The 142371-nt window shown below is 45.4% G+C and overlaps 4 protein-coding genes and 2 long non-coding RNA genes across 10 annotated transcripts in view; 4 read left to right on the top strand and 2 right to left on the bottom strand.

The window, feature by feature from the left end:
* The first annotated feature begins 27897 nt into the window (after positions 1–27897).
* Positions 27898–50212, top strand: LOC139599672 (histamine H2 receptor-like). Of its 4 annotated transcripts, none has more exons than XM_071447165.1 (8): positions 27898–28411; positions 29184–29427; positions 35680–35953; positions 39899–40075; positions 41730–43487; positions 45946–46075; positions 48789–48862; positions 49146–50212. In XM_071447165.1, exons 3-5 carry the CDS (start codon positions 35697–35699, stop codon positions 42400–42402), a joined length of 1107 nt encoding a protein of 368 aa, XP_071303266.1. In that variant the 5' UTR covers positions 27898–28411; positions 29184–29427; positions 35680–35696; the 3' UTR covers positions 42403–43487; positions 45946–46075; positions 48789–48862; positions 49146–50212. The 4 variants fall into 4 exon arrangements, with proteins under 4 accessions (XP_071303266.1, XP_071303267.1, XP_071303265.1 ...); XM_071447166.1 differs by adding an exon at positions 35454–35564 and having other exon boundaries at positions 27898–29427; XM_071447164.1 differs by having other exon boundaries at positions 27898–29427.
* On the bottom strand, positions 45255–88582 carry EIF2AK3 (eukaryotic translation initiation factor 2 alpha kinase 3). Its single transcript, XM_071447162.1, has 17 exons — positions 88185–88582; positions 81358–81487; positions 66235–66429; positions 64445–64575; positions 62221–62455; positions 61808–61970; positions 60797–60934; positions 60134–60256; positions 59364–59584; positions 58884–58996; positions 57689–57811; positions 56342–56491; positions 54536–55304; positions 50425–50592; positions 49800–49901; positions 47527–47589; positions 45255–46461 (listed from the first exon to the last, which is right to left on the bottom strand). Exons 1-17 carry the CDS (start codon positions 88445–88447, stop codon positions 46285–46287), a joined length of 3264 nt encoding a protein of 1087 aa, XP_071303263.1. The 5' UTR covers positions 88448–88582; the 3' UTR covers positions 45255–46284.
* Positions 88583–88996: 414 nt separating this feature from the next.
* On the top strand, positions 88997–90274 carry LOC139599768 (uncharacterized). 2 transcript variants are annotated; one of them, XR_011682301.1, is made up of 4 exons: positions 88997–89163; positions 89377–89532; positions 89624–89708; positions 90149–90274. It is a non-coding gene; the product is annotated as an uncharacterized lncRNA (long non-coding RNA). The 2 variants fall into 2 exon arrangements; XR_011682300.1 differs by lacking the exon at positions 90149–90274 and having other exon boundaries at positions 89624–89951.
* Positions 90038–95217, bottom strand: LOC139599769 (uncharacterized). The gene is made up of 2 exons (XR_011682302.1): positions 95136–95217; positions 90038–90291 (listed from the first exon to the last, which is right to left on the bottom strand). It is a non-coding gene; the product is annotated as an uncharacterized lncRNA (long non-coding RNA).
* A 32-nt stretch (positions 95218–95249) lies between these two features.
* Positions 95250–115193, top strand: RPIA (ribose 5-phosphate isomerase A). Its single transcript, XM_071447281.1, has 9 exons — positions 95250–95515; positions 100737–100797; positions 102792–102847; positions 106642–106701; positions 107542–107606; positions 107934–108002; positions 108511–108652; positions 109124–109223; positions 114001–115193. The coding sequence occupies exons 1-9, from the start codon at positions 95333–95335 to the stop codon at positions 114096–114098; spliced, it is 834 nt and encodes a 277-aa protein (XP_071303382.1). The 5' UTR covers positions 95250–95332; the 3' UTR covers positions 114099–115193.
* Positions 115194–133700: 18507 nt separating this feature from the next.
* The window catches only part of SUCLG1 (succinate-CoA ligase GDP/ADP-forming subunit alpha), a 16449-nt gene continuing 7778 nt past the window's right edge, over positions 133701–142371 (top strand). Inside the window, exons 1-2 of the mRNA XM_071447252.1 lie at positions 133701–133819; positions 142319–142371. The exon at positions 142319–142371 is cut by the window's right edge and continues 51 nt beyond it. Coding sequence (XP_071303353.1) covers positions 133768–133819; positions 142319–142371 — 105 coding nt within the window. The 5' untranslated portion in view covers positions 133701–133767. The remainder of the gene's footprint in view (positions 133820–142318) is intronic.

Here is a 142371-nt window from a genome sequence, read left to right as displayed (position 1 = left end):
CATCCCACCGGAATGTGCTTTTGTTTGCCCCACATGGATTCCTGGCTGGGTGGCCAAAGACCTGGATGGGTCTTCTAAATTGATGCCAAAATTACCCCAGAGTAGGTGGTGTAGAGAAACCTCTCCCTGACACCTAAAAGTTATTCCTTTTAAAGGGCATCCTTGCAGTATTGAGTGATAAGCAAGATAAACAGCTAAAACATCAAAAATAATGAGAACAAATGGCTTATTTTACAGTGAAATCAACTGTCATCAATCCTCAGACCTGTTGGTGAGGGGAGGCAGAAGGGGAGGCAGGTCCCTTGTCCTGGTGCACAAAGCATAGGCTGGAGGTGCTCTCCTCATGCCCTTCTCCACGTCCTCTGCAGGAGCCGCTGGGTGACTGAGTATGGAGACAGCTACAGCATCTTCCTGAAGAATCTGGACTGGTCCTCTCCCATCTCTGCCCAGTGGCTGCCCTTCGGGAAGGACGCGCGATGGACGCCGCGGTGGAAACTGGCCGGGAACTGAGCGCTGCCAAGGTGGCTGTGGGAAGCACCAGCATCATCCATGTTGGCCCTCAGGGCTGGGATTTCAGTGGGGAAAAGTATAAACAGCCCTGGCACCTGGTACAAACTAGAGACCTGAGAGTTTGGCTGCTGGAATGTTCTGAGCAGCAGCATTTGTCCCAGCTCAGTTCAGGAGGGTTGGGTGAGATGACCTTCAAAGGTCTCTTCCATCCAAAACCATTCTATGATTTTGTTCTGTCCCAGCTCAGTGCAGGAGGGTTGGGTGAGATGCCCTTCAAAGATCCCTTCCAACCAAAACCATTCTCTGATTTTGTTCTGTCCCAGCTCAGTGCAGGAAGGTTGGGTGAGATGACCTTCAAAGGTCCCTTCCATCCAAAACCATTCTATGATTTTGTTCTGTCCCAGCTCAGTGCAAAGGGTTGGGTGAGATATGCCCTTCAAAGATCCCTTCCATCCAAAACCATTCTATGATTTTGTTCTGTCCCAGCTCAGTGCAGGAAGGTTGGGTGAGATGCCCTTCAAAGGTCCCTTCCAACCAAAACCATTCTATGATTTTCTGGGCTCCTGGAAAGTGATTTTCCAGCCAGATCTAATTGGGAGAATGTTTTTCACCATGAGGGTGGTCAGACACTGTCTGGAGACTGGAGAGGTGGGGAGTGGCATGGAGATGTTCCCTGGGTGACAATGCTGGCTCTGAGGAGCCTCATCTAGGCTGTTGGACCAGGACACCTACATTATTGCACATTTTTCTGATTTCTTTTAGGATGTGTTACCTATGTTGTTCTGTGATTTACAGCTCTTTGGCCCTCCAAGCTGCCTGTGTGATCCTGCTCATCAGAGACCCTGAAAGCCTCAGAAACCTCGTCACTACCAAACTCATCACTGTGTCTGTCAGATGTGAAATGTTTGGAAAAGACTTCTTTAAGTGCAAATTATGATTAAAATCTCCCATGAACCTCAGCTTTTATCATTGTCAGGAAATGGGTTTTTTTTGAGGGGACGGTGGAGGTTACAGAGCTAAAATCACTCTGGCAGTTTCAATTTATGTACTTTAAAGAGAACTTGATGATAAAACTTTGACTCTCAGCAAGAAGTGGTGTGTGTTAAACAGCATTGTTGGTGTTAATTTACTCTAAAACCTCGTGCACTTACAGGGAGGGAGATATCCCGTGTTACCCAGGGCAGCTGAGTACCAGCCTTGCAGAGCTCCTTCCCCTCCTTTACACTTAACAACTTATTCCAGGTTTTGACCATCAATTTGAGCTCATGCTGGGTAAAGGGGAATTGAGTGGGATTTTTAGGTTTCTGGAAGGCTCAAGGCTGCTCCCAGCCTGAAGATGGCAATGGAGAGCTGCCGAGCCCAGACCTGGAAAGGGCTGACAGCCCTTCTGCTGTGGCTTTAGCGACCTGAATGGGTCTTCTAAATTGATGCCAAAATTACCCCAGAGTAGGTGGTGTAGAGAAACCTCTCCCTGACACCTAAAAGTTATTCCTTTTAAAGGGCATCCTTGCAGTATTGAGGGATAAGCAAGATAAACAGCTAAAATGTCAAAAATAATGAGAACAAATGGCTTATTTTACAGTGAAATCAACTATCCCCAGACCTGTTGGTGACAGGATCTGTGTAGACACAGCAGCACACTGGTCCCTGCCCCAGGGAGTTCATCATCTAAATCTGCAGGGTTTAGCAAAGTGGTGTCTGGCAGAGAAGTTGATGATACAGGGAAGCTCCAAGCAGATGATACAGGGAAGTAGGATGGGCCAGTGTTTCTCAAAGCTGCTCTGGTGTGGGGCAGTGCTGACCACAGCTCAGGCAGCATTTGGGATTTCCACTGTAGCTGAGTGTAGTGGACTGGTGGCAGTTTTGGAGGACAGAAACAATGAAACTACCTTTAACTTAAAAATAGGGGAAAATACTTGCTTAGGTCAGAGAGGAGACAGTTTGACTTCTGTGAGGAAAATGAGACCATGAGAACTGAGATGCTCTCAAGGGCAATATGTGCTTTTACACCACTTAAAATTTACCCTGTGGCCTTACTGATAACTTCCTCTCATAAAAAAAGCATCATTTTCCTGTCTCCCCATGCTGGAGTTGGGCTCCTCAAACTCATTTCCTCTCTGCTGTGCTGGGTTTGCTGCACTGGTGGGGGCTGTGTCTATATAAAGTTCTCAGAGCACATATACAAGGTAATATACTAGGAAAAAGCATATTGCTAAATTGTAATCACAACCACAAGCAGTGGGAAAAAAAGACTGGATAAGAACCTTGGGTTTGTGCTGTCAGGAACACTAATGAGGATGTTCAATCAGGCAGATGGATGCTGGGTTTGCTAAAGGGGTCCTTAAGTTTGTGCCAGGGAGAAGGAAGGAAGCTGCTGATGTGGAGATATTTGCCCTTCCTGCTTTTTCTGGCAGCATCCTGGCTCAGGTTCTTCCCAGGTTTGCAGACCAGGCTTAGAGATGCAGCTTTTGAAAGTTCAGCCCCCACAAAGGATCCAGCCTGTTGCATCCTCATCTCCTGCCATTCCTCTTCCCAAAATTTTCTTTCAAACCTTGGTTTCTCCAGCCCTCATTGCCCCTTCCAAATAGGGGTCTGTGTGTCATGGCAGTGATTGCTGTTAGTGCTTTTCCCCCATCCCAGCTCCCTGGGAATGGGAATTGTGATGGTCCCAAGGCAGCTCAAACACAGCAAAAGGCTCTCACACCTCCCCAGGAGTCACTGCTGCATGCAGGGGACATTCAGGCTGTGTGCAAATAGATCCAGATGGCAGAAGGCAGCAGACACAGAATCAGGTTTTCAATTTTCATTTTCAAATTAAAGGATCCAAGGCTTTTCAGTGGATGGGTCCTGTTCATGTGAGTGACACAGGGTTAACACTGAAGAGCACTGGGGTCAAAAAGAGTTGAGAATCTCTAGATAACACTGGCTTTACCTGAACACCACCCATTTCCAGTCCTTTTTCTGCAGCACCAAGATGACACCAGCCACGAGCTCTACAGGGTTCCAAAAGTGATGCAACCAGGTTTCATAGAAGTAACAAAATCCAAGAGAAAACCCCTGAAACAAGACAGAGAAACAAGCAACAAGCTGGGCATGGGTCAGGAAGTGGCTGGTGGAGATTAGGAGATGTTTTCCAGGATCCTGTTGCCTCATTTCTGCCATGGTTGAGCCATGGGCATATTTCTTCATTGTATTTGGTGCTTCCCTGTGTCCAAAACAGAGGAACATCCCTGGATGGAGGCTGCTCTGGTCTGGGGAGAACTCACTGGAGCCATGAGAAGGAAATCAGAAACATGTTCCCTCTCAGGACACTCAGCTGGTCCCATCACAAGAAGCACAACCCAGTGAATGTAAAATTTGCAGCTTTCCCCCCACCCTGCCCCAGCTTCTAGCTTCAGAACAACCAGGTTTTTAGTGAGGCTGAAGTGATGCTTTTTACCTGAATGCCTTAGTGCCATCTCCTGGGTAGAAGGGGAAATTCTCATTTTGGAGGTGGAACTGAAGTCCCTTGGCTGTTCAGCCATTAGAATCCCAATGGCATCAGGATCCCACACCCTGCCTGGTCCTGCTGAGCTGCTAAAGAATTGTCTTCCCTGGGATTCATAATGGAGATGTCTGTTCAGGGAAAAGGATGCTCTGGGTTCATCCCTCATCTTCATCATGAATTCGGAAGTAGCATTCTCCATCTTTAATTTTGTCTTTTCTATTTCCCAGCATGGAAGCACTGACTGAGCTCTAAATTTACTTCATGAGTCCTTTATGGAAAAATTAATTCAAAATTATCATGGGTTAATCCACTTATGACTTTCTCTACTTTGAATCTTTCTAGAACTCTCCACAAATGATCCCATTGTACATCAGAGGTGCAAAACATCCTTATTGAATGGCTAAAAGAATTTCACAGCGCTGAAAGGCTAAAACACGTCTGTGGTCATTCTGGCCACCACTACAGAGCACCCACTTCACCAAGGAATGACTGAACCCTCAGATGTGTTTGATGCTGCCTGCACCTTGCATGGGAACAGGCAGAAATCCCACAGCAGCTCCCTTGGAGGAGCCTGCTTGGGAAGAACTGGTGACTTGTGTTGTAACACAGGCACAAATTTCCAGAGGTGTTTTTTACAAATGTAATTAGAGGATTAATTTAGCCCAGCAGAACAGAACATTGTGGTTTCATGATGTGACATTTATAAAAGAGAAACACCTGCAGCAAATGCTTGGTGACCTCCACTGCTCTGCAAACAGCACTGCCCATGAATGTCACCTCATCTTTGAAGGCTGCAAGGACATTCAAGGGCTGATCCTCAGCCCCATCACTGAGCAATCACCTTTTCCTCCTGTTTTGGACAAAACTCCTCCCATGGCTGCCACCCAACTCACAAATGTGCAATAAATCATTCAGCAAATGCTTCATGGTAGCAGAGAAGGAGTTAATGATGCAAATCCACACCTGCTGCAGCCAGGTCAGCCCTGCCCTTGGCTCAGCCACCAACCCGAGCAGAAATTATAAGCAAATTTGCCAATCAACACATTTTACAAAACTGATTTTGGTCAGGGGATGGTGGTCAAACAACTCTTTTTGAGTGGTAGATGACGGAGTCCAAAAGAAATGGAGAGAAACAGAGAGAAGTGTGAAAGGTTTATTGTGATGGCTTGGCAATCCAGAACAAAAGCAAGTGCCAGCCACTCCTCCCATTTTCCCTCAAATCAGGTCTTTTGCTTCCCAACCACACTCAGCTGGCCTCATGTCTGTCCCACACTCTTTCTGTGCTGTTTCTGTGGCAGCTCAGGTGCTGTCAGTGCTCAGGAACAGTCTGCTGGGCTTGAATTTGGGACACAGCCTTCATGGAAGTTCATAAACCATTGAAAGTTCTTCACTGCCTTTATTTGAGCTTGCTTAGACAAAGAGGGTTTCTTTGCTTTGGTTAAAAGCCACATGAATCATCAATAGAGAGTGAAATGTACTGCTGGATGGGATGACTCCATTCATGGTATACAGATCCATCTGATGCTGCTGCAAGATAAAAGGGAGTTTACAGCTAGAAATGGCTCCATGATGATGACAAGTCCTCTGCATGCACCTGTGCCCAGCTCAGAGGTGGGTTCCAAGTGCTTTGCCTCAGATTTCCTCCTCCTGGAAGGAACCACCCCACTCCTGCTCTCAGGAGCCAGGGAATGGCCTGGAGCTGTGTCAGGGGAGGTTTGTGTGGGATAGCAGGAAAAGGTTCTGCCCCCAGAGGGTGGCTGGGCACTGAGCAGGCTCCCCAGGGCAGTGGTCACAGCACCAGCCTGGCAGAGCTCAGGGGGTGTCTGGACAATGCTCTGGGGCACAGGGGGTGACTCCTGGGGATGGGGCTGTGCAGGGCCAGCAGCTGGACTGGATGATCCTTGGGAGTCCATCCCAACTCAGCTTGTTCTGTGATTCTGTGGTCAGCTTGAAAGCTGCTTGGTGGATTTGCCTCCATCAAGTATAAACCTGGTAAAACTTTTAGAATTTTCCCCTGATACTACTTTGTTTTTGTTTTAAATTACCAGCAACATAATCTGTAATATGTTTTGATTTTGCCCATATTTTTCAGTTCTCCTTCCATGAGTCGAAAACAAAATGTTTTGACCCAGGCTCATGCTGACCCACATACTTTACTTTCCTCTTCATCTCCTTGGTCACTGGACCTTGAAAAAAATTGGTTTTTTGGCTGGCCTGAGCCTTTCCTTTACCTTGCAGGTCATTCTCGGACACATCTCAGCAGTTCTGGGATCAAGTGGCCTTTGTAGACCTGAGCATTGCTGCTCTCCCTGTGAGCAGTGGTGATCTCCAGCCAGGCCTATCCCCCTTAGGAGGAGCCACTCTTACATGGAATTAATGTTATATATATATATATAGGCTTAATTCCATGTATATACAAGCCTATATTAAGCCTCTTTTTAAAAGAGCAATTGTTAAATGGAAACATGCTGTAATATTTGCAAATTCAGTTCTCATCCTTCCATGGAAACATCCAGCTGTGTGTTACCCAGCAGGAAAATGATATGCCAGAGAAATATGAAAAATAAGTAGATTTTATTTCTCTATGGCATGGATATCAAGGGAGAACATTCTCATGGGTGATGTTTGATGGCTCCTGGGGGAGTTGCTGATAATGAGTCAATTAATTAAACAGGTCAGCAGAGCAAACAGTCCCATCAGGAAGCTCCTGCTCTAATCACCATGTGAGGGTATTCCAGGCTGGGAGCTGCTCCTTCCTCTGCCAGCTGCTCCTGCTTTCCATCACTGCTCCCACTGTGAGATTTCACTGGATTGATCCAAGAAATGTGTGTGTGAAAGACATAAATAATGACAAAAACTGAAAACAAGCACTTCAGCATTTTATTTCCATCGCACTGCCTCAAAAGCAGATACAGGCTGTGATTGATGTGACACCTTTGCAATCACCTGCACCTTCTTCAATTCAGCTGTGACAAAAACCTGCCTCACCTGGAGAGCCAGATCAGCTGCACTGCCCTGCAGGTGACACAGGAGCTCCCAAAGTCCCATTGCATCTCTCACTGTGCTGGTGGTGGGTTCACACACCCTGAAAACCGCATCCAAAGGCTCTTGGGTTCCATGGAAAATTTTCCACTTATCTCAAGAGGCTCAGGCTTTGTAAAACAATAAATTAGGAAAAAAATTAGAAGTAAATTTAATAAAAATTAGAGAGAGGAGACCCCTGATGTGACTTTTTGCAGTCCCACAGCTGGAAGTGCTCACTTTCCCCATTGCCTGCCCTGCACTGTTTCTGGCAGTGGTCACAGCTTCCTGCAATAAAATCAACAAACCCAATCTTGCTGCTACCAATACCAGCCTGGAGGCTTTAATTCTGCCTTAGGCTGGCTTTGCAAGGTGCTGGGGCTGAGTTAGGCTTGTTCCCATGGTGCTGCTGCCCAGACTGGTGCTGAGTGCCAGGTGTGACAGGGCAGTAAAGATGGCACAATAACAGAACCCCCCAGAATTGGGGCACTGGCTCAAAACAGAGCCCAAAACCTTTGCACACCCCACTGAGGCTTTTGGAGGAGTGTGAATCTTGAGAGGTGGGGAAAACTGCATCAAGACTAGCAAAGAAATCAAGAAGGGGTGCAAAGCAGAAGAGCTGAGCAGCAGCTGATGTGCTTGGGGAATCAGGTGCCCTCTGAGCCTGTCCACTGCTGCCTTGGAACCCAGCCAGTGCACATACAAGAGGTGGTTGGTACCCACTGTTGCTTTGTACCAGTTCCCTGTTTGCATAATACAAAATAAATGGGCTTTTAAAACTCCAAATGGAGCTGTGCAGGCCAGATGGAGAAATGCCAGCTCTGATTCTTTGGTTTTTCATACAATTCTTTCTGATCCCTATACTGTGGTTGCAGGAAGAACATCCAAGCAACATTTCTGCAGTTCTTGGAGAACTCTAATATCTGACTCCAGTGCTCTCTGGAGGTCACCCTGGTGAGACAGGGAGAGCATTGGTGCTGTGGCTCTGTGGGATGGAGAGCTTGGAGCTGCCCCAGAGCAGGGAAGGAGTGCAGGGTGTGGGAACTGTCCCATCCTGGCCAGGAGTGAGGTGTCAGGTGAGTGCAAGGTTGGGAAGTTCTGTGGTTTCAGGAGCAAGCTGCTCAAGGTTAAAAGAAGTGTGGGAATAGTCTGAACTGAGTCAGGCCTTTTCCTTTCACTGGCACATTTCTAGCTTTTGAAGAAAAAGATTGAAAACCAGAGGAACTGGAGAAAAGACAATACTTGGACTTTTAGAAAATTCTAACTCTTTTTCAATTCAATTTGGACCTAATTTGATTATCCACCTTTTTCAGGGCAGAATCAGCTGTGCCTTTAATCAACATAATCCTAACCAAGCTAGCAGGGGGTGTTTGCTGAAACCCACCTGAGTTTTCAAATAGTTTTGTGGCCAAAACATTTTTTCACCCTGAATGAAAACTGCATTGAAGGGGAGCCACTCTTCCCCCAGAATTTCACCTCTGGGAAGGAAGGGAAAAGTTCCTGAGTGTGAGCCCCAAACTCTCAGGCCTGCAGCTGGTAGGGAAAGACAGGTGGATGGATTTGGGATGCTGCTGGGGATGGGACTCGCACGACAGCACAGAAATCTGGGAGGCTGGAGATGAAACTCTCCATGAGTCACTCAGGTCTGCAATGCAGGTGCTTTCCTGCCACTCTTCCCTCCCTGTTTTGACCACTCTTCTGGGGATGACCAATGTCTGAGTCACCCCTCATAAAGCTGCTCCTGGATTCACATTTTCTACGGTTGCTGCACATCCTGTAATAGATGTTTTCCTATTCAAACACTGCTTTTCTCCTCAGAGAAGGCAGCAACCCAATCCTTCATTTGTTGATCACTCAGAACTTTGACCAATATGTATAATAAATAATCTTGTCTGGGGGATAGCACTGGAAGCTGGATTTTGGGGGGTTGGTTTGTTTTGTGTTGGGTTTTTATTATCTTTATTTATTGTATTGTTTCCACATTAAACCAGACTATGGAGAATGGGTTTGAAAGGAATCCTGAAGGCTCTTCTGTGATGCTAAATCAGAGGGCCAGGGAAATCAGCTGAAGCTCTGGAACAGGGTGGTCCAAGTAACTGAATCTGTGCTTGGCCCATGACTCAGCAAGACAAAGCTGCTGTGGAGGATTAGTGACAATTGGTGTGGATGAAAGCCAGATCTGGCTGCCCAGCCTCGTGGCCAGAGTTTGGGTTTGAGCATTTTTCTGTTTTGCACCGTGTGGATGTGCCTGTGTGTGTGTGTGTGTACCTGTGTGTGTCCCAGCCTGCTCTCAGGCACAGCTCTGGGGCTGCAGGAAGAGCAGCTCGTGCACCCCACATGCCAGAAACCCAACATCCCAACCCCTCAGCAATGCCCTGTGCACCATGCCAGACCTCCTGCAGCCTGTCACCATCAGCCATTCTTCTGTCACAAATCACTCATTAATTCAAGTCTATATCTCCTTGCTTAACACCCAGCCCAGCTGCTGGCAGAGCTCTGCTTTGGGAATTCAAGTTTTAATAGTTGGCACCTTCTGGCTGCACACCTTACTCTGTACAGCACCTCTTGCTGTGAGCCAGCCTCTGCCCACCTCAGGATACTCTCCAGACATTTATTCAGAGATTTATTTAATGCTGTTTATTGTTTAACAACAACAAACACCCATCTCCTCCAGCCTGCACCGTGGAGTTTTTCTGGCAGCAGTGAGCTGAGAAATGATGAGCACATGTGTGACACAGCATGGCATGGACACTGCTGCATTCCCAAATGGGGACTGGTGAGATCCATTAATGCCAGGAGCACCCCAGCAGTGCCTGCCTGCCCTTCACCCCCAGCCCAGCAAGAATTGCCTTGCCAGGCTTGGCCACACAGCACAGCCTGCTGTGACAAGGAGCAGCACTTCTGTGGGCAGGAAAGCTCAGAGCTTCAACCAGGGAACACAAATCTCCACTGGCAGCTGCTGGGAAGGATGAAAGCTTGACAAGAAAGTCTCACAGATATGTGTGCTTAGCAGAAAGATTTTTGAATGTAGAGTCTGATGAAGGAATAAAGATGGAAGCAAGTTTTGATAGAGAAGAAAAGAATTGCTGAGCCAGTCTCACTGGATAACCAAGGAGGCAAAGGGTGTGTTAGTTAGAAGGGTTTTTATGGCTTAGAGCAAAGGATAAACCCACCCCAAACAAGAAGATGTTTTTACCAAGCAGAAAGAGAGCACAGGCAAACAAGGCAGCAAATGTTGCAAGTAGAAAAAAGGTCTCAGAATTTTCCACTGCAAGAAAACTGAAAAACAACTTCTAGCTTAAACTGTAATGTACTGACTTATAGTGACTGGAGAACAGTGACATGAATATGGTAATGACAGTAGTTATGATGGGCTAGAGATAAAAGTTAAGGTATAGATTGGTTTTTCTAGATTGGCATTAAGATGCTCAGCAAAGCAAAGTCTATAATGCAATGTAACCTAAACTCAGGGTCTCCAGGGCTGCCTGCAGCTGGAGCTGACAGCTGTAGGCACAGGCTCTGTCACCCACAGCCCTGGACTGCTGTAACCTCTTGGATGGAATAAACTGCATTTTAGAGAGCAGCCTGGAGTCCCACATCTCTCATTTCAGCTCTTACAGGCAACTTGTGGAGTTTTTTTGCTTTTAGTGTGGTTTTCTTTTTGGTTGTAAATGACACTTAAATTATTTTTACTTTTAACTCAATAACTAACTACTCATGGCCCTCAGTGTGGGCTTTTTTATTTAATTACACAATACTACTTAACCAGGGTTCCAGCAGCAGCTCATGGAATCTGCATTTTCCCTCCCATTCCCAGGATTACAGCACCTGGATGCTCAGAAGCCTCTTAGGGGTCCCTGGGCAGTTACCAAGCACTTTCTTCAGTCAGTCCATTTATTAGTTTTTTTTATTTATATTAGATGTTTATTAGTTTTTTATTTATATTATATTTTTACAAACGGTGAGTTTCATAGTACTTTAACAAACTAAAAATGGAGCTTTATCTCTCTCTCTCTCTCTCTCTAAGGCTTTTTAAGGATAAATTGTCTAATTAAGAAATGACACTTAAATTGGTTTTACTTTTAACTCAGTGATGAACTACTCATGGCCCCCAATGTGGGTTTTTTTATTTAATTACACAGTACTACTTAACCAGGGTTCCAACAGCAACTCATGAAATCTGCATTTTCCCTCCTATTCCTTGTCCTGTTCATTATCTTTTCCTTTTCCTTTTCCTTTTCCTTTTCCTTTTCCAGCTCAGCCAGGGCTGACTCCTGGTGCTGGGATCTGGTGGTGAGGGCCATGTCTGGGAGATGACATTGGGATAGTTGTGGAAAAGCATTTGAAAAGTTAACTCTGTTCATTTGTTCACCAAAACCAAGTTTCTAGCTGCTATCAGATTTAAAAAAAAAAAATGAAAACATTTGTTTCTCAATTTAGAAATATTAATTTTTTCAGGTTTTCTATTTCTCAGTGTTCTTGCCAACTTGGAAAAGTTACCAATGGGGCCCTATTTGAAGGACAAAGGATGGTGAACAACAGAAAACTAAACATTTAAAAAGCAAACAGGCTTTTTTTGCCTAAACACAGAGCTGGAAGGGTAAATTTAAAACCCAAGCACTGAGTTGAGAGAGGCTCTGTTTAATGTGTCAGAGTGTGAAATGAAAAATACAGACTGCCTCTTGCCATATTCCACATTTATCCCTGCCAGGGATGAGGGTGAATCACAGGAGGAGGAACAGCCAAGGGTGACACTGCCACTCTAACCTACAAATGGAGAATTTCTGAAGTATTAAGGGGCCAAAGCTCTGGCTGTAAGACAGTGGGCCAGGCCAACAAAACTGAAAAAGGAGCAATACTGATACTTTCACTAATGCTAATAGCATTTTTGAGTGCAGGGTGAGAGGAGAAACCCTTCTCAAAAGCTTGAAAAGATTGATTACATTGTCCTTTGTCTTTGGTCCCCCATTCAGGCATTGAGTGCTAGCAGTATTCCTGATGATAATGGAAAATTTTGTTCCCTGCTGTGGGGAGAAAAATAGCACTGAAAGCCAAACTCACCTGGCAGACACCTGGAATATGGAACTTTTTATTAAGCACTGCAGTTTTTTTTTCTTTGTTAATTAATCTATTTCACAGTCTCAGGTAATCACTTTGCAACTTCTCAGTAGTCTGAATTTCAAAGGAGCTTTATGCTCTTTCAGTTTGTACACCCCAAAGAGCATGGGAATGACAGAAACCTCTTGGTAAATGCTGCTGTCTTGCACTTCCCTTTCCTAGAAGGCAGTCACATTAAAAACATTCTTTGTTCTAAATGTAATTCTCCTACATGGAGAATTGCTGCTGCTTTAATCCTAGACTCAAAGCCACTCCATGCATTTTCTATTTTGATGGAAGGCTCTCCTGGGCCCCTTGGGGCTGTGCTTTGGGTGAGCTCTGCTGCTCATTCCCCACCTCTGAGGACACATTTCTGCCTCTGCAGTGAGATATTTTCATTATTTTATGTTACACCATGAGCCAGTCAGGAGGTGCTGCCAGCTGTCTCCATCTGAGGAGTCTAGAAAATGTTCAAATACAGACATTTTCCTCCTTTGAGAAGATATGAGCCCTTTACTTTTGTTCTTATACTTTTGGCCTTACAGAAAAGCAATTTCACCAGAAGTTCACCTGAGATTAATGTATCTTTATAAAATATTCCCACCCTTACTTTGGAGATGGTTGTTTTTCACTGTTCACAATTTGTTTTCCACCAGAGCTAAAAGTATTTTTCTGATTTAGTGGCATTTTTCATTTTCTATCAAAATCCTTACGCTAAATCAAGTTTATGAAGACTGCAAATAAGTTTTCCTATCTCTAATAACAAGCACGAAAAGCTGGATTTCAGACTCATCCCACCCATGGCAATGTTTTCTGTATCCTGCTGTCTCAGTGGTATGGGATATTTTGTGTTTTGGGGAAGCACAAAACAATAAGAAGACTGAAGATTCATTTTGTTTTTAAAACCAACACCATTGTTCACCTCTTCTAGACACTCCATACCTAAGTCCCCTCCCAAGACACTGCACAGAGGAGGCTCTGTAACAGTTTATTTTATTTTATTTTATCTTTCTTTATTGGCTCTCTCCAGGGTTTGTGGGGTTTTTTTGGGTTTATTTATTTATTTATTTATTTATTTATTTATTTATTTTTGGCCAGGCTCTCTGCAGTTTTTTAGAGCAGTTTGTTTAAAACATGGATTTATGGATTTACCATTCAAGTGGTGGCACAGATCAATCACTGCAGCAGCTCCTACATTAACAGAATTGCAGATATTGGCCTGGCAATCCACAGGAGCACGATGCCCACAGATGAAACCCTGCTTCTTTTTAAAATGACAGCATTTCTGTCACAGGGAGCTGGGGAATAGGGTCAATACATAAATCAGCACGTTGGGAAAAGGAAATGGAGTTGCAAGGTTCTGCTCTGTGAGTTTCAATTCTGTGACTCATGCAATTCACAAGCAAAGGTCAAAAATGTTATTGGGCTTCTCCTTGTTGGAATACAGGGGCTGCCAAACTCTACTGATTGCTGTGTCTCTTAAAAAAAAAAAGAAAATAAAAGGAGACATTTAATATGCAAGATTCTCCTTCTAATGCATTTTAATTAAAAACTTAATTGGTTTGAGCTAAGTATTTCTGAACTCTGGTAAAGTAAATGAATATTTAAAGCTCCCTTGGGGCCATCCTGACAAGCACAAGCCAGAAAAACAGGATTTCCTTTTACCAAAAAAATAAAGGCTTCTAACAGAGCACCATGCAGCACCAACAGGCAAAAGTCTGAACTGGGCAGTGGTGAGAAACCTGATTTGCATGGAGGTCTTCTCTTGCCAGAAATTCTTTTGTTTTCTGTCCCCCAACAACAGTTTTTATATTTTGTTTGGGGTTTTTTTGGGGGTGGATGGGGTTCTATGTGATATTTTTTGTTCTGTTTAATGGAGTAGCACTTCCTAAGCAGTGAGCTCACTGGAAAGCACTAAAATTGCTCTAATTAGAGCAATTTTTGGCACACCCTGGGTGTTCATTAAAGAAGGGACAGGATAGAGTGCTCTCCATCAATGCTCTGTGAAACATGAACTATATATTAAAAAAAAATGTAAAAAACAAAATTATCAGAGAAAACACATCTTCACGTGCATCTTCATCTTCTGCAATAATCTACATAAAATCTGATGAATTTACATAAAATCTGACCCATCAAGGCACCTGTTGCTAGAATGATGCCTTTTTTTTTTTTTTTCCCAGACTTGTGGCTGCCCCATCCCTGGCAGTGTCCAAGGCCAGGTTGGATGGGGCTTGGAGCAGCCTGGGACAGTGGAAGGTGTCCCTGCCTTTGCCCATCACCTTGGCTGCAGGAAGGTATTTATCCCCCAAGCTGCAGGAAGGTGTTTATCCCCCAGGCTGCAGGAAGGTGTTTATCTCTCCCAGTTACTGGAGCAGAGAATGTGAAATGTTTCAAATTCAGTGCTCGGAGCCTCCCTGGGCTGTGCCCATCACTGAGAGCATCAGAAACTGGCAGCTCCTGGTTGTGCTGCTTGGGAAGTCTTTGCTGTCTGTGGTGGTGGTTTCAGATCAGGTTGTTTTCCTCATTTTATTCCTGGAACAACGTGGGTTCAGCCTCCAGAGCCAAAGGACTCTGCTTCAGCCCCAGTTTTAATAGATAAGCACCCATTTTTGACTGTGAATTTCTGTAGATTCCAGCCACTTCCAGCTCATTGCCAAAAGGCTCCTGGGGATCCTCTGCCAGCTGTGATTTCTTTGGGCTGCCTCTCCTGCTTTTGGAAGGGAGAGTTGCACAGCCTGAGTGGCCAAGAGCAGAGAGCAAAGCTTTGCTGCAGGGCTGCTCACAGGCAGCCCCAGACGTGTCAGTGCCTCCCCAGGAGAGCCTGCAGGTCACTCTGACCTTCCTCTGCTTTTGTGGGTGTCCCTGGCTTGGGAAATGTCAGCTTTGTGGCTATGGATGGTGTCAGATCTAAAGGGGGTGAGTGGCAACTTCATCACAAAGGTGAGAAAAATACAGTTTTGCAAAGAGAAGAAAATACATGAAAGCAACTTATAATCTGCTCTTGTTTTTTACCTGGTTCCTTTTCTATATTCAGATTTTACTTTTTACCTTGGTTAAAACTGATTCAGTCAGGCTGCTAACATAAATAGCCTGGACACCAATTCTTTGAATCCAACCTATATTTATCTGGCACAAGTGTCAGTGTCAAATAAACCAACATAGCCTGGCTTCTACAAAGCCAGACATGAAAAACAGAACAACCAAAAATGAGTTTTGTTATTACAGAGCAGGCAGTGGAAAGCAGACAGATTGTTATTGGGAGAGGAGGAGTTTGGTGGTCCTGAGGAATCAGTCTGACACAGTTGTCAACAGAAATACATTTTTGGGTTTTGTTCCTAAGCTGTTGGCTGGGGACAGCACCTGCTGCACCATTTTATGTGAATTCCTGGGAAAGAATTACTGAGCTGGGAGAATAGGGGGAAAGAGGCAGAAAAAGCAAACATGAGAAAGCAATGAGATGATGCAGAGATCTGCTGGGTGGGCATGGAGTCTGGCAGGGCCATGGGCACACTCTCACCTCCCTCCCCAGTTTCTGTTGCCCTCATCAATGATGAAGATTTTCATTCCCTTCCCCACTTTCTTTATATCTGTTCCTGGAAAAGATGAGCTTCTGATGGATTTTTGTCCTGCCCCTGAAGAGCTGTGTAATCCAGCTCAAAGAAGTTCATCATCCTAGCAGACAGGCTGTATTTTCCTCTACTCAGCCTCTCCTGTATCATAACCCACAGATGAATTTCCCTCTCTCCTGCTCTTTCTGAGACCCAGCAGGTGCAGTTGTGGGGTGGCAGAGGGCACAGCTGGGCACAGCTGGGCATCCCCAGCAGAGGTGCCAGCATGAACACGCGCCCTTAGCAACCCACCAACATGTGCAGTGATTCCTGCTGCCCCCCAAACCATTCCAATTTTTCATCTGCCTTATCCAGCCTTGCATTTATATTCTATCCCTTCTCTTGCTAGAGAGAAGGGATAGAATATATACATAAATATATATATATATAAAAATAATATCTGTTATATATAAGATATACTCATATATATAATATATATTTTATATTATATACCTATATATAATATAGATAGATAATATATATTATACATAATATATATTATATCTATATATTATATATTATATACAATATATATTATATTGTACGTACAATAGATATTGTATTTTATATATATAGATATATATAGATATATATTATATATCTATATGATATAGATATAATATTATATATATAATATATTATAACATCTATTATATATAAGGTATACCCATATATATAATATATATAATATATTATATATATTATACATAATATATATCATATTATATATATTATACATAATATATCTAGATATCTATAATATATATATCTAGATATAATATATATATTATCGATATATAATATAAAATATATATAATATATAATATATATTTTATTTTATATATTATATTTTATTTAAATATATATATCCCCAGATTTAATGGCCAAGTAATATTCACACATCCTGCCAAGAGAAAAATCCTTGGAGAATAACACCTGATTTCCAACACATGTTTCTTTAATCTCCCTGGAGCTTCCTTATCTCCAGAGCAAAGCAGCGTTTCCAGAGAGTGATTTCCCATCGCAGAGGAGCTGCACGCTCCTCCTCCTGCTGCTCCAGGCACATCCTCGTTTCCACAAACTCCTCCACAGGCATTCAGGTCAGGTGTGTGCTCTGAGCACAACCGCGGGCAATTATCCCACCATTCCCGCTGGAACAGGGAGCCTTTGGCTGCTCTGATCAGCTTTCCACCCATGGAGCTGTGAGGTGTTTTGCAGCTTTAGTTAAGCTTAAAAAGACAAGCAGTGAGATGGTTTTTACATGCAAATGCACGTTGCTTAACTTAGTAAAAGTATAGCGGCAAGGGATGTTTTGTTATACAGCTCTAAAGTATTTTGTAACTCTATATGTAAAATTTTTGATAGGTTAAGTAATGGGGGGTATGGAGGAAGGGAAATCATCTTCTAAAAAAAAAACCAAACCAAACTTCTTCCACTAGACAGGTTGCACAAAGCCCCATCCAACCTGGCCTTCACTACTGCCAGGGAAAGGGCATCCCCAATTTGTTGCAAAAAAAAAAGGTTATTATTCCAGCTTTGAGTCTTGTAAATATTTTTTTAGATCCTCAAGTGAAAAGCCATAATAAAATGTGAAATATTAACATTGCCAGACAATATTTCATTCTTCAACTAATGAACCAGAGCAGTAAACAAGTCCTCTCCTGGATTCAAGATGAAATGCCTGGGAAAAAGAAAAGATTATTAATTTGCTGTTGCTGTGCTCTTCAGCATAAGATACTCTACATCGTGTCTGTATTTATGCCACTCCACTTGCTCTGGGTGGGCAGTGATAACATTTGAAAGAATACCTAATTAAAGCTAAAAATAAACCACAGATCTAATTGTCAAATGAAAAAAAGCACAACACAGCTTTTTGTAGAGAAGATTTGTAGAGAAGTTTTTGTAGAGAACAATTTCCCAACGCAGCATAGGATGGCCTCAAATTTAAACAGTCAGAGCATGGCTCTTTTCCTGTCCAAAACCTCCCTGTCCACATGAGTATTTCCTCCTGATTTGTCTTTTTTTACTGTGAAACTTCTCAGAAAATCAGGCATCACTGCCCTGGTGTCATCCAGCAAGATAAAATCTGTGCTCCAGGCACATTGAAGGAGCTGGGGAATGCACACAGTTCATTTCACACATTTCACACATTTCAAACATATTTCACAGCTCAGGAGCTGTCCCTGGCCCAGGAAATGCTGAGCATGTGAATGGGACTGAGTGCAGCACTTCAGGGACTAAACAAGGTTTAATCAAGGGATTAAACTTCAGAAATTAAACGGCAAGGGGATACATTTTCAAACAGGACTGGAAAATTGAAATGAGACTGGCTCTTGTCAGGACTGGTCCTGGCATCAGTGCCATGGAAGTTGAGGAAGAGCATTTGAGAAACCCTGTGTATCAGAAATTCACTGCCCATCTCACTGTGAAAGCATGAGTTTCTTCAGAGTTCTCCAGGTTTCAGAAGTAGCTTTGTTTTTTAAAAAAGTTGTTATCTTGGTTTGAAAAGACAGGTGTGTGCTAAGGAAGGCAGGAGCCTCCCTTGAAATGGAAAATGCAAACCCCCTCCCTCTGAATTATTATAATTTTGAAATTAAGGGGCTCTCAGGCAAAGCTATGGGAGTAGGAATAACAGTTCTTTAGTAGGGAAGAAAATAAAAATAAAATAAAAAATGCAGTAATTCAAAACAACACTGCCAGAGTCAGAGCAGTCCCTGGCCCCCTGTGTGTCAGGGGGTGGCACAGCCCCATCCCATGGGGGCTCAGCCCTCCTGCAGTGCCAGCTGTGGCTCTGCTGGAGCAGGGATCCTGCACAAGGGGGGAGTTTTCCTCTGCAGCCCCAGGGCTGCTGCAGATGGGCCTGGGCTCCCTCTGGCAATGCAGGGCAGCAGAAGCTGCTCCTCTGGCAATGCACTGGGCAAAGGCTGCTGGGCTGTCCCAAAGCTCAGATTGGATCCAGGTAGGAATGCTTGGCTCCTCCCCTGGGCAGAGCCAATGGGATGATGGAATTGGATCAGCCATGCAGGGATACTCACTGGCCATGGACAGAAGAGAATTAATAATGAATGGCCCATGAAGAGCAGAGATCTCCTGGAGGGAGGATTGGCTGTGGGAGAGATAAAGAAAACTGCCCAATGGACAGAGGATAACAGCCCCACATCTGACAGATGGCAATAGAACACACATTGCCTTGTAATCTAGAACAGCTGCCTACTTATTAAAGCCTATCTATAGCAGATCCATCATGTCTGATGTTCTGAGACTGAGATTTACTCCTGTGATCTCATCTTCTGCTCAGCCCAAGGTGCTCCTCTGTGGCTCTGGTCTGCCCTGAGATGCAGAGAATCACAGAACCATAAAATGGTTTGGTTGGAAGGCACCTTAAAGATCAGCCAGGTTCAACACCCCTGCCATGGGCAGAGACACCTTCCAATAAACCAGGGTGCTCAGAGCATCATCCAACCTGTCCTTGGACACTTCCAGGGTTGGGACAGGCACAACATCTCCAGTAAACCTGTGCCAGGGTCTCACTGCCCTCACAGTAAAGAATTTCCTCCTAACATCCAGTCTAACCCTGCCTCTCTCAGTTTGAAGCCATTCCCCCTTGTTCTCTCCATGTCTTGTCAAAACTCCTTCTCCAGCTCTTTTTTAGCCCTTTAGGCACTGAAAGAGGTTCTAAGGTCTTCCCAGAGTGTCACCCTGTTCTTCTAAGCCTTCCAATGTTTACATTTTTGTAATGGAGTTTTTCACACACTTTTCATGTAAATAATGATTGTTTTGCATTCCTTTCTCGAAGAAGAAAGAATTAATAGAATGTTAGTTTAACCAGTGTAACTAGAGAAGTAGCAATTTCATCCTCCAATCCATAATCACTTTTAAAAGTCTATAAATACTGGAGTTCAGAAATAAACTGCCCTCTTTTTACCTTAAACATCTCAGTTTGTGTGTGCCGTTCATTTCGGGTCCTATTGAGACACCAGAGCCTTCTCCTCTCCAGGTGAACACGCCCAGCTCTCCCAGCCTGTCCCCACAGCAGAGGTGCTCCAGCCCTCTGAGCATCTTCCTGGCCTCCTCTGGACTGGCTCCAGCAGCTCCAGGTCCTGCTGGAGGTGCCAGAGCTGGACACAGCACAGCAGGTGAGGTCTCAGGACCTGGTGTAGCCCCAGGGCAGAGAGGAAGAGGTGGGAACTCAGCACATCGTTCCCTATGTCCAGAGATACCGAGAGAACCCTTGGGGGTCTCGGAAATCCTGGAATGTTGCCAAGAGTGCTTGGTGGCTTGATTTTGATCCATCCACAGAAGTGACAGCAGTTTGAGGACAAGAGAATCACTTTAGAGTGAAGGGTGTAAAAGGGACACATTTATAGGGTGAAATATAAACTTTAAGGTTTTTGGTACAGGGGGGTTATGGAGACAAGATGGAGGGATCAGGGCGTGTCTTGTCCTTCTTCTTTCTTCTTCTTGTCTTCCATCTCCTGTGATGATGTTGGCACTTGGGGATTGGTTTATGGTGAAGGTGTACTTGCCAACATGGGTGAAAAGTATTAGAAAATAAAAGTAAATATCATGTACGTAGATTTTAGTATAAAAAGACATGACCGCCCCGTGGGTAGTCAGAGTGCCCTTGGCTGCCTTGCAGATCAGACCTCTGTTGGGCAGACAGAAAATTTTGTAGATAAGAAACAATAAACAATCTGAGGATCGAAAAGCTGAAGAGTCCAGACTCGTCCTTTGAAACGTGTGCCACCCAAGAACCACCATACCCGTGTCGGGGCAGAGACAGACAGCTGGACCCGACAGGAAGAGGGGCTGTGGAACCCAGAAGGATCCAGAGGGACCCTGGTATTCCAGTGGGGCTGCTGAGGCAGTGAAATGCATTTGCTGTGCACCTGGTGGGGGTGTCCAGGGTCCCACTGTGGGGAAGCAGGAACTCTCCTCCTACCACCTGGTGCTGGGCAGGGCTTCCCAGCCTTGCTCCTGCACAGGAGGTGGCCATGAAGATTTATTCCAGACAGGGATCCCCTTTTTTTCTTTAAAACAGGAGGCCCAAGTGGTAAATGAACAAAGGGTTTCACAGCCATTTATTTAAATTACAGGCTCTGTTTCTTCATCTCTTCTGGGCGGTACAAATGGTATCAGCCTGCAGCAGGGATTGCCATTGAAGGCACTGGATTGTCCTTTAGTGTTTGTCTCCTGCCATGCTTCCTGCACACAATAATCCCAGATGTCCAGTGAAATCTTCCTCCCATCTTCTCCCAATTACTCAGCCCAATCCTTGCCAGCCTGTAATCAAGGCAGGCAGCCTTGTGAGGCACTAATGTGTTCTGTGATTGCAGTTTGCTTGCCAGCATTTATGACATTTGCAGACAGTGGTGAGTCATGCGAGACAAATGGTTAGTGCTATCTATTTTTTTATGTATGTATATAATTAGATTTTTCAGCATGACAGAAAAGAGCCCCTGTCCAGCTTGTCTGGAGAACAATAAAAAGGAAAAAGAAAATTTTCTTTGGCAACCTTTTTCAGCCTGACAAGTGGTTCCGATGATAAGTTTCTCTTTTTTTTTTCCCTCAGTTATACAATAATTTCAGCACTGTTGCTAGAAATACACAACAGAGCCAAGAACCAGGACTGTTGGAAGCAATTAAAATATGGCAGCTATTCAAATAGATTCTGTGTCCTGATACAGCATGTAGGATATCCTGAGTTTTCTCCTCCAGTGGTTTTGTCTGTGGGTGTTCAGTGCTCTCCTCTCGCTCAGGACACTGTTTTGTGTATCAGTGCTGTCTTTTCTTCCAAGATCAACAAAAGCCCTTGCAACTCCCCTTGGTGGTCTGTGCAGCAGATCTCTGGTGTCTCCTCAGTGGAATTTCTGACTGGATTTATAATTTTCTCTATCCCTCACATCTGACACGGTCTAATAGGTAACACACAGCACCAGGGTTTGCCTCAGACCATGATGTTGAGTCATTGTGCAGCTTTTGGCAGGCAGTGAAGGCTTAAAAAATGTCCACTCATTTCTGATGACTCAGTTTGAGCATTTTCATACCTCTTGGGCTTGAATTTTCTGGTGGTCTTTGAATTTTCTGGAGCTCAAAGCACACACCACGCTCAGTTGTACACTCCTGCTGCAAGCCCAACCCAATCTGATGCTTAGGAGTGGAGGAGCCCATAATTAGAGAGCACTTTGGGGAATGTTACTCACTGGGTTTCAATTTAAGGATAAAAATACCAAGGTTCCTTCTGGACAAAGGGTTTCTGTTTGCACAACATGGCAAGCCTCAGGTGAAAATGCTGTGGTGGTGTGAACATGGCAAGGAGCGTGACCATGGTGAAACCCTGACTCTCTGATGCCTGGGACATGCCCTGTGCAGGGAAAAACACTTTGCTTAGAAGTGCCATCAAATTTCTGGGGAGATCTCCCACACAAATAAAAGTCATCTGCCCAACAGCTACAGGGAGATAAACAAGCCCCTTCAGAGATGTGAGCAAGCAATTCCATGGGAATGCCTGGGAGATGTGTGCACACTGCAGTGCAAGCTATCCAGAGCTCCCAGAGAGTCTCCTGATGTCTAACAGCTGTAAAAATCATTTTTGCTTTCAGGCAAACTCAGGGACAGCTCCCTGCCAGCCTTTACCTGTGCTGGATTCTGAGCTGCTGTGAGAAAAGGGTGATCTGGCAGTATCAGATCCATTATCCCTCTCTGGGATGAAATGCCCAAGGTCTCCCCAAGCAGTGGTGAGGGTTCAGCTGGAATTGCTCACTCCTGTGTGGAATGACACCAGAGTGTGGCTGAAGTGAAGCTGCAAAGAACAGCTCAGGCATTCAAGAGCACTCAGGAGCTGTCACTGTTGCAAGTCAGGAGGCAGAGCTGGGCCATTTCTTTGTCTGGATGTGCTTTTAGAGCTTATGAGCCTCAAACTCTCCTCTAGCTCAAGGGAAAATCCATGACAGAGCAGAATTTGGACACAAAACTTCACATTCTGATTAACTCAGTTCAGTACCTACAGCCCTGCAGTTTAGAGGCATCAGCAGAGTTCTGGGGACAGTGACCAGAGGTCCCTCTGGAAAACACACAGGGCTGCTTTGCACCAGTGGGAAACTCATGGGGAGTGACAGAAAAAAAGATTTTGGAACTCATTTTCATCATCAAGTGTGGTATTCACCTACTCTTTGAACAGAGAGAGACATAATTCTCTCTCCCAGGATTTTTCCTGGGGAAGGCAGTGAGAAGCTCAGAGATAGAGGAGGAAACAAATTCTCATCTCTACTTGCTGCTCCTGTTGTTTGGCATGTGTAGAATGTGTTATGGAGATTGTTTACCAAGAGTGATTTGTTAATTGGACTCTGATGATGGTTGTTTGGATTGATTGGCCAATATTTTGAGGATTGATTTTATTTTTTTTCTATAATTCTATAACTGCATATCCATCTTACTGCCTCGAATTAATGGGTGTGATGATAATAAATGCCTAATAAACTATCTCAGCCTCCAGTAACTCCCATGGATTTCACCAAGAATGTTTTGGGTCTCTCTACTTCCCTTGACAGTGGCAAGGATCCTGATTTTTCAGCAGGGTGACACAGGCTGCAGTTCAGCTGAGGCACAACCAGAGACATGGAGGTTAAAACTGGGTTAAAAGTGTATCAGCATAAACATTGTTGGAAAGTAGTGGGAATAGATGTATTATTTATGTCCAGAATATCAATTGCACAGTGTTAAGACAGAAAAAGTTAGGAGTGTATACCCCCTAGATATCATTTTAGGAGTGATTATGTCAAAGTAGGAAGATTACAAATCTCACCTGAAAAAGAAAATATAAATATATGGGGCCTGATGAGGGAAGAGAGAGAGAGAGAATTTGTCAGGTAGAATTCATCAAGCACAAGGAGTGCCTCAGACACTGCAGCACATGAGATACTGGCAAAGGGAGCACAGCAGGGATGGTGTGTCCAAGGAGCTTCCCTGCCTGGCTGGGGACCCAAGCACTTCCACAGGGATGAAGTGAGAGGGCCAGAGCAGCCTGGCACAGGACACAGCCCCAGAGCAGCCTGGCACAGGGCACAGCCTGAGTGCAGAGAGCCAGAGCAGCCTGGCACAGGGCACAGCCCCAGAGCAGCCTGGCACAGGGCACAGCCTGAGTGCAGCCTGGCACAGGGCACAGCCTGCAGCTGCCACACAAGTGTTTGCAGGCACTTCCAGAGGCTTCTGCTCAGGAGCCCTGTCAGTCAGCAGTGTTAGGAAAGAGCTGTTTAACAGTCCAGACAGCTGTTTGTACAGGTCCACACCTGGCTAAATCAAGCAAGCAAATGCTCCTTTCTTCCTCCTTCTTCTCATGCTGCTGCCTTAAGGAGGGGCTGGAGAGGAGGTAATGCTATCAGGACAGGCTCCCCATCAAGAGGCAAAGGAAAACACCAAAGCTGACACCCTTATGGGGCTATTTGCCCAGTGCCATGTGATTTACAGGTCCATTTTATCCACCATTCTCTGTGCATTTTGTAAATCTCTGTGCATGGTGCGGTTATCACCTGCCACAGCAGCATCTCCACTGCTGAACCATGAGGTCTAAATCCCACCAAGTTTCCTTGTGTCCTACTTGGCAACACAACACATTGGCCTGAGCTCCTTCCCAAGGAATCCAACAGTGCTGTCCACCGAGTGTGAATAAAGCCTCAAACAATTCCTGAGTATTCCCTGCACAACCTCATTTGCCAGTTTAAGGAGCTGCACCTCAGTGTCTGCATGTCTTGGTTTGAACAGGCAGTAATTGTTCAATCCAAGACATGCAGACACTGAGGTGTTTGAACAGGTGTCTGCTAAGGAAGGCAGGAGCCTCCCTTGAAATGGAAAATGCAAACCCCCTCCCTCTGAATTATTATAATTTTGAAATTAAGAGGCTCTCAGGCAAGGATATGAGAGTAGGAATAACAGTTTTTTACTAGGAAAATTAAAAAATACAAATGCAATAGTACAAAAAAACCCCAGAAAACAAACCACTGCCAGAGTGAGAGCAGTCCCTGTCCCCTGTGTGTCAGGGGGTGGCACAGCCCCATCCCATGGGGGCTCAGCCCTCCTGCAGTGCCAGCTGTGGCTCTGCTGGAGCAGGGATCCTGCACAAGGGGGGAGTTTTCCTCTGCAGCTCCAGGGCTGCTGGAGATGGGCCTGGGCTCCCTCTGGCCATGCAGGGCAGCAGAAGCTGCTCCTCTGGCAATGCACTGGGCAAAGGCTGCTGTGCTGTCCCAAACCTCAGATTGGATCCAGGTAGGAATGCTTGGCTCCTCCCCTGGGCAGAGCATCTCCCCATGGGATAATGGAATTGGATCAGCCCTGCAGGGACACTCACTGGCCATGGACAGAAGAGAATTAATAATGAATGGCCCATGAAGAGCAGAGATCTCCTGGAGGGAGGATTGGCTGTGGGAGAGATAAAGAAAACTGCCCAATGAACAGCAGAGCACTGCCCCACCTCTGACAGATGGCAATAGAACACACACCCCCATTTCCAAGCTAAGACAATACTATAGAGCCTTTTGTCAAGTCCTAAGAACTCTCAACAAATCTGTTTCTCACACCTGAGTAATCCAGCCCTGCACCACCTTATTTGCCAGTTTAAGGAGTTGAACCCCAGTGTCTGCATAAACAGCTTTACTACTTAAAGTTTTTAAGATATGCTTTTGCTTTTGATATGCAAAAGGATCCAAAATGTACATTTCCTCTTACCGTCCTTGTTGTAAAAGTCAGAAAGCTAAATAAACTCCATTTTCCCTCATTCCTCCCTTTCCAGGTAGTATTGTAAATATAATGTAAATATAAAGAAAATATAATGTAAAACCAGAACCCATGAAATGACATCCGAGAATCCCTGCTTGACAATATCCTTGAATTTCCAGTAAATGCTAGATTTTGTTATGTTTTTTTCTGATGGTTTGTGACATGCTGGCAGGTGAATGGATCACATTAATACGAGTGGCTGACACAGCATTTGCAGCACTCTGTCCAGACCACTTCTTCTTGCTGTTTTCTCTCTCCTTTGTCATTTCTTTTGAGATTGGTGCTTTGGAAGAGCTGCAGTTCTTTGCTATTATTCTCTACTCTATAAAAACTCAATTACTGGAGCCTGACAGCCTGCCTGGAATCCAGGAGGACAAAGCAGGGCCCAGACAGAGGAAAGCCAGGACCCAGCTGTGCCACCCTCTGGCACCACAGACCCCTCCCAGCCCCCAGGAGTGGGCGATTAATGATAATTAGGGAAAGAAGCAGCTTCCTTTGGGTTTTGTTTTAGTTTTTTACTCTGAATTCAAGGGAAATAGGGGAAGAGAAGGGGGTTTTGGCAAGGCCAGGTGCTGGTGCTGAACCTGGGTGGATGCAGCCCCATTGTCAGTCCAGGCTGGGGGACGAACAGACCAGGAGCAGCCCTGACAAAAAGGATTTGGGGTCCCTGTCCACCACAGGGGGATTGGAACTACATGACTTTGAAAGGTCCATTCTGTGATTCTGTGGGCCTATGACAAAGTAGGTTGTAGGAAGGTTCTGTCAAAAAAAAACCCCAACAAAACACCAAAACCAAAACCCACCATAAACTAGATATTATTAAAAACCACAAGTTTCTTCTTGTTTCTGCAATTTAATATATTTATTCTGCTTTTAATATATTAATATGATACAAAATATAATTGATTTAAATGTGTATATAATATATATATATACACTTTAATTCTATTTGTTGATGTTAGTTTGTCAGCAAATGGAGAAATAAAAGACCATGGTACAAGCTTTTAAGTAAAATTTCTACCTCTTTGCTTATCTTCCCTGGGTCAGATGCTCCTGTTTGGTTCAGTGGCATTAAAGGACAGAGGAAGGAGATCAGAAAGTGGCTTTAAGAGCTCAGCTTTCAAAGAGGCTGGGGAACCTTTCCTTCAGGTTTGAAAATTTTTCTTTTTGATCAGAAATAAAATATTTTGCTCAGATTTCAAGTTTCATTAAAACTTCTTAAAATTAAATGCAAATTAGAAGATAACTTTAAACACAATAATTTAAAATATTTACATCAAAGTTGTCAAAGCTGATTTTTTCAGAAACACACGGAAGCTTATTTTGACAGAAGTAATGGAATCAATCTAACTTCACAGAAAACTCTGGTTCACACATTACTTATTTTTCCTGCTTTATAGAACACATTTTGTTCTTATTAATGGAAAATACAGGGATGAGGGTGTGTTTGGCTGTGACGCAATTTTTCTTTTCTTTTCTTTTCTTTTCTTTTCTTTTCTTTTCTTTTCTTTTCTTTTCTTTTCTTTTCTTTTCTTTTCTTTTCTTTTCTTTTCTTTTCTCTTTTCTCTCATCCTTTCCTTTCCTTTCCTTTCCTTTCCTTTCCTTTCCTTTCCTTTCCTTTCCCTTTCCCTTTCCCTTTCCTCTTGAGAAAACCCATTATTTAAAGTATTTTAAAGTAAATATTTTCTTATGTTCAAAGGGCTTTCTGAAGCAATAAATATGACACAAAATGACCCAAACATGCTCTTCCATCACAGTTTGGGTGTTGATATCACAGAAAAGCCTGAAACCTGAGAGGCCAATTGCCATGCAGGAGCTGAGCTATTCCAGGGAGAGGACAATAAATCTGAGTTTCTTTACTTTCCACCAACACTGATCAAGAGATTTCTCCATTGAAAAAACCCAATGAAAAAAATTCTCCAGTGTCTTTTTTGGTGGTGGGTGAAGCCAGCTTTCAAAACCTTTGCACCAGTCTGGAAAACAAATGGAAAAGGAGCCCGACACGCCGATGGCAGCAATTCAGAGCGACGAGCCGATGCCTTTGACCGGGATTTGGGGGCTGTTTTAGGACAGGAGCCACGGCCGAGGGTTACACCCGCACTCCTTGGTGTGTGACATTCCCCCAGCACTCAAAGAACCCGAATTTTACACCTCTTTTTGCCGAGCTCATTTTCGGCCCCTGAGCTCCCCGAGGAGCCCGAGAGGCGCCGGTCGCTCCCTGAGCCCGCACCGGGACCGGGACCGGGACCGGGACCGGGACCGGGACCGGTCCTGCCCAGGCCAGCTCAGCCTAAAGAACTCTCTGCCCAGCTCCCAGAATCCAGCCCAGCCCTCCCAAAATCCATCCCAGCCCTCCCAAAATCCATCCCAGCCCTCCCAAAATCCATCCCAGCCCTCCCATCCTCGGGGACAAGGCACAGCGGGGATGGCCAGGTGACTTCTCACCAACCTCATGCCACAGGTTCTTTTCCCAGCCCGGGATTTTTCGGATTTTTCACGTTTAGTTTATGAACAAACCGCCCTGTTTGGCAACAGGGGAGCCAAACCCACGGAACGCCTCTTCTTTTTTATTATTGTTGTTTTCATGCATCGGGTCACCCGCGGCTGCCGAGGGGGAGTGGGAAGGGCTGGTTTGGAAGCGGGAGAGCAGAGAGCAGCGTTTGCCGGAGGGAGGGAAGGAAAGATTCCCGGCTGGAATCGGGCTGGAACCCCGTCTCCCGAGGGGAAGGAAGGAAGGAAGGAAGGAAGGATTCCCGGCTGGAGCCCCCGTTTCCCGGAGGGAAGGAAGGAAGGATTCCCGACTGGAGCCCCCGTTTCCCGGAGGGAAGGAAGGAAGGAAGGATTCCCGGCTGGAACGGGAGGAGCGGGCGCTGCGGGGCGGAGGAGAGAGGGGGCGGCTCCTCCGCCTGCCTCGGTAAGTGCTGCCGGCGGAATCCCCATCCTCATCCTCATCCCCGTCCTCATCCTCATCCTCATCCTCATCCTCATCCCCGGGCAGATCCTGACACCCTTCCCCGGCCAGGGCTGCCGCTGCCGCTCCCCGCTGCGGGTGGGATCCCCTCTATTGTGGCTACCCCAGGCATGTCCTAAGCCCTCTGCCCGAAGGAAACCCCCTCCAAACACGGTCTCCCCCTCGGGAAGGGTTCCCTCCTCTTCTCCCCCACCACAGATCCTCCCCGCGGGCACGTCCCCAGCCCCTCCCGGGCTGATGCTCCGCAGCATCCTCGGCTTTTGCCCTACCTGGGGCCGGGGGTTTTGCTGCCCTGGGGGTTGGGGGTTTTGCCCCGAGAGTTTTGACCCCAGGAAGGGTGGGTTTGGCACCCCGGGGCTGTGGATTTGCACCCCGGCAGTAGTGGCTTTGTATTCAAGGGTTTGGGGCTTTTGCAGCCCGGGGGTTGGGAGGTTTTGCACCTGAGGGATTGGGCTTTTTACACTCCGGGAGTTGGGGGTTTTGCTCCCCTGAGGGTGAGGGTTTTGCGTCCCCAGGGTTTGGGGTTTTGGCACCCCAGGGTTTGGGTTTTGCCTCCCCAGGGTTTGGGGTTTTGCCTCCCCAGGGTTTGGGTTTTGGCACCCCGGCTCAGTTCCCGATGCCGGTGAGCACCCCCGTGTTTGCAGCGCGGGTTTGACCTCGCCTCGAGTTTTGTTGCTGCGATGTCGCCGCTGTCTCTCGTCTCTCCCCGGGGCAGGCAGAGGCTGCCGGACCTGCTGTGGCTGTGCAGGAGCGTTCCCGTGTGCCGGGGACTGATCCCAAACGCTGTGCCGGCTGTGGATGAGGATTTTATCCCTCTTCGGGGCAGGAGCCACCATCCATCCCCAGGCAGCCGGGCTGGGAGCAGCTCCGTGGGGAGGGAGCCCCGGGTACCCCGCAGCTGGGACAACGCGCTCCGGGCTGGGGACACTGCTGGGCTGCTTCGGCCGACACTTCCAAAGGTAAGGATATTGTGGTTTATTGTGGTTTATTGTGGTTTATTGTGTTTTATTGTGCTCCCAACCCCGCGGCTCTCCGAGAGGCTGTAGGAGTGCGGGTTTGGGGGTGGAAAGAAATCGTGCCCTGGGAAATCGTCCTTCCAAGGGGAAAGTTGGATAGAGGGAGGGAGAGTCAGTGCAGAGGCTCAGTCCCTGCTTCGAGTGCGTGTTGCACAGGTGGGAGCATCCCCAGGCATTCTCCCCCTCCTTTATCACCACCCACAGCCTTCCACTGTTGGACGGATCGCTCGCACTGCTCAGCAATCACCGAGTGCTGCAGTTTTCCCATGGGGAGGAGGAGGGAAAGGTGTGTGAGGTCCTGGGGCAGGCATTGCTCCCTGCTGGTTTGTGCCTGATTCAGCAGAGCAGCAGAGCCTGGCAGCAAATAATTCCCAGTAATATATTTCCAGTTTTCATCATTCCTCTAAGATTTTAAAGTGCAGTCAGCCTTGAGATTGCAGAGCTTTTTTTTTTTTTTTTTCCCTCCCTTGCCATCAAAATATGCCTTTCACTGATGAAATTAACCTTTAGCTTGGGATTTGTCTGCTGAATACATTAGGTGAAACTTTCTGGATATTGAAGGGGAACAGAAATGGAGGAGTTGCTTTGCTAAGGCAGCCTCAGAGCAGAATCCAAGCCATCAGTTTTTTGAAAGGAAGTAAAACCATAATATCCAAAAAACCCCCAGTGCAAACTCTAAAGCATCTGAGATCCCCAGGAAACCTGGGAAGATCCCACATCATGGTACAACTGGGCATGTATCCCTTTGGTTTAAGGTTTCTCCAACAGGAAAGACTGAATGACTGATGTTGTAGAAAGAGTCTGGGCTATCTCAGCAGTGTAACCACATGGGCTGCTGCAGCTACTTAAGCATGCAGGAGTATTTAAAAGCTCCAGTATTTTAAGCTGAGGAAGTGGGGAAAGATGGCATATCCTGATTTGTCCCAATAATTTCCACAGAGAAGTTAAGGTGGTATCATCCCCTGGTTCCCTGTGATGACAATTCTCCAGGCAGTTTGAGAGCAGCACTTCTTAGTTAACTGATTTAATTTAGCACACTTTGGATAAAGGTTGGCTTCTCAGTCAGAGGCAAAAGGATCCAGACACCCACCTTGGGACTGTGGATGAGATTCCAGGGACTCTGCCTGGGGGTTTTTAAGAGGGATCAGGAGCATCAGGATCCTGTTGTCTGCACCCTGAATTAGAGTTCAAGGTTCAAACATGAAGTTTCAAGAATCCATCATCTCCTGGTTTTATAGTTGGAGACGTAGATGTCAAATAAAGACAGCCTTATTTCCAGTCCCTCAGCCTTTGTGTTGATAAAAAGGAAAAAAAAAAAAGACAAAATATGACAAAAGAGTATTTCTCTGGTGTTTTGTGAATGTGGGCACATCTGTCTGGTTTTGTGCACTGTCATACTCCTGCATGTGTCCTGCATTAAGGACAATGCTGCTGTGAGTTTTTCACTGGAGGAGACCTTTAACCCAGGCTGGTGCCTGAGATGGTACTTGAGGAGCACAAGGAGCTGGCAAGGAGGAGTTCTAATAACCATGTCCTTATTCTGCTCAAAGTTTGAGAGTGGAGTGTGCTCACACAGCAGTGTGAGTAATGATGTGCTTTAATTAGAGTGGTTCTATGGCTGATACAAGCTTAATGACCGTGTGGGAACAGGAATTCTTCAAAACCTTCTTCTTCAAAACCTTCTTGTCTCAGTGTTACCTCTAAAAAACCCCAAATAATTAATCCAGAATTCTCATCTATCATTCTCATCTACCCATGAATCAGAATTTTACAGTGATTTTTAAAAACCTGAAGACCGAATGTTTTAAACTTTAATTTTTGACATAGATTTTTTTGGTTTTTTTAAACACTGATTTTTCATCAAACCTGATTTTTTGCTGTTCATATCTCCTATCCTAATGGTGCATGCTCTCCTGGGAGACCCTGGGGTTCACTGGGTGTTGCTCAAGTGTTTAAACTGGTTAGGGGTCAGCTCAAGGTGGGGTCAGAGGGCATTTTCCAGATCTTGCAGAGGTACCAGAGGTGTGAGGACACCAGCAGGTGTGGGAGATGAGAAGGAAGAGGGCTGTGGAGCAGGGAATGGCCCTTGCAGAGGCAGGTTCTGGAGCCTGGCTCCCGTCTGGCCATGTGCTGTGTCCATGGGGATTCCCCACCCCTGTCCATGTGGATCTCCCACCCCTGTCCCTGTGGATTTCTCACCAGTGTCCCTGTGGATTTCCCACCCATTTCCATGTGGATTTCCCACCCCTGTCCATGTGGATTTCCCATCCCTGTCCATGTGGATTTCTCACCTGTGTCCCTGCAGATTTCCCATCTCTTTCCATGTAGATTTCCCATCTCTATCCCTGTGGATTTCTCACCAGTGTCCCAGTGGATTTCTCACCTCTGTCCCTGTGGATTTCCCATCTCTGTCCCTGTGGATTTCCCATCTCTGTCCCTATTGATTTCCCATCCCTCTCCCTGTGGATCTCCCACCCCTGTCCCTGTGGATTTCCCAGCTGTGTCCATGTGGATTTCCCATCTCTGTCTCTGTGGATCTCCCACCCCTGTCCCTGTGGATATCTCACCCCTGTCCCTGTGGATTTCCCATCCCTGTCCCTGTGGATTTCCCATCCCTCTCCATGTGGATTTCCCACCCTGCTGTCCCTGAGCTGTCTCTGTGGAACACACAGGAGGGAGAACAGCCTGAACAATTCCTTCTGCCAGGAAATGTGGCTGCATTGAAACCCAACTGTTCCACAGGAGCTCCTCCAGCCTGATGACACCCTCAGTGGAGCTGTTAGGAAGAATGGCACACATTATCCTCTTTTCCTGGCAATTATGGGAGAGCTGGAGACAGGATTTTTTATTTTATTTTATTTTTATGGGGTGTTCCCAGGATGTGGAATGTTGTCCAAGGAATATTTTCATTAGGACTGAGGTACTCAAGACATCCTGCAGTCTTTCAGCAGTGCTGGCCCAGGGGGCTGCCTGAGATGATGTTCAAAAAACCTGATTGTTCTCAGTGCTGGAGGAGCAGGAGAGCTTCAGGTCTCAGCCAGTGGCTCCCAGCTCCAGTGAGGAAGAGCTTTCCTTCTTTATGTTTTCTTTTCTAGACAGCTTGAATCTGCCCTTAATTTTGGTTTGGGGTTTTTTTTTCCTTTTTTTTACTTTTTACTTAAAGAAAGGAAAGCACTAAATCCAGCTAACAAACAGAAGTCAGGGCATGGAGCCGAGGATTTTGAAGGATGAGTAGGTGCATGAGCACATGATTGCATCCAAGGACAAGGGCACTGTTGCTTTCAGAAAATGCAGCCCAGCCTCACAGTGGTGTAGGAATGCTTGGAAGAGGTCAGCAGGTGGAAAAGAAACACCTGGGTGGTGTAGCCTGCCTGGAATTCTGACAGGTTTTCAACATAGTCCCTCATGGTGGGGGCTTTTAAGGAAATGTAATAGCCCTGAGTTAAGAAGGAAGTTCCCTGTGTGAAAAAAAATGTGGGAAATGGATTTTTAGAGATCTCCAAATGCATTTCCCACATTAAAACACTTGTCTGAAAGGTGACATGCAGGAGGGGTAAGTGCATGGTGAGTCACAGAGAGGTCAGGGATGCTCTTTACAGGGATAGGGGTTGGGATAGCTGAGATTCTAGAGATCTGGATCATGAACTGGTGACATTTACAGGCTAAAGAAAGTTTAACCAGGGCATGAAGGATAATGTCTGACTTCACTAAGTGAAAAAAAGTTTTTGTGAGACTCATTGAGCATTACAGTGGAGGAAAGCATTCAACTGTGAAGTGAGGGGGTTTTGAAAAGATGGAGAGAACCTAATTTCCTAATTTCCTGCTATTTTCCCATCTAAAGCAGTGGACTCTGAGCAGGACCAAGACCTTTGGATGGCCACAGCCCAGTGGAAAGGGCAGCCCAGTGCCACTCAAATCAGCAAATCGTGTCAGGGATGGTGGTGAAAGGGGAGCAGGACAGAGCAGAGATCATTCCCTTAGGCAAATCCACAGAGCATCTACCCCTTGGAGCTTGTTTGGAGCTCTGGTCCCTCTCAGAGGCTCAGAGGAGCAGGAGGGATGGGCAGGAATCCTCTGCTGCTCCCCTGTGAGGAATGAGCAGGCTGAGAGATGGGAGGGAGCTGTGGGGTGTGACAGAGGCTGCAGAGCCCAGAGGGGCACTGAGGGTGGGTGGGGTGGGCTGTGAGATGTCTCTGGCAAGGCCAGGACCAGAGGCACACAATGGAGCTGGTGGCAGGCTCAGGACAAGCACAAAGTACCAGAGCACAAAGTTTCACTGGCTGGGGCTGGGTACAAACCACAAATGGGACAGGACTGCTGGGAATGTGCCCTGAGCTGTTTGATTTTCCAGCATCAGCCTCATTCCATGGCTATGGCAATGGGAAGGTGCCAGCAGCTCACATCCCAGGCAGCAGACCAAGAACTCAATGTTACAACTCACTTTAAAAGCTTTATGGCCAATCACACACAGCAAAAGCACATTGACAGGAGTTCTGTCCAACCACTATAAGCACAGGTACCTTTGGTTAAAACAATTTGGAATACAATACCTGCTTGTGAGCCTTCAAACACAATGCACAGAGCTCCATTATCAAGCTTAGAACTTCCTAATATCTCCCTAGATAAACTTTTCTGCAGCTTAGGGAGTTATTCTAGATAAGCATTAACACACACACCATTGTTCTATTTGTCCTCACTTTTCTACTTCTTACACAATTTTTCTGCTGACAAATCTCATGGCTGTTGCTTAGCTCTAATCACAGTTCTGCTCTCTCTGGGGCTGCCTTTTGCAGCTTTCCCAAACCCCTCTGATTTTATGGATTCCCACACAAAGAGGTCTTTCTTTGCAGGGTGCAGAGCTGAGCTGTGGAAGTTGTTGCTGTAGGAGGTGATGGATGCTAAAAGTTTGCTGGGCCAGAGGGGAAGCAGGACAGTTTCATGATTCAGAAATCATTGATAACATCTTAAGAGGTAATTCTGGACCAAAGGCTGCAGGAAGGACAAAGAGATGTTGGGAACATTTTGCTGCCTTGTTCTTACACCCATCCTAAGCCAAAGTTTGGCCCCTGTGAGATGAAGCAAGTTGGGCTACAGGGATGTTATCAGGCCCACCCTCACACTGCACTCAGAAGGGTGCCCTGGAGATGTGAGATTCACCTGAGGGTCCTGTGGAAGCAGATCCTGGTCACAGGAGAAGTGATGGTATTTAAATATAACAAATTTTCATTGGGAAACATTTCTATAACTCTCTTTTCCCCACAAGCTTTGTCTTTGTGCTCCCCCAGCTACACCAGTGAGCTTTGAACTGCTGGAGTTTTTGCAGGGCATCATTCCCACCTACCTGTGACACCACTTTGTAAAGTCTGGGAACTGGGCTGTGGACACAAGCATGTGGATTTCCCCAGCAGAAAAATCCCCAATTCAGGAGCTGGGAGCATCTGGGCACAGAGGGAACACGAGCCAGGGAGTCAGGGCTGCACCTGGGACACCTCAATGTGATGATCCTCCAGCCCAAGTCATTCTGGGATTCCACAACTCTGCTCCCTGTGGAGCTGCTGGCAGCCCTGCTTGGCCATTCAGGCTGGAGGATGGAGCTGCCCACTGTGATAATAAAAACCCCTAAACTTCAGAGTCTGAAAAAGCACCAGGCCAACCCAGGGCATAGCACAGACTGAACAGTGGGGCTGTGGAACAGCCAGCCTGGGCAAGCAGCCCCAGCTGCTCTGGGGGTGGCAAAGATGGTATTGAGCATAGAGAGCCACAGAATGGTTTAGGTTGGAAAGGACCTTAAAGATCATCTAGTTCCAGCCCCCACATTATGTGGACTTGGCATGCTGTTCAGTGGGATTTAGCCCAGCTGCTTTAATTTTTGATTTCAGTTGTTTTCTTTCCCTCTCTCTGCTCTCAGTACATTTCTATTTTTTTTTCCTGGTCTCATGCTTCATCTGATGATGCATTTTCATTCACAGGAGGGCTTTTAATTGCTGTGAAGGACTTCAGTCAATGCTTCACATTTATCTCACCCTCAGGATTTCAGACACTTCTAATGGGCTGCTAACCCAGGACACAGCCACAGCAGGGTGTGTGGATTTTTCCTGGAGAAAATGAAGCATAAATATTATTTCCATCCTCTCCTTCCCACACCTACAAATCATCACTGAGGTAATTCTGCTTCTCTCCTTTTGTCTCGTCCAGATTTTAACAGCGGGAAGATGCTGACGGGCAGGAACGAATCCTGGCTCTCCAATTTCTCCTCTGCTGCCCCCTCCTTTGCAAGGGGAGGGGTTGGGCTCCAGGAGGTGCTGGTGGGCCTTGTCCTCACCCTCATCGACCTGGTGACACTGCTGGGAAACACGGTGGTGTTCCTGTGCCCCGTGGTGGAGAAGAGGCTGCGCACGGTCACCTACATGTTCATCATGTCCCTGGCCATGGCTGATTTCCTGGTGGCCTGCCTGGTGATGCCCTTCAGGTGAGGAGGGGCTGGGAGCAGAGGAGGACAAATGTCCTTTCTCTCAGGTATTTTCTGAAAAATCCTCTTTGCCCAGGATTTCCTCCTGGGAGGCTGAGAAGCCTCAGAGAGGAATGAAAACAATAATTACCTGATTGCTGCTCCTGTGTTTGCTGCTTTGGAATGTGGCTTGGACATTGTTTACCAACAGGTGAATGTTTGATTGGTTCCATGTGAATTGTTTTAACTTAATGGCCAGTCACAGCCAGCTGTGTCTGGGCTCTGGAAGGAGTCACAGGTTTTTATTATTCATTCTTGTTAAGCCTTCTGATGTATCCTCTCTCTAAGGTTTAGTATAGTTTTAGTATAATATAATATAATATAATATAATATAATATAATATAATATAATATAATATAATATAATATAATATAATATAATATAATATAATATAATATAATATATAAATATAAATATAAATATATCAGCCTTCTGGGAACATGGAGTCAGATCCATCTCTTCCCTCGTCCTGGAGACCCTCACAAACACCACGGAACAGGGCTGGGATTCACCTGCTGGGCTCAGGGCTGGGCTCTCCAAGGGGCTGAGCTGTGGGCTGGTGGCTGTGTGTGCTTCCCTGGCTCTGCTCCATGTTATAATCCCCTTAGCATGCATGCAGACACAATTCCCAAGGGTATTTTTCCTGCTGGCCACACAGGGACCCTGGCTGCTGACCTGAACTTGATTTCCAGCTCTGTATGTGGAGCTCCAGTCGTTGCTCCCTCTTCCAGGACTAGCTCTGCATATGGGATGTAAGGAATTTATTCAGGATGAGCTGGGTAATTTAGGCTGCCCCTACATTTCATGGAGGAAGAGGCTCTGGAGAGGGCAGGTGTCCCTGCATGAGGTTTATATCTATGGGAGCTTCACTACCTGGATAAAACAAGTGAAACAAAAGCAGAAAGCAGCTGGCTTGTGGTCCTGGCTGTCTTGTCCTGCAAAGCAGCCAGAGGTTTGTGTAAATCAGGGAGCTGCACCCTGAGTTCATGGGGCAATATGAGGAAGCTGAATTATTTCCATTTTCTCTGCTTGAGTTCTCATTGGGCTGCCTATTCTTTTGAATTTGGCACTGAAAAATATTGTCCTAACAAGCAATTACAAACTGAGTTAAAAGTTCATGGTATCAGGTAAAAAAAAAATGCAGTTAATGGTGTTCTTTTATAAAATACTACTGCTAACCTAAATTCTGTGCTCAATGAATTTAAAGTTCAGGTTCTGAAATCATAGAACCATAGTGTGGTTTGGGTTGGCAGGGACCTTTAGGGGTCATTTAACCCAACCCCTGCACTGAGCAGGGACACAGGCAACTGGAGCAGGTTGTTCAGAGCTCCATCCAACCTGGCTTTCAACACTTCCAGGGATGGGGAAGTCACAGCTTCTCTGGGCATCCTCACTGTAAGAAATTTCTTCCTCCTATCTATTTTGAATCTACTTTTAGTGACGTTTTACTTAAAGAACAAAAACACAAGGGGGAGCAAAGATGAGAGCACGGCTGGTGCTTTGTGCCCCTCCTGAATGTCCTGGTGCTGCCAGCTCCGTGCTGAGGAATGGACACTCCTGGCTCCATCAGCCTTGGCCAGCCCTGCCTGCTGTTCCACACTTTCCCACTGGTTTGGCTTCACATCTCTGCTGCTCTTTTGGATTTCAGTTTGCTCCTCAGTTGGCAGGTTGTTATGTGCCAAAGGGAAGGAAAAGAAATGATCTTAGGAGGCAGTTTGGCTCAGGAAAATGTGGCCGAAGGGAAAAACAAATTTGTTCTTGGTGTCTTAATTTCATAAGAGTAAGATTTTTCTTTTGTTCCTGTCTGGACTGGTTTGCAGGGGTGAGCTTAGCTCGTTGTCTGAGTACTCCAGGCAGTCTGTCATTTCCAGGCTGAATATTTCCAGCTATTCTTTTCCTCTGCAAGCAAAAGGGCAAGGCAGGGGTGACTTCATTGTGTGGGCTTTTTTGGCTTTTACTACTCCTTCTTCTCCAGCAGCATTTCCAAGCTGCAGAGGCTTTTTACCTCAGAGAAAAGGGGTCAGGTGTCCATCTCCCCATGCTGTGAGGATGCCTGAGGTCAGGTGTGTGCAGGTGAGAACTGGGCACCTGCTCACCTGGGATCTGTGTGCAAGGCTGTCCCCACAGCAGCACATCTCCTTCTGGGGGGCCAGGGCACACCACAGCCTCTGCAGCATCTCTGGGGGTAAGGAGGGCTCTGAGCAATGGCAGAACAGCACCCAAGTCCAGTGCTGAACCCATGCTCCAATTCTCATTCCTCATTTCCCTCTGTAAAAGAGCCATGGAACCTGTCCATGAGTGTGCTGTGCATCCTCCACGCTGCCCATGGTGTAGGGACAGGCTCTGCTGTACCTTGCTTGGATTTTTGCATGGAATCCCACATGACAAAGAGCTGCTGAGGGCTGGGACCCTTCAGCAGCACTGTCCCCACCTACAGCAGTTGCTGTGCTCTGGAACAGCCCTCACAAGTCATTTAGTGAACTGGTGTGATGAGATGTAAATCAGGCATTGTTTTCTGACATCAGGTTGAATCTTTCCTCCTTGCTGGACACCTGAGCACAGCAGCACAGCAGCCCTGGGCTCACTGCATTTTACCAGCAAGCTGGGGAGTTACAGATAATTAAAGCTTTGCAGGACTGGGGAGTTACTCATCAAATTCACTGACAATGGTGATTTCAGCAGCACCTTGGGAGCTGCAGAAAGAAAGAAGCAAATGGCATCTCAGTGAATGCTAGAGAAACATGCATCAGCCTTCCTACAGCTGCCATATGTTCCTTCCTTCACTGCTCACTTCTCACAGGCCCCTCTTGACTTTGTTAGAAATATTTTTGGTACTGTGTCTGTTTTTGCTGGTGTGTTTACCTTGCTGAAGCATTTATGAGCCACATAATGTACAGGCTGCATGGGCTTCCTCCTAGGATGTTGTTGTTTTGTTTCTTTTTAACCAAGAGTGGAAATCCTGTTTGGTTTTGAAACATTTGATTGGGTGTGAAGTGAGTTTCTTGAAGATGTCCCACGCCCCAGGAACTGGGGAGAAATCATAAAAGCCTATGCTGTGCCAGGCACTGGGAAAATGCTGTCTAAACAAAGCTGTGCAGATGTAAACTTGAGGAGATTTGTGGGGTAAAGCACCTCTCTCAAGGCACTTAGGCTGCAAGAAGCACAGGTTTGCTCTTGTTCAGTCATGCTCTAGATGTGGGGTGCTGTCACTGTCATATTTTCTGGAAAAATCCCCTTGCCCAGGATTTTTCTCCTGGGAAGCTGAGAAGCCTTAGAGAAAAAGGAAAACAATATTATCTGAGTGCTTCTCCCTGTTTTGCTGCTTTGGAATGTGTTTGGAGATTGTTTATCCAACAGGTGGATGTGTGATTTTTTCATGGGAATTGTTTTAACTTAATGACCAATCACAGCCAGCTGTGTCAGGACTCTGGAAGCAGTCATAAGTTTTCATTATCATTCTTTGTAACCTTCTGTATGTATCCTTTCTCTATTCTTTAGTATAGTTTTAGTATAGCATTCTATAATATAATATATAATATAATAATAAATTAGCCTTCTAAGTACAGGGAATCAGATTCTCAGTTCCTCCTTCATCGTGGGGACCCTGAAAATACCACAGGGTGCTCCTTTTTTGGGTTGTGCTTGGAGGATGAATCCCTGCTGTCTGAGCTGTGTGCCCACCTTTAGTGCCTGTGTGATAAAATGCAGCATTACCTCAGTCACAAGGAAATAGAAACAGAATGGTTTGGGTTGGAAGGAACCTTAAAGATCATCTTGTTCCAGCCCTGGGCAGGAACACCTGTCCTGTCTCTAGACCAGGTTGCTCATCCAGCCTGGCCTCATACACCTGCAGGGACAGCACAAAGAGCCCCTCCAGCTCTGATTTCCTCCTGTTTTCTCTCCCAGCATCATTTACGAGGTGACAGGGATGTGGCTCTTTGGGAAGCTCTTCTGCAAAGTCTGGATCTCCTTCGATGTCATGTTCTGCACCGCATCCATTGTCACGCTGTGCTTCATCAGCCTGGACAGGTACTGCTCCGTGGTCACCCCCTACCACTACTCCAGGAGGATGTCCCGGGGCAGGTGAGTGCAGCTGCTCCTCCTTTTGGCTCCCTCCAGGCTGTCCCTTGGACATGGCCTGTCACTGTCATATTTTCTGAAAAATCCCTTCACCAGGATTGCTTCTCCTGGGAAGCTGAGAAGCCTCAGAGAAAAAGGAAAACAATAATTATCTGATCTGCTTCTCCTGTGTTTTGCTGCTTTGGAGTGTGGTTTGGACATTGTTTACCAACTGGTCATTGTTTTATTGGTTTCATGTGAATTGTTTTGACTTAATGACCAATCACCATCCAGCTGTGTCGGGACTCTGGAAGGAGTCACGAGTTTTTCATTATTATCTTTTAGCCTTCTGTCTGAATCCTTTCTCTATTCTTTAGTATAGTTTTAGTATAATATTCTTTAATATAACAAATATAATAACTATAATAACTATAATTAATATAATATAATATAATATAATATAATATAATATAATATAATAATACATTAGCCTTCTAAGAACATGGAGTCATTCTCAATTCCTCCTCTGTCTGGGGAACCCCAAAAATACCACAGTGGCCTACACTGATCTGAGGCTGGATGAGCTCAGATCATTCAGGTGCTGCCCAGAAGCAGAGTGATGTGGGGAAAGGAACTTTCACCATTTAAAACTGCAGAAAATGCTTAATGTGTTGCAGGAGAGGACAAGGAGGGTGCAGCTGAGGGGGTTGGATGGTGCTCCTGGGAGAATATTTTTTGAGCTAAGGAAGGGTTGCAAAACGGGGTAGAAACCAGTGATATGGGCTGGGTTGGACCTACAGGTTTTTCCCTGTGCAGTCATTTCAGGAATTTCATAGAATCACAGAATGGCTTGGGTTGGAAGGGACCTTAAAGATGACCTTGTTCCATGCCCCTGCTATGAGCAGGGACACCTTCCACTAGACCAGGTTGCTCAAGCCTTGGCCTTAAACATTTTCAGAGATGGGGAAGGACTTCTAAGGCCTAGGTGAAAGGAGACCCAGAAGGATGCATGTAGCAGTAGTCCTCCCTCTCTTAAACTCACCATCTTTTCTGAAGTGATATTCAGGGAAAACAAGGAGAGCTCCTGAGCTCCCATGAAGGTTTCATGTGAAAGGCTGAAATGAGGACTGCAGGGTGGGGAAAGTCATCGGAGGGTGGGCAGAGAGGAAACTGCAGCAGTGGAGTGCTTTACAGGGTGGGTTCAGGCATGTTTTTCCCACTGTGACTCTTGCTGTGTGTGATTTGTGGATCACAGGCAAAGAGAGGAGGGGGCTCTGTGGCCCCCCCTTGCAGATTCTGCCATCAGCTCCATCCTCATCAGGCCCCAGAGGGTGAGATAATGGCCAGATACTAAAGCTGAAAGCAAAAATACCTACATGCTGTTGTTTCAAATACTAACAGACATCTTCTGTAAAACCTTTCCTCATCTTTTCTCAGCCAGCTCTGAGCACTCCTTGAGCTGACCCCAATTCTGTCAACTACAGACCAATTACCCAATTGTCAGAGATATGCAAGTCTGGACTGGTTATAGTCCAGCTTTTTCCCTTCTCCACGCCCTGCTGGACTGCTCAGCAGCTATATCCCACACAGGTTACCATGGGGATTGAAATGTACTGGATGTTCTCAGCCCAAAATTACTCAGACCCTCCCTCCTTTCTGCATCTCTTTCCTTTTGCAGATGCATCATGATGACCTGCACGGTCTGGGTATATTCCTCGCTCATTTCCTTCCTTCCCGTCATGCAAGGCTGGAATGAGATCCCCGGGGTGGACTTCGATGCGGGCAGGGAATGCATCTTTGTCACCAACTGGGTTTTTGCCATTGTGGCTTCTGCCCTGGCCTTTTTCCTTCCCTTCATGGTGATGTGCAGCATGTACTTCTTCATCTACCGAGCCTCCCGCCTCAAGGCCACGCGCATCATGTCCCAGACGCTGGAGATCCACTACCACCCCAACAGCAAGAGGCAGAACCACCTGCAGCTGGAGAACAAGGCCACCAGGACCATCAGCATCATCATCTCCGTGTTTGTGCTGTGCTGGCTGCCCTACTTCGTGCTGAACGTCTGGCTGGCGGCCAGAGGCAGCGACTCCACCAGCACCGTGCTGCTGGGCACCTTCAAGATCATCACCTGGCTGGGCTACTGCAACTCCACCATCAACCCCCTGCTCTACGCCTTCCTCAACAGGGACTTCCAGCACGCCCTCAAGAAGCTGCTGCTGTGCAGGCGCAGGTCTCAGGTGGACGTTGGGGAAGACATGGTCTCCATAGCCACGTTTTCCAAGACCGCTCCAGAGCTGGAATACAGCGCCGCGGTGCCCAACGGTGCCCCCAAGGGCAAACCCAAGTCATAGGAGGAGCAGGCGCTGGAGGTGGTGATACAGAAAGTGCTGGAGCACGTCCCAGTGGAAAAACAAAGGGTAGGAAAAGAGGGGAAGCAGGGGCTGGAATATTACAGCTGGGGACAATACAACAAAGATGCATTTCTTCACCTTCCACATGAAGAACTCAGATATTTTAGAGGCAATTTGTTGTATATTAATGGAACTAATTCATTCCTGGATAATTATTTTTTCTAATGAGCATTTTCTAAGACAAATTCAGCCTTCATTTGGGTTAAAAAAAACAAACTAGTATGATACAATGTGACCTTACATTTGTGTACATCTTGGTGATTTATGTCAGGTGGGACAGTGTTTCTTATCAAGCCACTGTAGCTTTTCACCTCGAAGTTTCATTACAGATTGGACCAGTTTTAATAACTCCACCTGTGCCAGTCTGAGTATGGGAATTAGAGGAGAGATGTGCTCACTTCCTAAAGAGGCACCACTCTGCAGCCTGGGCTGTTGCTTAAGGTTCAGCTCACTGGCTTCTGCAACATCTGGATATTCAGAACTTTCCATGGCCTTCTGTGAATTATCTGTGGATTTCCTTATTAATTCTGGAAGGGGACATTCCCTGTGGCAGACCCCAGGAGATGACAAACACTTGCTGTAACAGCAGGAGAGCTGCAGTTTCAAAGCTACAGGTGGCTGAAGATGGGATGGGAACAGGAATTGTTGTGTGTACACTGTGGTATCTACCAGAGACATGAAAAAATAATGATACATGGAAATGATTATTATTACTACTCCCAAGTGCTCGTCTGGACTTCCAACAGCACTGGCTCCCTGCAGGAAAGCCACAAGTGCCTCACTGAAGGGTTACTCTGAAAAGTTAGCAGGGGACTGTCCTCAGAGGTAGCAAAATGCAGTAGGACCTGCCTGGAGCAGCTGAGCTACTGAAGATGCCAGCACAAGGGTCAGGAGTCCTGTCTCAAGAGCCTGGTAGAAAAACCAGCCCTGACCCGGGGTTCAGCAGTGGTTCTCCTGTGAAATGACTCTCCATGGAGAGGGTGAGGTGTTCCAGACCCTACAACTCCAGCAACAACGTGGAAGTGGTAACTACCTACACCTTCTTCTGGGGGAAGCATCCTGTGGGCACAAAGGTGGACAGGGCAGAAATCCTGCTGCTGCCACCCAGCTCATTTTGACAGAGAAATGAGCTCTTCATTTCCCAAGAAATTTCCCAAGAGCTATGGGGGAGGGAAAGGAGCTGAGGGATAGGCAAAATCCTGTGAAAGAATGGGACAGCACAGCAGAACCCCAGGCCAAAGCCCCTTCTGCAGGGCTATCCCAGTTTGGGTGTTTTTCCATGAAACAGCTGGCAGGAAAGTGCACATCACTCAGAGGAAAACCTCCCAGGTTAGAGAAGAGCCTTTCTCTGTCTAACCCTGCAGCAATAAGGGACAGAGACAGGGATCACACACTCCAGTGCTGAGAGAACCAAAGACTGACCAGGCAGTTCAGAGCTGAGCAAGGCCAGATGCTTTTGTGGCTGGGCAGGGACCCCAGGGGAGGACTCATCCACCCCTTTGAGGGCAAATGTAACATCCCAGAATATGCATACACACCTGGTGTGAACACATATGCCAGTTCTGGTACTGAAATGTTGCAGGGCCCTTGGAATAGGCAGTTACCCACATCCAGATACACAGCAAGTTAAAAATACCTTAATCCTCATTTCCTGTGCTCCACCTGTAATCACTGGGCTGGCAGGGAAGGCAGAGGCTCCCCACGTGGCCATTTCACTGTGCAGCTGATGCAAACAGGGACATCCAAGGAAGGGAGCTGGGGTTGCTCAGCCTGGAGAAAAGGAGACTCAGAGGTGACCTTATCACTCTCTTCCACTTCCTGAAGGGTGACAGTGGTGAGCTGGGTTGGTCTCTTTCTCCAGGCAGTAACAGACACAACAAGAGGACACAGTCTCAAACTGCGCCAAGGGAGATACAGGCTAGAATGAAGGAGGAAGTTTTTCACAGAAAGAGTGGTCAAATACTGGAATCATCTACCCAGGGAGGTGGTGGAGTCACCATCCCTTGATGTGTTTAAAAAAAGACTGGGTGTGGCACCTGGTGCCATGATCTAGCTGAGGTGTTAGAACATGGGTTGGACTCGATGATCTTTAAGGTCTCTTCCAACCTAGAAATTCTGCGTGAAAGTCAAAGCAAGGCTGAAGGATCTTTTGATAGATTTGGCCAAACACAATTCTGTGTGTGAGGACACACTTAACTCTCCTGCTTTAACCCAGCTAAACACAAGTTCCGTTCCTGATCAGACACTCACTGCAGCATTCTGGTTTCACCTGGACAAGCCAGTATCTGGGAGAGTTATCCAAGAGGATGTGGAAGACAATCACTGTAATCTACTTCTGCCTTATCACAAAGCTGCAGGGTGTCAGTTGGTTTGATTGCTGTCACAGTGTCACACCACAGCAGAGTAATCCCCAGAAGGATCTGAGTCCAGTATCCTTTTAGGAAACTGATCTCAGACACTTTAACAAATTTAAATCTGTAAAAGAGAAAAATAAAATTGTACAAGAACAGCTGTAACAGCATAAGAATTATCCCTTCTCCCCTCTCACCCTGCAATTGGTGAGCAATTGCATCCATAATCCACCCAGTTTAGAGCTCAATTCCCTTCTTTCTCCAGATCCTGTCTCACTTCCAAGCAGCACGTTGGGTTTTGCGTCATCACACACGCTGTGGCCAGTGTGAGACAGGGAAGCAAAGGAAGTTTCAGGAATGCAGAGCCCATCCTGTTCCCACTGCACAGGGCTGCCATCTGCAGCACACACGGATGCAGGCTTCCAACAGAAGCAACTACTATTTTGTCTTATAAATAAAAAAAGTTTATTAAATCATTTAGACTTGAAAGAAGTCACAGTAATTCAATGCACTCAACAATTACAACAAGTGCATCCTGTACACCACCAACCCAAATGGATTGATTCTGTATTTTATAAATAAAAATTAACATATTTACAGTGAGAAATAAAAGCATGGCATTAGGCAGTTAAATTAGCAGATTACACAAATGCCTACCAGTTGATTTCTTTTTAAAAGTACAAATCTACAAGATTACATACGACATGTATGACTTCATTAGGTTTAAATTTTCAGAATCACAACATTTTTGTACATAATTTTGACTATGGCTCTTCCAACCACTGCCTATAAAACCCCCCATTTAATGGCAAAAAGCTCCTTTTCCTTCTCTACAGCTTCATCCGTGTAAGATGCATTCCCTAAGATCTACTGTAGTGCAGAAGTATGAAATGATTTCCTCTAAAGACAGGCTATGGACAGTGACAATATGTACAACTGTGGTACTTTTTTGCTTTAAAAATAGTGCAGATTCCCAGTTTACCCACCAGGGAAAAAAATGGAGTCAAAGTTAATTTCAAAATTATCTTCATTTCACCAAAGAGCAAGTGACCCGGATAGACACTCACTAGGCTTAGAGACTGTAATTTGCTCTATAAAAATACAGTATTTTAATTCTATTTACATGTTACAGATCTCTCACTCACCCAGCAAGCTGACATTTACAAGCTTCCAAAAAACCCAAGAAACCCCCCAAAAAAAGGATAATGGAGCACAATATTGGCAAGCACAGCAGCTGGACCTGTCCACTTAGGAGAGCAAAGGTAAGGAAAATGGAATGTGAAAGGTTTGGTTACTGGGCTTCCTTGGCTGTCAAAGTAAACAGAAATCTGTCCAACATGTCTTATACATTAAACATGGCAAAAAAAGCTGAAGTAAACTATTCCCAAGATAAACATTCTGCATCATAGGATCCTTCGGCTGAACAATCCCTGTGAAACCTGCCAAGTGGAAGAAGTGATCCTGAGGATAGTTATTTGCTTGGTTGTCTGGAATGTTTATTTCCTGATAGGCTCATTGTCCGTGACCTCTGCCTGAGCACGGGCTTGGGTGGGAGCTCCAAGTCTTCAAAGACAGGATTTTCTATGATTGCTGCAGCCTCTGGTCGTTCAGTGGGACTTGGAGAGAGCATGTCCTTCACCATGGTGTACTGAAAGAAAAGACAACACATATTACATGAACCAATCCATAAACTCTTCCTCATTTCATGTCCTGGCTTCAGCTGTGGCTGTGTGAAGTAGTGGGTAATAACCCCAGCTGCTTTCTGAGTTATTTGGGTGTTATTTGGCTCAGTAGTTAGATGTGCACTAAATATTTTAAAATGTATCACTGTTCATCTGTTAAAAGTGTCTTTACTGTCATTGGATTCAAGGTTTAATAGGGTTATAAAAAACTTCACATTATTTGCAATCAAAGTTAAATATATGATACATAATTTATATGTAATTTTTAGATTCATGTTTAGCCATCACATATTTAGCCACACTGAATTTTTCTCCTGGCAAATTAGAATTTTTCCTTTAAATGTACAAGTAGTTTGAATATTTGTTTCAAATTTAATCAGAATTAGTGTCCTACTCCAGCTGAGCACAGAATTATTGTCCTACTCCAGCCCCTTCTCCCAGGCAGCTTTCAGCTGTAAAGCAGGAAAGGCTGGTCTCATTTGGCCACTGGTCTGAAGCTACCCTGAACACCTGAAAGCACCTCAGCTTTTTTCTGGGGTGGTTTTGGACATCACCTCCTCTTTACCTGCCACCACATCACTTTACAGACCTGATTAATGAGAACACAGCATAATTTGCTCATGTGATTTCCCTCTTGGGAGGTCCAGCTCTGGAGGGGATCCCATACAGCCATGGTGCTACCTAGAGCCTCTCCTTTACCTGTCTGAATCTTTGCATTTTTTATTTGGGAATATGGATTTATGCAGGAAATCATGACAGGATGTATGTGAAATGAATGGCTGTAAGTGACAAAGGGAAGCCAGGTAAAAAAGTATTCCTGGAGGAACACTGTGACAGATGTGTCATTGTGCCCATTATTGCAATGTTATAACTTTGAAATGTGGACAAGTACTGGGATAGGGAAATGCATCTTAATAACAGGAAAGCTGCCTGGTTTCTCCATTTTCACCTACAAAGCAACTGGAAAGCAAAGAAAAAAAAGCTACAGTTATTAATGAAAAGGCTATGATTAATACATCAGCTGTACCTACCTCTTGTGCATATTTCTGAGTGAACAGTGGTGGAAAATTCAAATTTCGAACATCACTTAAAGTCTGCAAAAATATGAAGAATGACATGTAACTTTTCCAAAATATCATTCCTTAGTAATATTAACCTACCCTTCAAAAATATGCAAATTATGCAAAGAAATGAGCCTGCTGGAAAGAAAGCTCTTTGTTTTAAAGTGTTGCTTTAGTGGTTAAAAATCACAACCTAGTTGGACAGGTGAGTTGCTGCTTCCCTAGGTATTGAGCCTGCAGCAGAAGGAGTTGTGCTACAAGAATTGTGATCTCTGCAGTTTTAAATCAGTCAGATACATGAACCTGAACTTCCTCACTTCAGCTGAACAAAACCAACAAATCTGTGCACCACCCATAACTCCAGGATGGCCTACACCAGTATTAAGACACATGAAATTATTGTCTCTGCATTACCAATGTAAGCACCTGTCTTTGTTTAACTTTTAAGGAGGAATGAGAAGATTTATCAGCAGTTTGGAAAGCAGTTGAGTTGGGTATTTCTGTGCTCCTTTCATACAAAGGCCACTGGCTCCATCTAGTGACAGTGTTTTTCCCATGTGCAGGATTTAGCACTTCAATTTTCTTGGAAGGATCTGCTTTTACAAAAGTTTGAGCACAAAATACAAGAGTTCTAAAGTTAAATCAAAATTCATTTCACTATTACTCCACTGGAAATATAAAGTGACCAGTTAATAGTGATGGGCAACAGCCAAACTCCTGTTCAAGAGAACTGAGTTTGATGACATTAAAATGCTTCAGAAAACTTTTCCCCTTTTCTGTCAGCTCAGCCTGCATTTAGTGATCTGTTTTCCAGCATGTCACTTGGAAATAAATTGCACTGCTACTGACTAACTGCTCACAGCTTGAAACAGAGGCAGCTCTCACGCTCTACCTCTGGGGATTTTTCCAGCCAGTTGTCACAAATTCCTAGAATTTGCTGGGTTACTTGGTCAGGCAGAGCATGTTTTGCTTCAGCAAGCAGTGCTGATGCTTGGCTGAGGCCAATGAAAACCTCAGTGTAAGAACTCAGAAACAGCTACTGAAGCAGTGAAACTCCAGAATCCAGCAATGAAAGGGCAGGAATTTCCTTTTTAGCAAAAGGAGTGAAATGACAGTGAAAATCCTGGCAAGTCAGGGCACTCTTTTAACACTCTCTTCAAGTAAAAAATTTGAATTAGATGGAATTTAGGGTTCCATCCATTCTGATTATTTGCTTTTGCTTCTATTCTTAGGAGAGAAACTGGAAGGGTAAAGCCTGTAATCACTGCTGCAAGAGATCTGAGAATCCAGGATAGCTCTTCCCCAGGTATTTTGTTTCAGTAAAACTGATTTAGAGAAATTGAAACTGATTTCAGTGCCAGAGGTTCAAATTAAACACCAATTCCTCCTCTACACTGTACAGGTTGTGCCATTTTAAGCCAGAGCATTTTAATCAAGAGAATCAACAGATGAAGCACTTGGTCAGGCTGCTGTTCAAGCTGTTTCTTACTCTCTGCTAAACTCACTCGATCTTCACCTGAGAATGTAACCCCTCCAGGCACATTCAAATGATAAATACAAGTTTTAATGACTCTTTCTTTCCTAAACAGGTCACTGGTTGTCAGAGAGGAGAGACCTTTCTGGCTGTAGCCCCTGTTCTCCATGAACTTGCTCCTGAGCAAGATGGAGCTCACATTTTAACAGCAAGCAAGAGCTGTAAGGCACCATCAAAGATCCCAAATTCACATCTGCTGCAATGAATGGCAGCAGTTATGGGAAGACTGTGCTTGAAGCTGAGTGAGACTCACAGCTAAGACTCACTGGAGGAAAAGGAACAGCCATTTTTCACCAAGTGCTCTGGGTGAAAAAGCACTGCAGATGCAAATGAAGGAAGAAATAATCAAAATGCACAGCATGGTTCCAATTCTTGAATGAAAACCAAGCTGGTAGGCTTAAAGTCACAAGCTATATTTATTACTTGAGTTCTTGGATATTGTAGTTCAATAGTTTCTCTTACTTGGCTTCACAACAGAGGAGCTTTGTAAAGAAATTAAAGCCTCAACTCAACCACACACATTAGGAAGACTGCAGTTTATTTTCAGTGATTCAGGGGGTCTGTACAAGGCTGATAAAGAAGCTGTGCTCCTGGCTGCAAGGCTTTTCTCCAAAGAAAACAGGACAGGAACCTCTTGCCAGCATTTCACCAAGCAAACAGCTGTTTTACACAAATGCTCAAACTGAAGATAACCCAACACCACACATACCTTGACCCTCTCCATCTGTGTGCTGAAGGGGTAGAGCAGCTCAAAGAGAATCAGTCCCAGAGAGAAGATATCCACCTTGTGTGAATAGGTGTTGCCACAGATCTGAGAAGGCAAAGTCAGGGTCAGGGCAATCAAGGTACTGCATGCAATTATCTACAAAGTAAACATCACCCCTGCAAGTTCACCTGTGCAAGTCACCAGCCCTGTGCAGAGCTGGAAGCAGCAGCACAGGAACGTTGGTGAACTTCAGCCATGAGCAGCAGGGAGCAAGGTTCTGATCCTCAGCTCCTCTGTGCTGCAAAGCAAAATGTTTCACCTTACTTAATCTCATGCACAAGAGTGTGTTCTTCCTCAGTTAAGTGGAATCTTTTACAGTTACCTTCCTATACTGCATTAAAAGCAAGAAAAATAAATGCATTCAGTCTGAATAATTAGCCACTGTTTTTGCTATATACATTTAAATACGCATTTTGGAATTCCATTTACCTCAAAAGTATTTTGATGAGAAAGAATTTAAGTGACTTGATTGCAATGGTTTACTAGGAATGCCTGATCTAAGAGCTCCTAAAAATTCAGGGCTCTTCTGGGCACTGCCAAACACAGCTTGAGAGAAACGAGCACAAACCTGTTCTGGGCTCATGTAGAGTTTGGTCCCTACTTGTCCTGTGTGCCTGGCATAAGCTGGCATTGGGGTCAGAACTGATTCTTCCTCCTCATCTTGGTCCATAGCAGTCACCAGTCCAAAATCCCCAACCTTTACTATGTCATCCATTGTGAAAAATATATTGGAAGGCTGAGAAAACAGAGAGGCGAAAAGGAAAAAGTAAGTAACAAACAGATGTCTGTGTTTCAGCAGTTATAACACTTGGTTCAAACTCAGAAGCTGTCAAGGTTAAAACCACTCATTATTAAAGTGCTGAAAAATAGCAGTTAAGAATTGTAACTATTCAGGAAAAAGGAATTTCTCCTGCATTAAGCACCGTCTCTTCCTGAAGCTCAGACTGCTCATTTCTTGTCATTCAGCAGAGCTTTACCAGCAGCACACAGCTCTGCTGAGGAACACACACAGAGTCAACACTGCTGGGAACAGCACAGGTAAGTGATCACCACCACATGACACTTTGACACCACATGCTGCAGCTCCATCTCCTGGCCTTTTGTATTTTAATCCCTAAGTGCTAGAGTAGTTTGCTCTATTACTAACCAGCCCACAGCACATCATCCCAGTGTTAAATTACAGATACAGTGGGAACAAGGTCTGCTTTTCAGTGTAACTCTGCAGTTTAACATAGAACAGCTGTTTGCATAACAGAATTAAAAGTTTATTTTTGATAGAAGCCTAAGAACTTTGCAATTCATAAAGGCAGCAACACTGATGATCTGTCTTAACTCTCCTTTGGCTTGTTTGCCAACACCCCCATCCTTGGCTTAGCCTACTGCCACAAGAGACTGGAACAGAGCTGTCCTTTGGCCAATGGTGCACATCCAAGACAGTTTTTCAAGAAATTTGCTTCCTGGCTGATAGAACAGCACCCACCAAAAGAATGATTATTCCCTTGAAATAAAACCACTCCAGCTGGGTTACAAGTACAGAGTTTGGGGGGAAGAACAGACTGATCCTGCAAGGGGGAGGAAGCAGCAGGATGCTGCACAGGGCCAAGCTGTGAAGAGCAGGTGGTGCTGGGCAAGCTCCTCTCAGAGCTCCTGGCCCTCGAGGCTGGGAGAACCTGGGCTATGCTCTGCTGACATCAGCCCTGCAGCAGGAGCAGGCAAACAGACAGAAGGCAATATTTTCCCACAAGATAAAGGACCATATTTCAAAGTCCATCTGACTTGCTCAGTTAAAGACAAACCCACTGCGTGAACAAGAAACAAGACAGAAAAAAGGATTCTTGGGGTTTTGGGGTTTTTTTTGGCAATGGCCAGCTCTAAGGGAAGCCCTAGAGAAACAGTTCCACAGTGCCCACATCCTGCCTCTGACACTGCCTTCTTAGCCAGGTCTTATCCCCCACTGTATTTCCCTGTGATGAGTGTCCAGCCCTTGGGAGTCACGGTGCCTTCAGGGCACAAAAGCCACTGCCCAGTAAACCCACAGTGTCTCCAGGCTCTGGCTGAAGCATTTGCAGAGCACTCACCCCTCAGTGCACACCCACACGGTCAAAAGTCTTGATATGAGAATTTTAATGCTCAAGGAACAAACATCTCCATTAGGAGTTTGTATCCCATTGCCTTGATCTCCATTCTCCTCCTACAAACATACAAGACAAGATTTGTCTTCTTCCTGGAGGAAAAACTCCTCATAACAAAGTTTATTTTATTACTTCTCTGGCTGGACACTGACTGTCTCTGAACAGGCTGGCACATAGTTTCTACAAATAAGGGGAATGGACACTCTGCTATTGCAAAATACCAGCAAAAAGAAACCATCAAGATCACATTTGGGAGAATAAAAAGCCTAAGGCAGAAGCACTCAGTTTTGATTTAAATCATCAGCAGAGTACAATCAAATATAACCACCCTCTAGTTTAGTTATCTTGCCACCTGCACAAAGAAATTTCTCTCCATATCCTTCAGTCAGAATAAGAATTCTCATTTTCCCACATGAATAAGCTTCTCATACATCTGGAATACTCTGTTTAATTCAATTAATGCTGCAAAATGTATCCAAGACTGTTCTTGAAGTTCTGTGAAACTGATAATTTCTTTTAAGCTGCCAAGCATGACCGACAGCTTATCCTAGGAGTAACAGTAAATTCACTTGACAGGCAGACTTTTGTTTCTGCACTTCATTTTCTTCAAAAGAATTTGAACTCTGACCTCTTCACTTCCCCACATGAATTCCTACCATCTTGTCATTGCAGTATCCCTGATTAGCAGGAGCCTAATTAATGCATTTTAATGTGCACTGTTAATTTAAATATTTAGATTACTTCTTGGATCTTTCAATATGCCCATATAGAAATTTATTTTCACACAGATCTACCAGCTTTTGTAGGTGCCAATGAGAGCAAGAATTGGCCTCTGCTATCATTGAACTCTGCCTGCAGCCAAGCCAAAGCAGCTTTGCAGGTTATTCAGTTGTTAGTGCTGGCACCAACTCAGGGCTGCATGACCAACCTCTTGGACAAATTACAAAATTAGATGAGATCCCTTCCTAGGAGCTTCTGAAAAGTAGAGAAAATAATTAAATAAACTGGCTGTTGTTTTGACCAAATTAACACATAACAGACAAAAAAAACTTTGGGATCCAAGAATAACATCTATACAAGCATAGAAAGTTTCCTGAAGAAGGAAGGTGCTCATCCAGGGAGATTGTTTCCAAGTTGGTTATACCAAGTAAACAAAATTAAATCTCTTGTTCAAACTGCTGCCAGCACTGAACTTTTAAGATGTTCCAACAAAACACTCCACACCTGATTAAGACTAATACAGTTTTAAGAGTAGATCTACATAAGGTTTACTGAACAGTGAGCTCAGTGAAGACTGCAGAGGGCTACACCTGACAGTATTGTTGAGAAAGGTTATTAATTAACATGTCTAGCAACATATTAGTACAGGGATTTAATTACTTTTATGGTCAGTTTCTCAAGCACTAAAGATTTGTCAGATAACTGGTTCAAGGTAATTGCCTAATGCTGATGGGAAAAGAAAATACCTGCAAGGGCTGTTAGAGTTTTTCTAACTCTGACATATCCTTTGAGGATTACTTAATTTGAACCTCCTTTTACTGCCACATCTGACATGGAATTTTTTAGCTTTTGCTTCTGCTGATGCCAAATTACCATCTGAGAAGCCACAATCATTTCATTAATTACTCCACTGAGGTAGGCTACTAATGCCTCCTCAAACAAGCAAAGGGAAACACAAGTGTCCACATTTGGCAAAAGGGATCAATTTCTCAGAGCTAGGCCTAATAAAACTAACTTTGGCTGGGCTCTTCAGTTAAATTTATTTATTTGGTAACACACACTGACACTTCCAGTGCTTTACGTTAGAGCAAAGTCAGGCACTAGCATGGGAGGATCATGAACAAAATGAAAGAAAAGGTGCAAATTACTCCTGACTTCAGCTACACTAAACACCAGAGGTGCAACCACCTTTCCCAGTCTTCCCTGTCTGGATGCTATGAGACATTAAAAATCCTGTGAATCCTTCAGAAAGCTTCCCTGTGATAGCTGGCACTGGCTCACAGTTCTGCTCCAGGACAGTTTACATTTCAATCCCAGAGAAGTATTGCTTAATTTTTACCTTCTCTAACTCTCTAAGAGTTACACTGCTCCTTTTAGGCTGTACTGCTATAGAAAGAAGGAAAATACCAGAATTAGAATCACAGAATTATTTAGGTTGGAAAAGACTTTTAAGATCAAGTCCAACTGCAAGCTCCACATTGCCAATTATCTGCTTCACTTGAAATAGTAGAACAGGATCCAAAATAGCTTTGTCATAGAGCTCAGCACTGAACAACCCTGTACAAAGAACATGAATTCAAAATACCGTAGGACAAATGCCACTGATCTGTGCCAGGTACAAGAAGTCTTGCTGTAAGAAAGACTTTAATTGCAGTAACAAGTGATGAATATTTATTTCCTGGAGCACTGCACTCCAGATTATTGTACAGACATTAATTCAGCTTTTTTAACACCCATGCTGAGGTCACTGAGAGGAGTCAGCTATTTTGGCAGGCTTTGTCTGCAGTGCCACATTCCTCCCACATACAGCAACCTATGGATACAAACCTTGAGATCCCTGTGCATTAATCCTTTGCTGTGCAGAAAGTCAACAGCTTCAGCAATCTGCAGAAAGATCTGCAGACACTCTGTCCTTTCCCTCTCCTCTATGGTGCATCTTCTGCTCATCCAGTCTTTGAGGTTCTCTTTCCGGCAGAGCTGCATCTGGATGTACAGATACACCTTGGGAGAGGTGGGCTTCACTTTTTCTGCAGTGTTTTTAGAAAGGTCCAGGCTTAAACTCGTTGGTCTTGGAGGAGAAACAGAGAGGGGACTTCCTGAAGCAGATTTCTTGTTATCAGATTCCTTTGCACTTTTCCCTTTATCCTCAGAAGGACTCTCATTATGTGAAACATCAATTTTATCTTCCTTACTAGAGGCATTTCCACAGCCAGAATCCTCAAACACAATAGAGGAGGAGGTCCCTTCCTTCAGATGTACAACAGGAACAGCTGAAGGACAAATTTCCAAGGAGTGTCCCAGCTCATTACTGTTGATAGTACTGTCTTCTACATCACAGCCTGTAAGGACACTATCCTGAAGGTTTAATAGTGGATCTTCTGAGTGCTGCAAGTCCTTGTTGTCTGTGTCAGAAAATTCCAGAGGAGAAAACTGGCTTCCAGATGAATCTGACTGACCACAGGGTATCCCCACAGACCTCACCCTCTCTGATGAAGCTGCAGTAACTTCAATGTGTTCCTCTGTTGAAAATGGCTCTGTTGTGATCTTAAATGATGGGACATCCATTGGGCTGGGAGAACTGAGTGGCCAGTCAGTGCTGGAAGACAAAGAGAGATCAATACTGGAGAAATTGTAGTAGATTCCAATCATTCTACTAGAAATGCACTTCTGAAAGCCCAGATTTTGACAACTGCTACCCCTGACACCTGTCATACTGCAGGGTCATACTGCAACAAGGAGTGACTACCTAAGTGTGGGAATCACCAATAACCAGCATTTAGCATCTGTGTCTTAGCAAGGATAATGTTTTCTCATTGAGACAAAAGTGTTGATAAAGGAATATTTAACAAGCTCTACTGCCTGGATTCCTAATGTGCAATCAGGCTCATCTTCAGTTTGAAAAAATCCATCCCTTTGGAACATGCACTGCAAGGACTATTTAAAGTGCCTTGGAAGAATTACAGCTGTGAAATGTTAATTTGATGCCTGAAATATAAAGGTCGCTGTATTCTAAAAATTGTGAGGCATGTTAAATTGTTATTATGAAACCAGCCAGCAGTCTTGTATTAGGCCTCATTCTGTAAATGCCAGCATACACCCACTTTTTCCTCTCTCTTCACGTTCTCTCCTTTATCTAATTTTCCATTTTTAACCTACTTCTACCAAGCTTCACAAATCCTCAGTCTGATTATCCCTCATGTATTTCTAGTGAAATAAATTCATTGGATTCTTGGAGTACTGTATCAGGTCCATCTCACTCAAGATAATGAAGAGGAAGAAAGCAGTAGAAAGGAACAAAGAAGGCAGAGATGCCAAAGTTTGCAACTGAATCACAGCAGCAATGCTCCAACCTTCCAATCACTGCAAGGTTCAGCCACACAAGTTCAATTAAGAACCACATTATGTTTCCTAAGCTGAAAGCAGGACCTTAACACAAGAGAGGACCCACAAATCAAGAACTTTATGCAGAAGTGTGATGTATTTGTATCTGTTCAATTGAAAAGTTGGCAGGCTAAGTTAACAACCATCTCTCTCCTAGACAGTCTCTCCATCTTCCTGGATCCTCTACCAGTTTTCTAGTTCTCCTGACATACAATCTCAAATTCAATTGTTAAAAAGAGCCCCATGAGTTACCTTTCATCTTTCAGCCACTGCTCATCCATCTTTTCCTGCCATCTCTCAGGGGGAGCTTCCAGCCATGCATTGAAATACCGAACAATCCCTGGATGCTCGAGCTTAGCCAGAGCCTTGACCTCCCTCATCACCTTCTCACGAGCCAGCTCCCTGGGGTTTGGGGTGAGGGGAAAAAGAGACATGGTCACCAAAAGCAACAGCACAGCACAAACATTTCTGCAAAGGAATTGAATCAAAGCTGCCCCAGTGTACACCAGGCCAGTAGTATTGCTTTTCACATGAAAACAAAAATATGTCTTAAATTCCCCAGAGTAACTCCTTTAGCTTAGAAGTGTGCAGGAGCAGAATGTGCTCATAATGACTCAATATTTAGTCTTCCCTTTTCACATAATTACAGGCAGGAAAAACAAGAAGAAATTCATCTTCCTCTTAACTGTTCTCAAGGATAGAAAAAAAGATCTTAAACAGCAAAATTCTACAGGGATGTAGAAGACACTGACAGACAAGACAGACAGCAATACCTTAGTATTTGTTTTTTAACTGGCAATAGGTAAGGAGGTTGCATAAGGACTATTTTTGTTCTGTGGACAGGAAAGCAGGCAGCCTCCTGTCTTACTGAAGGAATTTATCTCTCTTCATAACTGGATCAGATAAAGTCTGATGGTTTTATTTAATAGCTTTGAATATTCTTGGAAAAGACGAATTTAGGCTAGCTTAAGTTTCTGAACAAAACCTTTAATCTTAAATAGTTATGCTTATTTAACACATTCAAAAAAATAGTAATTCTAGATTTCATAGCTTTACCCCCTCCCTCTTGCTGTTCTAACTTGAGATTTTCAGCAGCAGTGTCTCCCATCTCCCACTAAAAGAAGTGCTGCAAGCTCTGGGTAGGGTAATCCAGCAGCATGGCTTGACCACCTATGACTGAGAGAAAAGGTAGGGGTTGTGGGACCAGAAAATGAAACAAATGGGCAAATGGAGTCAAAAAAGGAGGTGAGGAAGAGAGAAAAGAAAGAGGAGGTGGAGTAGGAAAGGTAAGGAGAGGAAGGAGAGAAGCACATTAACAGCAATAACTGATCCTGTTAGCAAAGGCTCCATTCACCAAGGAAATCCCTGTGGAGCAGCATCCCCACAAAGGGATCTGCAATACAAGTGTTTGAGCCAAGCAGGTCAGCTCTGCTGGCAGTGCACATGCCACATTCTCTGTGCCAACACTGAGACAGCCCCCCGTTAAAAGTGTGTCATTCACCCTAATGAAATATCTGGGCAATCAGGTCAGGAGCAGATGGCTCTGGCAGGATGGGATCCCACCATTCATTCATTATTCCCAACAAATCCATTCAGTACCTGTTGGGCAATCGGATCCTCTTGATGGCATAGTTGCAGTCATCTACTTTATTTCTGGCTTCAAAAACCACTCCAAAACCTCCACGACCCAGACACTGGATTGGTTCAAAATCTGTCAGGTATCTGGGAAGAGAGGGGTGTGAGGAAGGGACAAAGGAAGGGAGGGAGGATAGAGGAGAAAAATGCATTAGTACAGATAGAAAAATAAAGTCATTTATGACCACAACTGAAGTAGTTTTGTACAGGCAAAACATGTGCAGAATTTCTTCTTTTTCCCTGCTCACCCACTGTGAGCAATTCCCTATCTATGACATGGACAGTTGCTAAATGTGTATTTATGCAGAGCCTATCACAGGCCAGCAGGATCCATTCTGCATGCACTAGACAAACTGGAGAGCTTTTTCAGAATACCAGGTTGCATGCCTACTGGATCCTGAGTATATAGCCCATGTTCCTATAGCTGAGTATTTTCTAAATCATGATTTGCCTTTAACCCTACCCCAAGTAACTGCTTCTGCAATTAGTCCTTCTAGTCCTGACATTTTTCCCTCCTCACCACAAATCAATTAATGCAAAACCAGCACAACAACCCATCCAAAACATCACTGCTCTTATATATCACTACTTTTCGTACTCTTCCTCATTTTAAACACTACAGTTCTTGCTTTCATTGAGTTACAAATGTACAGGAAATGGTCACATCTGCTCTGGAGCATAATGGCATGCCCCTATTAAGCCTTCTGTCTTAACCAACTCCTTTGTAAAACTAATAAAGGTTTTATTTCAAGTTTAGACTGTTTATTCTGCAGAGTATATAAGATGTCATCTGCTTCCATCTGCAACTGCCTTTCCCTGCCTTACACCATAAACACAGGAACAGATGGAGTAAACACTGCTTAAGACCTACAAGGATCAATCTCCCATTTTGCTTATCAGCAAGAAGTATGAGAGCAATACTTCTGATCACATGTAACCTGTTGACTCTCTGGAATTTATGAGACTAATCATAACTGCAATCTCCCACAAGTAATGGGGTCACAGAGTCCTTTGTGCCAGTTGCTGATTATCCTGGGAAGTCAGAGGACTGGGAGTTCCTAGGTAAGAACAGGTGAACACCTACTCTTTCTATCTCCAGACAGCATTAGTAGCCACACTGATTAAACACCCTGTTTATGTTGTGTTGAACAGACCTCACCTTGACACATATCCAGAGTTCTTGGCATCACTCCAGCTGTTGTCTTTAATGTCTCCACAAGTGGGCTCATACTTACAATCAGTCTGACACTGTGTTTCAGACTCCTTCCGCAGCTAACAAGGATTTCCAAAACAAGAACAAAACAAACAAACAAACAAAATCAACTCCTTGAGTGCCTGAGCCTGGTTTGTACCCTAGATATGGCATTAAATAAATATCTCCAGATACGTCAGAAGCAGTCTAATCTGCTTGCTGAAGCAGTTAAGCAAATTGTATGTGGCAGCTGGCAGCCTTCACACACAGATTAAACAATAAATTTAGGCTTTTGATTTGGTTATCTCATTAGTTATTAACTTATTAATATTACTCATTGCAGAGCCCAAACTGAAAGAAACAGCTAAAATAATTCCTTCTGTATTTGGGATTGTGAAAAAAAATTGCTCTGACTCTGAAAATTCCTCTGATTCTGCAAACACTTACTCTGCTGTAAGGGTGGGGGTGGAAGAGTTTGCGCACAATGAAGGTGGTGGCCACGATACAGAACAAAATGGTGCCAACAATCTCCTTCCACCAGTGCAGCAGCAGAACAGGATCCTTTTTGCGGATGTTCTTGTAACTCGTGTCATCAAAAAATCGAACCGTGATCTGGTTGCTGCGCTTGTTTCTCTCCCTCTTGTAGTAGGGTAAGTAATAACCATTATCTGTGTATAAAGCACACAAAGAGAACACAGATTTACCTGCAGGGACCTACAAAACAACTCTGCCTTCTCATTAAAAGGTCTCCTCAACAGACATGACATGGAGTGGTTTTAATTTCTATTATTTTAAATAGCACATAAGCAAATTCAGTTAATTAAGGATGTGGACAGCAACTAGGTCTCTCTAGCTTTACATCAGAATATCTTCCATATGGAAAACTTGTGACAACCATCCTGAGTCTCCAGCACTGTCAGTAAATTCTGGAAAAAATAATTCCCAAGATTTTTCCACTCCAAGCAACTCTCAGTGGCAACAGCAGCACACACAACAGCTCTTCAGTGGCAATTCCTGGCACTTTGCTGTGCTTTATGTGGCATTAATTGTACTTACATTGCAATCTGAAAATCTTAGTTTGAGCAATAATTTCCTAATTCATTAAATATTTTAAAAAAATACACATATTTAAGGTCTAACAAATGGTCATGTATTGAAATTCCCAGATAATAAAAGCTAGGTATCTGAAACACTTCAAAGTCTGGAACTTCACCTACCATATGGGTACTGCAGAACTGACAGTGCTCCATTGCTGTATTCCTCATGAGAATACTTGTCATTGCTGAGACACTTGTCAAACTCATCAGAGCCCACCAACACTGGAGTCCTGGAAGGGGACTCTAAGCACAGAAAAGACAAAATTCTCTGAGCTTTATTTCAAGTACAGACTGCTTATTCTGCAGAGTATATAAAATGTCAATTGTTTGTAAAATTCTGCTCTCACAATAATTTAAAGGGAACTCCAATTGCTTAATTTTACAAAATGCCTCTTGAATCAGGTAATGGGAAGTAAATTTCATAGAAGGAAACATTAAGAAAGGTACTTTAAGGTAACAGTTACTTAATTATTCTCCCCCTTGACAAGTCAATTCACTCATATTCACATCACTGCAAAAAACTTCTTCCTCTTTTTGTTGAAAATTTTGATTTAGAAGACCCAACATTTAATTACTAACAAAGACCCTGTCAAATCCATAGTAAAAGAAAACAGACATTAAATATTTGATAGAAAAAAATAAACACTTAATAAAGCACAGATATATTCCTGAAGTAGTTCACAGTTGGAAACATCAGACTAGTTTGAAACATACTGGAAACCAGAAAGATGCCCTGTCTTTTCTGAGCTAAGGTAAAAAATTCAACTCTGAATTGTTACTTACGGATTAAAGGTTTCCATTTGATTTTGGGAAGAGGAATAATTGCATTATCATTCCTGGATTCCAGAGCCTTTGGGTTGGTTGGGAATTTCTCATAAATTCTGACTGATGATTGAAGATACAACTGGCCCCTGAACATACCTAAGTAATAAACAAGGAAGTGTATTAGTATTTAGATTTGGTTCTCTTTACCCCTGGAATAAAACTGCCAAGTCAAAACACATGGTTAACAACATTTCTGAAAATACTCCTTCTTATTCTGAGAACCTGAGATACTGACTCTGATTGCTAAACTGGATGAATTCAAGTAATATCTTCCCTCTGTTCTAGGAAGGCAAGAGTTCAGAACATCTCATTTTACTGCTGGAAAGCTGGTGCTACAGGAAAATGCCAGCAATTCTTAAGAGCTGTAAGGGAGTCTGGGATTTGCAGAAGTGAGACCTCATTCAAACTTCCTACCCTTGTTAATGCTGCACAAAACAGCCATTACCAGGAAGGCTGTAACTTCTTCCAAGTGTTATTCTTTATCTGTTATTCAAACCATTAACTGAAAAGCTACAAGGTGCAAAGACTGAGAGAAAAAGGCTTAAAGCAAACCAAGTCTTAGAAAACTAAAGCACATTTACCTCCCAGAGACAGACAGCTGAGGAGGAGGATCTCCAGCCACTCTATTTCAAATTGTCACAAACAGAATCCAATGGATCCTGACAGCTGGATGAAAACTAAGCCATGTAAAATCTCATCTGAATTTTCTTCACAGTATGTTACTGTAATCAGTGTACAAATTAATGGGCAATAAGGCTGTTTTATTAGCTGCCAACCTGTCTTATAAAGTTTCAAGACTTTTAGTCATCTCCAATGTACTGAAACTACAAAGCAATGAACATTTCAGAATCAAGATGGAAAAGATTTATGGGTTTGAAATCTACCAGTACAAAAAGATTTGCTTTACTACAACCTCAACAGAGAAATTAATAATGTTTACTACAGAAAATGCTGCAGTTGGTGTCTCACCCAAATAGACACTGGATTCTGTGGCCCCTCTGGCAGCTTCCACAAGATCTTCTTCATCCTCTGGTACCTCGTTATTTGCTGTGTAACTTGTGTCATCAAACAGACTGATTGGAATTACTTTGCCATCCTTAAGCAGCCATGCAGAAGCAATTGGAGTGCAAAACTGAAGAGGAGAGAGGTAATTGGAAAATGAATGTTGTATTAATGAGCTATTAAATAAGAATAAAAAACAAAGTGCTTAAATTTCTTGTTTAAATTTTGTAACAGATGCAGCAGCTCAAAGTCAGAACTTCAGTTAAAAAATTACAAGCAGATGCGTGCTCCTTTACAAAGACAGTGCCTGAAACCAAAGATGAAAGACATCTTCAAAACATCTACTTTTGTGATATTTAATATTCTGTCTTTCCCCCTACCTGGTATTCCCATTCCAGATGTCCTCCTCGTCTGTTAAAAGCCATCACCTTCCAGTCAGCCACAGAGACCTTTATCACTGTGTCTTTCATCATAGCTTCCTGCTCATCCACCTCTGAAATAATTTTTGTTTCTTCTTTGTTCATAGTTGATTTAAAATCGCTCTCAATGTATCCTGCTCTAGTTTCAATATCTGGGACATAGCGCAGCTCAAAGTGACCAACACTGAAATTCCACCTCAAAGAGAAAGAGAAAACCTTTGTAGTAACAGCTTTTATATTCCAAGGAAGTCCCAAGTCCTCTGTGCAGAAAATTTCTAAACTGAATTACCTGAATTTGGCTCATAGTAAACTCTTAGACTGTCAAATAAATAAAACTGTACCAGGAGGGGAGTGCTAATCCAGAACACAAATCAAACAAGATTTTTTTTTTTGAGAAATGTTGTCCAACATGATGAGTGAACTGAGAAAAAAACTGGTGAAGTAGGGGCCAATGACACTAAAGGTTTAGTGTATCAAGGGGAAAACTAAAATCATTAAGTACTAGAGTCTGCCTAGTAAGAAAACATTCTGTAGCTGAAGAAAGCAGCAAGTACAAAGCTGTTAGGAAGCAGCATTCTAAAAAACCATTTTTCTCTTCACTAATTAAGTGGATTTAACTGGAAACATAAGATTTTTCTAACTGGGAAAGGGACTATGATTTTTTTTGTTCAACCCCACATACAACCTAACATAGATCCCTTGACAGGTACTTCCTGAAACCAGGACTGCTCATGTCTCATAGGTTAACACCAAAAAAAGACAAATGTATAATGAAATGTGTAAGGAGCAGTTTTCTTGCACAGCAAAAAGTCTTCAATGCTTGTAAACCTACAAAGATACAGACAGGAAAAGGATGGCATGTTTGGACAGCATGAAAGGGTAAATATTTCTTGTACAGTATATTTGGTTGCCTAAAGCTTCTTATCAGTCTGGCAACCACCAGGAACCCCAAGTGGCTCTTTAAAGAATTTACACCCTTATAGTAAGAGTTTGGCATATTTTATACACTCAGTCGATTTATTAAAGACAAAACTTTTTTTCCTCTGGATTAAAACCCCAGTTGTTTCCTACCCATTCCATGTCACCAGGAAAGCACCTCTGGTTTCTCACCACAAAGAGGAGGGTTCTGGGACACAAGACTAAATACTATGGTTTTGACATACCTCTCCTGGCTAATATCTGTCTCCAAGAAACAAAGAAACCAAGATTTATCCTCTCAGACATCTGATCTGTTACTGAGTTCTCATTAGGTTCTCTCTGATAGGCTACAAATTCACAACTTGTCACATCCTGCTGCAAACAGAAGAGGGAGCAGGGGAACAGGGAATGACTGATTCTCCACTATGTTGCTGGGCAGTTACTTGTATCTATGTACAGAACCCATCTTTTTAAGTCTGTGTTTTATGAAGTGGGTTTGGGGTTTTTTTTCCAGAAAATATGTGTCTGTAATTTTACAGAAATCTTGATGTATTAAAACTTCAATATGACAGCGTTAGAAAAATCACAGATTGAATCAGTTTCTACAGCTTAGAAAGAAAAAACCACCTACGTTATGGAATGAACAACATAAATTTAAGAATGGTTTAAAATATCAACTTAAAATGAAAACTTAAGACATTATGTATAACCTCCCTCCCCAGTGACAGTTACGATTTGTATGAAAAGAACCTTAAAGGGAGTAGATTATAAGAAGGTTTTTAAACTGTCTCCTCTTGTACAAAAGCAGCAGTTAGAACAAACATTATAGTGACATTTGCACTGTGCAGTACAGCAGTGACAAACTTTTCTGAGGTGTGTCACCCTGTTCTTCTAAAGTTTTTCTAATCCTTTTGAGGTTTACATTTTTGTAATGGAGTTTCTCACACACTTTTCATGTATATAATGATTGCTTTGCAGTCCTTTCTGGAGGAAGAGAGAATTAATGGACTGTTGGTTTGACCAGCGTGGTTGGAGAGGTGGCAATTTCATCCTCCAGTCCATGGTCACCTTTGGAATTCTATAAATATCAGAGTCGAAAAACAAACAAAGGCTCTTTTTTGCCCTAAACATCTCAGAGCACGAGTGTCGCTCATTGTGTGTCCTCCTGCGACAGAGGTGAGCAAGGACAAGGGAAGCAATGTGACCTGACTGCCATCTCTTCTGCCTCACCACCTCCACAGGACTGCAGTGAGCAGGTCAGACTCACTTCTCGTTGCCACTGCGCGGCCCCACAGCCCGGACGGTTTTCTGGGTGCGGTGCAGCAGCAGCGTCTCCTCCTGCTCGCTCTCCTCATCGTCCCAGCGGCGGCAGCCCACAGCTGAGCAGATGTACTTCACCTGAGGGACAAGGCAGGCTCACACGTCAGACTTCACAACAAATACCATCAACAGCAAGATTCAGAGCTAACAGCCCTTCCAGCCTGCTCTTGGCTGGCAGGCAATTTGGAACTCCATGCCTTCAGATGTTTGGCTGGAGGGATGTTGAAAAGCCTGGTTTAAGAGATAACAGCTTTTCAGAACAAAAACTTTCAAAGCATTCTAGAAAGTTTACAGTCTGTGGTATTTTGACTACCATTTGACTGTATTTTGCATGTACTTCTAACAAAAAGAAATCTGAGCTCTCTCTTTCTCCACTGTTTCTGTGGACATCAAAAGAACATTCCTGCAAGACCCACAGCATAATTCTGCTTTCATGTCATATTTATCTCAGCATAACTCTATCAGCTTCAAATGAAGTACTGATAGTACTTCAAGTATTATTGATTTATATAAAATACCACAAAACCTTCCCCCTTTGCCTTGTCAGTTATCAAAAGGAAAAGAAAACCTTAATAAACTCTCACAGTCACAGTTTCCAACAGTCCCAATCTCAAACAGAATTTGCATTATATGGGCAAGGCCAGAGAGATCCAACTTCCCAAACTCTTAGGAAGGAAGAGTCAGGCACTATTTCCTCTAAGAGGCAGCTTTGCTACTGTGAGCACAAGCCAGGAATCAAAACAGAAATGAAAATTTCCTCTTCTGAGCACTGGAGGAGGAGGAGGAAGAACCTTTTGGTGCAGAGAGCCCTCTGCTACCAGTGAAGAAACTAAAAAAGGAATTCATGAACTCTGGTTTGGGGTCTGTGCTCTTTATCATTAGTGATGATTCCACACCACACCAAAGGACTGTTCCACATTAAAATGTATGGTGAAAATGAAAAAAAAAAAACCCAACCAAAAAACCACCCTGATTTTGTTGAAAACAAACACTAGGAACTTTATTTTTTAAACTGAATCTATTTTTAATTAGTTTTAAAATGCAATGTTTCTGAATTATCAAATGTCTGTTCTTCACTACACCAAGTATTTACAAGCACTTTATTGACATCTGACATTTAACTTAACTTTTAAATATGACTTTAAAATATAAGGAAAACTTCTGATAGTAAGCACACTGACAACAACTAAAAGTCCTTAACTTTTGCATATGTTGAATTTTTTCTGTTCTTAGCAGTTTTGAAAATCTGAAATTAGTTTAAAAAATGGTGTCACCTAAAGCATTAATTGATATACAGTGAGCTGAACTGTAAAGTCTCCTTCAAACAGAGCCAGATGATAAAGCTGAAGTCCTCCCACAGAAAGGGGTCATCCCTCTTATCCTCTCACTATTGGTGACAAAGCTCTGTCCCTTCCCTTGTGCTGGCTCTGGTGCTCCCTGATCCCCTGCTACAGCTAACCCAGCACAAAATGAATCCAGCAAAAAGTGAACAGTGCACTGCTGGGTTAGCAAACGGTGTTCAAGGGTTAAAGCCAGCACAGGAGCAGAGCAGGAGCTCCAGGCAGGAGGAGAGTGCAGGGCCATGCCACCTGCTGCAGCCCACGAGGCTCAGGTTCTCCCCTTTTGTGCCCTGCATTTAAACTCCTGAGCTGCAGCACACTTTAAAGCTCAGCAGTTACCTGTTTGCAAGGCAGAGCTCGAAACACACAGCCACAAAACACCTTTTGAGGCTCTTACCTTCCCTGAATAGGAGCTCAGGCCATAGGTGGTCAAAGACTTTCCCCCAACCAAGACAACGTCCTCGCCAAATTTGTAGGATGACTCGAGCAGAGACTCAACCGTGAAGGGAACGGCCTCCATACTCCCCCGATCCCGATCCCACTGGAAGAGGTCCCCATCCAAGGAAGGGATAATGATCTTGTTTCCAAACACCTGAAGTAATTGAATTCAAGGTTAGCTGTTGCTTTGTTTTTTAAAGCTTTTCGAAGCCTTCTATGTTTATATTCTTATAAGGAACTTTCTTATGCACTTTATGTAAATAACTTACTGTTTTGTATTTTTTTAAAGAAGAAAAATTTGATGAACTATTGGATTGTCCAGTGTCATTGGAGAAGTAGCACTGTCATCCCTCCAACCCACTGTCACTTTTAAAAATCTATAAATATTAGAGTCAGAAATTAAACATCCTCTTTTTTACCTTAAAAAGCTGCATGTCCACATCGTTTTATTTCATGTCCTACAGAAACAGTTAGCTATGATTTAACCATTATTTTAATTATTTATGACCATAATTTAAAAGCACACAGACCACAAATGGCAACAGAAATGCTGTATAAGCAAGGCTAGTGTGTTATGCTCCTGTGTCCCAATGGTTTTGTATCTCAGAGTCCTATTGGTTTTATATCTCAGCATCCCATTTTTCAAAGTTATACTGAAGACAGAAAACTTTCAGGCATTCAAATCAAACCCATGTTTCTCTATTCTTAGTTTAAAAACAGTTCAGTGTGTGACACTTCTTCAAAACATTTGAAAGCTCGATGAGCTGACATGTTTCATCAAAAACTGCAGAAAATAAGATGTGGGTTGAAGCATTCTCCAAGAGACAGGCACTGGTTAAAGTGCAAAGTTTTGCAGATTATTTGGGATAGTTTCAAAACAGAGTCATTTTGAAAGTACAACTGAGGCTGTTTTCATGATTAATGTCTATTTCAGAATATCCAACTTTCTGTAAAGCACAGAGAGAGCAATTATCACTGAGATCAGAGCTCACATTTTCACCTTTGCCTCTCCAGACAGTTAAATCTAACTTCTCCTTGGAATTTCCTATCTTTAAGCACACCGTTCCTTTAAAAACTGCCTGGCTTTTCCCTAAACACACAAGTAAGGAAAAAAATCTTCACTGGGATACAATATTTCACCCATTACACAGAGATTTTCTAGGAGATCCTAGTTCAGAAGTATGAGTCATTGTCAGTGAGTACTGAGGGACTTATTAAGAAACTCATTATCAGCATGATGGACCATAACTAATGCTGTGGAGCCACAGTGGCTGTGCCCATCAAGAACACTGAGAAACTGTAATCCACATAATCTTAGCTTCTGAGGATATGGATTAACATGGCAGGTTTTACTGCCTTTTCAGAACCTCTGTCCATTTGGGCAATATCCTACAACATAATTACATTAAATTTGGATACTTGACACATTAGGAATTAAAGACTGCTTCTGGTACATGTGTATTAGTCACTTGGAAAAAAATATTCCTGCTCAGACTCCAAGGCACAGATGTGTATTACAAAGTGGTACAAAACATGCAGGAAGGTTTCTTCTTGTTATTATTTCTGGAGCTACTGTGAGGATCTGAAACCACATCTTCCGCATGATTCAAGTTCCATGTAACATGGAATTTTTATTCCTCTAACTGGGTCAGAGTCAAGCAAACAGCATGGAGCAAAGTTGGGATTCACCTGAACAAGGAGGGAAAGACAGATGTTGTAGATGTGTGCATGTCATGACTAGTACCTCCTCACACACTGTTCAACACACCTCATTTACAGAGAAAATTCAGGTGAGTTACCCCACACTGCTGGTATTTCAGGTCCCTAAAGGATCCAACAGCAATGCTTTCCAGCTTTGAAAAGCCTCATGATGAGAGACAATTGAAATAAAAACTCCTCTCAGGAGCACAATGTGTAATTGAAGAGATGGTAAAAATAAGCTCCTGAGATTAGCTGTGAAGCTCTTACAAAGCAAAACTAGGTGTGTTCTTTCCCTCTCAGAGATTTACCTTATGGCAATAAAGGCCAAACATCCTGGAAAAGACACTGCATGTGACATACAAATGTTGCATTATGGTCTACCATTGGGGAGGAAAAGTAAACACACAGAGCCCGATATACACACACACAGAAATAAACCAACAAAAAAGGAAATATTCCGTGAGGAGTGGGGCATGTCATTTGTAGAGATCACCTGATTGGTGGACAAATAAAGCAAACAAGGTTTATATAAACATTCATATTCAAGAACAATCTTGTAGTCTTGAGAAACAAGAGACTGAGAAGATTTGGAAAACATATTTTTAAAACCAAAATGCCAATGTCAAAATTGCAGCTGTAACCATGCTCAAAGTACCTTGTTAAAACATTCAACACAGAGGAGTAATGCCACAAAACGTTTCTGTAATACATTCTTTCAGAAGCCCATAATAATTCTGATGACAACTTTTAGCCTGTGCAGCTGTTACTTTGCATTAACAAATCCTCTGAATGGATCTGCACATGATCCATACACATGCAAGTAGTCTGAAAGCCCAGCCAGCATGAAATACTCTGCTCCAGGGGCTGGAGACCATGCCATGGTTTGTGAAGAATGGAGACAGTGCTGTAAACTGCCCAGGGATTGCTGCTGAGCAAGGAAGACTGTCTGTGGGCAGCTGCAAGCCCTGGGGACAGTGTGACCCATGTCACCTTAAGTGCCTGCCCTGTCCCAAAGCTCTCACTCCAGGGCCTGAGTAGGAAATTTTCCCCCAGCAAACAACACACACACATTGGCCATTTCTAGGAACCACACCCAAACCTCCAAGATGCATGAAGCTGACTCAGCAGCACACACCTGTATACTCCCAAAATATGGACCAAATCAGGTTATGGCTTTGACAATTCCCTGACAGTGGCTCTCTGCCTGCTCAAGTGTTGAAAGCTCAGTCCCCATAAGCTGCAGAGGGCAGCTGACACCGTTGGGCAGCTCTGCTGATCACCTGTCCGTGCTCCCAACCTTGAGGGCATCCACAGGAGCAGCACGTCCTGGGTGACACTGGGAGGGAAAAGCTGAGAAAATCACAGCTGCTGTCCATGAACACATGAGCAAAGGGAGCAGGGGCAGCAGGAAGAGCTGCTGCAGTGAAGGACAGGGCTAGAGTAGCAGTGGATAAGGTTAATCTGACCCTAAGTGCAAGTGAGACATTTGGGTCACTTACCATCACAAATGAGCTATTTCACTACAGAAACAGAACAGGGGGGAAAAATCACCTTCTTTTAAGATGACTTTATTTATAAATGGATTACATGACACAGTGCTGACAAGAGGTAGCACCTGATTACAAAGAAAGTCTTCTTTTAACAAAATAGCTTTATTTGAAGAATGGGACAGGTATGCAAATGTGCCACTTGCAGGTGCCCACATACATGTGTAACAAAAGGCATTTGTCACCACTTGCGGTGACATCCGTTTTCAAAAGAGCAGTTCAGCCAGAGGCTTCGGAAGGACATTAATAACAACAACTATCTGAATTATGCAGCTCATTCTCTAGTACATGAGAAGCAGAAAAGGGACTTTCCTTGAAAGTACTAGCAACTAGCATCGGCATGCAGCTCAGGTAAAGGAATGACATCACCCTGTATCTCAAAAGCATTACCTCATCTCCTAATCCAAGGAGTGAGTCACCCAGGCAGTCAGCTGCAAATCTCTTGGCACAGAAAATGTAGGTTACCACGATGCACTTACACATTCCTCTGATCTGTCAATGTAAATAGCTATTTGTTCAGCTTCACTGGTCAGCAATATGGCACATAATTGTTAAGTGGCTCGTCTTTCAGAAGTAACACTTAAAAAAAAGCCCCCACATTAAGTACGGAGCTCTAAGCGAGCCGCTGCTCTTTTGCTCATTAAGAGTTTGCAGCCCAAGTTCTCCATTGGCTCTGCGCGGGGCTCTGCAGCCCTATCAGCGGCGCGGGCTGCGCAATCTCCAGGCCGACGGGTGAGGTAATGCAGTTTCTAAAAAGCCTCCACAAAAAAGCAAAAAGCCATAACGATCCGGAGTGGCACACGCTTCCAGGGAATTTGCTGTCTAGACTCTTTACTGGAAAGGAGGGCACCGTACGCCAGGTGCCACGGCAGGTTGGTCGGTGCAGGGAGCCGCTGATTTACAGCGGCGCAGGGAAGAGAGAAAGAAAGAAAAGGAAAAATTGTGTAAACAGAGATCAAAACAAGCTGAAGTACTAAAGCTTCCAGGAGCTGTTTAACAGCAAGCGTGACATTCTACCCCCTTCCTAACGCTCTTTATCGTCTGAAACAAAAATCAAGCCTGCTCACGTGCAGACGCATCTGAGCCAAGTCTGGTGCCAAAGCAGTCAATATTATTGTTTACAGATGGGCTGGACTATCTACTGACTCCAAGGAAATAACCACGCACAAGTGAAATATTCTCCTTAAAATAGGATTTGATGTCTTTATGTTTTTCTAACACTTCTGCTTGTAGTTTTCAAATCTTACTGTTACTATAAGCTGCAAGAGCTTCATTCCAATTACTAATTAACTAAGATCAACCTACATGATCTTAAGTGATAAAGGTACCAGTTTTTCCCCCGTCTATGATTATCCCTACAATAGGATCACAGTAACAAACAGGATCAAAGCCAACATCAAGCATGGTCTTAAGAAAGCTACTTCTCACTGAGAACTATGTCTTTTAAGCCTCTTTAAAATTAATCTAGGCAACATATTAAAAGTCACATATGGCAGCTTTATTCTGAAGGGTAGAAACAAGAGTCTGCACAAAGAAATCTGGGAAAGTGAAAGCAAGCTGGTATGCTCCACATTAAAAAAACAAACAAATTAAAACCACAAACCCATAGACAGTAACATAGGTATTCTTACTAACTGTTTACAGATTATTCAGGTGATATAGATATATATTGAGATATACATACACACACACAATTTTTGAGTTTTCCCTAGTTTGGGCTGGTCTAGAACTGATTTATTGTCTGCTCTTTATTTGCTATGCATGCAGGAAGGTTATCTGCACAGAGACATGGGCTTATAACTTCCAATAGAAGAGGTTATTTCTTCTCTTCACCTCAGATTTCAGGATGCTGATTCATCTGTTTTGCCTCCAGCAACCTGCAGAAATCCTGGAGCACAGGGCACTACAATGATGACAGTGTACTCTTACTAGCAGGCAAACCCTAATCAAACAGCAGCACACTGGGATGAAGGGGCCAGCCAGAGTCTTCCAGGTTCTGCAAGGTCCACAACATTCCCACTTCCTTAAGAGAACAAAGACCCAGACACAAGCACAATCTTTTGAGAAGATTCCACTGCCTAAAGCACTGGTAAGAGAGCAAAGTATTCTTCAAAACATTGACTGTTCAACCAGCCAGGAAAAAGAAAACTGACTGCGAAAGGAAGTCCATGATTTAGATCAGTAAAACAACCTAAGACGTGTTCAAGGGCAATGAGGAAACTGAGGCAGGAAATACCAACAGGTTGTGGCTTGTCTGGAGAATTTTTCCTTCTTGTGATACCATTACTTCTGATCTCAGCACTACACTTGTTTATGAAGTGCATGCCTGTCCTGACCACCTCCTGTGCCTGTTAAGCACTGAACATGCCCAAACCATCTCTGAGCTCAGGACTGTGAGAAAGGCTGCACCTGGACATCAGATAATCAGTATTTTATTGAGCTGTTTACAGAGGTGGGGTTAGGTGGCCTTCCTCCCCTGCAGAGCTGAGAGGCGGCACATCAGAGAAGCCATGGAAATAGGTTTCATCTCAGCTGGGCTGTGACAGCCTGAAAGAGCACACAAGGTCTGCACAGTAACAGTGAGCAGAGATGTTTCTCACAGCTCAGGCTGATTTTAACCATCAGGCTGTACAGCTCACCCAGCAACAGTTCACAGCATCTATCAAGTGACAAAACCTTGTCCCTGACTCCTGCCTGCATTAAGTACCTTATGACACAAGTTTATATCAGTTACTGTCTTTCTTCTCCTTCCATCACCCCCCATACTCCACAAGCTGGTAGTTTCATTTTTCATGAATACATGGAGAAGAGTAATAAATTCAATTTTCGTGGGCCTGTACTTTCTGTATGATGAGTGTGTGAAGTGATGCTGTAACCTTGTGCCTGGATGAGTACTAGAGAACTCATTTCAAAACTCCTTTCTTCTCTCTCTTCAAAGCAACACCTGCAACATCCTCCCGACTACTTTTATTAAAGACTAGAGCTGGTATCTCTGTCATGATTCTACATTTCAAATCTTAAAATCTGATCAGGTGTAAGCACAAGGGTCCCAACAAAACTGTCTTTTACACAAACAGAGTAAAAAGCAACAGATGACAGCAGCACAGCAGCTTGAGACTTATACTCTCCTTTCCAATGTCAGGGGCACACTACCTTGTTCAGCTTGAGTTTGCCCTTAAAAGAATTATTGCTGCTCTGCCCTCCCCTGAAGGGCCATAAAGGAAATCTGAGGAACTGCAGTGTGCTAACTAGACCACCCCAGCTTCAAAGGAGATCAGGAACCCAATACTGTTTGCTGTGCAGTCACACAGACCCTTCCTCTGAAGACAAGCAAACTGAAATATCACAGTTACACAGTCAAACAAGACTTGGGGTTTTGAGATACAGAGATGCCAGCCTGCTCTGCTGCCATGGTAACAGACTTTTAAAAACTGTTCTCCTTAATAATAATAAAAAAACCCCAACTGCACAGTGCTTTAAGAAAGACTTTATTTTGACATTATTCCATCCCCCTCTTTTACATGGCAAGTTTTATTAATAAGACTGCAAGTCTTCTGAAACTTAAGAGCAGTGCTTTCTGAGACACTGAGAAACTGGTGCTGCTGCTACCGAGCCCATCACTGAGCTCCTCGAAACTAACAGCATCTAAGGGAGTGGATTTGTGCAAAAAACATTACCCAAAGCCTTGCCTTTGCAGAAACAGGCCCTGCACAGTCCATCAGCCACCACAGCAGAACTGGTACTTACATGTGGTTTGCAAGGCAAGGCTTTGGTGGTGGGGGCTACAGGGGGGAGAAGAACCCCATGCTGGAGCAGGGGAAAAATGTGAGGGGTCCTGCCCTGAGGAGGATGAAGTGGCAGAGACAAGAGAAAAGGTGTGATGAACTTACTGCAGCCTCCACACCCCATCCCCCTGCACCACTCTGGGGTGGAGGGAGAGAAAATTAGGGTGAAGTTAAGCCTGGGATGGGGTGGGGGAAGGTGTTCTTCAGATTTGGTTTTATTTCTCCTTATCCTACTCTGGTTTTATTGGGAATAAAACTGGTTTTCCTGAGTCAAGTTTGCTTTGTCCATGATGGTGCCTGGTGAATGACCTCTCCCTGCCCTGATCTTGACCCATGAGCCTTTCCAACAGATTTTTCTCTCCCCTGTCCAGCTGAGGAGGGAAGTGACAGAGTGGCTTTGGTGGGCACCTGGCATCTATGCAGGGGCAATAGCAGAAGCTTCTTGTGGCACTTAAGGAGACCAGGATTCAAAGTGATCTCTGCTGGACCCTGTGTGTTTCTTCCCCTGGCCCTGCTCAGACAGGATGGTTTTGCAGGTAAGGACACAGAGTCCATGTGAGAAACTGAGTCACAGAGGAACTCCTACAGGAAAAGAGCCCAACACAGGAGGAGAACAGAACATGGCAAATCACAGTCTCCTCTTTCAAGGATGCAAAGAATGAATGCACGAAACATGCAGCGAGTCTGACAAAGATTAATAGTTACCTCCTTATGAAGCACAAAGTCCAGAAGAAATTAGGAAATGAGATGTCAGTGGCTGTGCTGCTAGAGGAATGATTTGCTAAACTGTCTAAATCGCTTAACCCTCAAAATGGGCCCTTCTTTATATAGATAAAGATATAGCCTGAAAGTTAAAATAGGCCCTAGGGCAGAATAAATTACTTTTTTGTGTATTGGGCAGCTGAATTCCAACTAAGTTATCCATTACCTGAAACTGATATTTGTCTAGGTACTAGAGTTGATCCATTTTATTATCTGTAAACAGCAGAACTGTTAAACAGCCAGTACAAAACATGCAGTGGGCCATATGCAACTGAATTACAAGCTCTCTTCCTGCCCTTATCTAGACCCAGGAGGTGAAGGGTCCAGACCACAAGATTTGCAAGAAATGGCTGAGGGAGCTGCAGTTAGTTAGCCTGGAAAAAAAAAGGAGGCTCGGGGAAGACCTTATTGCTCCCTACAACTCCCTGAACAGTTTAGCCAGATGAGAGGAGTCAATCTCTTTTCCCAAGAAACTAACAATAGGACAAGAAGGAATGGGCTCAAGTTCTATCAGGGAAGGTTTGGAATTGCTGTAAGGAAAACTTTCTTCACTGAAGGGATGGTTAAGCATTGGAACAGGCTGCCCAGGGCAGTGGTGGAGTCACCATCCCTGGGGAGATGTAAAAGCCTTGTGGATGTGCCACTTAAGGATATGGTTTAGTGGTGACCTCAGCATTGCAGGGTTAACACTTGGACTCTGTAATTCTGTAATCTTAGAGGTGTATCCCAACCTAAACCATTCTGTTATTCTACTATAAAGAGAATAAAAATCCAGAGACAATGGGGTTGGTAAAAATCCTTTCCCATATATGGAGCATTTTGACTATGGCTGTGAGCGTGAGATGAAAGCTGGTTGTACACAGAGCAACTCTGAGGAACTTTCCTGGCTTTGCTCAAGGCAGAGCATCACCTGAGGACTGTTCTCAGAGCTTTGGTATCACACAAGCCACAACATCCTGCTCTGTAGCTGCTCATGTGTCCCCTAAGGGAAGGTGTCATCCTCCAAAGGGTCCTTAGAGCAGTGAAAGGACACGAGTCAGCACTTCCTCAGGGCTTGGTCGGTGTTAACTCCAAGTGTCAGCAAGGCAGCCACCAAGCTGCAGCTCCAGGAAGGCTTTTGGATTTTTTAACTGAGCAGGACACCAAACAAAGAGGACTGAAGATGTGCAGTTTGGATAAATACATAACATCACTTGCCTAAGCAACAGCCCTACCTGTGATAATGGTATGATGGTGCTGCATCACACTGACCACCAGCTCACCTCAGGCAGCTGTCAGCAATTCCCCTTTTCCTCAGGTTTACCATTTCTTACTAAAAAAAGTTGGTTGTGCTTCCTATAAAAGCACAGCTTCCTGCTATTGGGGTACTTTAAAACAATTAGTCTTTTGCAGATGACTTTTTGTCCACTAAACAGCATTAGAAGTTTATTTTCAGGAGAACTGTAAATTATGTTTTAAGTTTCAACAAGAAAGTAACAAAAAGTCTCTCTAGTGAAGTTTCCCAAGCCTGTCACCTCTTCATGCACACATATGTGTGTGTTTCCAGCAACAGAACTGAAAAGAACCACTCGTGCCATCAGGAATGCTAATACATCCATGCAGTTACAGAGCAGTCACATCCATTCTCTTCCAGCAAAACACAGGCTCCACTCCCCTTGATGGCTCGAAACCTTGTCTGCCTCAATTGCAATTAGAATTTATCTTCCTTTGAAGTACAATTCTGGACACTCACTTCTTATTCATTATGAGCTTTTCCAGGACCATTTAAGACACTAATCTGTCTCTCTCTACCCGCAGGCAACAGGGAATCACATTTCCTTCCCCTGCAGAGGAATGGAGATGGCAGCTGATTCCCTGTCACAGGATATCTTAGTGCACAGTTTTCTCAGGTTTAAACTGGTCACCTCCAACCTTCAACAACAAAACGAATGTTATCAATCCCCACATCTTGTATTTCATTTAGCACAGTTTAATTTCATGGCTGTTATAGAAAACCTGTATGACTGAGAGCCAGCTGAAGTGCCAGCCTTTCCCTGCAGGAATGACAGCTCCAACTATCTAAGCATCTGGTGGTTCTAAGGGTCTCAGCAGTACACAAAAATAAAGGTCACTACAGGACACTAGAATGCTCTTCCAGACAACTAAAATGATACCAGTTTACCTACAAGGAAATGCATTTTCCCCATTTTAGTCAACTCAATAACCAGACCACTGATTTACACTCTGCCTGCTTGAGAAGAGTGGCAATTCAGTGCTTTACATCTGCTCAGAACGTATTACAGCCAGAAAGTCATTTTACAGCACAAATATATATTTAAAAATTTTTATTCTTTCTGCATAAAACTGTCCTTTAAATACCTTTTGTACCCACTCAAGCACCTCAGAGACCCAGCTAGCTATTCTATGTATATGAAACTCTGACTCTCCTGTGAGCTGCCTGGATGGTGCACGGAGACTCTTCCAAGTGCTAAGCAGGAAAGATTGTTTCTGTTGCTGGTGTGTTCCATTCCAGATGTTTTAAGATGCACCCAAGATTGTTTCTGTTGCTGGTGTGTTCCATTCCAGATGTTTTAAGATGCACCCGAGATTAAGAGTTAAAATTACTAACAGTGAACTAGATAGAGGCATTCTTTTTAAGCAGAATTCAGAACAGAGGCATTTTCTCAGAACGTCTGTGTAGTTTGAAAAGCATCTCCTTTTTGTTTGGCCAGTGAATGTTAGCAGAGTCAGAACAATTTTATGCAGGATTAATATAAATTCCTTATATTCATCACTGCATTTAACAGCTGCTATAATAACCTCTTCAGTGAAAACACTCAAGTGTCTGACAGTCTTAAGTGTTCCCCACCCATATCCAAGACAAACACTATCAGCTTTTCCTTGGATGGTATTTACAGACAGTGACTCAACTGAAAAATAACTATAATAGAAAGCCATGAGCCAAACAAACACATAAGTTTTATTCAAACTAATAAAATACTGCTGTAAGTGGTTGGTGAAACTTTTCTAATTCTTTCAAAGACACTGTTAAATTATTTACTCTCCCTGAACCTCTGGGAGGGCCCATAACAGAATTCACAATTCAAGCCCCTCAGAGGGCATTTTGACCTCTTGCCTTGCCCTGACCCATTTCAATGTGGATTTTGCATTTTCTTCTATTCCAGAGTGTAAGAGGTCAAAGGATGGGAATTGCTGAGTTTCCTCTTGTGTTCCCAAAGCAACCCAAGACAGATCTGGGCTCTTCTCTGGGCACAGAGGCTGCCTTATCCAAAGTGCAGCAATGTGCAGGCAAGTCAGTACCTCAGAGTGAATCCCAGGTGTCTGGATACCTCACAACAGAATTCTGTATTTCTTTTAGGAAACCAAAGCACTGAAAATTGGGAAGGGTTAATGATGCAGATAAAGGGAGGGAAAAAGAAAGAAGATACACACTCATACTGTACATTAAATGCAGACACTAGTGGAGTTTTGTGAGATTTCAACATCCTTTTCCAACCCACTGCTCTAAGCAAAAAAGGAACAATCTGCTCAAAGTCTCTGTGGGTTCACTTCATCAACAATGCAGTGAGTTTTCAGATGACTTCAGTATAAAACTTCTTCACCTCTCCATATTTCTCTGGAGAAAAAAACCATAATACTAGTCTATTCCATAAAAATATGACACTTCTATGTCCAAAAAAGATGATACGGATGTCTGGGTTTGTAGAAAAGTTGGTTTTATGTGGCTATCACAATAAAAAGATATATTTATGTTTGTTTATCTCTATGTACATGCATACACATAATGAAATACAAAGGTCACGAGAGTCTTTATTGGAATAAGGATGTTGACAGATTTGGTGACATGGCATAATCAAATTATTCCATTTTTCCAGGATACAGTGGTATGTTTACTCTGCTATAAATGTCAGCCTTGTGAGCTGAAACTGATTTTGTCCCATGATCTTCTATGTCTCAAATAAGGAAATAAGATGCTTACTTAGGGATTAGTCTGTAACAGCCCAAGCCTACCTGGTACTTGATTATTGAGTCCATCCCAGTGCAGCCTCTGCCCAGAGCACTGAAACAACTCTGATTGGTGCTCATTAAGTAATTTAGGATAAAGCTTGCAGGTAAAAGAATTAATCATCCTCATCAACAAACCCTGTGCTATGAACCTTTCCCACTGCTTCTGAAGCAGTTCTCTCTTTCACTATAATTAACCATCATTATTTCAACACGCTGCTTCTCCCCAAAGTATTCTAGTCTAAGTATGGACAGTGTATTAATTACAAACCCAAATCTTAAAGAGCAAAGTGTTTTTATTAAAATTAAGCTCCCTTTTAGAAAAGTTGTGATTCAATGACTTTACTGTGAATATCATCAGGCAATCTTTGCGTGCAGGTAACAGGAAAACTTGGACTCGTAACCAGGCTTTTAAAGAGAAAGGTCTTCCATTTTAAAACAATGGATAGGGAAACAGTTTTTAAATTCTCACACACAAACCTGAACTGCAGAGTCAACTTTTCAGCATTGGCACCCCGACCGTGATTTGTTGATGTTGGAGCTTAGAGCCAAGGAAAGAATTTTAGCATTTTAGTTACCCAGACACCCAATTAATACTTCAGCAGCCTTTCCTTTCTAATTGATCTGGTTCATATGACAAATGATGAACATCTCACTTGTCAGTGTCTTAAGCAGTAGTTTCAAGATCTGAAGTGTTTGACAGAGCTGCTGGAACATTTGAAATTTCACTGCCTCACTTTCCTAATTAACACACGAGCTCCAGACAGCCAGGTTGACATTTTACAGTTAGGTAAAGGAAGTTAACTACAGTTCTGTTCAACACTGAAACTTTGAAGATCCAAGGTCTGTTCTTAAAAGGCACTTGGGAATTAAATTCATGCTTTTGCACCAGGACTTGGAACTACAGTTCACTGTAGTCACACTTGAGATAGTTAAAAAAAACCCTCATCAAAACAATTAAGAGCCAGCATCATCACACTTTCCTTGCTCTGAAAGAACACAAATCTTTGTCTCTGCAAGTGTAACACAGAGTTTCTCATCTGCCATTTCTTGCAAGAAGATGTAATTTAACAGCTTACATAATGTTACTGCTTTATGATGAAGACTGTGGTTGCTAGCACAAAAACCTTTGTTACTTGAAAAATGCTGGAAGAGGAAGGAAAAGTCTCAAGACTCAGTTTGAGAGACTAAAACTCAACAGCTCACATGCCACGTCAGTATTTTGACCCAAACCAGAATTTTCACAGCAATTTTAATGAGGTGAATTACTCACTTAAATATCTAGATTCACTGCATGAAGTCTTTCAGCTGATTACTGACAGCAGATTAAATATTTAAATATTTAAATGCAGTTTATTCAGAGTATTCATCACTTTTCATCATGTTTCTTGTTAAATTCTGTCTTAACAGCATTTGTTTACATGACAGTAAGAAGTCTAAAAAGGCCCATATTCATAACACTTAACAGCTTCTAGAAGGCCAAAATGACCTTTTCCTTCCAAAATTAGTTCTCTCATAGGCTCTGCATCTTAACTGTCAAAATCCCTCAGTGTCTTTGGCCACAGCTGTAGAAATGAAACTATTTGAAAGCTCATCTGAAAGTCCAACTTCCTCTATCCATTACAAGTGCTCTTTAAAATTGTATTTTTATGACTGCCACAACCTACTGACTTGTAATCACACAAGGGAATTAAACATCACATGGACAAACTACATTTTTTTGTTGCCTAAACCCCAACCTTTGATTTCTACAGCCATACCATGTTGGAAAAATATCAAAACCCTGGAGAGACAGTTGAGTGACAGAATCTGTATTTGCAAAAACACTTCTATCATTAGAAATGTTTGCACTCCCAAAATCTTTAAAAACATGGGCTTGTGACTTAACTTGTAGTGAAAAAACAAAGTTTATATTTGTACAGATTTCATATGTGTGCTTTTCATGACCACTGGTTCTATTTTCATGTGCTCATCAGAAACTATTTGCAGCAACAGGTAACAGGCCAGTATTTCATGTATCTACTGCTGAGAACATTTGTGAAGGATCACACAATCACTGATATCTTCCACCCCACAGAGCTCTTTACAGTTCTCCTGTATTCTTTTCAATTCTCTTAAACAATTCAATGCTCTTAAACAGATTTTGGGGGGAAAATTCTTCTTTCCTACAGTGTTTTTTCTAAACCACAAAATACACCTGAACAAATCTCACAAAGCTGCACCCATAAATAAAATTCTCTCTCAGAAACAAAGGAATGGGAGTAATAACTGGTATTACTTCTGCAACCTGAGATACTCAGCAGCAGCTCTCACAATACCACACCTACAGTCCACATCTTTCCTTTGCCTTTGTCACACCAAAACAGAGGTCATGGCCACAGATAGCAACAAAGAACCACAAGCAGGAAAGTCAGGCAGTCTGAATAATCCTGAACTCAACTTTCATTCTCTGATGCTCATTGTGCAAAGGATGATACAGGACTGGTCATCAAACCCAACCATCCCTGACAGGGAGGGACTGTGTACTTCTGTGGTGTGTTATCATCCCAAATTACCTCTTTGTGGGGGTTTTTGTTCCTCCTAATTCCAGGGGAGAATGAATCAGAGATCTTCCCAGTGCAGGAAGAGGAAAAAAAGGAAAAAAAAACCAACCTTGTAATTTTTAGCCTAGTTTATTGAAACTGATGGTGGCCAATAGCAGCAAACAAGAAACTGAACTCTATATTTTCTACTTACAGTTCATCAGAAAGAAGTGATGCAACCCTCTAGCACTCAGTACTTCAGGGTGACCTTCAGCACTCTGTTTAATTGCTAACACATTCTATTTCACAGGCAGCCTGCTTATCTAGTATAAAACACCCAAAACAATCCTTTGTTCATTTATTAAGTCACAAGGACTTTTGCTTTTCTTGAGGGAAAAAAAAAGCCAGTACTTGCCAAGACATAGTCTAGTACTACAAGGCAGATGATCCTTTCATTTGCTTGAAATTACAAGTAACTTGTTTTCAATCAGCAATTACACACAATTCCCCAACTCAGTTACATCATCTAGTTTGGTAGTTATCAAATACATCAATCCCAAGGCTGAAACGCTGACACACTCCAGTTTGAAATGGCAACATGATGTAAGCACTCAAAAAAAGTTTGAGAATAGTACTGACAAAGTTTTGTAAGTGTTTGTTCCATTATTTAACATCTACCAAACAAACAGGAAGCTGCATTCCTTTTATTACAGACAAGTCTATTTTTAATTATTTAGTCAAGAAAGAAATTAAGCCTTACCTCTGGTTTACTGAGGCTGGATGACACAAGAGAACCTGATCCCACATCCAGATCCCACTGTTTTCTCCCACTGTTTTCTGGATCCAGTGCAGCAATTCGTCCATCCAGAGTGCTGATAATTACTAGAGATCTGCAAGATGGAAACATTCACACTCAGAACTACAGCAGCATGGACTTCCCCTATTAGCTGCCTTTTATGCTCAGTAAAACCCAACTCCAACCCTTAAGTTAAGTCTCTATATTCTGCAGAAAAGCAATTCAACTGCGTAGGCTACCCAGACCAGCAACAGAGTGGAAGAGCTGAAGTCTCTCTCTGGCTGGTGTCATACACTAATTTCCATGTTGTAAGACACTTTCAGAGCTCACATTCAGGGGAAGGCAGTTGACTTTTTGCTCCTGCATGCAGATATTACCACTAAAATACTGCATGAGATCATCTTTTTGGAGATATTTATACAAACAGTATGGATCTCACTTCTTCCAGTCCCTTCCAAACTGAGCTTTAACACATCCTTTCAAAGCAACCTAAACCCAAAACTATGAATCCAAACCTACCAGGACCTAAGAAATATTAAGTTGCAACTAAGTTTTCAATGATTTTGGATTAAACATCAAATTTCTGGGACATTTTGTAAGTCTCTGAATAAAAAAAGTCCCTCCAAAGGCACACACAGGGCACTACAAAAAACTTCGAACACCTGCAGACCGTGAAGAAACGAAACTGGGTTTTGCAGCTTGGGCTTTAAGCAGCCTGATGTCTGGGATACAGGGCCATGGCAGGCTGGCTGCTGATTTCTACAGTGCCTGAAGCTCCTCAGTTTCAGCAAGTCTTGTTTCTTACAGAGCTATACAATTAGAATAAGCATTTCTGGTTGGGCTAGAGCTCCAGCATTAAAATAAACAAACAAACAAAATAAACAACACATCAGAGACAAAGCACTGACAAGGCATTTCTGAAAGGCTTTTTTTTTTTTCCTTGAAGATTGTTTCTCTCTGACCTGAAAAAGCTGAGATTGTGTTGTCAGTTTGGCTTGCAGCAGCTCACCAATCTTCAAAGGCAGAGGGAGTAGAACTTGATCACTTTACAGCTGCTTGCACTGAGGGGGGCTGGATCCAGTGACCCAGAAGGGACCTTTATAGTCACTGATTTCAATGAGAATAAGAAACTGTGCAAATAAAGTGATGGGGAGATTAACCAGTTTCAGGTGAGGGTGAAAGGCCAGGGGGCTGGTAGTGCACACACAGACATGTATATTAACCTTTACTTTAAACAATAAGGGACAATAAATTATTGTGTAGAGCTCTGGCCAAATATATTCACTTGTTCAAAGTTAATGGTGTAGTAACACGAAATTTAGGGAAGGAATGATGGGGGTTTTTAGTTTGCTTTAAGGAGGGAAAAACTGAAATCATGATCTAAAAACATGTTCAGGGAGAGTGGCTCATGACATCACCTCCAGCAAAGGTCATGTAAAACATGGCTGTTTTACATGTTAAAGGAACCCACACAATTTATAGGATTTTATAATGCTTACAGCACTACTAATAATGCTTATAACACTACTAATAAAGAGAAAAACAAAGAGATCTTTAACCTGTTCCAAAAATGCCATAGCTCATGCCAGCTCTTACTTCTGAAGGTGGCCAAACATCACATTCCTCAAAAAGCTAAGTTTAAGAGACTGTTAGAAAAATACCATTTGTGCAAATATTTGCACAGTAGAAGACAGAAGTTTTTATGAGCTGATCACAAACGCTTTTTCCAAAGCGTAGACTGGGTTAATAATAAACCAGATTGCAGGAGATTGACTATTTTCAAGTACTGTAAACAAGTGCTCACACACTAAAGGCCTTGGACACATATTTAACACAATCTGTTTGCTTTATGGTAAAGCAATTTATCTGAAACCCTCTAGCATTGCATAAGAAAATATTATTCCAAGTGGGTCTACTTAAATTTTATGTTGATCCTCCTGACAACTAGGTTATAAAAAGAGGTAGAAATGCAGCTAGAGTGAAGGGAATTTTGGCAGCCACACTGCAGAGAAGACAAATCCTAAAATCACACTGTGAAATGTTTTCTTCCCATGTGCTCCCATTGTTTTCCTTTATCTAATTCTTCCTCTTTGACTTCTCCCTCAAGTAACAAATGTTTCATGCCTTTGTATCTCACATTTCTGTATTATCTTCCCCCACCAGATGCAAACCTCAGCCTTCCCTAGGAGTTACCTCACTGTTTAAGGCTCTCCACCACCACTCAAGACAGTGGTTTTGGAATCTGTACCTGCACCCTGGCCTCCAGCCACCCAAAGGGTGCTGTAACCACACTTCAGTTTTAACTTTAGCTGATTAGGAAAGAGCAGAGGAGCCTGGGGAACTTTTGTGCCAGCAGAACACACTTGGAGGAACTGGTTTAACCAACCACTACTGCACACTGTGAAAATCCTGGCTTTTCTTGGGTGCAGTGGCACTCAGGGTTAGTCCCCAGCAGGAGAATGGACTTTGTTTCACCTACTGAGCACACACTTCCATGAGACAGAGGAACAGAACCAGCCCAGCTGTATCTAAATCATAGGTGTGGCTACCTTTAGAACTGGAACTAGGTTCAAGAAAAACAGCCGTTTCTCTCTGCTTTTTAATTTTCATTTTCAACTATTTCATTTTCATTTCATTTTCAACTATTCATTTTCAACTAAATAGCCACACTTCTGGTTCCAACTTCATCTTGCTCTTCAGCTATACCACATACCAGGAAAAAAGAGCTAGAACTCCTTACTCTTCTGATAAAACCCGTCATTCCTTACTCTATTTGTCTGAGTTAAAATCTCAATACCTGTTTTCCTCTTCTCTGATGGACTCTGATGAACCCCATCACTTGAACTCTGTTTGGGGTAAGAGCTGAAATTTGTGCCCAACACTCTCTTAGTGTTACACTTTCTCACTGTCAGATTTTCCCTTCCCTTTCTCTGTGAGCTTCCAGTGCTTGCAGCTTTGTGTACTGGGAGCATGAAGTGGTGACAAGAGATCTTTCTGTTGCTCAGGTAGTCTAGTCAAGCACTAAATTAACACATCATGATAAAAGCAATTTAGGCAACTACTTCAAGAAAATATTTCAGAGCTTAAAAACAGGCAGGTGACTTGCTTTTTGTCACCCCACAGTGCCACTGTGGGCTTACTGCAGTGTATTATGGCAATTCTTACATCAAAATCTTAGAAACACAAGAAGAATGCAGCCACAGTTCCAGAACAGAGTCCTTTCAGCCACCTGTTTGCCAGCCTTTGTTGGCTCAAGATGTCAGGGCTGCAATTCCTGTAATTCCCTTACATCAAACTGAAAAAGCATATTTTTGATGTGTCTTTGGGCCAACTGATTTGGGCCAAACGGAAAGCAAAAGGAACTCCTGACTCAGTTTCTATTTTGGTTAGGCCTGATAAACTCTTTTATTCTCTGAAAAACAGCACCTTGTTGCTGGCTTTATTTACATCACTTCCTGACTGGGGTAAAGCTGAAAGACTGCCTTGACCAAAGATGCCATCTTCCAGGAACACACAGGTTTTCTGAGAACACTGCCAAACCAGGTTCCCTTCTGAGAAGGGAAAACACAAAATATTACCCAGCTTAAGGTCAAAAATCACAACTTATCACCAAGGAAGTGAGGAGGATAGAGACAGACAGCATCAAGGCTGGGTCAATACTTGTTGACTGTAAATCTCAGACTATATCAGGGAGTGAATCACATCACAGGGATACAAAAGAAAGAAAGGGAAAAAAACCAAACTATGACCAATTCCAAAATTATATTTCAATAGTCTCCACAAGCCTGGACCAGAACAAAAAAGATACAAAAAGACATTACTCAAAATGAGGCAGTCACTTAAATCCCAGGATCCCTCACCTGACAAATAAACATCAGTGAAATGAAAACCTGCACTTCTCCTTGCCTTGAGCTGCTGGTCCAGAATATATTGTGATGGAGGGGAAGAAGATCCCTTCTGGGCCCTTACAGATGGCCAACAGCAGGACTAAAGCAAGGGGTCAGTTTGTGCAGCACACAGAGATATCAGTAATTGGAGCAGCTGGCAGAGAACAAGCCAATGTTGTGCAGTGAGACTTTATGTGCACTTTGTCACTATGAAAGCACATCTGGACACACTTCCCTGACCCCAACCACCTAAAATCAGCCTCTGTGGCTGAATGGAAATGTTTTCTTACCAATTCCTATCCTCTTTTGCTCACAGACAGGAACTTGTTATTCCAGGGCAGTGATAATGTTCCCCCCCCCTTTAAATGATGCCAAATATCTACTGCAAACTTCCACAGACATTGACAAAAGGCCAGTCCTGGGCCTTGAAACCTCTCTTAGTACCCCCCAGTGATCACAGCCCACTTTGGGAGATCAGGAGGCCTGAGCACAGTGCTCAAAGAAGTGAAGGTATGATTTAACCCACAAACAAAAGGGGATTGCAAGGGGAGTTGTAAGCAGGACAGAGGAGGAACGGTTCTTTAGGTTACCCACACCCTTTCACTGCACCAAACTTTGCATTTATTCAAGTAAGTTGTTTTTGTTAGAAAAACAGAGCAGAACTCGCTGTCATCGTGGTACATTTACCACTGTTCCTGTTTCAGTTTAAAAGAATCATCAAACCCTCAAAAGTCCATTGGGACATTGCAAATATGGCTCTTAGTTTAACTTGAACTCTAAGCAGCTATTCCAACAGCAAAACCTGCATGTCTGTATGTAAAAAGCACAGTAAATCACTAATCCTCCTATTTTCTTTTAGAAAAACAAAAGAAATATTCAAGCATTCAAAGATGATTATATTCATCTGACTACAGCAGAGACAGTTGGGGTTTTGATTTTGTTCTTTTTTTTTCCAGATTATATTGACCTCTATATTGCCTGTGTATTGCTGAAGAACAATTAGCTGAGATGAGTGGAAATCTCAGAAACACAGATTAAAAAAGAAATGCACACAAACACTATGGCCAGGCAGCCATTCTATTTTTATTTGATGACAGCAAATCTGTTCCTACATGCTAATCAATTACAGAGCAGCTACATTTAATCTCAGGCTTAATTTACTACATTGAACATCTTTAGTGTATTCTACTTAGCTCTGGAAGACAAGCAGAAAATATATTTTTAAAATTTTCCTAGGCTAAACAAACAAAGGTCCTATCAAAAACTGAATACAGCAGAATTGCAATAAACCAGGTGCTGTTTTGATCACCTAATACACAAAAGAATGATCGTGTTGCTAACTGGTGAGACTGTCCTCCAAGAAAACAGGGTGCCAAGTTATCAGCCGGTTTCTTGTTTTAAGTGACTGCTTGGGCATACTAAGAACAAGCTTTGGGCTATTCATTTTCATGTTTTCAAATACAGCAGGCATTTAGTCATGCTGTTCTTCCTTTAAACTCTGGCTGTGGCTTGTCATCTCTTCGTTAACAACCAATTCAGAAACAGACTGGAATCAGCTCACTCACATTTCTGCACTTGAGTCATTCATCGAAGTATTTCTTTCGCCGGAGCTTCTTGCCACACGCAGTTATTAGGGATTTTATTTCCCTTTCTTACATTCTGAAACTTGTTCATCAATTCGCCTAGCATGTTTGGCTTCCCCTCAGGCACACCCCAGTGGCTGTGCTGAACAGACAATTAAGTACTCAGGGGGAACTGCGTTTTCTTTAAAACAAAACGATGAGAGAAAAGGACAGCGGGCATTGGGAAGAGTTTCGACTCCAGATGCTTTAGGGTCTCCTTCCCGCAGGCACAGAACTGGGAGCAAGGCAAGGAAGGGATCGAGACGTGGTATCATCAGGGTAAGCAGACGGGCCAGATGTCACATAGCGTGACATCCGGCAGCTTGTTTGTCTAAGAACTAAGACACCCTTTCTCCTTGCTAACAACGGCGTAAAGAACAAGCACCTCAGCGCTGGTGAGGTCCCGAAGTTCATTTTCCTCACTGTCACCGCCTCCCCCTCGGTCCAGCCTGCCCATCCCTGCAGCGCTCCTGCAGCCCCAGCACGGGACTCATCCCTTCCACCCCTTCTCCCCGCCGGCCCTGGGACACTTCCCTGCGTGTCCCAGCCCCATGCACCAGCCTGCGACACCCTTATTTCCCCGCTTTCCTCAGCACCGTTCCATCTACGATAACCCTACAAGCACAACTCTGCCCCCTCCCCTCTTCCCGCTCCAACACTCCCGACACATCCCAGCGCTATTCCCGTCCAAGGCCACTCCTGCACGGGCCCTTCCCCACACACGACCCTCGGGACGCTGCAGCCCTTTTCCCACGCACTGCCCCCTCCCCAACACCCCCAGCTGCTGATTCCTAGCCCAGACACAATCGTGTCCCCCCTGGACACGGCACCTTTGTCCTCTGAGGCGCTCACCCCCGCCCAGCATCCCCACACCGGAGCCGAGCCCCTCCCCAGCACCTCCCCGCTGGGACCACTGACCCCCACCCCAGTCACAGACACCCTTCAACAGTCCCGACAGTGACCCCCATCCCTGTATCCACGGATACTCCCCCTAACCAGACCCAGGCACCGATTCCCGACACTCCTCAGCCTCCCCAGGCACTGACCCCACCTCAGCCGCCCCGCACCGACCCCCATCTAGTCACTGACTCCCAGCCAGCCACCGACCCCCCTCAGGAACCCCAGTCCCCGACAGCCATCCCAGGCACCGACACCTTCCCCAGCCAGCCCCAGGCATGACCCTCACCTCAAACAGCGACCCCGCACTCTCACCCGGACACTGAACACCCCCCTCAGCCCCAGGCACTGCTCCCCACCCCAGTCACCGCCCTCCCCCGCTCACCTGCTGCCGGTCCGGGCCTCTCCGCTGCCCTCAGCGTCCGGCTCTCCTGGCCCTGCAGGGGCCACACCACCCTCATCGTCCTCCACTGTCACGTCCGCGGAACCAGCGGGCAGAGCGGCGGGAGCGGCGGCTGCCCCCAGCCCGAACGCGGCCTCCACAGCCGCGGCATCGCTCGGCGGCGGCTCCGGGCCGCCCGCCGCTACCCCGAGCAGCACCAGCAACGCGAAGGCGGCCAGAGCGCTGCGGCCCCGCGGCCCCCGCATGGAGGGGCCCGGCTCGCCCGCCGCCGCCACCCGTTAGGACATGAACGCCGCTGTCGCTGTCGCCGCTGTCACCGCCACAGAATGGGCGCCCGCCGCGCGCGCAGCCCTGCCCGCCGCGCCACGCCCGCCCGCCACGTACCGGCACCCCGCGCGCACCCGCCCCTGCGAGGCGGACACGCACTCCATTGGTCGGCCGCCACGCCGCTCAGCCCGCCGCTTCCTTCTGATTGGCGCGCCCGGCGGCGGGGGGCGGGGAGGAGCTGGGTGTTTGTCAACAGAGCCCGCCGGGCCAATCGGAGCCACGCCGCTCTCTTCCCCTCCTCTACCGCCGCGCCGGCCAATCGCCGAGCGCATGATTCACCGGCCCGCTCGCCGATTGGCTGCCGGCTGGCGCGCGGGCGGCGCGGCCCCGCCCCTTCCTCGGCCGGGCTGGAGACGTGGCTGTTCCTCGGCGCCGGCAGGGCGGGGCCAGCGGCGCGCACCACCCGGCGCGGGGGGAGCGGCGCGAAAGCGCCTCCCCCCAGGCCTGAGCGGAATGGAAGCGTCGGGCGGAAAGCGGGCCGGGAGGGAGGGAGCGCCCTGGGGTGGCCAGGGCAGAGCGGACACGGCGCTGAGGGCCGTGGGACGGACCTGGGACTCGGTCAGCTAACAGGTCTTTTCCAGCCGAATTGATTCTGTCATTCGGTGCTGCCCTCCCGGCTGTTTGGGCGGTACAGGTAACCCTAACCCTGGTACCGAAATGAGCCCTGTGCTGACTCGAGGTGATCTCACCCCAGGTGACCCCACCTTTGTGAGGGCTTTCTGTGCCCCCCCCACCCCAGCACACACAGCCCCAGGACCGGCAGCCCCAGCACTTCGGCCAGGTGTGGTAGTAGCCCCAGAAAGCCTCTGAGGTACTTTAAAGTCCTGTTGCCTCCACGTGTTCGCAGATGTGTCCTGGGAAATTGTGAAGGCCCGTCCCTGGAAGTGTTCCAGGCCAGGCTGGATGGGGCTCAGAGGAACCCGGGCTAGTGGAAGGTGTCCCTGCACATGGCAGGGGCTGGAACGAGATGGTCTTTGAGGTCCCTTCCAACCCCAGTCATTCTGTGAGTCTCTGTTCATTGTATACTTGATATAAATTATATGTATGATATGTAATTGCCCCCTTCAGGGTTAGTTTTCTCCATTTTTTTCCAGACCCAGTTTACCATATTTTGAAGAACAGTCCTTTTGTCATCCTGATGGTACCACCCGACTGATGAGGATGTCATCTGCAAATTGGGTTAGGGCTGATTTTGTATTTACTTCCAAATGACTAATGAAAATATTGATTACGTATGTGTGTAGTACAGCACATATGATCCTGGAGAGTCCTATTAGACATAGTCTTATTCAATAGTGATTTATAACCACTTATAAAAAAATAATCTCTGTGACCAGTGTTTAATGTATTCTTCACTGATGCTTTATTACCCTGTTTAATTAAAATATTGTGCAGTTCTAAGTAAAAATGCTTTTAAAAGTTTATTACAGCTCTCCTTCCTTTCGGAGGAAATGGAATTATTTGTTGTCTTTTAGAAGCATGAAATGAGATTTCTATTAGACTCTGACTGGCATTACTAATTCTTTAATGAGTGACATAACACCCTTTTTTGGTGTTTATCCAGAACATTATCCACAGATCTGATGTTATTAAATTTACATTTACTCCATATCATGCAGCCTTCCTCTCCTGAAGACAGGCAACAGCCTGGCACTTTTTCAGCCTCCTAGAATTGCCCTGGTCAATCAAGGCTCACTCAAGAGGAATGTCAACACACAAGTCTGCAGTCAGCTGTTTCCAACCTCCTGGGTCACAGTTATCCCTGGAAAACAAGAGCTCCACTGGTCACTAATGCACTGAAATGAATCCCATCACTGTCAGGTGACCCCCCCAGGCATGTATCTTCCTGCTTCTTTACAAACATAGATCATAAATGTTCAATGAACACTTCTGCATTGTTATTGACATTTTAATCATGTCCATCTAGTAATGGGCCTGTACCATTCACTTCTAGGTTTTCTGGGATTTAGCCTTGCCAGCTATGGATTTCCTTTGATGTGCTTCACTTCCAATAACTACTCTGCTTCTCATTTATACCAACACTTCCTTATTTCCTGCTTTCTCCATTTTGGCTATTTCTTTTTTAATTTTACTCACAATCTCCAGTCCATTAATAAAACAAGAGTTGGCAATGTTTTTTCTCTCTTGAAGTTGTGGCTCTTTGATTGCCCAATGAATTCTTTAAAAAGAGCTCATACTTGTCATTTTTAGACTCGTACCTAATTTTTTTTTCCTGCTTGCACTCTTATTTTCTGATGATTTGGAAATACAGCTCTTTTAGAGTACCAGGTGTATGGAAACCCAGGTCACAAACACTGCTCCCCAGCCAACCACTGAATTGCAATCCAGGGATCTTCGTTTGGGTTTTTTTACTTCCCTCATTATAACAAAGTCCAAAAGAATTTACCCTGTGCCACCTGCCAAATGGCACATGTCATTTTTAGTAACTTAAATGACATTTTATTATTGCACCCATATGTTCTTGTGCTACTATTTTCTTTATTTAGATAACTCCTCTCTCTTGAGTGTCTACCCGTTCATATGTTTATAAAGAGTAATCAAATTCCTTGTTTCTCTAGGCAAACCAAGCCAAAGGCTTTTATTCTTCTCTTACACATTTGGCTCTCTGCTCTGACTTGCCCTCCCCTGCACCTGTCTCCATTTAAATTATTTTTTTTTTTTTTTGCATGGTGATGTTTTGAACAGTCACGTTGAAGGGTAAATTTAGTTAAATTTTAAACTCCATCATATTCCTGGACAATGAAGAAAAGCTGATTCCTTGCCATGCTTTTTACAGTAACTTTTCTCTTGTCCCACCAGTCATTTGAGGGACACAGAGACATAACCACAGACCCCAGAAACTTCCAGAATATTGGGATACGTCACGACTAGATTTGCATGTGTACCTTTGTGCTGGGTCACGAAGGTTTATCACGCTTCGGGCAGAACAACAACCACCCCGTGCGGGTCCCTCTCACGCCATGAGCATGACCTCATTCCCTTGCGTTCCCTCCCACCCCCGCCCCAGAGCGGCAGCCTCCCAATCGCAGCCTTTTATTTTGGGGAGGATCTGGCACTTCTCACCCGAGCACACGTTTCTTTCTAGACTCCTCCTAGATTCCGTGGCACCGAGGAATAATGAATAATAATCAGAATGCAAAAAAGCTCTTATTTTTCTTGTTTTGGAAACATTTCTCCAAGGGATGGACAACGTTATTCTCGAATCCTTATGACAAACATGGCAACGCAGCCCTATAATTTTCTCTCTGTATTAAAAATTTTTGCCAACAAAACCAAACTTCCTGCTTTTTGCAAAGCATGACTCACATCCTCCATTCTGTTTTGACTGACATAAGAGATCTATTTCAGTCATATGACAATAACTTTGAATCTAACTAGCCACTTATGTGGAAATCAAAGCCTGTTCTTGCAGGATGGATGGATGTTAACAGGAATGGTGTTTTACATAACTCCACTGAAGATCTGCCTGCTTTTCCCGAATAACTTGCTCCTGGAAGAGCCGGGCGCGGCAGTGAAAGCCCAGCGTGCCACCTCGTGGCTGCCCTGTGCCCAGGGCCGTTCCTAGCGCCTCCCTTTTCCAGGAGAATCCAGAGCTCCCAAAATCTGCGTGTGTGGCAATTAGCATACCGGCACCTCTGCCGATGCCTTCTCACACGCAGAGTAAAACCGAGTAATTCTTCCCCCGACAGATCAAACCAGAGACGAGCAGGGAGGCAGGTGTTATTCAGAGGAAATGTCACTGAACTGGAGTTTGCAGGATAAAAAATTAGGTTGCAGGAATGTAAATTGTAGGGATGTGGCAGGCTTGGAGTGCTGCTACCAACCAGAAAGAGAGTTTGTCTGGGAAATCTCCATCTTCCACTTGGTTTCACCAGTTTGTTGGTGAAGTCTTACTGTCATGGGTCTTGGATTTTAGCTGTTTCATGCCTAATCAGTGAGAGAGGAGTAGGTAATTCGATCAGCACATCTGCCACCCAGAGGGGTGGTGCCTTCACCAGATTTTCACTCGGGTTAGAATGCACTTTTCCAGCTGCTTTAGGCTGGGTTAAGCCTGCCATGGAAGATGGTCCCACTGCCTTCCCTCTCCCAGCTGATCAATCTTGCTGCCTTCCTCAGGAAAAGTCAAGGAAAACTGACCTTGATTTTTTTGGTTGCTTTACCTGTCAGAAAGATCAGCTCTCTGCCAACACATGGAAGTAGCAGGAAAATGGCAAGTGATGGACCATAAGGTGGGAATGCTCCTTTTTTTTTTCCTGTCTCAGACCAGGGCAGCTTAAGACAGTTACAAAACTCCCTTTCAGAGAGATATATTAAGTGTGGCTGACCCAGTTCAACCTCACTAACCCAGCAAGAAGCAGCTGCCTTTTCTTGCCTTCATGGCAAGGTGAATCAGCACAGGGTGATGGGAATGCCAGCACCAGCATCAACTGTAGCCAGGCTGTGTGTGGATGGTGACTGAAGGCAGTGAGGAGCAGGCTCTTCCCTTTTTGTCAACAGCAAGCTGTTATCTCAGCTACCATGTAATTTTCCTACCATGTAATTTCAGCCTCAGATGCAGAATTCAGCACCCGGAGTCACGCAGTCGCCCTGACAGCCTGAAAGGGCTGAGCTGCTCCATTCCTCAGCGTGGCTTTTGTCAGGGTTAACACCTCCTAGTTGCTGTTTGACAGGTGGAATGTCTGCTCAAAGCAGGTTCAAACACCTCCTGGCACTGAAGCACACAGGGTGAGAGTTGGCTCCCAGAGAAGCTTTGACATGGGACAAAACCAGGCTTGTACAAAAGGACTTTGAGCTGTTTGCAAACAGAGCTGGTTGTTGCTGAAATTCACAGAAGATCTGTTTCTAAAATGCCCAATACCAGTTTTTAGTGCACAGGCAAGGCTCAGCACAGCATAAATGAAAGATTTTCTGCTTTTACTGGAGCTGTAACTCACCAAAAGATTCAAATAAATTGCTAATAGAAAGGTTATTATCTAGAAGTGGAAATGTTTGTGTTTCCCCAGGCACTGCAAGATATTTTTCAAGCCAAAGCCATCAGCCATTGTTCTGAGGGTACAACAGTTTTGTCACCCCACACTTCTGCACTAACACTCCTCACAACAATGGGATTTGAGAGAAGCCCAGGATGGGCTTCCTGAGTCAACATAAAACCCTAGTGACTGTTCTTCATTTCAGTCAAATACTTAGGATATGGAACAGAATATCATAGAATCAAGGAGTGGCCTGGGTTGGAAAACACCTTGAAGATCATCCCGTTTCAGCCCCCTGCTGTGGGCAGACACCTTCCACTACACTAAATTGCCCAGAGCTCCTTCCAATCTGGCTTTAAACACTGGGGCAGCCGCTGCTTCTCTGGGCAACCTGTTCCAGTGCTTCACCACCCTCACAGTAAATTTTTTCCCCTAATATTTAATCTAAACCTCCTCTCAGTTTAAAGCCATTCTCCCTTTTCCTGTCACTACCTGCTCTTGTAATGTCTCCCAAAGCTCACTCAGCTGCTCCTTCAGTTTTACCCTTCTTGCATCATGGAAGAGAGCAGTGCTTGGGTCTGATTCCCTCTGAATGTATATCCCACTAGATATTTACCCTTTCAAATGGGTAACTTGCAGGAAAAATCGTTGCCAGCTGGCAGAAAAGACTGAACCACTGCCTAGAACCACGTGCTGCTCTTAAAATCGAGTCACCTGCTCTGTACAGAAAGGTAAGGCATCACCGAGATGAGATAAACCCGGGCAATGATAATAGAGTCTTTGTTGAAATCCCACCCCATTGTTCAAGGGCTGATGTGCCGGGCCAGGGAGAACAAAAGGAAATGTTTCTAGTCCTTGAAAATCACAGCAGAATCAGAGGTTGGCAGCAAAAGCAAGCCAGTCATACACAGAATTAAAAAAGAGAAGTCAGCGGCAGCTTTTCTGTTGAGCAAATAAAAAGATTATTCTCTACGAATTGTGGCCTGACCTTGGAGTGAGTAGTAAAGGGGTAAATACCTGCAATTCTCATCCCTCTTTGTGGGATTGCAGCTGCAGAGAAACTGAGGTGCTTGTGAATGGTCCTAATGTGGCTCACAGGAGTGAAAATGCTGCTGTAGAGGGACTTCAAGGTTGCTGTGCTTCTCTAGTATGTTTCAGAAACAATTTCATCAGAGGTCAACCCAGGGTAGAGGGGAAAATGGCAAATAAAAAACGGCTCCGTGTGCTTCAGGACAGGAGATCTCCGTGGGGTGTTGTTACCCCACGCCTGCAGGGTGGGGTAGGGACTAAGTGCAGTTTGATACCATGTGCCCAGAGGCCCCCTGGCATTTTTCATGCCCATGTTGCTACTTTCGAGGGAGATCGTGCTAAAGTTTAAGTGAAAGTCAAAGAAAGGCTCTTCCTCAGAACCTGTGGCAGCGCGGCCAGAGTTCCAGTAACTCCCTGAGCTCAGTGCATTGCCTGGCCTCCTGCAGGGACTCCTCCACCATCCTTCCTCCTCCCCAGCACTTCCCGGTGGCACACCCCGCATCCCTCTGCTCTTTGTGGAAATGCCCGAACCCTTCCAGCCTCTGGAAATGGGTCTTTCTGTACTTAGCAAGTACTCGGTACTTACACATCGATGCAACAAGTGGCTCCGGGGACTGTCGGGCATTGTGGGAGCTGTAGTTTGCCGCTCGCTGCACTACAAGTCCCAGCCTCCCGGCGGAGGAGAAAGAGGAGGAGGAGGTGGAGGCGGAGGAGGAGAGGAGCCGGCACGGCCCAGGCCTGCAGCCCGTGAGGAAGAGCCCCCCGGGGGCGGGCCGCGCCGGCATGCGGCTCCCCGGCCGGCTCGCCCTGCTCCGGAGCACGCCCCTGGCTGCCCGGCCGCCAGGGAGGGTCCGAACGGGGCGGGCGGCGGCGCGGCGCGGCTTCTCCCGCGGGCGGCTCGGCGGCACCATGGCAGAGGAGGCCAAGAAACGGGCCGCCTTCGCCGCCGTGGACAAGCACGTCCAGGTGAGGCAGCCCGGGGTGCTGCGGGGCGCGGGGGGCTCGGAACCCCGGGGCGCGGAGCGGCCGCGGGGTGCGCGGAGCGCCCGGAGCGCGGGGCGGCCGCGGGGTGCGCGGAGCCTCCGGGAGCACGGACGGACCCGCAGTGCACCGAGGGGCTCCGGGCTGCAGGGACCCCCCAAAGCACAGAGTGGCTGCAGGGACCCCCCAAAGCACAGAGTGGCTGCACGGTGCTGGGCTCCCCCAATGCATGCAGTGGCTCTGGAGTACATGGAGCGGCTTCAGGGTGACGGGACAAACTCTGGGCTGCCGGGACCCCCAGTACACGGAGCGGCTCCGGGGTGCCGGGACAGGATCTGCTGTGCCGGGACCCCTCAGTGCACTGAGCGGCCATGGGGTGCACGGAGCTTCTCAGCGCATGGAGAGGCTCTGGGGTGCACGGAGCCCCCAGGACACCGAGAGATCCCGGAGTGCAGGGACAGGCTCCGGGGTGCCGGGATCCCCAATGCACGAGGGGCCACGGGGTGCGTGGAGGCTCCCAGTGCACGGACAGAGCTCGGGGTGCACGGAGCGACTCCGGGATGCAGAGACCCCCTAATGCACGGAGCGGCCGCATGGTGCACGGAGTCTCCAGAGGCACGGGCGGTCCCGGGCTGCGTGGAGCGGCTCCGGGAGCGGGGACAGGCTCTGGGGTGCAGGGGCTCTGAATGCACGAAGGGGCCGTGCGTTGCACGGAGCAAGTCCGGGGTGTCAGGACTCCACAAAGCACAGAGCGGCCGCGGGGTGCGCGGATTTTCGCAGCGCATGGAGCGGCTCTGGATTGCAGGAACAGGCTGTGGGGTGCCGGGACCCCCCGGTTCACGGAGTGGCAGTGAAGTGCACGGAGCTTCCCAGTGCATGGACGGGCTGCGGGATGCACGGGTGCCCCAGCACACAGAGCGGCTCTGGGGTGCCGGCACTCCGCAAAGCACGAAGCGGCCGCAGGGAGTGCAGAGTCCTCCGGTGCACGGACGGACCTTGGGGCGCATGGAGCGATTCTGGACACCCCAAAGCACAGAGCAGCCACGGACTCTCCCCGAGCGTGGATAGCCCTGGGTTCATGGAGCGGCTCCGGGTGCAGGGATAGGCTTTGGGGTGCTGGGACCCCGCAATGCACAGAGGAGCCGTGGAGTACACAGAATCTCTGGTGCATGGATGGACCGTGCAACTCTGGGGTGCCGGGACCACACAAAACACAGAGCGGCCACAAAACATAGGTGTGCACGGAGCCTTCCAGTGCACGGCCAGACCCAGGGCTGTGTGAGGCAGCTCCAGGTGCAGGCACAGGCTGTGCAGTGCTGGGACTCCCCAGTGTATGGAATGGCCATGGAATGAACTGAACTTTGCAGGGCAGGGATAGGCATGGACTCCTGCAGCGCACAGAGCAGCCCCGAGGTACATGGATGCAGTGGGGGGCACTGAGAATACCCCCCCCACCCCCCCTACTTGGAGCATGAACAGTCCTGGGTGCAAAGAGGGACCCTGTGCTTTGACTTCACTCCCTTTAGGTGAGGTGAAGGAAGAAAACAGCTTTTCCTTCCCCAGTGTATGCCTCCTCAGCAGCAGCTTCATGCCTGATCCAGCTCAGTTCTGTCTATGCCGAATTTGGGGTAACGTCTTGCACCTCCAAACTTTCACTGTACACCCTCCTGCAAGCTGGGCTGTGGTGGGAGTTCAGGCTAATGCCAGGTACTGCTCCTTTCTCCAAATCCAGGATGTGCTGCTGCTACACCCCATTTCTGAGCACCCAAGCAAGGAGCAACAGTCCCTGACCAGAGGATTCTCTGTGTCCTCTGCAGGGAGGGCAGTGCAGCCAGGGGCTGGAGTCAGCCCCATGAATGTCAGATAGGGCTGGAGCTGCCTGGGGTTTGGCACCGCCTGGTTGGGAAGCTCAGCGATCAACGGTTCCAGTCACGCAGGGCTTTATCGGTTCTGTGCCAGCCCTTTCGCAATAGCAGTGCTGAAATCGGGGTGAGGAGTTCCTGCTAAGAATGTAGATATTAGCAGTTAGGGGAGGAAAAAAATCCCTTTTCCTTCCTGCTCCCCCCTCGCTGGGTTAGAGTTTTGAGCTTCAGTTGCTGATGGCTTCCCTTGTGTCCCACGAAAGTTCTGCTTGTTCTGCAGCCCCGTTCCTCTGAGCAGTCTGTACCTGCCTGAGAGCACAACCACATGTGTGTGAGACCCGCCCCTGCCGGGCCAACACCGTCAAAAGTGATCAGTCTGTGAGATGGGGGAGCCTGGGAGCTCTGGCAGTTGCATAAAAATCCCCTTTCTTACCCAAGGCAAACCCAAAATTGTGCATTGAGGGATCATGGGAGGAAGGGTTCATCTCACAAAGTGTGGAGCCAAGACACCACTGTTGCTGTGAGGTATCATAAATGGGGGCTCCTCTGGTTTGGGTTAAACCAGTACTTTTGGACTTTTAATAGTGAAATCGATGGCCTTTGTACTGTTTTATTGCCAGGCAAATTCAGGATAATGTTTCTGTCTGTGTCCCAGCTAATTAAAGTTCAATGTCCAGCTTGTGATGCTGGTTAAGTAAATCAGGCAGTGTCTGAGGTAACACCCCAATCGATGCTTGTGCAAGTTGGCTTCAGGAAGTAGTGGAGAAGGGACTCAGAGTCGCTGCCCAGGAGCTGAATGGTCTCAGCTGTCAGTTTGCACTGGCAGGGGGCAGCTGCTGTTTGCAATGGATACCTTTGTGTTTGCTTGTTAGAGCTCTCACAGGGGGCAATGCTACCTCTGAAAGCAAAGCTGAGGCTTCCCTTGCACAGCAGGGATGTGTGGGAGACACCAGGGTTTGGTTCTGCTGGACAAATCTCCCTTGCTTAACTGTGCCATAAATCTGTGGCACTGGGGGCTTGGGACTGGTCCTGGATGAGGCTCCTCCCTTGCCATCCCCCTTCACGCCCATCCCTGCCTTGCCAGGACAGCAGCTCCTTGTGTGCCACATGTAAACCTGGGTGTGGGAGGGGGGATTAGAACAGGATAACTTTTCTGGGTTTATTTTCTTTTCTTTTTTTTTTTTTAATTAAAGCTAGGTCCATGTGTTTACCCACAGCCCTTGTCCCTGGGCAGCTGCAGGAGCAGAGTTCCCCAGCTCTGGAGTGGACACTGAGCTGCTCAGCCTCAGAGGCCATGGGCTGTGGGGCTGTGACAGCTTGGGGGAGTGGGGCTGGCACAGGGCTGGGGCTTTAGAGCTGTAAGCTGCTTGGGGAGAGCTGGCTTTGAGTTTATACAACACCTCTGAGGGCAGGCCCTGTGAGCACCTCTGTTGGAAATGCAAATACAGCTACTGCCCTATGTCCTACTGCCCCAGAGAGTACTGAGCAAACTTTGGGCTTTGCTCTGTATTTATCTACTGCTTTTAGATAGAGCTCTTTGTTCTCTGACCTTGGAAACTTAGGTGGGACTGGCCAGTGCCTGTGTGCTGCTGGTGCTGCTCCATGTGTGTTGCCTTGCTGGCTTCTGTGGTGCTGGGCAGTGTCTTTAGGCCCTTGGGTTGGCTGAGAAAATGCTGTGGTCACTGCCCACTTCACCCAAAAGGGTCTTCAGCTGTGTAATCACTGATAAATGCATGGACTGGGACCCTTGTAAGCTCTCCCTGCCTCATTACAGTGGAGTTGCCCATGCTGAAGCTTTCCCCATCCCTTTAGGGTACCCAGCTGCTCCAAGAAGCTGTCCCACCCTACAGAAATGAGGGCAAAGAGAAGAAACTGCCTCTCCCCGGGTCAGAACATGTCTTTTGGGAACGCTGGTACTGCCCATGTCCTGCCAGCCTCTGCACAGCTTTGCTTGCCCTGGCCTTGGCTGGCCTTGCTTGGCTCTGCCTGCTGGGTGGGTGACACAGGAGCCTCAGGAGCTGTTGGTGTCTGCTGGCCACACTGCAGGTGTGCAGCTGGGACCTGTTGCTGTGCCCAGCTTCTGCAGAGTCACAGTGAGGGCTGGGATGGAAGCTGAGCCTCTGGTTTTAGAGAACTTCTGTTTTCTTTGAGCTTTTAAATTGCAGAAGCAAGAGAAATGACTAATCCTAGGGGAGTGTGACCTGTCTTGAACTCCACCTATCCAGGTAAACTTGAGTGACAGCAAGATTTTAGCTGGTTGAAGTGCTGCAGGTGTGGCTTTTTCCACAGCTACCCAACTCTGGATTTGCTGCACATGAGGAAAGAGCTCCAGATCTGTCTAATGTCCAAGAGATAATGCACAACAGCTCTGTGCCTGCATCTCTGGTTGTCTTCATATGTTCCTCATCTGAAGTCTCTGTGGTGATACTGGGCCTCTTTAAGTCAATTTAAGCTTTGGATCCCATCCAAAGAAAATGAAATACACTGAAAATGGGAAGTGCAGAAGGCTGCAGGGTCACTTACAGGGGATGGGAAACTGAGTTGATGATAAACAGAGACTGACGTGGCAGAGAACATGTCTTGCAGAAGTAACACAAGTGCACCCATCCACCCTCAGCCTGCAGCACCTTTTAGGTGCTGTGTGCACCTTTTAGTGTATCTGTGTTACAGGTGACAGGCAGTGATCCTTCTTTAATCAGGCAATACGCAGAGAAAGGCCAGGATGGAGCTGTGGTTAAAATTTCATCCTCTTCAGCACATGCTGCCAGGCTCACCCACATTCCAAGTTTTGCTGGACTCTCCTATAGGCAGCTTTACACTCTGTTTTGGAAAATATTCTTTATTATTCACAGGAACAGCTGCTGTGCTCTCTGCTTTGGCTGCTGGTGCATCTGTGCTGTTTACTAATGATATGGTTGGCAGCTAATGCAGCCTTTTACTGTGTGGCTTCCTTGGGAAGATTTTATCTTGAGGTTGTTTCCCCTTCTTCCTCTGTGGTATTGTCTGAAATTCACAGCTTTCCGGCAGGAGAGCTTTCATGGAATGCCAGCAACCACCAGTGAGTGTGCATTGAACACCCTGAGATCGGACTGTGCTGGTAATTAGCAAGCACATGTCCTTTAATGAGAGGCAGAGTTGATTAAAATCCCTTGGCTGCAGACCATGGCCGTGCCCTCGCTGGCACAGCGTGTTCCCTCCCTTGCCTGCAGAGTGCTGAGATGCTGTGTCCACGTGCATCCCTGGACAAGGCTCTTCTTGCATGTGGTCATGATGCCAGTTTTACTGGGAAGGTGGAGTCTGGAGCCTCCAGTGACAGCATTCCCCTGTCTCTCTTTGATTTGCAGAACAATCAAGTTCTTGGGATCGGAAGCGGATCTACGATTGTACACGCGGTGCAACGATTAGGTAGGATGCTCCCCTTCCTGTCCCCCCCCACCACAAAAAATCTCCTTTTCCATCTGCCCCAACTACTTGAAAACACCCTAAAATCACCTGTATGCTGAGTTAGAGCTGATGCCTTGGGTCTGTTCACTGGCTGCTGTGTCCTGCTTGAAGCTGAAGGTTAAAACTGGGCCTTGGGCTCCAAATTTATAGCCTGAGAGTCCTGAGGAGGTAATGATTTGCCACCTGTTCCTGACAGCCAGGAAAAGCTCTCCACTGGCATCCACCACAAACTGGAGCTGAACTCCTTGGTCTGGTTCCAGCTTTGCCAGCTCTGCCCAGTGCTGGCTTGCTGTGTGGCTCGGGGCCATGCAGCTGCTCTGCTTCCTTTAACCCGTTTGCCTTTGGCTCATTTTGTTCTCCACATCCATGGGATTCACATTGAGGGCCCTGCTGAGGTGTAATGAAAAGGAGGAATGTGAAATCCTGCTGCATTTTATTAATGTACCCTGCAGCCAGGTTTACCTGCTTGCTCCAGGTGCAGGGCTTTGCTCAGGGAGTGATTCAGAGAATTTCAGCAAAATATTCAAGTGAGGCAAATGCAGCTTTGCAGAGCGAGTGTAATTACTCTCATGGCTCATTACAGAGAGTGCAGAGGTTCAGAGTTCCTTTGCAGGGCAGTCTCAGCCCTGCTTGTGGAGGTGCTGAACTTTGGATGTCCTTGGAAGCAAAGCAGAGCAGCTGTGGGGGCCATGGTGGGTTGGGAGTGCAGGATCAACCCTGTTGTTCTCAGGGGTCTTGCTTGGCTACAGAGGGGGATCAGAGAATCATTAAGGTTGGAAAACATCTTCAAGATCCTCAAATCCCACACAGCACCACTATGTTCACCACCAAACCATACTCCCAAGTGTTAAATCCACACTTCCAGGTGTGAAGATTCCACCACTTCCCTGGGCAGCACAGTTCAGTTTGTCCCACCTGGGTGGCTCTGCCTGTCTGGGGAGTCCCCTGGTGACCTCCAGCTCCCTTGGGCAGAGCTGTCCTGCAGCCCAGAACAGGCTGAGTTCTGAGCACAGGGGCACAGCAGGGCTGGGGCTGCCCCTTGTCACCCATTTCCCCACTCTGTGTGTGATGCACTTCATTGTCTGGGAGCTGCTGTTCAGCCTTCTGGGCTTGGCTCAGTACTGCAACCACTCCCTCCTTGAGCACAGAATCAGTCTCTAAATAAATGGCTATTGTATTTGAAGAGGAGTGGCTGTTCCAGGCTGCACATTCTGGCTTTTCATGTCTCCTGATTGCTTTAGAACTGGGATGTGGCTTGTAAGAACATCCAGCCTCATGTACTGCATGTTCAATCCTTCCAGCAGCAGCATTACCTTGGAGCATGTAGCTCATGTGCTTGCTCTGCTGCACGAGCTCTTGCTGGCTCTTGTGCCTGGGTATTGTAATTACTAAAATAACATTTTATCCATAATGATATCTTAGTAATAGATTTTAGTCATTTGAGGTTAGCCTGGGGGAGGAAATATTTCCTTCCATTTAATGGAATACTGTACTTTATTAGTTCTTTCTCTGCTATATATTTAAATGTTCTATAATAAATTAATGTGATGTCCCCAGGGCAACAAGCCAGCAAACCTTTCAGACAGCTGCTGGAGCTCTGTGTTTACATGGAGAGCAGCAAAAACCTGTCTAATGGAGTGAGAGAGGGGATGGGGCTCCTTTCCCAGGTGAGGATTTGCTGCTGGGGCTCCTCTGCTGCTGGAGACATAAAGGTTAATGGTTCATGGTGGCTTGGGCTGGGTCAGAGTGGGTGTTGAAACATTTGTGTTGAAACTGAGCCTCAGCCTATGGAGGGGGCACCTGTTTGCATTTTGAGCGTGACTGAGTTATTTGCAAGCCAAGCAAGTAATTGCAGTGAATCAGGGGGGCTGAAAACTGAGGTTTCTTAAAGAGAAAGTTGCTGTGGTTTTGCCTTGTGCAATGAACTAACCAAGGCTTCTGCTTTTTGCCTGCAGCTGAGCGAGTTAAGGAGGAGAACCTGACCATTGTCTGCATCCCTACATCCTTTCAGGTGAGTGCTTTCCTCCTTTGCTTCCTGCCAGTCCAAAAATTCCTGCAGGGCATCTTCCCCTGGGCTGTGAGAGGCCACCCTGCCCCTCTCTGGGTCACAGTGGTATGAATGAACCAAAAGCACCAGTGAGAGCACTCATGGTGCAGCCTACAGAAAGAAGGTGATGGTGCTGTGTTAGCCTGACCTGAGCTCGGGCTGGGAGGTGTATTTGGAGCCAGTGTGGTAAGGCTGGCTGTGTCAGGGTTGGTGTGTGGCTTCCTCTGGATCCCACTTGCAGGAAAATGCTGCTTAGTGGTGAACCAGACTCAGTGCAAAGCTCACTGGAGACACTTTGTCTCCTTTGAGTCTGTACCAGCCCTGACAGCTGTAAAGAATAATAGTAAGCTCTTGTGTTTTCAGCAGGAACTTCAAATGCATCAGCTGGATTTGATAAATTGCAGAAGAGAAATTGGCTTAACCTCTTGTTTGCTGGGCAGCCTTTGCAGGAATTGGTTCATACCAAGCTGGATGTTGAGAGGGCTGGAGGGAGAAGGAGAGCTTGCCTTGGTGGAGGAATACAGATCTCCTGGGGAGGCTTCTGAGCATCTCCCATGCCTTTGGCAACTGGCTTTGGTCTCTTTGCCTCTGCTCCCTGAGGTGGGAACCTCCTTTTGGGCAGGCAGAGGTGACACAGTGGGAACCACCACCTGAAGGGTTTTCAAGGCTGGGTGGCAATACCCCAGGCAAGGATTGGGCATGTGTCCTTCTCACGGTCCTGGGGACTGTACTTTTGTCACACTCTTGTCACCGTGAGGGCAGTCAGACAGTGTGGCAGGCAGGGCAGAGCCTGTGCTGTGAGGTGTTCAAGGACTGGGTGGATACAGCCCTGAGCAACCTAGGAGCTGACCCTGCTTTCACCTGGAGGTTGGATGGATAGAGACCAATCTGAATTATCCTAAAATCTTAGGAAAACCTAACATCCTCTTACCCTGCAGCTGTTTAGGTGTGGGGGTGACAGGGCTCTCTCTTCCCAGCTGTTGCAGGTGACTGGGGTATGGTGCAAGGTGCTGCAAAGGCCAGAAAGTCACAAAAAAACCCCAAACCTATATTGGTACTTCTGTTGATTATATAGACTGTAGTGAGAGTGTGTCTTTGATCTGTCTCTAATGATTCCCACCCTGAAATTCCATGTCCCCTTGGAAGTTAGGAGAAGTGCTCTGAGTCCAGCCATTCGTTCTTAAAGAAAATATTGATGAAGCTCTTGTAGTGAGTGTGGGCTGGAGCATGTCCTGCCTTGAAATGTTGTCATAGTTCATTTAACACCATGGAGTTTCTTACCAGTAAAACAAAAAGTTGCTGTTAAAGGGAAGAGAGGGATTGTACACCTGCAGGAGCCAAAATTCCCAACGTGGGGCTGCCTTGAATCCCTTGCAGTCCCTTAGGCCTCAACCAATTCCGAGTGGAGCGTTCCCAGCTCAGCAAAACAGCATTTTATTTTCACTGTGTACAGGTGTAGATGGCTGCCTGAGGTCACTGGCAAGGAAGAGTTGGTTTCAGTGGGCTTTTATACTCCTCCCTTCCCTGTTGTCAGGGCATTAATCCATCTCCACCAGTAAAGCTAGAGCAGGGTAAGTATCTGTCCCTGGTGCTTGCGTTGTCTCCTCTCACCAGGACGTGTGCCGGGAGCACGGAGTGGGCCTGCTCCTGTCCAGTGCTGTGCAGTTACCACCACTCCTCCCTCCCTCAGTGATGGGAGCTCTGCTTCTGATTCCCACTGCTCCCCTTGCCTTGCAAGCAGAGCCTGGAGAGAGCCAAGCCACCTCGTTGCCACACTGCTGACTCAGCCTGTTCAGGGTCTGGCCTGCATGTGCAGCACAGTGTTTCTCAATGCTTTGGGTTTCCAGATCCCTGAAATCTCCTTTTGTGGACACCATGTGATGAATGCCAACCCACTGGTTTTTATTCCTATCATTTTGTGAGTCCTTAGGGCCCCACAGCCCATGGGTGTTAAAACTGCATGCTATGAAATGCCATGATAAACTATTCAAATCTTATCTCATTACCAGGAGTGCCACCTGCTAATTCTAATGTTTCTGGGATGCCAGTACCTGTGACTGATGCACTTTGTTAGTCTTAGTGGGTAGAATTCAGGGGAATCAGCTGATCCAGGCTATTGCACTGGGGTTTCTTGGTCTAGCTGCAGCATGGTAGCAAGTTCAGACTGAGCAGAGTCTGTGCAAGGAGGGAATCTCACTTGAATGATGATTTGTAACGTGGAAAATTCAACCAGTTAGAGATTCTGCAGATGACACCAAGCTGGGTGGGAGTGTTGATCTGCAGGAGGGCAGGGAGGCTCTGCAGGGGATCTGGACAGGATGGATGGATGGATGGATGGATGGATGGATGGACCAAGGCCAAGGGTCTGAGCTTCATTCAGCAAGGCCAGCTGCTGGGTCTGCATTTTGGCCACAACAACCTCCTGCAGAGCTCCAGGCTGGGCAGAGTGGGTGGAAAGTGGCCCAGCAGAAAAGGCCCTGGGGTGCTGGGAACATGAGCTATCGTGTGCCCAGGTGGCCAAGGAGGCCAGGGGCACCTGGCCTGTGTCAGCAATAGTGGCAGCAGGGCCAGGGCAGGGATTGTCCCTCTCTGCTGGGCACTGGTGAGGCCACACCTGGATCCTGTGTTCAGTTTTGTGCCTCATGACAAGGAAGGCACTGAGGGGGTGGATGGTGTCCAGAGAAGGGAGTGGAGCTGGGGAGGGCTCTGCAGCACAGATGTGATGAGGAGCAGTTGAGGGGCTGGAGAAAAGGAATCTTCTCACTCTCCACAATGCCCTGACAGGAGGGGGCAGCCACTTGGTCTCTTCTCCCAAGTGACAAATAACAGGACAAGAGGAAATGGCCCCAAGTTGTGCCAGGAGAGGTTTTGATTGGATATTAGGGAAAGTTTCTTCACTGAGAAGGTGGTCAAGCACTGACCAGGCTGCCCAGGGCAGTGGTGGAGTCACCACCCCTGGAGGGATGTAAAAGCCATGTACATGTGACACTTGGGGACATGGTTTAGCAGTGGCCTGGGCAGTGCTGGGTTAAGGGCTGGACTTGGTGTTAGGAAATCTGGCTAAACAATTCTGTGATTGCCTGTTCAAGCTGAGGGGCTGAGCCAAGGGCAGCTCCGGGTGCCCTGTGTTGTGTTGCCACTAGAGGGAAACACATGGCCACTGCAGGAGACCCAGATCAGAGCCACCAAGCAGCTGTTTCAGCAGCTTCCCACGCTTTTCCCACGAGCTGTGCATTTGTTATTTACTTTTTAGCTTATTTCCAAATGAAAAATATTTTCTCTGTTAGTTCCACATTGCTGTGGTGTAAATATTTAATTTTCTTGGTCCCATTTTTCAACTGAAGGAGATAAGAAGGGCTGGATGGGTGTGAGGGAGAATGATGTCCAAGCTGAAACAACACAGAATTTAAAAATTCCAAATCTGCTTTAGTGCTTAGATAAAAGTGATTCCCACCAAGCTGATGAGGCCTCCTGCTATTTAGTATGGAGACACCCAAACCCAGGAGTTCTCTTATACCACCTGAACATTTTAGTTCAAATCAGAAGCAGGATTTTCTTTTGATTAAACTGCTCTGGTGTGGAAACATCACTTTCTCCTTGCTGTGTGTTCCTGCTGCAGCCTCTCCACGAGCTCAGAGTGGAGCAGTGGAGCTCTCCCAGGGAGGCTCCATCCTTGCTGCAGCCAGGGTAGGACACCAAGAGTCTGTTTTCCTTTCCTGCCACTGGTAAATGGTGTTTGTTCTCTTCTTGGTGCACAGGCTCGTCAGCTGATCCTGCAGAATGGCTTAACCCTGAGTGACTTGGACCGAAATCCAGAGGTAAGTGGGGCCCCAGAGGTGAGACCTCAGCTGACCTTCTCTCACCTGGTCCTTCAGAAAGTGTCCGGGCTCCTTAGTCCTCCCTGAGGCTGAGTTTGGGCAGCCACACTGCAGAACTTGAGTTGGCACAACAGGAAACAGCCTCAAGTTGTGCCACAGGAGGTTCAGATTGGATATCAGGAAAAAGTTCTGCACTGAAAGGTCAAGCACTGGAACAGGCTGCCCAGGGCAGTGATGGAATCAGCATCCCTGGAAGTGTTCAAAAAACATGTAGATTTGATGCTTAGGGACATGGTTTAGTGGGGACCTGGCAGGGTTTGTTGAATGGCTGGACTCAATGATCTTAAAGGTCTTTTCTAACCTTAATGATTTGAACAGGTTTAGTTTAATTTTCCCCCAAGTCCTTTCTTAGTTCTTGTCCCTTTAGGTGGCAAGAAGGCTCCTGGGTTGTGTTGCCTCCAGGTGCTTGGCATCTCTTCCAAGTTGAGGCTTGAGACAGGAATGTTGCTGAACTGTCAGAGATTTTTCCTGGGGAAATCTGGCATGCTGGTCCTTAAAGAACACCAGAGGCTGAAGAGATGTGCCTTGCAGGCCAGCAGTTGGTTTGGGTTTCTCCTCCTCTCACATGCCTGGGGTTGTTGGAGGGGCTTGGGTGGTCTCAGGGTGTCCTTGGCTGGCCCTTCAGACACCTGTGTCTGGTCAGGCTGCACCAAGGTGGTGCCACCTCTGATGACATTTGTCACTGCTGCTTGGGACACTCCAGCCCTGGAGCTGCCCCAGGAGCAGGGCCTGGATGCTGCACAGGAGGGTTCCCACAGCCATTTCCTCCCCTCCCCACAGCTTGATGTTGCCATCGATGGAGCAGATGAGGTGGACTCTGACCTCAACCTTATCAAAGGTGGCGGGTGAGCCTTGCTGTCCATCTGTCTGTCTGTCCCAGTGCTGGTGGTGGGGGCTCTGAGCATCCCTGTGTGGCTCTGGGTGTCAGGGCTGGGCTGGAGGGGATCCTGTGCAGGGCTCTGTGTGCACCCACAGTGGGAGATGGCTCCTGGCCAGGGACAAGGGGCACACAGTGAGGGGTGGGGATCAGGAGGATCAGGGGTGGGGCAATGGCAGCACCAAAACCAGCAAGAACATATTAGAGGGGACTGGATTTCAAGGCCATTAGGCACAGTGGGGAGCAGTCTGATGTTTTCTGGTTTGTTTTTTTTTTTATTTTTTCCCCCTTGCAGTGGCTGCTTGACACAGGAGAAGATAGTTGCAGGATTTGCAAAGTGCTTCATTGTTATTGCTGATTACAGGTGAAGATATTACTGTTCATAATACCTTTCTCTCCTCCATGGGAGGTTTCAGATGGTGCTGTGCTAGGCCATTATTGTCATTGCAATGGTTACAGGAGAGCAGGAATGGGTAGAAATTAGCCTGGCTCCCAGTATTTCAGCAATTCAATTTATCTTTTTTTCTTAATTTTCAACTCAGCAGGCCTGCTTGGGAGTCAGCAGAGCTTGTGGGGAAGTGGCAGTTCTGCTCTCTGAGCTCAGTGATTGTCAGCATGGGATAAATTTTCCAGCCATGGGGCTGTGGAAAAAACAACTCCTGTTCTGTTTGTCCAAAGCATGTCAAAACAGGGCTTTTGAGTGGATAGAGCATTGTGCATTAGACTGGCTCTGGCTGCACAGGGCACACATGGACTCACCCTGTGTCCTCCTGAGCCTTGTGCCTGAGGGGTTTGCCAAGGGCTTGGGGTGCTGTTAATGGTGTCAGCAGTGGAATGTCCAGCACTAATCCCACCTCAAACTGTGCCCTCAGGAAAAAATCTGACAGCCTTGGGGAGCAGTGGAAGAAGGGAGTTCCTATCGAGGTCATCCCCATGGCTTATGTCCCTGTCACCAAAGCCCTGACCAAAAAATTTGGTGGTGTCGTGGAGCTGCGGATGGCTGTTAACAAAGCAGTGAGTGTCCCTGTCAGCCTGCTTCCCTGGGGACCCTCCTGAACGTGGGCAAAGGGAGGACCAGAGGTCTGGCCCTTCATCTGGTGACATCTGGGCTTTCACTCCCACAAGTGACATCTTGTGTAATTCCTCTTTATTACACTTAGGTTACTGGATTGGGTATTTATGTGTTCAGGCTGCTCATTGAAAGCCTCTCTGGCTGTGACTCCTAAAGAAGCATTCTGGAGCAGGGAGCAGAGGGATTGCCAGCCTGGGTCTGGGGGTGTTAGGGGGCTGCAGGGCAGTCTGAGCTGCCAGAGAGGGTCTCAAGTTGGGGGTGACAAGTTTATTGTGAGGACAGCCCCAGTTTTTGTGAATGATGACTCTAAGCCACTGCAGTGGGGACAGCTGGTCCCAGTGAGGGCTGTGACAGTCCCTGGCTGGGATCAGGAGACACAGGGCTCATGCCATGACAACTGGGTTTGCTTCCAGGGCCCTGTGGTGACAGACAATGGGAACTTCATCCTGGACTGGAAGTTTGACAAGGTTCACGAGTGGCGTGAAGTGAACTCTGCTATCAAAATGATACCAGGTGATGTCTGATTCTTTAAAAGCCACAAAAGCTGGCTGAGGCTTGGTGTGTGATAAGTAACCTGGACTGTGGCAGCTGTCTCCTGGATGTGAGGGAATGTGTGTGTGTGTGTATTTGCTGCCCTCCTGCAGGTCCCTGCATTTGTTTCTACTCAAGAGAGCAGTCAGCTCAATTGGTACAGTTGTGCCCATGGGGCTTTTCCCACATGGTGGTGAAAACCTGGAGTGATGCTGGTTGATGTTGACACTGTTTCCCATTAGGCACAACAGTCCTGTCCTCTTCCTTACTCTCCTTGTGCCCATTTAGAGAGGGACTTTAGTGGAAACACCAGTGCACTCTGGAGGGAGGGTTTGCACTGTGCTGTGGTATTTTCCAGGAGCTGCTTACAGCTCTGCATCCCATTCCCACTGGGAAGCCCTCCCTGCTGGCCTTGCTGTGAGGATGGAGTGCACTCAAGCTCCTGCTGGGCTCGAGCAGCAGTGGCTGAGTGCTCTGTTTGCAAACAAAACAGCCTCTTTGCAAGGACCCCTGCCTGGCATGAGACCTGCTGCCCAGGCAAGAGCTGCCTCTGGAGCCACCCAGGGCACTGGCACTCTCTGAACTCAGGGAAGCAGCATCTGGATGTCTCTCTGGTTATCTTGGCAAAGCCTGTCCCTGCAGTCCTGCCTTCACACAGCTGCCTTCACTGACTGCTCGTGTGTTGTCAGAACATGCAGGAACAGGTTGGGATCTTGTTGCACAAACACCAACATCCCCACAAAGCAGCCATGTATTGTCCTGGCTCCACAACTGAAACTCCAAGCCAGGCAGAGGCTCTGGTCAGTGGTTTTGCTTCCTCCAGCAGTGCTTATCACAGAATCACAAAATTGTTGGGGTTGGAAGGGATCTCTGGTGGTCTGGGCTGCCCTGGTGCAGTGCTCCATATCCTAACCCAGTTGCTGCCCATGGCTGTACAAATCTCTGTATCATTAGAGCTGTGTCTATGCAAGAAGCAGACAGTGCTTGCTTGCTCTGCACAGCAGGACCCTCCTCCCTGCATTTCTTGTTGTTTGAGAAAGGAATAGAAAATAATGGGACCTGTTTCCTGCTCAGAAATGGACCTGCTAAGGGAAGAAGAGCTTCTTCCCTCCCCAGAAGCAGATGAGCCTAAATGTGTGGCTCTTAAGGCATAAATGCAGTGCTGGTAGAAGGGTTTTGGCCACCCTGTGCTTGTGGTAGCCCTTGTCTCTGTTTCTGTCCACCTTCCTGGTCTCTGGCTGTGTGTCAGTGATCACTGTGAAGTTAGGAGCACTGTCACAACAGGACATGAAATGGATGACACACACAAGCTGGGATGTCCAAGATAAAAAGAGGGCAGTTTATTTCCAAACTCCAACATTGATAGACTTTCAAAAGTGACCATGGATTGGAGGATGAAATTGCCACCTCTCCAACCACACTGGTCAAACCAACAGTCCATCAATTCTCTCCTCCTCCAGAAAGGAATGCAAAACAATCATTATTTACATGAAAAGTGTGTCAGAAACTCCATTACCAAAATGTAAACATCAGAAGAACTTAGAAGAACAGGGTGACAGAGCACCCATAATTAAATGCAATCAAAAGTACATTTACAAATGGGCTACAAATTGCAGAGGTAGCACCAGAGCTGCTGAGTTTTAACATTTGAACAAATGTCAGCCAGGTGATCTCTTACAGGGAAGTCTTTCAGTCTTTCAGGTGAGTTTAAAGGCAAAGAGAGTGATCCCCAGTCCTGTGGGTGTGTGCAGCTTCCTCTTGCTCCCATGGGTCATCAGATAGCAGAAAATGCTTTTCTCGTGGCTGTGTTGGTGCAACAGTGGTGGGGCAGCGTGAATGTTGGGGGAGCTTTGGGAGTTGTTCCTCAATCTCTGGAGAGTTTTTGCTGGAAGTGGCTGCACAAAAAACACTTCCCAGAAGCTCCCAGTGTGGCTGATCCAGGTTGGACACTTCTCCAAACCTCTGATGGAGGCACTGGTGCTTTTGAAGGAGCAAAACCACAGAGGGCAGAGCAGAGGACATGAGTGTCCCCACATTTCTCTTCACAGAGGAAAGCAAGGCACAATTCTTCCCAAGAATATTTCTGGGTTTCACATTCTCTGAACATCAGAGAAAGAAAACACAATTCTTATCTTATTTGCTGTGCCTGTGTTTGTGCAAAAGTAGAATGCAATATGGAGATTGTTTACCCAGAGTGATGGTGTTGTGTTTCCTTGGCCTATCAGGGTCTATCAGTGTGTGTGTGTGTGTGTGAGGACTGTGGGCTGACAGTCACAAGAGTCAGAGCAGAGTGTGCAGAGTTGAGTGTTTGGCAGATTCAGTTTAGATGTAATGTAATATAGTGTAATATAATATAGAATAAGATAGTATAATAAAGTAATTAATTAGCCTTCTGATAAGATGGAGTCAGATGGTATGGTCTTTATGAGGGTCCCCAGGATGAGGGAAGAGATGAGAATCTAACTCCATGTTCTCAGAAGGCTGCATATATTCTATTCTATTCTATTCTATTCTATTCTATTCTATTCTATTATATATTACATTGTATTACATTATATTATATTATATATTACATTGTATTACATTATATTACATTAATGCTATTCTAAAGAAAACAGAGAAAGGATACAGACAAAAGGCTTTACAAGAATGAGAATGAAAACTGGTACCTTAGAGAGTCTGACACAGCTGGCTGTGATTGGTCATTAAGTTAAAACAATTCACATGGAACCAATCAAACATCCACCTGTTGGTAAACAATCTCCAGACCACATTCCAAAGCAATCAGATAATTATTGTTTTCATAGTTTTCTGAAGCTTCTCAGGAGAAAAATCCTGGGCAAAGAGGATTTTTTCAGAAAATATGACAGCAACAGGATGCATCATTCCCTCCCTCTCCTTGGGGGTTCCCTGCAGATACTGTACCTGAGTGCAGGGGGTGTGGCTGTGGCAGTAACTGTACAGGATATAAGTACTGTACAAGTAACTATACAGGATATAAATACTGTACAGGTACAGAGTGGAGGGGGTGACTCTGGCAGTAACTGTACACGATATAAGTACTGTACAGGGTACAGGATGCAGGAATGGTGACTGTGGCAGTAACTGTACAGGATATAAAGTATTGTACAGGTACGGAGTGCAGGGGGTGCCTGTGGCAGTAACTGTACAGGTTATATAATAAATATAATACTGTATATATATAATATATACAGGTTATATAATATATATAATACTATATATATATAGTATATATATATATATATAATACTTTACAGGTACAGGATGCAGGAATGGTGACTGTGGCAGTAACTGTACAGGATATAAAGTACTGTACAGGTACAGGATGCAGGAATGGTGACTGTGGCAGTAACTGTACAGGATATAAGTACTGTACAGGTACAGGATGCAGGAAGGGTGACTGTGGCAGTAACTGTACAGGATATAAAGTACTTTACAGGTACAGGATGCAGGAATGGTGACTGTGGCAGTAACTGTACAGGATATAAAGTACTGTACAGGTACAGGATGCAGGAATGGTGGCTGTGGCAGTAACTATACAGGATATAAGTACTGTACAGGTACAGGATGCAGGAAGGGTGACTGTGGCAGTAACTGTACAGGATACAATACTGTACAGGTACAGAGTGCAGGAATGGTGACTGTGGCAGTAACTGTACAGGATACAATACTGTACAGGTACAGGATGCAGGAATGGTGGCTGTGGCAGTAACTATACAGGATACAATACTGTACAGGGTACAGGATGCAGGAATGGTGGCTGTGGCAGTAACTATACAGGATATAATACTGTACAGGTACAGAGTGCAGGAATGGTGGCTGTGGCAGTAACTGTACACTATATAAGTACTGTACAGGTACAGGATGCAGGAATGGTGACTCTGGCAGTAACTGTACAGGATATGAAGTACTGTACAGGTACAGAGTGCAGGAATGGTGGCTGTGGCAGTAACTGTACACTATATAATACTGTCCAGGGTACAGGATGCAGGAATGGTGGCTGTGGCAGTAACTGTACACTATATAACACTGTACAGGTACAGGATGCAGGAATGGTGACTGTGGCAGTAACTATACAGGATATAAGTACTGTACAGGTACAGGATGCAGGAATGGTGACTGTGGCAGTAACTGTACACTATATAAGTGCTGTACAGGTACAGGATGCAGGAATGGTGACTGTGGCAGTAACTGTACACTATATAACACTGTACAGGATGCAGGAATGGTGGCTGTGGCAGTAACTGTACAGGATATGAAGTACTGTACAGGTACAGAGTGCAGGAATGGTGGCTGTGGCAGTAACTGTACACTATATAACACTGTCCAGGGTACAGGATGCAGGAATGGTGGCTGTGGCAGTAACTGTACACTATATAACACTGTACAGGTACAGGATGCAGGAATGGTGACTGTGGCAGTAACTGTACACTATATAACACTGTACAGGTACAGGATGCAGGAATGGTGGCTGTGGCAGTAACTGTACACTATATAACACTGTACAGGTACAGGATGCAGGAATGGTGACTGTGGCAGTAACTGTACACTATATAAGTACTGTACAGGTACAGGATGCAGGAATGGTGACTGTGGCAGTAACTATACAGGATATAAGTACTGTACAGGTACAGAGTGCAGGAATGGTGACTGTGGCAGTAACTGTACACTATATTAGTACTGTACAGGATGCAGGAATGGTGGCTGTGGCAGTAACCAGTGGCCTCTCGTTCCCCAGGTGTGGTGGAGACGGGGCTGTTCATCGACATGGCGCAGCGGGTGTACTTTGGGATGGAGGACGGCTCGGTCAGCGTGCGGGAGAAGCCGCCCTGCTGACAGACCCTGCCTGCCAGGGGACCCCGCTGTCCCCCCGTGCCAACCCCACCTTTGCCTTAAGGAGCGGCGGCCGTCGCAGGAGACCCGCGGGAAAGCCCATCAGGATCTGCTGATGTGATACTGAATGTCTCTTTTTTTAAAGAAAAACAAACAAACAAAAAATAGATTCTATTTATATATATATATTTTTACTTTACAGGAATGTTGTCTTTTTTTAATGAGTCGTTTCAATGAATTGCTTTAACGTTTTTATTTTCTTTTCTAAGAAATACTTAACCAAAAACATTACTCCCTGGTTTTGTGTTTGGAGGTTTGGTTTTTTTTTTTGTTTTTCTTTTTTTCTAAGAGAACTTGAACCCTTCTGGTTGCTCGTAGCACTTAATGATGGAGGTCAGAAATACAATCCTAATGCATCGTTCCTAACTATCCTGGCTGGGAGGGTGATGTATGTAACAGGAGCACATCCAGTTGGGACCTGCTGATGCCTTATTTGGAACCTTTTTGGTTCAGTATTTTATGCCTTTTATTTTTCTATACCACTGTTTTTTAATAGTTCAGGATGTCTGGTTGTCCTCTGTGCACATGACAATTCTCTGAGCCTAGGGTGGTCTCTACATCCCCTCTCTGGGAAACTAATAAGGGCCTTTTGTGGGCTTCTCTATGGAGGAGACATTCATCCTTTGAGCCAAACTCTGCTGTCATTTAATTCAGTACCTCTGATTAAAGTCTGTCCTGTAGCTGGAGGCGTTCGGGACTTTGTCCTTTTAGACCAAAAGCAGAACTGGGTGCTTGATGAAGCTTACAGGAGCATATTTTAGCAGCTTAGGGCAGCATGGAATAGTGTTCAGTGGCAAATGATCTGGTTTGCAATGAAGGTTAATTATCACCCCTCAGAGCTGGTTGATTTGTGGAAGGATAGAGCAGAATGCACAAGAAAATGGAGTCTTCCTGCCTAAATTTTCCACATGTAGCAGGAGAGAGACACTCGTTCAGTATCTCATTTTTGGTGTGTAGGTGCTTTGCATGGTTCTGATGTCGAAATGCAAGTCCTTTCTTTGTGTTTTAGACACAGAAATAAAGAGCTCTTATACCAGACTTGGTGGTAATTTTGTTCTCAAAGTAAGTTATTTTGTGGATAATGGGGCAGATCATGGTCAGACCAACTTCTCTTAACTTCCCCCTTGAAAGAATCCCTCACCCTGGCCAAACCCACCCTTCTGCATTTGATTTCTTTTTGCTTAAGGTAAATGAATTCTTTAAAATGAAACAAATTTTCTGGTCAACACTTCTTATCTGCAATACTTTCCTCAACAGACACTGTCTTCAATTTGCACATCTAAAACCTGTGCATCTAAATCCAGCTCTTGTACTGAGCAAACTGCCAGCAGCTTGCTGGAAACACTGGGATTTCTTTTCCCACAAGCCAGGTGCTGCAGAAGCCATTTGCAAAGCCTTAGCTCTGGCTAGGGGCTGTTTTCAGATGCTCTTGGGCTCCTAATGTAATCCTGGATAAACAGAGAGCAATCGAGCACAGCTTTGTGCCCAAGTGCCTTCTCACTCAGTGTGCTGCTGGAAATGAGATTAGCAGGAGTGGATGCTGCTGTTGACTCTCCTCTGCCTGAAATCAAACAGCTCCTTCTCAAAAAGCCAATAAACCCATTACTGCACCATTACTTTCTGGCCCTGGACCAGCTGTGATCTCATTCAGCTTTGTGCTTAGCAGGGGCTCCATAGCCTGGAGATGGGCAGGTCTGATTCCTGGGCTGCTCTGGGTGCTGGGCTGGATCCTGTGGGGGCTTTTGCAGCAGATTCTCCTGCTGGGGTGGGACTTGGGCTGTGGGTTATGGGCACTACACAGCTGGAATTAGAATGTCTGTGGGGAATTAAAACCCCTGGGGAAAATTCAGTGTCTGAATCCTTGTGCAAGCTCCCCCAGCTGACATTTGCAGAGTCAGTAGATGGGGTTTGACTTAAGGGGCTTTTGGGAATGGTCATGTCCTTTCCCTTGGAGGCTGCCAGGCTCCCTCATCTGTCATGACCATCCTCATCTTCATCTGCCAGCACATCCAGGTGTGGTGCAGGGAGTCCATCCCCTCCTGGGGTGGCTTTGTGTCCTGGCTCTGCCCTGTCACCAGCACAGCCTGCTTATACTGATGCTCAGCTGCTGTGCCACAAGCCTGTTAGAAGAAAGTGAAGTGTACAGGCAGCAGAGGTGTTTCTAGTCCCTGGTCCTTGCTTTTCCAGGCTATCACCATCATTACATGTGTTTTTGGAGAGGTAACAGTTCATAGATGAGCAAGCTGTGGTGGATCTCCAGCTGAGGGCAGGCACTGCAGCTCCCTGTCACTCCTTGGGCAGAGGCAGTGCAGCTGCTCCTGAGAACTCCTGCACCTGAGTTTGCTGGATTTGATTTTACCACCTTGGCTGGTTTCACTGAGGCATTTGCTCTGGGCTTTGGTTTTTCAAGGTGCTCCTCAAAAGAGCCTTCAGAAGCCTTTAGGAACAGGCTGCCACTTCTCTCCCACCCTGCTCCCTTGCACCCTGGGAAGAAAAGCAAGGATATATTTTTAGAAGATGGCATTGGGATAAAAATGGCTATCAAAAGCAGGTGGAAGGAGGTGTCCTTTTACACCCAAGGCAGGCTGATGGTGGCTATTTAGGGTGTATTCCTGCAGTGGGTGCTGTTACCTGATGTGATCCAGCCCCCTCCTGTTGCCTTTTGGGTTGTGCATGGTGGGTAATGCAGGGAGATTTACCATTAGCTCTGAATTATGGATTAACTTGGCCCTGGAGGAAACAAACGTTTCAAGAAAGAGCAACAGCAGCACTAAAATTAATGAGCAACAGAGGTAATGAAACACTAGTCCCATTCAGGAAAAAAAAAAAAGCAATATAAATATAGTAAGAGAGTGCATCAGATTCAATTTAATTAACCTGTGGTTAATAGGTTAAATAATTAAGATAAATTAATTAAACTGACTAGAAAGAAATCATGTGTTTTGTTAAACAACTCACCTTATTCCATGTTATATAGAAAGTATTACTATTTGTCAAGTTATTATAGTCAGTGTAGGATGGGGTTTATGATCTGACATAATTACTGATCTGAGAAATGTGACACAAGAAGGTGAAAATAATTAATCAGGCAGCATAGAGGATGTGTGCTCTGGGTATTAAACCAAACAATTACAGCTAAAGTGACGAGGAGAAAATCAGCATAGCATAACCAGTGATAAAATTTAGCTGTGAGGAATATTAGTAAGCTGTAATATGTATTAATATATTTTAAACATAAAGCCTGATCCATTTTTTAACTGTATGGATTTAACAAAAAATGGTGTAATGACACTGTGTGTGGTCCAGCTGCACCTGGAAAGGAGGAGGAGAAGGAAAGATGTTCTCATTTTCAAAGTGATTTTTCCAATTTGTCAAGCTTTTTGAATCCTCAAAAATGTCTTTGCAGATTTATTTCATTCAGTACAAAGGTGATGTATTTCAGATTAAAGATGAACTTAAAGACCTAAAATGGCTGGGTTTGTGTACTGAAAACTTGTGAAGTTTATTTACTTCCCCTTCCAGGAACTTTAATGGGAGTTTTATCATCCCTGTAACTCCATAACATTGGCAGCTGGGACCAGGAATTTTTTTCAGAGCATGAGACTTTTCTAATTTTACACCTACCAACACAAACACCTCTTACACTTCCTTTATGATACTTCCAGCCTTGTGAAAGTCATGTCAGACCATCAACATTAAATGCAGTGAGCAAAACAGTAAAGGATCAGTCACTGGGTTTGACTACAGGAAATAACATCAACTGTTTTTTTTAGTGAAAACAGAAGACTTTGTACAAGAATGTCTGAGTGAAAGATAAAACCATCAATCATGTTGGAAAGCAAAATGCTTTTGATGATTTACGTTGTTTCTGAAAGTCAGTAACAGAAAGATGAAATTCAGCAGGAGAAAAAAAGTGACTATTAAGCCAAATAGCTCAGATCTGTAAACCTCCCAACATGTCAATATCCAAGTCCCCTTGGGGATGTAGAGTTAGAAATAATCACACTAAATTCAAAGTTCATCTCATGCTGTAATGTTAAAATTATGTGCACATGAATTTGATCATGCAAAAAACCCCACAGAAGCTGAAGTGCCTGCTGACTGGAATGATCTTTTTTATTGTACACCAAACTCTAAATTCCCTCATGGTGGTCTTCCAGTGCAGGATTAATTAAAGAAAATACTACATCAAGTATCCTTTCTACTTATAAATGTCTCACAGGTTTGTGTAATCTCCTACTGAAGCTATTACTAGAATGCCTTATAGATCAAAATCTCTAATTAAACATTAATTCCCTTAAAACATTTTCAAAGCCTTAATTTTAGTAACTTGCAAGTTTTATTTGCCTGCCACAGCATGCTGGCTTCTTGTAATCAGTATTTAATAACCTGTACAGTTTAATCCCAATGTAATGTATTTGGCAATGACAAATGAAATTGAAAAACCCTGCTGTAAATCTAGATGGTACACTGGGATGCTTTTCTTACTATCTTAATTTATTGCAGAAAAAAAAGAAAGTCCTGTCTCCCTTTAACCCTTAAATGAGTATTATTTTTTGAAGAGGAGATTATAATTCTTTTCTTGACTTTTATATGTAATTTAGTGAGGATTGGAAGAGTGAAGAGTCGAATCCAACAGCTCATAAGTAATGCACCAAAAGCTTGTCTAACTGAAGAGCAAGCAGATAATCACACTTTCTCCTGAGAGGGTTTTTGGGGTATGGTCCACTGCATATGAGCACTTTGGGAAAACTCAGCCTCTTTGCCACAGACCACCACTTTTTGGATAAGGGTACTTGCAGGTTCCTCTGCAGGTCAGCTGTGGGCTATGGTTTTTCATTTCAATTATGAAACGTTTCTTTCATCCTTATTTGAGAGCTCAAGCAGCACATGCTGACCCTGGCTGGGCTTTGGGGGCTGCACTGGGGGTTTCTGCTCAGGCTTTGTGTTTTTCCTGTGCATGTGCTGCTGTGATAGCCCTGCCTGTCAACAGCCTTTCCCAGCCTCCTTCCAGAGGCTCCCCAGCAGCCCAAGGCCATTGCTGCTCCCTCATCTGATCCTTGGAAGCTGCTCAAGGAGTTGCTTTGTTGTGATTCATATCTCTGATGCCCACAAATGCCCAGTGGGCTTCATTTCCAGTTCCTGGGATGCTCTGCCTCACCAGCACCGTGGCCTCAGCACCAGCAAGGCTGGCCAAGAGCAGCCTTTTATCACTTTTAAAGCAAATCAGCAAAAATCTTGCAGCAGATTGAACACTCTCAGCTGTAGAATCATTAGAAAAATATTCTCTGCTCACTGGATTGTAGAGCTGGAGGTTTTGCCACATGTGACAGTCATAATCACATCTAAACATTACTCAGAGGTTCAGTGTCATTTCATCCATCCTGCCTGGGCAATTTCTTGCCTTTTCTGTTTTTCAACTTAATCACTTTTGGTTCATGTATAAAGGATAAAAAAGGTAGGATTTTTTTTTTTTTTCTGAAAATCAGATGGACATGTTTTTAAGCTCCCAGGCAGGCACAGTTCCATGTTCCCTCTCCACAGATGAGTTTGGCCTGTGTCAAGTTGTGAAGGGGAAAACCCATCTGGTTACTTAGCTGGGATTTTTTTTCCCTGGAGTAAATCTAATACCTGAGCCTTAAAAATCATGGATGTTCTAGAGACAGTGAACTGAAAGTAAAGTTGATTACATCTCCCATTTTCCAGGTCAGCAGGGAATATTTCATCCAAGTTCCTTTATCTCAAGTGACTTTTTTTTTCACTTCAAGTGCTCAGAATTCTGGACACCAGTCAGAGGATGTTGTTCATTATTGTTCCAGCCAGGACATGGCATATTGGAATTACTCTTTAAGGACTCTCAGGACACTGCCAACCCAACCACCCTTGTCCTTGTGGGGCAATTCCACTGGGCAGATGTTCACTGGGAAAAGACAGGTCCAGGAGAGCCCCAAGACACCTGGATGACAACTTCTTGGCAGAGGATCTCAGGGAGGTAATGTGGAGAGGTGCCCTCTGTGCTTTGCTGCTTGTTCCCAGAGAGGCTCTCGTGGGTGAGGTGGTGACAGGTGGCTGTCTTGGCCACAACGACCATGAAAACACTGATTTTCAAATCTCTGGTGCTGCTGGAACCCATCTGGGTCCTGAGGTGGCTCACTGAGCACTGCTGGCAAATCAGCATCTTCTATTGGCATGTCCTGCTGCAGGGAAGGTGTTGGGTGCTTTGAGTCTCTGTGCAGTAACCAGGGACAATTATAGTAAACAAGGTGACCCCCGTGGCAGGGAGAGATGATGAGGAGGACTCCATCTTATCAGAAGGCTAATTAATTACTTTATTATACTATATTATTCTACATTATATTACACTATATTACATTACATCTACACTGAATCTGCACAAAGCACCCAACTCAACTCAACTGCACAGAATCTTGTGACTGTCTGCTGACAGACAGCTTGGACACGTGCTTGGCCCTGACAGGCCAAGGAAAAAAACACCATCACTTTGGGTAAACAATCTCCATATTGCACTCCACTTTGGCACAACACAGGAGCAGCAAATGAGTTAAGAATTGTTTTGATCATTCTTTTCTCTGCTTCTCTCACTGCTTCTCTCAGTGTGAATCCCACAGACAGTGACAATTCTCCAGAGCCCTTTGCAAATATTAAAAAAAATTTATTGACCACTGAAGTATCCCAAGTGAACTGATTTGAACCCGGCAGTGGGCACTAATCATCCAGCTGCAGCTCCATGCAGGAGCACCAGAGCAGGGTGCACAGAGCCTGCAGAGCCCGCCGGGAGGGCTGCCTGTGCATGGCCCGCAGCTCCCCGAGGGTCTGGGCTGCCAGCTGGCTCCGGGAGGAGCAGGGAGAGCAGCAGGGGCTGCCGGAGCCGGGGCTCTGCGTCCCTGCTGCTGGCAGCTGCTCGTCGGAGGCAGAAGGAGTGGCCCCCTCCTCCTGCAGAGAGTCCCGCAGGAGCTCCGGATAGTCGGGGTTGACCCACACCGTCCTGATTGTGATCCGGCGCCAGTTTTCCTGCGGGGATGTTCTGCTGCTGTTGTTTTCCCCCTGGGATGGCTTGGGGGTTCTGCTGACTTCCCCTTGGGAAAGCTCTCGCTCCATGTAGTTTCCCCCTGGGCACGGTTGGAGGGGATGGCAGATTTCCCTCTGCTCCTCCTCGCTGGACCAGGAGCCTTCCCCAAGCTCTGGCGCTTCCAGCGCTGACCCAGGCCCGCTGAGGGTCGAGGCTGTCCCCTGGGCAGATGAGGGGCCTGGGGGAGAGCAGGGGCTCTGCAGGGGTGGGACGTGGCTCTGTGCCCCTGCTGAGGACACCTGCTCGGCCAGGGCTGCTGCCTCTGCTGCCTCAGGAGGGGCATTTGGGCAGCGCTGCTCGTTCTGGGGCCGCCTGAAGTTCATCTGTGGGACAGAGGAGGCATGGCGTGGAGGGGGCTGTCTTGGCACAGCTCCAGCTCAGCCTTGTGCCACCAGCAGCCTCTCCACCCTGCCCCACTGCTCATCCTTCACCTCTTCAGGCTCAGCAGCCCCTGGGTGGGCAGGGATTTGGGATTCACCTTTTCCCGGCTGGGTGTGTCTGTCATGCTGTCCCGCAGAGGTTCTCAGGCCGCTGCTGCCTCCTGAGAAAGGTGCTCTGGGGCAGTGGCACACCAGGCCTCTGTGCCCAAAAAACCCCCAGAGGTCACAGTGGCCTCTGGGCACAGCAGGGCCCCTATGTCACAAAGAGCCCTGGAACATGCCTCTGTCACCAAGGGACACAAAGGAGACTGTCACAAAGGGACACCCCAGCAACCACAGAACCCGCCAGAGCCGGCTGTGCCCAGCACAGGACAGCCCTGCTCTCCCCTCCAAGCCCCTGGCTGGTCTGATCCCACCAGACCCTCCCTCTGGACTCCTGATCCCTCTGCATCAGGACTGACTTGGCCTTGGGCCTTTTTTCTCTCCAAGCCTTGATGGGGGCAGCTCACATAGGGGATCATTCCTAGAGGTGTTCTGTGTTTTAACTCAGCTCTCAGCTGCCTAAAAGTGGTGCAGTCACCAAGTGCCTGGTGTGAGCTCTTGGAGCTTATTTCAGTCATCCAGCTTGGGAACATTTTGGTTACAAAGGGGAAAATAAGCTTTGTTTGGTCAATGAATGCTTAGAAAACTCAAACTTTTATTGATAAATAATACTCGGAGCTCCAAACGAAATATTCAGTTAATGAGACAGAAAAAAAAGCTGGTGCTTTTTCTTTACCAAATATTCAGTAAATGAGGCAGAAAAAAAGCCTGATGCTTTCTAGTCTTCATTTGACTAATTTAAGAAAAATAGATAAGATAAAACCAGTGTGAGAGAGAGAATCCACATGTTGCTGTTACTCTGTGTTGGATAGCTGCCTTCCCCAAGAAAAATTCACTGGAGAAATTCACGCCCCAAGGCCTGTATTTATTGCTTGAGGAGTAAGTGACGTATTTCAGGGATGTCATTATTTACAGGATCAATATTGCTATTTAGCCAGATGGCTGGCCAAGCACAGACAAATGCTGTCTGCTATAATTCCTTTATTTGTCTATTGATCCATCTCTGCACCCATTTTGCTGATCAAACAGATGGATAGAGCAGGACCAGGAACAACTTATTCCTACTTTTCCCACATCAGTAATAGGATTTATCTCACATAACTTCCCACTCAAAAGCTACATGAGCTTGGACAAACCTGGAGCCTTATGGAAAGAACAAAATGGATTCACCCCATCTATTTTAGGCAGAACCCCTCACCTCCTGGGGCAGCCCACCCCAGACAAAAGCAACCCACATCCCCTCCTGCCTACAAGTCTCTCAACACCAGAGAACTACATTAACACTTTAGCAAAGTGTTGCATTGCTTAGAGCAGAATATGTGATTCTAGGAGGACTGTGTAGAAGTGGAAAGGATGGCTACAAGAATTTCCTGGATTCAGAATATTCATGGAGGATGTAGAGAGATTTTTTTCAGATCTGCTCAAGCATACAGAGTACCTCATGTTGGCCCAAGCTGTTGCTTACTTGCTAGGAAAACATGATCTAGTTAAAGGTTTCTGATCACAGGGTGACAACCCACGGTGAGGGTTCCTCACCTCCACACCAAGCAGGAACAGCTCCAGTGAAGTGGGTGGAGCTGATGAACCAGAAATCACTGTCAGCTGCAGATGGATTCCCAGATGGAGAGGAAAGATGTTTTGAAAGATTGAGTGAAATGCAGTTTTAAAAATCCAGGTGTTTCACAGAAGGATCCCTGATGGAACACATTCACTGAGCTTGTTCTGTGCAGAGGTGTGATCAGGGGGAGGATATGGAGATTAATGTGCTGAAAAATTCCATGGAAATGTATGGGAGTGGGGGATGCTTTCTGGGAACCAGCCAGGTCACTGCAGAAATATAACAGGTGATTTTTGGAGAGTGAGATGAAGCCAAAACACTCAAATTTATGTTGTGTATCTCCTCATCACAGGGATGGTGACAGTGGCTGTGCTGGGGATGGGGCTGTTTGCCAGTCACCCCCTACATCCAATATCAGCCCTGTCATTGCCTTCAGCACCCACAGAGGTCTGATTTAACACACTCAGGTGCTAGCAGCCAAGTTGCTAAAGAGAATTTCTGGGCTGTGACCAAACCTGACCAGCCATGGGGCTGTTTGTTTTTCAATACAGTTCCAAGAAGACAAAAGAGATGAGCATCTCAGTTTTCACCTGGCAATAGCAGCTGTCACCCTGCTGATAAACAGATGGTTTGAAACCATCCTGTTTTTCTGGAAACAAGGCAAGGCCTCTCCAAACAAACATGAGCAATGCTTGGGGAAGTCAGCCTAAACAGTCAAGGCAAAACACACGAGGAACCTTTGGTGTCTTGAGGATGATCACTTGGGGCATCTCTGATCCAGCTCCATGCCCTGAGGATGGGCTGGTCCAATGGGCACAGCGTGGGAAGTTCACCAAAGGGAGGAAGTCTCCCTCGGTCTCACAGGGTGCTTCCCAGGCTGACATGGGGCAGAGGAGGGGCTATATCTATCTATATCTATCTATCTATCTATCTATCTATCTATCTCTATATCTATATCTAATCTCTATATCTATATCTATATCTACATCTACATCTAATCTATATCATCTATATCTATATATATCTCTATATCTCTATATCTCTATATCTATATCTATATCTATATCTATCTATATCTATCATCTATATCTATCTATCTATCTATATTTACATCTATATCTATCTATATCTATCTATATCTATATATCTACATCTATATCTAGTCTATATCTACATCTACATCTAATCTATCTATATCAGCTATATCTATCTATATCTAATCTCTATATCTATATCTATCTATATCTATCATCTATATATATCTAGTCTATATCTACATCTATATCTAGTCTATATCTATATCTAATCTATCTACATCAGCTATATATATCTATATCTATATCTATATCTACATCTACATCTACATCTACATCTAATCTATCTATATCATCTATATCTATATATATCTCTATATCTCTATATCATCTATATCTATATCTATCTATAGCTATGATTAATGTTTTCATCTAGGATTTGTTAGATTGATTTAGATAAAAGCTGGGCCACATATTGAGGATGGGGGGTGGTTGAAAATATTTATTCTCAACCACCCTTTTCTCCCCTCTTTTCTCCCAGGCAAATTGTGGGCCAAGTTTATCTTCCCTCCAGTCACAAAAGGAGTTGGCACCAGGCTTGGGAGAGCTGGGGTTTGGTGTCATCTCAAAAGAAAGCACCACTGAGTCCAGCAGAGAAGTTCATTTAGCAAAGCCTGTCAGCTTGAACAGACTCACTGGCCTCAGCTGGTTTTAGGCTACATCTGAATAAGATGGACAAAGCATTGCTTTAAAGTGAGGAAGAGGAATTTGACTAAAGCCACTGTAATAATTAATCTTGTGATGGGCAAGTCATGCAAATTAGGTGAATGTAGAGAGGCTGGGAACCCTCTGCCCAGGCCTGAGGCAGTTCAGACACCTTTGTGCCACTCTGGGTTCCTGTTACAGTGGAGAGATGTGGGTCCTAACCCATGGTCCACCCCTGCTCTGTGGTTCACCTCCTCCTCTGCAGTCCACCCCAATGTGGAGGAAGCACAGCCAGAATCAGCCATTTAAAACCTCACCTTTCAAATATTTCTCACAGGTAAATCTAATAAAAATCATATTTTGTCACACGCAGGTGTGTTTGATGAGTGGTGCTTCACTGAGGTCTCCTACAGGACCTGGGTTTGTCTCATTCTAAACCTGTCAATAGTCCCGGTGAATTTAAACACTGCAAATATTTCAGTTTGAGGGTGAATGTGCCTGGGTGTTTCAGTGGAGTGTGAGAGCATACAGCTAACACTCCTCTGTGGCACCCACTGAAGTGGTGGAGCCAAGCAGAAACCCCAGTGAGCTGAGAAATGCTCCTTGCTCAGGAAAAGCAGGCTCCTGCCTGTGCTTCCAAAGCCCTGTGATGGGACATCTCCCAGAGAGATGGGAGCACCTCCAGTGGGTTCCTCTAAAACCCACGGCAGGTCTGACTCAAAGCTCACTCAGGGTAAAAGTGCCATTGATTTTCTGTGGGATTTTAAATCTGTTTTTCCATTAAATGCACTCAGCTTTTAGAGAAGGACAGTTGGGATATGAACTAATTTAGCTGAAGTTCCTGGACTTTGCCATTTCATGTCCATTTTGGATTGAAGTTAAACTAGGTTCTTCACAGAATCACAGAACAAGCTGAGTTAGAGGGGACTCCCAAGGATCATCCAGTCCAGCTGCTGGCCCTGCACAGCCCCATCCCCAGGAGTCACCCCCTGTGCCCCAGAGCATTGTCCAGACACCCCCTGAGCTCTGCCAGGCTGGTGCTGTGACCACTGCCCTGGGGAGCCTGCTCAGTGCCCAGCCACCCTCTGGGGGCAGAACCTTTTCCTGATATCCCACACAAACCTCCCCTGACACAGCTTCAGGCCATTCCCTGGCTCCTGTCCCTGGGCACAGAGCAGAGATCAGTGTCTGTCCTTTCTCTTCCCCTCACAAAATTTTTTCACAATTCAGCACAGTGAGAACACTCCCACCAAGATACTCACTGCTTCTTATAAGGTGCTGTTGTTCTGACAATCACTTTTGCTTTCTTTTACTTTTTTATTGGTTTTAAGTTTGGTGTTTTTTGGGTCTTTTTTTTTGGTTTTTGTTTTTTCACCCTCAGGGGATGCTTTAACAGCAATTTCACAGGAATTCAGTTTTGGTTTTGTTTGCAATAATTGTTGTCACTGGAGTGAAAAAGAAATCCACAGGAGCAATTACTGGTCATGAGAGAGTGAATAAATGAATTAATTATCTTCAGCTTTGCTATTATTTTCATGCACATAATGATGGCACAGGCTGGTGCACTGTCTACAGTGTGTTTAGGGGAGGGAGAAAAATTCTCTAAAAGCCTGTGGGAGATAATGAGTCTGAACCTCCCCCCTGAAAACAGTGTATTTTAGTTCTGTGGCAACCTCAGTGCCAAGACCTGAGAATGAACAGGTTCCTATGGATGACACCAGCAGAGACAGAAATCAGATTGCCTTGGGAACAGAGAAGGAATATTCTTCCCTGACCTTCACATGGGCTGAAGCAACCGTGCTTGCTCCTTCACCTTCCAATCATTTGCCTCTCTGCCATGAGCTGCTAAAATAGGGCAGAGATAGAGCCAGCCTCTGTGGCAGTTTGGCATCTAAAATTAGCTCCTGCAACAGAAAACACCTTGAGTTTGGCCTGATTCAGTTCAGTTGATGTTTTTGCTATTTCTTCACTATTTCAGTAGGAGGAGGTGGGTGGCTGCTTGTGTGTTCCAGGACCATCAAGCATCATCAGCCACAGTGACAACACAAATGCCATATGCTATACCCAGGGAAGGAGCAGGAAAGTCACTGCCAGCACTGGAATTATCAGAATAAAGGCAAAAATAATATCCTGTGGTCACTTTGCTTTCCTGTCTCCAGCACAGTTGTTTGTGTCCCACATCAGCTTCTCCACAGCTTTCTGCTGTAGTTTCAAAGGGTCAGGGTGGTCCTGCACACGAATTTCCTTCATACCGAACAAACTGCAAAGCCTTTTTGTGCCCCAAATCAGAGGATTTGAGAAACACGTGATTTTTTTTTTTCCTCAAGAAAAGTGTGTCCTATAGCACCCTGCACTTTCTGAGGACAAAACCTTGGTTTTGCTTAGTTGTCTTTGTATTTTGCTCCTCAGTTAAACCTGTGAAAGTTGCTCAGGAGGGAGCAGTCCAACAGTGAAGCAGCTGTGACATCTAGTGGTGTTTGTGGCTGTTACAATGCACGGAAAAATCCGGGAATCGTGGAGTGCTTTGGGTTGGAAGGGACCTTAAAGATCACCTTGTTCTAACCCCTGCCAAGGGCAGGGACACCTTCCACTAAACCAGGCTGGTCAGGGCCTCGTCCTTGAATAATTCTATGAATGGGGCAGCCTCAGCTTCTCTGGCCAATGAAAAATATATACTAAATAATATTAAAAATGAAATATATATATACTGAGTGAAAACTGATTTTGTGCTTTAAAGGATATAGCCAGAGGGATCTCACAAAGGTCTCAAGTGCTGCCACTGCAGTGCCTTCACCACTGCTGCTTCAACTTTAACTGCAAGGATGTGAAATGAGGATTAGCCCCTGTGGATTTAGTTTAGACATTTGTATACGTTTTGTAGACATTCAAGAACTAGTCCTGATCAAAGGCTTTCAGTGGAACATTAACTTGGTCCTGCAGAACTTTGCACACTGACATTGCTGTGCCAGCAAAATTTCTGCAATTTCTGCAAAATTAAAAACCTGAAATAAAAGTCTTCCCTTTAGAAAACATCTGGGTTCTTTTAATGTTGTCAGTTACTTTTGCAAGGACAAAGCTGGCTTCAGTGTAACAAGAAATTAGAGCAAATATATTTTTTTCTTTAGGTTCAAGATAAATCCTGCCATGGAATAAACCTATATTCATATTTTATTCTGGGGCTGTTAAGCCTCCAGAGAAATGGTGGACTTTAGAGAACTTCTACTTTTCATCAATCCCTGAAAAGCAATTTTAGTGCAAAAAATTCCAAAGAGGTGTTTGTGAAGCTGTTGTGTCCAGCTCTGGGATTTCCAGACTGCACACGACCTGTCTGACCACTGAAAATGAGCTGATGGCATCCAAAAAGGGAGTAAAAATGTAATTTGTCAGCTCAGTATTTCTTAAGGTGTTAACATATATTCAGATTGGGCAGGGCTCTGAGAAACTTGGTCTAGTGCAAGATATCCCTGCTCATGATGGGGAATTGGCCTAGAGGGCCTTTAAATGTTCCTTCCAACCCAAAGCATTCTGTGGCTCTGTGATGCAGAATTAAATGGGAGCTGCAGCTGAGTTTCTCTCTGTGCTTTTGTGCATGTGTCTCCAGGAGAGGTGGGTGAACATCACTGGAACTAAGGGAATAGCCCCAGGAGACTGCTGGAGGGACAAGTTTGTCACCTGGGGATAAGAAAAGCCACCAGTTCCTGCTGCAGGGCCCCAGAACGCTGCCCTGCCCTGCCCAGTTGTCCTGCAGTGGCCCAACCAATCTCCCAAGGAAATAGCTGATGACAATGATGGGGAACAGGACAAAAGGGAAGGAGCTGGATTTACTGCTCTCCCTGGTGAAGGTGAACACATTGTTCCATGTGTTTGTGACTTCTGGGCACACCAGACCAGACCAGACCAGACCAGACCAGACCAGACCTGATCTGTTGTAGGCTGTGCTACATTTAGCCAGGTTGAGACCTTCCTCTTGGCTGTGGCTTTTGGGTGCTCCCAGTCCTCACCCCTCTTTTATTTTCTGATGCTGATGTTCAGAATTGTTTCTTAAACCCCACAGGAGTAAAAAAAAAAAATCAATGCTCCATGACTAATTATGTACAGACACTTGAACCACAGCATTTCAGGGATGCTGAGGTCAAAAGGAATGTTCTGATTTCCACTGCTGCACTTCTGGCCCTTAGATGTCAGGGTTTTATCAGCTTTCAGCTCAACTCCTGCTGAGATGCACCCTACAATCCTGAAACCTTAAAAACCAATGTGGCCTCCAGGGAAGAAGGGATCACGCGGAAGAAGAAGAATCACACAGGGATTAATTGGTTTTTGGTGGAGTCTTTTTCAGGGCAAAGAATTAGGATTGGAATGAAATGGTTTTTAAGGTCCCTTACAACTCAAACCATTCCATGATTCTATGAAATAATTAACAGCCAAACTCAATTCCTGACAGCAGGGGGACAAGCCATGGCCAGAGGCTTTTCTGGCATATGCATTTCAAGGAACTTGCATCCCATTTTGCTCCTGCTTCTTCCAGTATGGCAGAGGCTTTGCAGGATCCTGTATCCTGCTCCAACACCAGGAAAACCCCATGCAGGGTCTCTGAGAACAGAATTTGTCCCAGTCTGCTGTTTTCCCTTTGTGAACCCCTCCCATCTTCTGGTCTGCTTCACTCCTTGTTACCAGCAGTGCAACCTGATGATCTGGAAGTGCAGCTCTGCAGGATGTGACCTTTCCCAGCTCTGTGGGGCAGCCCCAAGTCTGACATCCCTGTTTTCAATAAACCAGATCACTGTGCTTGGCTGCCCTGTCTCCAGCAGGGACAAAGGCAGTGGAAGGTGAACGGCTGCAGCCCAGTGAACTGCTACAAAAACCCATCAAATGTCAAGCTTTTCTCTAAGACCTGGAGCTGCTGAAGCATTTCTGGCAAAATTTACTGAATAAAATGAGTAAGCTCTGATAAACCCCTGATATGTGACAGAGCCAGACTTGGTTCAAATCACAGAGCAAAGGAAAAAAACCCACTATTTAGATGAAGATTAAAAAACCCACTATTTAGATGAAGATCACCACAGGTCTTTGGCAGCACCTTCCTTCCAGGAGAAATCCAAGCCATGATGGACCTGAAAGGATCATTTTGGGGCTGGCAGGCTGCAGGTGTCCATCCTTGGGACTTCCCAGTGTTTCCAGTGTTGATGTTGTGACCACAGTTGGTGCCAAGCTGAAATCTGATCTCCTGTTTGTGAAGCACTGTAGAAATGTCAGCCTCTTTAGAAATACCAAGCCACAGCTTAGGGGACGAGGGTAGTATTTGTGTGCTTCTTTATTTTCATTTGGCATTAATAATACTGAGCCCCCCAAAGTAACTATACCAATAGCAGCACAAAAGTTTGCAGGATTTTTCAGAAGCAAAATATAGAATTTGTTTGCTGAAAGCATAATGGGGACTGTACAGAAAAAGAGCAAGCTGGATGATCCTTTTCTTGCTCCACCTACACCCTCCCTGCTGTAACTCTTCACTGGTCCTTATCTCTGCTCTCTGGAGTTACAGAAGTCCCAGCAAAGTTAATTTCTAACTAATTCCTCAGCAGATGCTCTCAGCCATAGCTCTGTTACTGAAAACCATAGGCTGCAGGTTAAAAATAAAGCAGGTTAAAGCACAAGTGTGGCTAATCCCTCCAGAGGAAATCCTCAGCTCTGAATTTCTCTGTGCTCTTTTCAAAGGAAAGGAGAGCAGTGGTCCAGCTCCTCCCAGTCACTTTCCCAGGGCTGAGATGCTGGGATTGTTTTTACTTACAGCCTATAAATTAAATTATAGAAACCCACAAACTTGTCTGTTTTTAGAAGGGTCAGCTCCCCTTAGCTGCTGGAACGTGAGGCCAGGTTTAGTTTCACACTTGGGTTCCTGCCTTGATTCCAGGGAGATGGTGGGGAATGATCAATTTATTTGCACATCCCTAGGCTCCAGTGATAGGAGGTGATGATGCCACTACAGCTAACAAGACTCATGAGGATTTCAGGCTGCTGGGCTGTTTTATTGAGGGTAAGATCAGACATCAGATCAGACATCAGCTGATGCCAGAAATGTAGGTCCAGAGTCATCACTGAGGTGAGTAAGGGCTAAACCAGCTCAAGAACTTGTCCCTGGTTTAGCAATTCCCTAAATACAGGTTTCCCCTCCAAGGATGGCCTTCCTGCTAAACCCTCCCTATTGGAACCTGCATTGGTCAATGGGATGTCTTTTAGCTCTGGCCAGGAACACCAGGAGACAAACCTGCTTCAGATTCTGAATGGGAAATCAGGGGTGGTTTTGATGCTGTTAAATACCTGCCCACAAAGTCCATTTTGTGGCTGTACCAACAGTGCAGTTTGTACACATGCCAGGCTGAACACAACCTGAAGTTTTTTAATCTGGAGCCTTTAGTTTTTCAGTCTGAGTTTATTGATGGATCAAGTGTGTGACTCCTGCCACACAGCTACAGAATGGTTTGGGTTGGAAGGGACATTAAAAACCACCCTAGGTCCACCCCCTGCCATAAGTGGGGACACCTCCCACTAGGCCAGGCTGCTCAGAACCCCATCAAGTCTGGTCTCAAACACTTCCAGGGATGGGGAATTCACAGCTTTTTGGGCAACAAGATTATCCCAAAGGATTTCTGCCTGGTGGGAAGCTCACCACAATGTTTGTGGCATGAAGGGCTGCAGTCCCAGGACAGTGAGCAGTCCTTGGGCCACTAGAACTGGGTCAGACTGAGCTTTGTGAGGCAGCCCCTGTCACTGCTACCTGAGTGTTGATAATTGCTGTATTGTTTCTCCATGGGCTGAATGGGTGCTTTCTAGGCAGTTGAATAAATCAGCAAAATTAATGTTGTTGGGACAGAGTGTTCTCTGACAGGAACCAAACCACTGCATTGAAAAAATTGAAAATAAGTTTACTTTTCCTCAATTCCATGTATGTCTGGCTAATTAGATATTGTACAGCTTGTTTCTATACCCTGAAACTTCAAGAGTTAGAGTGATGATGCCTTGCATTAATGTTAATTACAGAATCAAGACTCTATACACAGTAAGGTTTTGAATGCAAAGGACTGAAGAGATGTTTCTGCTACTGAGGTTTAAAAAAACAAGCCATCAAACCAACAACCCCTACCTCATTTTATATGATCCTATTAAAAACACTAAAAAAGTGAAATGTTCCTGTGTACAGAATGACAATACATCGGCAGCTAACTCAAATTCTATAATCTCCACAAGACTCTTAGTGAAAGCCTGAAGGAAAAATTGATTTGGAAACGGATCCAGGTATAAATCTTTTAGTAGTGAGGGGGTTCCTTATAAAATCAGTGTGTGTGTCCTCCTAAGGGGATACTTCATGAGAAGCTTAACATTTGGATGCTTCATTCATTACAGCCTCCTTCCAACCTCAGTTTTAGGGACACAATTAATTAACAAATCAGAAAGAAATCAGAGTATGACTTGCTTGTTTATTTTTGCTCTGAAGCAATACTTTGTCTCTTTTCTCAACCACTCCCATAGCCCTCCCCACTCCATCTATGCCCAGAAATACACAATTATTTGTACTGGTTACAGTAATGTTTCTGGAGGCAGTTGATGGCTTGGCTTGAATCAGGTAACACACGGTGGCTCCTCCCAACCTGACCCCTCCTGTGATCCTGTGAGGTGATGGAGTCACGGAATCACAGAACAAGCTGAGTTAGAGGGGATTCCCAAGGATCATCCAGTCCAGCTCCTGGCCCTGCACAGCCCCATCCCCAGGAGTCACCCCCTGTGCCCCAGAGCATTGTCCAGACACCCCCTGAGCTCTGCCAGGCTGGTGCTGTGACCCTGCCCTGGGGAGCCTGCTCAGTGCCCAGCCACCCTCTGGGGACAGAACCTTTTCCTGATATCCCACACAAACCTCCCCTGACACAGCTTCAGGCCATTCCCTGGCTCCTGTCCCTGTCACCACAGAGCAGAGATCAGTGTCTGTCCCTCCTGTTCCCCTCACGAGGAATTTGTAACTGCACTGAGGTCTCCTCTCTGTCCCCTCCAGGCTGAACAGACCAAGTGCCCTCAGCCTCTCCTCACACGGCTTCCCCTCAGGGCCCTTCACCATCCTCGTGCCCTCCTTTGGGCACTCTCTGAGGGTTTCATGTTTTTGTTATCTTGTGGCACCCAAAGCTGTCCCAGCACTCGAGGTGAGGCCGCCCCAGCCCCGAGCAGAGCGGGACAATCCTTCCCTTGCCCGGCTGGCCATGCTGGGCCCGATGTCCCCGGCACAGGGATGTCCCTGCTGGCTGCCAGGGCACTGCTGGCTCACCTTCAACTTCCCACTGCCCAGGAGCCCCAGGTGCCTTTCCCTGGCACTGCTCTCCAGCCCCTCATTCCCCAGGCTGTCCGTACACCCAGGGCTGCTCCATCCCAGGTGCAGAATCCGGCACTTTCCCTGTTGAACCTCACATGGTTGGCGATTGCCCAGCCCTCATTTGCTGAGGTCTCTCTAGAGCCTCCCTGCCTTTGAGGGAGTCCAAAGCTCCCCGCAGTCACCGTCCCTGGCGGTGTTTGAGGACAGACTGACGCCTGTACCACTGTACCGTAGCGGTGCCGGGTGGCGGCTTGGACTCGCTGATCCCGGAGCCCTTCCCCACCCTCATGGCTCCCGTGCCTACAACACCCAGAAGGCCCCGCGGAGCCGCTTCCGCCGCCGGGGCGGGCCGAGCTCGGGTCCGCCGCCGCCGTCATTGCGGAGGGGACGATGTCTCGCTGCAGCCCCGCCGCCGCCCGCCTGCTCGGCCGCTTCCTCCGCCGTGAGTACCGGGACGAACCCTCCCGGCCCCGCCGCGGGGGCCGCGGGCAGCGCCGGGGCCCGGCCGGGCCGGGCAGGGCAGGGGCCGGGCAAGGTCACGGCGGAGCGCGGCCGGGCGCGCTCGGCCCGCGGGCAGCGGGGCGGGACCTGGGCTGTGCCCGGGGGAACCCGCGCTGCTCCCGGCGCTGCTCCTGCATCGCTGGGCGGTGGGAGCGGGGCAGGATCGCCCCGCTCGGGGCAGGGGCACGCCTGGCTGCGAGGGTGCTGTTTGTAAATGTGGTGGGAAGTTTCCCGTGCAGGGTGGGCGGCCGCACGTGTGGGGGCACCGGGAGGTTTTCTCGGCCTTGTAGCCCCGGAAAGGCTCCAAAGGGCAAGGGCCGGAGAGAGCTCCTAGAGCTGGGGCTGGAGGCCTCTGGAGGGCCGTGAATTACCCTGTGGTTTTAGCACAGCCTGGTAAAGTTCTTTCTGTTGCCAAGAAAAAGGTTGTAGATTTCCCTTTTTGAAGAATTCGAGCAGTCTGAGACTGGTACTTCGAAGCATTTAATATGTGTTGTTCTGAACATCACAATGGAAAATAAAGTGCTTTTCTCCTTTTTTTTTTTTTTTTTTTTTTTTCTTTCCAGTGTGCTTTTTCTTTGGCTGCATCCTCTTGAAAAGGAGACTTATAGCGATAGAAAAAGGATAGTGGCTTCAAAGTGAGAGTAAGTTTAGATTGGATATTAGGAAGAAATTCTTTGCAGGGAGGAAACTGGAACAGGTTTCCCAGAGAAGCTGTGGCTGCCCCATCCCTGGACATGTTCAAGGCCAGGTTGATGGGGCTTGGAGCAGCCTGGTCTAGTGGAAGGAGTCCCTGCCTATGGCAAGGGGTTGGACCGAGATGAGCTTTAAGGTCTTTTCCAACCCAAACCACTCTGTGAGATCAGTGTGGGTATGCCCAGGCACTAGGAATGTAAACAGAGAAATCTGTGCATTAATGTGGTTCTTGTAGCTGAAAATGAATGAACAAACTCAAACCTACTTCATTTGACTGCACATAAAGTGTTTTTGTCTCGCTGGGATGGTGACTTGCAGGTCAGGTAATGTGATCTTACAACCCCAGGCTGGTCTGAGTAGTTCCTGTGGCACACCTTCTGTCCAGGTGGATATCCATTCCTGCCTCTTGTTCTCCACAAGCAGGATAATAGAAAACTATTTATGCTGTTAATTTCTGCCACTTCAGCTTTTTGAATTGGCTCCCCTGGGCCCAATAAGAATTGGTTCTGATGGAGGGGAACAGATGGGAATGTAGCACCTTCCACTTTAGTATTATTTATATTCCCAGCAAAGCTACTCTTGAGTGCAGTTTTATGTGTTAAAACCCCACATTGTTCCCTTTACAAATAGCAGTAAGGGATTCAGGGAATGGTTATTAAAAGAGTCATTTTGAGGGGTAGAAAGGAAAAAGTGAAAGAAAAGAGGAAGTGGCTCAAGAAGTGTCTTTTTGCAGCTGTTCCTGAAGTCTTTTACAGAAACTCCTGCAAGATGAAATAGTCCTTCATTGCAAATCTTTGGTTTGATACTCTTTACCCTTTAAAGACTCCTGAAAACTTAAATTTGGGCTTTGCACATACATTTTCACCTAACAGTTAACATCTACTTCTCTGAGTGATTTGAAATCATGAGTGTCCAGTGTGTTCTGTTGAAAAAGAGATGCAAACTTTGTTTTTGTTGGTGCATTGCTGAAGGAAACATGCAGGGTTTGTATCCCTAAGGTTGAGATCAGGAAGCTGTGGAAATGGAGTATGAAATCTGTCAATAAATGGTGAGTGCTGTTCAAAGGTCAGCTCAGAGCTGGTGTATGGACAGAATCAAGAGAGACCTGTGCTTGAACTGACTGGAGAGTCAGGATGAGGGGTTCCATGTCCTGGATGTGTTAGAAGGCTTTGGAGAGCTCTTAGATTAAAAGATTACAGTAATTATGTGAGTAACCTTGGCAAAGGATTGCTGCAGAAATAACAACCCAAACTGAAGAATTCCTTAATTGTTTTTATATCAACAGTGTGGGGGGAGGAAAGCTCACAAAGCTTTACCTGCTCCCATTCTTGGTGGAGGGTACCTGGGGAAAAGCAGCTTGGCTTGCAGGAGGTACAGGATTTGTGTTGAGGAGAGACTGATTAGGAAAGAGAGATGTGTTGAAAGAACTGAAATTTTTCTGGATGCCATTTCCCACTGGTTGTAGATTTGTTTTAATGTGGTGGGTGTAGTGTAGGCATTGCATCTGCCCTTTGCAGCCTGATTAATTTACTTAATTCCTCAACTCCTATTTGATGGTCACAGACCTGGGTTTTAACAGGAATTTGGCAGGGGGAGGGTGAGAGAAGAGAACCTGGGCACTGATAAACAGGAATCCTGGAGTGCACAATCCTCTTAAACAAAGGATATTTTGAACAATCCCTCAATAGCATGAAGGCTTCTTTGTCATCCTCTGCTAAGGTAACTGATAACTTCAGGGCTGAGCTCTGGGGATGGGGTTATGCTCCTCTGCACTGCCAGGAGCTCCCCAGAACTGTTCCTGTTGTGTCTTCCTCAGGCCTTGCATTTGTTGCCAGAGAAAGGAGAGATAGTCATAAAAATGTAAATTAAACTTGTAGAAAGCATTGAAAGGAGCTCTGAGGAGCAAGCTGAAGGCCCATCACTGATGGGAGATAAAGAGGGGGGGCTGGGATGTGTATGTGGAAGAAAGATGCAGCCTTTTAAGCAGCACTCCTCATACCTCATACAATGGAAAATAAAGTGCTTTTCTCCCTCTTTTTTTCTTTCTCTTTTCTCCCTTTTCTTTTCTTTTCTTCCCTGAGCTTCCCCTGCACTGGCCTCCATTTTCCTCACTTATATTGGAGCTCCAATGTGATTTCTAAGGCTTTCTTCTTTCCTTACATAGGTTATAGAAAAGAAAAGGAGTATCTTCCATCATCTCCAAGTTCTGTGACTATTTCAAGGAGCAGTAGAGGAAGAATTTCACTTACCCTTCTTTCCTTAAATAGGTAATAGAAAAGAAAGGGAATATCTTCCTTCATCTCCAAGTTCTGTGGGTATTTCAAAGAGCAGTAGAGGAAGAATTTCAGTCTTCTGGCAATGTGTCAGCTCAGGTCATTGTGGAGAGGAATCTGCTGTTTCACCTTCCTCTTATACTGGGCTTGTTTTATGAGCAGCCTCAGATGCTACCTCAGCTTCCAAATGTCCTTTTTTTTTTTTTTTGTTTGGGGTAAATATGGGTAAGAAGGAGACACTTTGATTGGATTTATGTCCATAGGAAATCTTACATGAAGTGCTGATAATAGTAAGTTTTGAGCTTTGCATATTTTGGATGAAGAAGAGATTCAGCCTTTAATATCTGTGCTGTCACCTGCTTTGCACAACCCAAATAGAGAAGGGCTTGGACTGGATGGCCTCTAAAGGTCCCTTCCAACCCAAACCATTCTGTGATTCCATGAAATGTAGCTTGAGTTGCAATGTTTTAAATGACATTTGTGCCTGAGAGGTGTTGCTGCTCAAGGAGGGCCTGAAAGCTCAGTGTAAATGTTATTTAAATACCCTGTGTGCTTTAACATACCTTGTAAATGGATCAGTTTTCTTTTTAACATGTTAATTCCTGTTTGGACTCCATGATAAATAAGAGGGTATTTTTCTAGAAAGCCTTGTTAATTGTAATGCACAAGTGAGCTTTAAGTCCTGCTTGAGCCTTGGGATTGTGAGATGTTTTTCCTAAGAGGTAAATGAGGTGGATTTTTCAGTTATTTGTACTGCAGTGAGTTCTGCTCTTGGCTGGGGCCTCGTTGCCTGGAAATACCAGAGGAGCCAGCAGCAGTGTGTGGTGTTGGAGGGACTCTGTCCCTTAATTTCTAATAAGGTTTCTTGACTCTAAAACAGCTGGTGTTCCATATACAGGCTAATGCCCCACTGCTAAATTTAGATACTGCTTTTCAAATCTCCCCTGAGACAGCAGGGCTTGGGTACTTGAGCTCTTTTCATAACTGGTTTTCTGTACAATGGGCCAAAGTAGGCTCCTGCCACAGTACATCTCACTTTTTAGCTAAGTAGAAGTTAAAGTACTGAAAAGCCAAAATAAATAATCTTGTTATTTGTATATAGCTCTATTTTTAAACCACAAACTGAACAGGGGTGGGGCAGAAATGAACATTGTGCCTGGGAAAGGTTGTCCAGTCTCTTATTTTATTTTTAATATACTTTGCTAAAGGTCTGTTACAGGCCTCTGTTGGACATGGTAATGTTATCTTAGAACTCTGACTTGATGAAATGTAACATTTTCCCTGTGCTTTTGGGAAGAGTTGGATTTGATAAGACTTGTCCTTATGCTCTAGGACTTCATCTGGAGCCTTCACCTTTGTAACTTGGCCTGTAATTTAGATGTGAGCATTAAAATAGCATCACCAATGGGTTTGGCCTTGCTGGTTCACAGCTGAAGAACATTTTTAAATTTTTTTTTCCTCCAGTCTTCATGAAGCAGCATTCATTTACACCTAAGCACCCAGATTTTTGTTTTTGTTAGGAAAATCAATTGTCTGGATTGATTTGGAAGTTGTGAAGCAGGTCCTGGGTGGAAGTTGAGACTTGGCTTCTATTTCTGACTCATACCTGCTGTGAACTTGGGCATGCCATTTCCACTTTCCACCTGTTTCCTTCTCATCTTGTATCTGTCTTAACTATTGAAGTTGCCAGCTGCTTGCACCCAGGGCTTGCTGTTTGTGCCACGTGGAGCAGGAGCTCATCCTGCCCCATGGCCCTGCTGCTCCCCCTCTGCTGATAACTGGGGCAAACCTTGCCTGCTGCAGGCAGGGCAGGAGCACAAGTACAGAGCTGTAGCCATTTGAAAAACCCCAGAAACTCAGACCCATCCAGCCCAGAGATTGCAAGGTGATTTTGAGGGTTTTTGTCCATAAATCACTTCAAAAATATATTGCTCTCCAGACATTTGCCCATGCTAAGCTGCCTGCCTCTGGAGACAGCAAAGGGCTCAAATCTATAGCCAGGATTTTTGAACCAGCTGTGTTTTCTCTGAAGGAAGGCCATACAGTAATGTAAGAAGCACATGGTTTTCAAGGGTAAATCCATACAAAGCTTAAACTTTAAGCTGCTGTTTAGATATCAGTGCCTAAAGTTTTGGGGTTTTTTTTGGTAGTTTAGAAAATGCTCAAAAGCTTTTTATCCTTGAAAAATATATTAATGCTGTCTTCTGAAAATGGAGGATTGGCAAACTTAAGCTTTCAAAAACATTTTTGTGCAATGTTATAAATATCTGAAAATAGATCTGGAATGAACAGTTGAACTGGGAGCGTGCAATTGCTGTAAGGTGTAGAGAAATAAATTTGTCAGTTTGTCAGCAACAAAGAGACTGTGGAGTCTCCCTCACTGGAGATATTCAGGAACCATCTGGACACAATCCTGTGCAATGTGCTGTAGGATGACCCTGCTTGAGCAGGGAGGTTGGACCAGCTGACTGTAATCCCTGACCCATTCTGTGATTTTTATTTTTTCCAAGGTACTGAAATTGCTCAGTGACAGACAGGTGGCCAGCAAGCATCCCTCTCTTGGCAGGTGGATTTGTCAGTGGCTGGGCACAGACTCTGTAAAACTTAGGTCTGGATCACTTTATGTTGCCTGTTTGTTCTTTCCCCTTGCAGGCCCATTTTCAAACAGTCATTGCCATTCTCCTGGAAGCCTGCAGTGTTCTCCCCAAGGCCTTGCTGGTGGTAAGGACTGTAACAGCTCCTTCTCAAGGGGAATATCATCCTCTGCTGTGCTCAGGGCTGGGTGTCACCAGGCACATCTTGTGACAGTGAAGGATTGCCCGAGTGGCTGGGCTCAGGCAGATAATTCCCTGCTCTCCTGACCAGCATTCCAGTTGTTCCTGGTTTTGTTTTGCCTCTCCTTTGCTGGAGGCAGGCTGCTCTTCACCAGATGTGCCTTTGAGTTGATTCAGGTGCAGGGCCTTGCAGCCCTGCCTAAGAAGACCAAGTCCTCAGCCTAGGACAAAGATCATCCTGTGCTGTCTTCTGTAGCAGTGGCTTCTCTCTCCCCTCCCACAGCCAGCCTGGTAGCCTTGTTCATTAAATCTCAACCTTAGACATATTCTCATAAAATCACAGAATCACAAAATACTTTGGGTTGGAAGGTGACCTTGAAGATCATCTTGTTCCACCCCCCTGCCATGGGCAGGGACACCTTCCACTAGATCAGGTTGCTCCAAGCCCCATCCAGCCTGGCCTGAAACACTCCAGGGATGGGGCAGCCACTGCTCTGGACAACCTGTGCCAGGGTCTCAGCACCCTCACAGTACAGGGGTTTTTCCTAATATCCAGTTTAAATGTTCTCTCTTTCATTTTGAAGCCATTTCCCCTTGTCCTGTCATTACATGCCCTTGTCAATAGTTTTGTTCCATCTTTCCTCTTAGGTCCCTTCAGGTACTGAAGGGAATTGAGTCACCCCAAAGGCTTCTCTTTTCTAGGCTGAGCAATCCCAATTCTCTTAGTCTTCCCTCATAGCATCCTCATAGCTCCATCCCTCTCATCAGCTTCCTGCCCTCCTCTGGATTGACTCCAGCAGCTCCAGGTCCTTCCTGTGCTGGGTCCCAGAGCTGGACACAGCCCTGCAGGTGGGGTCTCACCTGAGTGGGGCAGAGGGGCACAACCCCCTCCCTAACCCTGCCCATGCTGCCTTGGATGCAGCCCAGGAAACAATTGGGTTTTTTATAGCTTTTCCTAAGGATTTCACATGGATTTTGTCTGTTACTGCTTTGTATTTCCTGGCAGAACGAGTTCTGCAGCAGTATTTGTGGTGATTTAGGTTGGAACCCTGCAGGTCACTGAGCTCAAGTGCACTTTTGCCACTTTGCTCACAAGTTTGCTGCATCCTAGTCTGTTCTTTTCTGTATGGAGTTTGACTTTGTGTCTGTGTGAAGTTGAGGATTTGCTGCAGCTCCTTAGAGAACATCAGAAGGTGGCTGGAGTTAAACCCTGGGTTTGCCAGCACTTTCTAAGAACAGAGTAAGGACTTTAGGTTTAGCAGTAGCACTGATGTGTGTAGGCTGCTTCTGGCATGGTTTGGTTTTTCTGTTCACTCCTTTGAATACAACTGAAGCATAAAAGCAGTGTAGCACTAAACTTTAGTTGGCAAGAGAGAGCCCTGAAGCTCTGATGGAAATGTGTGTGTACGTGGATCTTAAAAAGTTTCTGCAGATTTACTAACCTGTATAAATTCTGTATTTATAATAATTTAATAATGCATCTTACCAAATTCTGTGTATTATCATAAAGATACTTTTTTTTTTTTTTTTGCTTTTTTCTCCTTAAAAGCTTTTACTCCCTTCCTAAAAAGAGAAAAAGGAAAAAATATTCCCTTGTTCAGATGTGCCTGAGTATGTATATGGAATATTTTGGGGACCATGATTCAGGATCTGTTTTTTGATTTCAACTGCACTATTTACTTTCTTGCTAAAGTTTTAAAAGAGCTAAAGGAGTAAATAGTAACATATTGATTTATACATTGAAGATCCTGTATTAGGATTGTGCCTTCCCAGGGTCACTCTATGTATAAATTAAGGTTTCTATGTCAAACACTTGCAGGGAATAAATTGGTTCTGATCCCCTCAAAACTGTGCTGTGTGAAAAAGCATATGGCAATAAATGTAGGTGTGCATCCTATTTATACCAGAAGCCTTTTCTCATCTCAAGCTTTCTTCTGTGATAACATTCTGTGCATTTGCTGTCATCATTCCTTTCTCTTCAGCACAGATGCAGTCATTCCCCTTGGCTTTTTGTTGCCAGCACACGCTGTGCTCTTTTTCTACAATTGTGTTGTCTTGTTTTCTTCTCTCAGCACCAGAGCAGTGAGAACTAAATTGAAAATCACTCTAGTGGAGTATCTGGAGAGCTGTGTTTCCTCTTGAGCCCAAATGTGATGCCATAGCTAGCAATCTGTTGGGAAAAGATCCCTTGCTGTCTTACATAGCATCAGGTTTTTCCTGGGCTGAGGGACCCTCGAGCTCCTCAGTGTCTCTCATTGTCTGCTCTGGACTGTGCTCTGTTCACAGGAGGTGTCACATAGTACCAGGGCTGTAACAGCCTCAGGATTTTAGCTCTGCTTTGTCACTTTGCACAGTGTCTGAGAAGATAAAAACGAGTTTGTTTGCAAATGAAAGCAGTACTTAAGAAATTATTTCTGTCTCTCAGGAGGAATCCTGATATTGAGTACTCAATATGAGAAACCTCTCCTAATTTCTAGTAAATGGAGTAATTGGCATAATAGGGTGAGCTACAGGTGTTTAATGTCCTAGCCTGACAAGCACTGAATGAGGCTTCAGAGCTGCTTTTGAAAACATGAGCTGCTCATGATTTTTTGATACAAGCATTGATTGGTATGCACTTACTTGGTAGAACCTTTTTTGACTCAGTCTCTACCAAAGGAGTGGATTAATGGTTTGTGCTCTTTTCTCTTTTCTCTCCAGTTCAACAGAATGGAGTCCGACACTGCTCCTACACAGCATCCAGGAAAAACCTG

This window comes from Agelaius tricolor, unplaced genomic scaffold, assembly GCF_023055355.1.
Source record: "Agelaius tricolor isolate 1412-34295 unplaced genomic scaffold, bAgeTri1.0.p SCAF_24, whole genome shotgun sequence".
Classification (NCBI taxonomy): Eukaryota; Metazoa; Chordata; class Aves; order Passeriformes; family Icteridae; genus Agelaius; species Agelaius tricolor.
This window is presented reverse-complemented; position numbering and strand designations above follow the sequence as displayed.

Bases quoted from the DNA above. Each gene is read 5' to 3' on its own strand.
- LOC139599672 (XM_071447165.1), top strand. From the start codon at position 35,697: ATGCTGACGGGCAGGAACGAATCCTGGCTCTCCAATTTCTCCTCTGCT. The intron at 35,954-39,898 runs GTGAGGAGGGGC...TTTCTCTCCCAG, and splicing joins TGCCTGGTGATGCCCTTCAG to CATCATTTACGAGGTGACAG. The intron at 40,076-41,729 runs GTGAGTGCAGCT...TTCCTTTTGCAG, and splicing joins AGGAGGATGTCCCGGGGCAG to ATGCATCATGATGACCTGCA.
- EIF2AK3 (XM_071447162.1), bottom strand. From the start codon at position 88,447: ATGCGGGGGCCGCGGGGCCGCAGCGCTCTGGCCGCCTTCGCGTTGCTG. The intron at 81,488-88,184 runs GTGAGCGGGGGA...TCCATCTTGCAG, and splicing joins GAGGCCCGGACCGGCAGCAG to ATCTCTAGTAATTATCAGCA. The intron at 46,462-47,526 runs GTAGGTACAGCT...CTTTTCTTTCAG, and splicing joins CTCAGAAATATGCACAAGAG to TACACCATGGTGAAGGACAT.
- RPIA (XM_071447281.1), top strand. From the start codon at position 95,333: ATGCGGCTCCCCGGCCGGCTCGCCCTGCTCCGGAGCACGCCCCTGGCT. The intron at 106,702-107,541 runs GTAAGTGGGGCC...CCCTCCCCACAG, and splicing joins ACTTGGACCGAAATCCAGAG to CTTGATGTTGCCATCGATGG. The intron at 109,224-114,000 runs GTGATGTCTGAT...CTCGTTCCCCAG, and splicing joins TGCTATCAAAATGATACCAG to GTGTGGTGGAGACGGGGCTG.